At 50.0% G+C, this 100,968-nt stretch overlaps 3 protein-coding genes across 11 annotated transcripts; 1 reads left to right on the top strand and 2 right to left on the bottom strand.

Annotated features, from left to right (window-relative positions):
- Window positions 1–7,274: 7,274 nt before the first annotated feature.
- TTC22 (tetratricopeptide repeat domain 22) lies at window positions 7,275–27,504 on the bottom strand. 2 transcript variants are annotated; one of them, XM_049110407.1, is made up of 7 exons: window positions 26,674–27,504; window positions 13,973–14,028; window positions 13,646–13,761; window positions 13,176–13,294; window positions 11,272–11,565; window positions 9,671–9,823; window positions 7,275–9,168 (listed from the first exon to the last, which is right to left on the bottom strand). In XM_049110407.1, exons 1-7 carry the CDS (start codon window positions 27,238–27,240, stop codon window positions 8,632–8,634), a joined length of 1,842 nt encoding a protein of 613 aa, XP_048966364.1. In that variant the 5' UTR covers window positions 27,241–27,504; the 3' UTR covers window positions 7,275–8,631. The 2 variants fall into 2 exon arrangements, with proteins under 2 accessions (XP_048966364.1, XP_025283530.1); XM_025427745.3 differs by having other exon boundaries at window positions 11,404–11,565; window positions 26,674–27,416.
- A 4,267-nt stretch (window positions 27,505–31,771) lies between these two features.
- Window positions 31,772–57,338, top strand: LEXM (lymphocyte expansion molecule). 8 transcript variants are annotated; one of them, XM_025427747.1, is made up of 11 exons: window positions 31,772–31,896; window positions 32,596–32,683; window positions 33,156–33,320; window positions 33,446–33,568; window positions 38,857–38,994; window positions 39,162–39,305; window positions 40,795–40,956; window positions 42,104–42,229; window positions 44,303–44,436; window positions 56,649–56,853; window positions 56,945–57,338. In XM_025427747.1, the coding sequence occupies exons 1-11, from the start codon at window positions 31,847–31,849 to the stop codon at window positions 56,966–56,968; spliced, it is 1,359 nt and encodes a 452-aa protein (XP_025283532.1). In that variant the 5' UTR covers window positions 31,772–31,846; the 3' UTR covers window positions 56,969–57,338. The 8 variants fall into 8 exon arrangements, 7 of the variants coding, with proteins under 7 accessions (XP_025283532.1, XP_025283536.1, XP_025283531.1 ...); XM_025427746.2 differs by lacking the exon at window positions 31,772–31,896 and adding an exon at window positions 32,001–32,149; XR_003128058.3 differs by lacking the exons at window positions 31,772–31,896; window positions 56,649–56,853; window positions 56,945–57,338 and adding exons at window positions 32,003–32,149; window positions 53,854–53,952; window positions 54,142–55,319.
- A 6,812-nt stretch (window positions 57,339–64,150) lies between these two features.
- On the bottom strand, window positions 64,151–94,481 carry DHCR24 (24-dehydrocholesterol reductase). Its single transcript, XM_025427754.3, has 9 exons — window positions 94,147–94,481; window positions 90,738–90,893; window positions 81,938–82,043; window positions 81,186–81,304; window positions 79,916–80,179; window positions 74,727–74,870; window positions 68,329–68,526; window positions 67,868–68,046; window positions 64,151–66,930 (listed from the first exon to the last, which is right to left on the bottom strand). Exons 1-9 carry the CDS (start codon window positions 94,375–94,377, stop codon window positions 66,777–66,779), a joined length of 1,551 nt encoding a protein of 516 aa, XP_025283539.1. The 5' UTR covers window positions 94,378–94,481; the 3' UTR covers window positions 64,151–66,776.
- Between the last annotated feature and the right edge of the window lie 6,487 nt (window positions 94,482–100,968).

Here is a 100,968-nt window from a genome sequence, read left to right as displayed (position 1 = left end):
TGGAAAGGTTGGTTAGCTTGTCCATGGTCAACACAACTGGTAAAAGGGGGAGAAAGGATCAACTCCAGGTCTGTTTGGTGCAAAGTCTGGTCTCCACACTCATAGCCTCCAATGGCAACTTATCAGTATCAGATATGTCTTGATCCATAACCAAATTTGTAGGAGTGATCACTCGAACAGACCATTTCTCTTCAGCTGGGTACCCTCTGTCTGGAGGCCTGCTCTTCAGGGCCTGGCTCAAGGGCATCTTATTAGAGACTCTTCCTTGAAACCTCCACTGGCAGGGACTCTCCCTCTCTTGAGACCCCTCAAAATTATGTCTGTTCCCTTTCTGGGATTATAGCCGGGTGTGCACACGCAGTGGGGCAAAGAGACCAGAGTGGAAGTCCTCACTTTTCCACTCACTAACCATGTGCTTGTGGAGGATACTTAACCTCCCTGAGGCTCACATGCCCCAGCCTTTAAAGAACAGTGACATCTTTCCCTTGGCGTTTGATGAAGATGAAAAGGGCTCAGCGCAGTGCCCAGCGTGGAGTCGGGGTTCAGTAGTGTTTGCTATTATTACTCTTATTATTGATGATGAAGGGTCGTGGCTGGCACAGTGTCTGGCACACACTAGGTCAGTGTAGCACATACAAAAAAGTCATCTTTCCCGCCCACTGCTAGACCTCCAGCTCCAGGGTGGGGGGCACAGGTCATGTCCGTTTCTAGCCCTGCCACAGTAAATCATCTTACTGTGCTAAGAGGTTTTGCTCTTTTCTGCACAGAGTAAATCTCAATACCTATTTGCCGGATTAATGTCTTTCTAAATAATTCCCTCAATTCATGGGAATGCCTTGTTCAAAATGCAACACAACAAGATCCCAACAGTAGTTAATCTGTCAACCAGTAAGTCCTTTGGGTGAGTTCCTCAGAGCACTGGGCACAGCTCAAGCCCTGGGCACAGTGTAGGTGCCCCAGGACAGAGCAAAGGATCACAGACCTGTGAGTGTGGGTGTGATTCCAGCAGGCTATCTGGTCACTGTCATCCAGAAGGAAGAGAGAACTGAGTTCCTTCCAACAGGTCCTCCTTGCCCTTTCTCTCCGGTGCACTGTTTGGGTTAGATGTGAGTTTGTACCTCTCGAAGGCTCAGAGAGAAGAAGACCGCATCTAAACGCGCCTGGGTTTGCTTTCCAGCTCTGAAACTTCCTGGCCCTGTGACGTGGGGCAAAGGACTTGACCTTTCTGGTCTTTGGCTATAATACAATAGGGTCAGTAACCTCTCTGAAGTGTTGTGAAGAGCAAGCAAACAACATGGTAGAACAACTTTGTAAACTGAAAGTTTTGATGAACACTAGTAATAGAAATAAACTCAGAGGTGCCTGGGTGACTCAGTCGGTTGAATGTCTGCTTTTGGCTCAGGTCATGGTCCCGGGGTGCTGAGATTGAACCGCATGTCGGGCTCCCTGCTCAGCGGGGAGTCTTCTCCCTCTGCCTCCCTCCTTCCCCGCTGTGCTCGAGTTCACTCTCTCTCAAATAAATAAATAAAATATTTGAAAAAAAGAAGTATATTCAGAACATTCTTTTGTAAGATTAAATGTGTAATGAGATGATGACTTTTCAGTAATTAAATGAGATTATGTATGTGAAGCCCTGGGAGGGTGTCTGGTACATAGCACTCAGTGTAGAATTAACAATCATTAATACTTCAGTGTGGCCCTCTTCTCTGCCACTCCTCCAGCCTGGCAGCTCTTTCCTGCCACATCTACGTGGCTATGTGGCTACGTGGCTTACTCCTTCTCCTCCTCCAGATCTTTCCTCCAAGGTCACTCACAGCCAGGACTTCCTGACACCCTAATTTTCATGGCAATCCCCAACCCTTCCCCCATCACTCCTGATCCTCTTTCTCTCTGCTTTTTTTTTTCTTCACAGCATTTATCACCATTTAACATAGTAAATGTCTTACTTAGTTTTTTTGTTTGTTTGTTTATTTGCCTAGACCAATGGGCATCAAACTTTTTCTATAAAGGCCCAGACAGTAAATATTTCATGCTTTACAGGCCATGTGATCTCTGTCACAACCACTCAACTCTGTTGTTATAACATGAAAGCAGCCATAGAGACTAGTGGACAAATAAGCATGGCTGTGTTCCAATAAAACTTTATTTACAAAAACAGGCAGTGGCCTGGATCTGGCCTGTGGGCCATAGTTTGCAACCTCTGGCCTAGATAATTGCCTGACACATTGGAAATGCTTAGTAAATATTTGTTGAATGAATGAATTAGTGAATGAATGAATGAATGAATGGAGGAGCACAAAACACCTGGTACAGTGACTGGTACATATGTGGTACTCAGTAAATGCACATTCCTTTGTATTTTATACTTAATAAATACAACAAGATGGGTCATGATGTATTGCATTAGAGGTACAATGAAAGTGCCCTGGGAATACTGTGATGGTAGACTCTTCCTCTTGTGATGAGGAAGGACTTCAAAGGTATCTAAAGTTGGATCCCCCCCAGAGCAGACCTCGAGTCAAGGATGCTGGGGCAAGCAGTTTATTTGGGAGGTGATCCCAGAAAGCATGGGGGTGGGGGAGGGAGTGAGCATGGAAAGCGCTGGAAGTGAATACAGGGTGTGGTAATGGACTAGCAGTTTCCTTCTGTGGGCAATGGGTCATCAGTCCCAACAGGACCACAGAGAGTCTATGAAACATCCCTCAGATCTATCCTGTCCCCCCACCCCAACCCTGCTGATGAGGCTGGGGGACTTTCCCTTAGTTTCCACTCCCCATTGGTTGAAGGCTTCTCCCAGAAGCATCAAATATCCAGTGTGTCCAGCCAGGTGGAGGGTGGCAGGTGCATGCAGTAGGATGACTCTGGCAGGCACTTGGGGGGTGAGGGGAGGAGGGAACATGAGCAGGCACTGAGATGATACTTGAGCTGGCCTTATAAGATAAATACATGCCATCTTGTTTAGGATACTGTCTTCAGGTCTTTGGTCTCCATGGCTAAGCTTAATCCTTTTTTTTTTTTTAATTTAAATTTTTTTATTTTTTTATTTATGATAGTCACAGAGAGAGAGAGAGAGAGGCAGAGACACAGGCAGAGGGAGAAGCAGGCTCCATGCACTGGGAGCCCAACGTGGGATTCGATCCCGGGTCTCCAGGATCGCGCCCTGGGCCAAAGGCAGGCGCTAAACCGCTGCGCCACCCAGGGATCCCCTAAGCTTAATCCTAATGGGGACATTTGCTAATAGCTGTTCCAGCAGACAGAATGTCTTCTGTCCCTTTTATCCAGATGGAACACTGTGTCGGAAGGACTCCAATTGGCTTAACTTGGGTCATGTCAGCATTTGGGGGTGGAGGGCCCATATTATGATTGGCAGCTCTCTGCCACTGCTCAGAGTGGGGAAGGAGACATCAGTAGCCCAGGAAGAGAAGGTGTGATGTCCCCGGCGGAGCAGGATGCTGGGCAGATGGAACAATAGATCTCCACAGCAGTGGGGGTGTTTTTGTTTGTTTCTTTCACTTTGTGGATGACAAACAAACCTCACAGAGGAGCTGCAGTTTAATGAAACAATTTACACACCAAAATAGAACACGCTTCCATCACAGAGCTATTGACTGGGAAACATAAACATGAAAAATGCGTTCAGATTTTTTTAAGTGTTCAGTTTATAGAGCAACATATGTGATACAGGAGAGAATAACCTAGGCTCCAAAGAGTTAAAGAGCCATTCGTTAGGACTCTCTAGCCTGCCTACATTCCAGGCAGTGTGGAGGGACCTCGGGAAAGTCACCCAACCTCCTGGAGCCTCAGTTTCCTCATCTGTAAAAAGGGGACAGAGCTGATACACAGCTCACGGGCTTGTGGGGATTAACTGGGGCGAGGCGTGCGAGATGTGTGCCAGAACGACTGGCCCATGGCACGTTCTCAGTAAGTAGTTTCGATGGTGATGATGATGATAACTTTCTTAGGCTTCTCTGGGGGAGCTTTCCCTGCTCAAATTGTTCTTCTGTGGCCACCTAGAGACCTGGTGGAGCTTTTCCACATCTTCACGGGAGCTTTTGCTCACCTCTGTGGCCAAGAATATCCTCTGCCTCTCCTCCTCATCACAGCACTGGAGAGGTAGGAAGGGTGGCCCAGGGAAGGTGGAAGAGGGTGCAGGCCTGAGTGGCTGCCTGCGGGGAGGAGCCGAGGCAGGAAGGAGCTGGCTGTCAGGGTGTCCACTAACTCCACCAGCAAGCCCTGCCAGTGAGTTGGCCCCACAGAGCCCCGCCGGGGCTGGAAGCACGCCCGCAATGCCGGGGATCTGTTTCCATCTGCTCATTTTACTGCTGAGTTGTAAAGTGCTAAATATCATTATCCTCCCCTTCCTTAAACAAGAAAAAAAGTTAACAGCCTGAGAAAAGGAGATATTTCACTTCATTTGGCATCCAGCCACCATTATCCGCACAGGGTGCTCCCTCGGGGCCTGGTTAGGGATGAGCAGGAGCCCTGTTCTCGTCCGCATTCTGCTGCAGCCTCCGCTCCGTGCAGGCTCGGGGCCGGGCGCCAGCAGCTGGAGGCCGGGTCAGAGCCTGGCCTGCCCGCCGACCGAGTAGCCAGCCACCCACTGAACAACCTAAACACTGCGGCGATGGGCGCCACCAGGGAAAGAGAGAGTGGAGGCCACAGGAGAGTGACTTGTTCAAGTTCACCGTGCTTATTAGGGTCTGTTCTGTGTGGCTCCTGGAGACGAACTGACAGCCATAGTAGTAATTACAGAAGAGAAGATCTCAACTCAATAGCAGGACAGGCTCCGAAGACTTACATCTGCCAAAAAATGGAACAGTTCCCTCAATAGATAGGGAGCTGCCTGTCTTCCAGGGGCATGCACATGGTTCAGAAAATCCTTCCAGAACACTCACTGCTGACCGGAGTTCCGATCTAGATGGAGATGCTGGAGAGGTGAGGACTAATGTTCTTTCCAACACTGAGATTCTAGAAACCCAGAACTGAAAAAAAATCTTACCCGTTTTCAGGATCTTTAGGGTGCCTTGCTCACGCTGGCTAAGCGGGAATTTCTAGCTGCCCGGTGTTGGCTGCTAGACCCAGAGGAAGGAGTGGGCCAGCAGCACGAGGTGTGATTCATCTTCATTGCTCCAATTATGGGGTCATTAAGGCTTTTACTCTGCGATGCTCCCCTAAGGAACTCCCGCTGCTTCAAGTATATGACAGACAGTTGTCCTCCCAGCCACCTAGCGGACAGAGGTGTTCTGCAGGGTCAAGCTGTAATCAAATATCACCCGCCCACTAGCCTCCTCCAGGGGGGACTTCCATGCCCTGTCTTAGCAGTGACTTGCCCAATAGGTGCAGCCAAGGGCCGGGTCCCAAGCCCCAGGGACAGCCATCTTGGGGAAAGGCCACTAACTCAGGATGAGTATGACAGGTGCGGAGGTGTAGGGGTAGCCAGCACTGCCAGCTGAAACATCCAATAGCTTTCCATTGTTCTTCCAAAGTTCCCAGTATGGCCCATAGGCCCTGCATAACCCACACTGCCTGGTCTAGACTGTGAACTCCCTGAAGGCAAGGGCAAGGTCTATTTTTGTCTCCACCATAGCCCCAGGGCTTGGCCCTATGCTTGGCATTTGGCCAGCACTTGGTACATATTTGTTGAGTGAATGAATAGAAAGCCTGTAGTCTTCCTGGACTCGATGGAAGTAACCTTGGCAGAGGAGGCAGCTCTGAAAGGGCAGAGAGCACTGGCCGATGAGTCTGGAGGTGGGGTTCAAGTGTGCCTCTATCATCAATTTGTTGCTTGGCCTCAGTCAAGTCTGGCTCTCTTGCCTCAATTTCCCAATTGCAGAATTGGGGAATTGGCAGAAGGTGGCGAGGAGGTGGGAAGAAAGCTGATGCTTTCTTGTTGAGCTCTAGGCCTCAAAGGTCTTTGGGCTGCAGACGCTGGTGGGCCTGGTGATGGAGTCACCTGTTTGGGACTGAGGTAGCCATGTCACTGCTGCACATTTACTCAGGTCAAAAACAAACCTGAGCCTATCTTGTGTGCCAAGCTCAGGGCAGGGTTATGGGGCTGAATCAGATGTGGTTCCTGCTCTAAAGATTCCAGAGTTGAGTGGGGGCAAAACTCACGTGGAGAGACGTATGACCCAAGGAGAGAGGCATAAATATATTACAGTGGAGCACAATGCCCTGAGAGCAATCCATGCATATAAGAAAGTGACTAATGACAGCTGGAAGGACTTGACAGTACTCCCTGGAGAAGGCACCTTTGAGCCAAGCACTTGGGATAGAAATTACAGGGAAAAAAAGCCAGCAGAGAAATAGGATGACAAAGGCACAGAGATAAGGCAGGTTGGGCAGGGAGACCAGTACCCGGTGGGGAGGGGGCAGGGGGTAAAGTGATGGGATAAGTTGGTTATCACAGGCCAAACGCTAGACCACAGACAACACATCTTCCAGGAAGGGTTTTGTCCCAGGAGGCAGCACGCAATAGGGCAGGTCTGGTCCAAATCCTTCCTGTATTTATTTGTCATCTTGTTCAGTGGCTCAGTGTCGTCATCTGTAAAATGAGGATTATGGTGCCTAACTCTTCAGGGCTGGTGAGGAATGCACTAAATTGACACGTATGGACTGCCTTGCACACAGGAAGCAGTTCTGGAAATGGGGTTTCCCTTCTTTTTTTTGGCTTTTGGCCAGAATTCAGATAACACTGAAAGAAGCTCTAGTGTGTATATGTTAGTCATTTTACACAACTAGCTATGGATGCGATTATCAGAAAGAAAGTTTATTGAAAAGGAATAAGAGGTAATGGAGGTTGAAATACACAACCCCGGGGGACAGGAAAAGTAAGGAAAGCAGCAAACCGGGAAGCTAGGGGACACAGACAAACTTCATCAGCTCCAACTTTGCCAGCAAGCTGCCTTGAATTCAGTTTGTGTGTTTGGGGAAGCAGGAGAAGAAAGAGCGGTTTTCTGTCCTAGGTTGTGGGTGGAGAAGGGCGTAGGGGAGGAGTGGAGAGGGCTGTGTATGCTCTTTGCTCTGGAGTCACCTGCTGGACTCTGCTGCAGTGGGGGTAAGAGGAAGGAGGGAGGGGGAGGGCACCACCCACGGCACCACCCACGGCAGGAGCCATGATGAACCCTGAGGTGGTATTTGAGGGCTTTGAGGGTAGTCCCTCTGCCCAGACTTCACAGATTTCACTGTTGGTGTCAGAGCATCATCCTAATGGATATCAGAGTGCCCCATGTGACAGGTGACACATAAACCCTTAACATGTAAACCCTTGATGCTTTAGTATTAATCAGTTTATTAGTATTTTTCCAAACCCGCAAAATGTTGACAGTAAGTTTGAAGTACAAGGGTGGGAGGCCAGGAGGTGTGACTTTGGGCAGGTCACCTCCCTTCTAGGATTCTCATCTACACAGGGAGTTGGAGTGTGAGATCTCTAAGGACTGCACTTCCCAGTCTGTTCTCCATCTGCCACTGGAGATGTGAGAAGCAATGCAGGGGTGCTGGCCTTTCCGTGGTGAAGTCTAAGGATGGGGGATATGAGCAAAGCAATGAGCAGAACTCTCCAAAGAAGGGGGGAAAATGCAAAATAAATCAAACCATTACGGGGGGGGGGGGTGGTCTTGCCATTGTCGGTATGAACAACCATCATTCCCAGAATCTGGCAAGACCTTCATCTGGAATTCTTGGTTACATTGGCTCTTGTAGGTAGGGCCACAAGAATCAGGCTTGGCCATTCTAAAACGTACTGGCAATCAGAGCCTAAGTCTTTGACAAAAAAGTTCCACATCTAGGACTATGTCTAAGACTCTGTGACTAAGAGTTCAAGACTGTAAAATTCCAAGACTTTCTTCACTCTTCTGTGGAAGGTTCATGACTAGGTGCAGCTAGCACTTCCTGATGGGTGGGGACCCCAGGTTTTCCTAAGAACAGAGAAACCAAGCGATGATTCTGTTGGATGGGCTTTATGTCAGGGAGTCTGAGGGCCTTTCAGACCAAGCTCACCAAAGATGAGGCCTGCTGGAAGACTGCGGGGCAGGTAGGCAAAAGGCCTGAGCAGCCAGGTGTAGACCGTTGCTCTGCCCTTAGCGGCTCACCGTGTCGCTTTGCTCTCTGCTCTGGCATGGCTTTTCGGGGAGCGGGACTTGAGACCCACTCCAGTCAATTTATGTAAAGGCGGCTCTATCCTAAGAGTAGAGAGTGTGCTCCCGGCACTCTAAAGACAGGATTGCGCGGATTGCGCGGATTGCGCATTGGGACTAAGCAGCCAATGATGGGGGCAATTGTCTGTAGCTTGCAGCCGTCTTACTTTTTGTGCCTATTTGCACAATTAGGTGCTTCCGACGCCCGTTTCCCAGGGGTCTCTCGCGTCTGGCCCAACACCCCCTGCTCCCCTTCATCAGGTCTTGGTGGCTTAGTGGGAGCGCCAAACTGCCCTCGGTCTCAACTCAACCGCCCCATCCCCACTCATTCCCGATAGAGAATCTAATTGGCTCTGCTCCACACCCAGCCTTCCGCAGGGAAGGCGGGTTTTCAGCATCCAGGTCGGGCCCACCCCGCTGTCGGCGGGGGGCGGGGCGGGGCCTCGGCGGGGCGGGGCCTCGGCGGGGCGGGGCGGGCGGGCGGGGCGGGCGGCCCTTAGAGGGAGAAGGCGCGGCGGCCCCGCGGCACGCTGGCGCCCTCGCCGTCCTGCTCCATGGTCTCGAAGAGCAGCCGCACCAGCGCGGGCCGTCCCTGGGCCACCAAGGCCCGAGCCAGCCCCAGCACCTCGCCCGTGTGGCCGCGCCACACGCGCTGCAGCTCCTGGCGCAGGCGCGCCGCGGGGTACTTGCCCTGGGCGCGGCGCAGCCACTTGTCCACCTCGCGGCCCAGCTCGGCGTCGCTCAGCTGCGCCTGGCTCCACTGCGCCAGCAGCGCCTGCAGCAGGCAGCCGAAGCCCTCGGTGTGGCAGGAGCCCGCGTCGTCCAGCTCCACGGCGCGCTTGAAGCAGGCCGCCGCGTTGGCGTCCTCGCCCTTGATGCGCAGGCACTTGCCGCGCAGCAGCTGCAGCTCGGGCAGCGTGGCGCCCAGCTCCGACTCGCTGGCCTTGGCCAGGAAGACCAGCGCTTGGTTCAGCGCCGCCTCGTCCACCGCCAGCAGCTCCTGCACGGCGTCCACGCCCATGTAGTAGTAGACCTGGGTGGGGCGGGGCGGCGCGGGGGATGAGCCTTTCTCGCGCGGTCCACGCCCGCGGTCCACGCCCGCCCGCACTCGCTCTCGCAAGACTCCATTCCTGGGATCCCACCCTACCTCGAATTTTGGGCCCGCCCCGGGGAAAGGAGGAGACATAGTGGTTCCAGGGCCAGTCCCACCACCTTAGGCCATATAGTCTTGAGCGAGGCACTCTTTGGGCCTCAGTTTTCTCGTCTGTAAAATTACGATAGTGTCGCCTCTTGGTAATAATTCCTTGTGCCCAGAAGGCACCTCTGGGTAAAGAGTACTGGCCCGCACTTCCCGAATGCTTTAGAAAGAGCATGGCCCCGTTCTAAATGCTGCACGTGCATTTTCTCATATAATCCTCACCATGGCTATCGGAGGCAGGGGCATGGTTGTATTTCTCCCTGCCAGGGCTGCCTTGGCAGACAGCAAATAGGTTCTTAGTCAGCCGTTGTCTCCTCAAGCCAAGAGGCTGCCTTACCTGGCCGATGTCCAGGTAGGTCTTGAGGCTTGGACACACCTTGACCACTTCCTCCAGGTCGGCCTTGGCACAAGCCAGGTGGTTCCTGTCAGGCATGCCCCCGAGCCCCATCTTGGCTCGCTCCAGGTCATGCAGGTAGGCTCTGAGGTGGATCTGCCATAGAGAGTCAGCTCGGATGATGCTCCAAGCAAGGGCCCCTCCCCTCCTTTCTACCCTCAATGATGCCAGTCTTTTTTGTAGCCGCTACTCAGGGAAGTTCTATGGTGCAGTAGGAGGCCCCTGAGACTGTGACCCCAGAGTCCTAGGTCCTAGTTCTGTGCCAGCTGTGCAAATGACACCCATTCTGGACCTTAGTTTCACTGTCTGTTACAATGAGGGGGTTGGATGAAGTTAAGAGCCTCTCATTCACTCAACAAATATGTGTTGAGTGGCCGCCATATGCCAGGCCCAGTGCTAAGTACCGGGAATGCAGTGGTGATGAGCTGTTACGAAAGAATAAACAGGGTGCTGAACTAGAGGGGTCTGGGGGAGGGGGCTATTTTAGATAGGATGGCAGTACCTATTTTGTGAGTCCACGTGAACAACTTGGAAGGAATGGCTGGTGGCCCCAACTTACAAGCATCAAATTACAAATGATTCCAGACTCTTGCCTTTATCCCCATTGCTCCTTTCCCTCCATATGTGGAGCATTAAAAAAACTAGATGTTCAGAAGGGGGAGGCATGAGAAGGAAGAAGTAGGAACAAGGGGTCATTGTTGCTGAAGATATTAATGCTTTATAGCCAACCGAGAGCATCATAAGGTGGGGGAGGAGGGAGCTCTGGCTTTGGAGCCATTTGGGCTTGGCTGAATTCCAGCACCCCTCCCCCATTTGCATGTGAACTGGGGAGGGTGTTGTTCAACCTCTGTGAGCCTTATTTTTCACATCTGAAAAATTAGAACACTGATCTCTTTCTTGAAGAGTTCCCTTGACGATTGAGAGAACATATTCTAGCCAAGATCTAGCATATGGTAGGTGCTCAGTTCATTCATTCATTCATTCATTCATTCAAAAAATATTCATCAAGAGCCTGTTATGTGCCAAGTACTGTTCCAGGCACCCAGGATAGAGTAGAGAGCAAAACAACAAAATCCCCTGCCCCTAGGGAGCATATATTTTAGGGTGGGAGAAAGAAAGACAATATACATGATAAATAAATAGCATGTTGGGGAGTGATAAGTGCTAAGAAGAAAAAAGTAAGCCAAAAAAAGAGGACATAAAATGTTGGTGAGAGGTTGACATTTTCAATAAGATGGGGCTACAGCTTCCTTTTTATCAAGACCTCAGGAAGCAAGGATGGAGGCCAATCAGAAGAGCATTCTAGGCAGAGCTCATTATCCATTCCTTGCAGTTTGGGGAATGGAGTTTTAGAGGAGTGTGGCTTGTCCCCGGTCCCAGAGTGCTAGGTGGAGAGGCCGGATTTCCACCCAAATCAGTCAGCATGTATTGAGTGCTAACCAAGTAGAGGCTGGAGGTCATCGACCAGGTTATTGTAGAGGGGTGCCTGCAGTGGGTAGGAGTCACCTTCATTCTTTCACTCAACAACCTTATGGAACACAAACCTGGGGTCTTGATGACTTGTAAGCTCTTTTCCACCATGAAGGCTCTATGACGTTTGGGCTCTGGCAACGCGATCTTGACCCTTGGCCCTTGTTCTGATTCCTGGTGGCAGGATGAGGTGCTGGCCGACTTACCTTGGCTCTTGTGCAGTACGCCTGCCAGTTGAGCTCTGGATCTCGTAGGATATCTAGAGCCATGTTGCAGGTTCCAATGGCCATATCCTGCTTTCCTAGGAAGTGGAAGATTTTGGCCAGGCGATTCAGGATGAGGGGTTGATCCTTGGCTATCTCAATGGCCTAGGGAAGGGAGAAGGGTAAGAGCAAACTATCTGGTTATTTGCCTGACCTGCAGGTCCCCCATCTCTGGATAGAATCATGTCACTGCATTGCTCTTATTCCCTAAGTCCACCTGCCGGTAAGTTTGGTCATAGCATGGAACCTAACGCTTTAGGGTACAACTCACTGGCACTCAACTCCCAAGAACTAGGTTCCCATGCTCCCCACCACGTTCATGTGTCCTGTCCAATGAATCCCTCCATACCCCTAGCAAACCACTCTTCCTTGGACACATCTAGTGTATGCTCCCCCAATTTCCCAGGGCATTTGGAAGGAGGGCCAGAATCAGCCTTTACCTCTCCCATACTTACATGGCACAGTGTTTCTATCGGGGCCACAGCACTTCCCCTCTATATTGTCACTGACGACTGCCTGCCCTGTGCGTGCGTGTTGCTGCCTCTGGGATAGTGAACTCCTGCTGGGACTGCATCTCTGTGCCCGGGCACAGAGCAGGTTCTCAAGGAGGGGTGAAGTCAGTGTGTTTGTTAAATTGGACACCACTCTTAGAATTCTCACGGACCTGCATTTTATATTCTGTTCTGTTTTAAGATCCCTCTTCAAGGACTTGCTTGTTAATCTACCCACCAGCAGACATTAGGGATGTGCCCCCTTGCAGGGCGCTGTGCTGAATGCACAGGTGAATGAATATCACAGGGTCCCTGCCCTCCAGGAAAGACTTCAAAACCGAGCTAAGTGTGGAAACTACCACATCAACGAGGTGCCCAAGAACAAGGCTTGAACTGCACTTTACAGTTTATGGTGAACAGTTTCAATCACTACTTCCTTTGAGCCTCTCAAAGACCTAGAAGGTAGACAGATGACCTAAGTAACACATGATGAGGCTCAGAGATGGAAGTGACTTGTTTAGGGTCACAGGGCCTGAGGGCAGGGCAGGCACAAGACCTCAGCTAAGTTCATTTTCTTTCCACTGTGTCACTGGGGGTCAAGAAGGACAGTGAGAACCAGGGCCTGAAAGGGAGACGCCAGAGGGTATATCTGAGAAATGGCAAATAGCTTAGAAAAGACAAGATTGGGCAGCCCAGGGTGGCCCAGCAGTTTAGCGCCACCTTCAGCCCAGGGCGTGATCCTGGAGACCCAGGATTGAGTCCCACGTCGGAAAAAAGAAAAGACAAGATTGGAGGCCCTTGGGTGGCTCAGTGGTTGAACATCTGCCTTTGGTTCAGGTCGTGATCCTGGGGTTCTGGGATTGAGTCCTGCACTGGGCTCTTCCCGCAGGGAGTCTGCTTCTCCCTCTGCCTATGTCTCTGTCTTCCATAAATAAATAAAATCTTAAAAAAAAAAAAAGAAAGAAAGAAAGAAAGACAAGGCTGGAGAAGTGAGCTTAGAGACTGGGCATGGGGTGGGTCTGATTCTTAACCAAAGAGGAACAATGACAAACATCACTTGTTTTGAATGAAGGGAGGTGGGAGGGTAGGGCACTTCTTGGGTGGGCCACACGGTGGGGGATGGAGCTAGGATGCCCCCCAGAGAAGCAGCGGTTTCCAGGGGAGAAGGCTGGGGTATCCCACTCCATCCCTGGTTTGGAAAGTGGGTGTGGCCAGAGGACGTACCTTGCCGAAGCAGTCCAGGGGGTCGGTTCCTGAGTACCCGCAGTCATGGACACCCATCGGGGTGGTGGAGAAGGTGTCCTTCCTCTCCAGAAGTATCCCGAGGTAGCACCAGGCCAGAGCTGGCAGTGGTGGGGAGGATAGTGTGGGAGAAGGATGTCTAGTAAGCAGTGGCGTGGAGAAAGGGAGGGGGCCCACGAGGGAGATGGCCAGCCCCCCACAAGGTGTCAGCACCCAGGAAGACGAAGGGAGGGACTGTGGCATGAGATCACTGAACAAGGTGCAAAGTGCATTAGTTCTGTGAGATGAATCAATGATTATATGGGACAGAGGGTGAGGGAGAGAGAAACAGGATCTCTGAAAAAGGGAGATGATGCTAGAGGTGGGGACAAGGACAGTGGCAGGTGGGGCTAGTGACAGGTAAAGAGGGAGCCAGGCAGAGGCTGCTCCGCACCTGTCCCAGCCGCCCCTACCTTGGTAGTGGGGGTCCGGAGACTTGAGCACTTGCCGGAGGAGGGCCAACGTGCGGTTGAAGGCGGGCAGCCTCTTCTGCTCCTCGCTGCCCAGCTCTAGGAAGATGCCATCTAGCCTGTGGCCAAGAAGGGGATGTGGGTGGCTGGCACCTCCTCCCAGCTGTCCCTAGGGTGCTGTGAGTACTCCACAGGGCCAGTGGCAGGGAGGGGATCTTGGGGGAGCCCTTGCCATGGAAATGGCCTCAGCCACCTCTTCCCTGGCTCCCAGGCCATGCCTCACCCACCCCACCCTCCACCACCACCCAGTCCATGGCTCCCCAGACTGACCTGATGAAGAGTGTTGCCATGGTGAAGTACCAGCCCCTTTTCTCCTCCATTGGGATCTAGGAAAGCAGAGAATGGCCCGTGGTGCTGTTATAGAGGCACGTAGGGTATTGTTCATAGATTCCCACACTTGCCCCAAACCCTGATTATGGTCCTGGATCTGCCACTGGTAGCCGAGTGACCTTGGGTGAATCACCTCACTTCTCTGACTACACAGGGTTTGACGAGATAATCTGTGTGAACATCCTAAGGTGCCCATCACAGAGCAAGAGTGGGATGCATTTCTTCCCTCCATCTTGCTTTCCTTACTAAGCTTTCCATCCCTTGGCTCCCCGACCTGTGCTCTGGATCTGCCCCCATTGCAGGGCCCACTAGCCACTGGTTGCCTTCTCTCCCCCCCCCACCCCACTGTCCACTCACTTCTCCCCTTTGGTGCACCCCTCAGCCTCCTCCTTCCTGAGAAAGCCCTCTCAGGCTTGTTGATGGAGTTCAGCTGCAGCCCAAGACCCCCCTGAATGGTTTTCCCACTGTTATTCTTGCCAACCTTGCCAGGCATTTAGACTGACTTGGGCACCAGATAAAATATTTATGCTGTTATTTATGGGAGTAGCTGCTGCTGCCTCGGAAAGGAATTTTAATGAAAACCAATAAAACCCCTAGTGCATATCAGCAGCTCTGTTTCGAGCTCTGGCCCCTCCGTCCGCATTCATCTCCTGGTGTGGATCTCCAGGCTGGATTCTGCACTCCCCCCTCCACCTCCCACCGTGGCCTCCTCAGCACAGGACCCCCATCATCCCTCCACCCCAACTCCCAGCAGCCGGGTGAATGTATTAGGCCCGGCCAGCATTTCTGGGCATCTGTGGTGTGAGGCCCTGTTTTGAGTGCTGCAAGGACATGGCACTGAATTGGACCTGTAGCCTGGCCCAAATAGGTTCACAGTCTCTCTAGGAAAACAGATCCAGGCATAAATAATAGAGCTTGGCTGGGTGCCTGCCATGTGCCAGGATTCTGACACCCACCCTCTCAACGTCTCAACAACCTATCGGGTTAAGTATCATCTGCCTTTTACAGATGGACCTATTGAGGCTCAGAGAGGTAAAGTGACTTGCCTAAGGTCACAGAGCATATGTGTGTCAGAGCTGGAACTTGAACCCCCTTTGTTAGGCTCCAAAGCCCATGCTCCCCTTACCACACCAGGCTGCCAGTTAAATCAGTATGAGGCAGAGTTTGAACAAGGCCATGAGAGTGATATGGACAGAAACACTAGGATGGGGAAGCCAGTCCCAGCCAGAAGACTCTGAGAAGGTCTCGCAGAGGACAGGGTGTAAAGGGAATCTTGAACAGCAGTGGTATTTCAGAGGGTGGAGTGGGGGCCGAAGGCATTCCGGATGGAGGGCTCAGTGTGGAGACGTATGGCACGCCTGGTGAGCATGGAGCACGGTGGGTGTGAATGGGGCATTGGGGGAGCAAAGGTTGGCAAGTTATGCCCTGGCTGCTCTGGGGAGGCTGTGGATGAGCTTGGAGGGAGAAGGGAGAAAGAGGGTTTGGAGAGTCAGACCCCACTGAGAGGTGTGACTGCCCATCAAGGGCCTGGACCGAGGGCCCAAGCCAGATCACCCAGAGGAGGCCCCATACAGCACATTTCATAGCCGCTATTCACCAAGTACCTTCTGAGTTTGGCCCAGGCTGGGCAATGGGGACAAGAGAGGAAAGGCAGGGCCCACCTTTAGAAGCTCCCAGTCTAGCACGAAAGCCAGATTATATCACAGTTAGAGGGGAACACCGGGGTTACGGGAGGAAGTATCCTGCTTGACACAGGAGTGCCCACAGAGCCTCTAGAGGAGGACTAGTTGGAGCACGGTTCTCCTTGACAAGTGGGAACCACCCAGGTAGACACCATGAGAGAAGGCATCAGATGGAGCAAAAGCTCAGTGAGAGGTGAGGGAGAGGGGTGTGTTGTAAGGGGCAGGAGGATGAGCCAGTGGGGGCACACAAGGGGGTCCCTGAGCGCAGGTTCAGGAGCCAGAGTCAACGTGCAGGGCCGTGGGGAGCCAGAGAAAGGGGAGTGCCCACATCCAGTGTGTTTTTAGAATTCACACCCCTTGGAGAGCACTCCTGTCACTCAGGTGGGAATATGTGTAAGGGGCTTGAGGTGGGGACAAGGCTGTCCAGAAGGGAGGGCAGCCCTCACCAGGGGTTGAAGAGCATCCCCAAGGGCTCAGTGGGGAACATTTGCCAAAGCAAAAAGTTAGGATGGGCTGCTGAATAACCTGACCTTCTACCTACACGGCACCTGGGACTCGGATTCATAGGGTAAGTACTGTGGGCCACACTGGCCAAAGACCTGGATGTAATGTCAGTGCGTGATCGTGTGAAGGATGGGATGGAAGCATAAGTCCCTAGGCTTCCTGGCTGCCTAGAGGTACGATCTCATGACCTCTGGCCCCGTGCCCACTTTGAGGAGGGCCAAGCTGACTCATGGTAGGGAGAAACAGAACCTGCTGCTTCATTCAGGCACCTGACAAGGAGGTGTGACCACAGCAAGAGCAGAGGCTCAGGAGGCCATAGGAGGCCATGACCCTGGATGGATGAGTTCCCTCTAGGAGGCTGTGTCTCTATCTGCAAAGAGGGATAATAATATAGAGCTCACAGGCATTGTGAGGGCAGTGCCCAGCCCAGACTATGCACTCCATAAATGTTGACCCCCTTTCTGCTGGCTTGGGTTAGAGTTGAGCAGGGTTAGGGGTATCTAGGAGGCTGCTCTGTCCATGGGACCTACTTCAATTCCCTCTGGGGAAATGTCTCAGGCCCTCGAGTCAGACGGGTCCTGGCTCACAGTGCTCTCTACTGCACCCCCCACACACTGTGCTAGTAGGGCCTCAGATCCCCTGTGGGGTCCCAAGCACTTTCTCCCCTTCACAGACCACCCCCAGGGCAGGAGAGCAGGGTGGTGTCCTCAGGGCTCTACCTGGTTCCTCTTTTTTTTTTTTTTTAATTAATTTGCTTTTAATTTAAATTCAATTTGCCAACATACAGTATAACACTTTCCCTGGTTCCTCTTGTTTGGCATTCAAGCCACAAAAAAGTAAGCGAGGTGCTCAAACCAGTTAGTACCTGTCAGAGCAGGCACTTAAATAATCCCAGTGGCCCGAGCATTGTCCTCAGCACTGTTCCCTTGACCACTCTCGGTCTATCTCTGAGGATACTGAGACCACAGAGGTGCAGCAGTGGACCCAGTCACACACTAGTTAGTACCGGGCCTTAAAACTGGTCCCTATCCTTGAGCAATTTAAGAGCCTGGTGAGGGTTTGCTCTATGTAGGCAGTAGCACCACCTGGTGGCAGTGTGCCTGAATTGCAGGGGCAACTGCTCTCCCGGTTCCCTTCAACAGGAAGGCCAAAACAGATTTTCAGAAAAGTAGCTAGCTGAGTGACATCTCTACGACAAATTCCAAACGCAGGCCCTCCTCAGACCCTGCTGAAGAGTGACATTTGCAGGAAGGCTGATGGGGTTGCAGAATCAGAGTGGAGGTAATGGCCCAAACACAGCTAGTCTGAGGCTTCTCCTGGCCTGGGCTTTCATTCTCTATCCCTGTGATGAACCTGGTGGCTGCCGTTAACTCCGCTGTGGGATCCTGGCCCGAAAATGGGCTGTCTCTTTAAAAATCCTTCTGGTTGTAACTAAAGCAGCAGCTAAGGCTGTTACCAGGGGCAACCTGGCAAGCCACAGTGCGTTAAATTAAATTAAACAGGCCTCTGCCTCCCTCCTCCCCTCCCTCCCGGAGAAGGGAGGGGCCATTCCACCTCTCTCCTGGAGAATAAAATTGCCACGAAGTCTCTCAAGGCTGCAAGGAGCTCACTTCCAGAGTTGATGGCTCCCAGAGGCCAGGTTTCGGAGGCAGCCTGGGAGGCCCGGGGAGGGCGGCTGCCAGAGGCGGGGTACTCCACGAGGGCCTGCCCAGCATCGGCTGCGGGCACCCCCCCTTCCACCCCACTTTCTCTTGTTCGGGCCTCCTCACAACCCTGGGGTCTGGAAAGGGGGGGCCAGCCCAGGCTGCTGGCTGCAGGAGTCTCACATTAGGTCGCCACCCCTTGGAAGGTCCATGGGAGGGAGCTGGGTGAGGCCTGACCCTCAAGTAAAATCCTCAGACTCTGGGGCTGAGTAAGGCACAGCCCTCAGGACACTTCCCTGCTCCCTGGAGATCCGTGCTGTTCTTGCCCTCATTTTAGAGAGGGGGAACTGAGGCTCGAAGGGGCAGAGGCTTGCTTACTTAACCTGACATTTCCAGCCAGCTTCCTCTGGCTTTAAAGTTCGTGTCCTTCTCGCACCGTCTAGCTGCATGTGTTTGCACAGCGCCTACCATTTACAGAGTGCACGCACACAAATTCTCTCTGGTCCTCAGACTGTCTTGTGGGTCACCATCACTCTCTTAGCACGGATGGCAAATCAGAGATGGGACCATGTCCTCAAAGTCACATGGCTGGTGTGAAAGCCCAGATGCAAACCTGGAAATGGTGCTTTTGTCGCTATACCAATAATAGCAAATTTTATTGAGCACTTACTATGCGCCAGGCTCATAGTTTCCATGCGTTAAGCCATTCAACCCTGGGGGTTACCTATCAGGTGGTGACTATGATTCTCCCAATTTTACAAAAGAGATGACCATGGTCCAGAGGAGGACAGCTAGAAGGCAGCAGAGCTGGGGCCCAGAAGCCCAGCCCAGTGCCCCTGTACCTAGTGACTCTAGACTAGTGGTTCTCAATGTGTGGTCCCCAACCAGCAGCAGCAGCAGCATCACCTGGCAGTTTGCTAGACATGCTAGTTCCTGACTCACTGATCAGGATCTCTGCAGCAGGAGGCTGGGGAGAACCTGGGGTTTAGCAGGCCCTCTGATGCACTAGATCCTCACTGCACCACACTGTGGGGAGCTGAGTGACAATGGACTGGTTGGTGGATCTCTTTTTGAAATGAACCAAAGGATCAGAATCATGGCCCTCAGCAAAGCCTGAACAGCCAAGTTCCTAGAGCTGCATGGGTGAGGGACAAAGGCAGGTGCTCCGGCAGAACTGACAAAGAATAGGGTCAGGATAAGCCATTACAGGGCAGGTTTGTGATAACCAGGTGGGCATAAGGGTGGATCCTGACTCTTCCACTTACTTCAAAAAGTGGTGCTGGAGAAGGAGATATTGGGGGGCTTGGCTATTTTAAAGGAACTTTGCCAATGATGATTTTATACTCTCCATTTCTGATTCCCTTCTCGAGAGCAGGCTAGGTCTCCTTCAGGAGAGGTGGGATGAACATTTTGGAGCACCGACTCTCCACTGGGTGCCTCAGTGCATCTGTGGATCCTCTCCTCATAGCTGCCTGAGAAGCTGTAACGTGTCCTCCCCCTTTGCTGGGTGAGGAAGCAGAGCCTAATAAAAAAAAAAAAAAAAGCCACCGCCCAGCCCCACAGTCCCGGGGTGGAAGTGCCATTATTCAAGTTTACATCTGCTTCCCTCCAAGGCCCCTGTTCTTTCCACCTCATCACACTGACCCTGCAAAGGCTGATGCTGCAGAAATAAAAGTCACAAGGTGCTAAGCCTCAGGAATCTGTTCTTCCTGCACAACAGGAATGTCCTCTGTGATGACTCGGAGCAGCCTCCCTGCTCTGCACAGGGAGCCCTGCTCCACCCCACCTGTGGGTCATGCACCAGAAAGGCAAAGGGCAGAGGTTTTCCCTCCTCCGATCTAGCTCCTGACACAGGGGGTTGGGGACAAACAGAGGGATGGCACTGGCGTCCTATTCATGTTTCTCCTCGCCAAGGGATCCTGGAAAGGCCCTTGGCCCAGCCTGGGCATCAGCATCTGCATCCATGAACGGGATGATGCCACTTGGCCCATCTGTGTTGTGGGCATGTTGATGAGGGTGGTCAGTGTGACTGGTGGAGGGGACTTGAGGGAGGCGTGCTATGCCACGGAAATCAGTTACCTGTGCCTCCCTGTCCTGGCTTCCCTGGATGGTCTTCATGGAATTTAAGATTTGAGCAGATTGACTGCAGCTTCCCACTGTCACCCCCCTTCTGGTCCTAGGTCTGTCATGTCATGGAAGTGGGTCATCTTTGGCTTGCACTGGTTCCTGAGACTTACAGGACTGTGTTGAGCCACTTCTCTATCCCACTGTCCTTAGAGAGAAGGGACCATGTCTAGTCCTGAGTCCAAAGCCAGCCCTAGCAGCAGTAGAGACTGGGTGGCTCTGAAGAACTCTCTTGCCTTCTGTAGTAATAACGGTGTTGCCCGAATGTTCTCAGCTCCTCCCATGGTCTGTGCTGTGTGTGCAGGAAGGGCAGGAGGAGGCAGGGAGGAGGGGGAGGGCTCACTGGGAAGGGGAAACCTAGGGCTCCCTTGGGTCTGGGTCCTGGCAGCCCCATCAGGGGATGACGATGGGAAGCCCGTGACCATCAATATCGCTGGGGTTGGGCCTTCTGTCTGTGAGCACAGTAACACCTTCCACAACCCTGTCAGGCAGGCACCACTGTCCCCATTTCACAGACATGGTCACTCCGAAAGCCTAAGCAGCCAGCCCAGGGCACCCAGGACATGGCCAGCAGAGCAGGGGTCCTTGCAGGCTGCAGACTCCCACGCGGCCCCTCTGACCACAGTCACACCAGGGGACAGAGGGCTGTGCGTGTGTGCACACGAGGGCACCCTGGGGTTACTGACCAGTTGTGCCCTCTTGGCCCTCCTACCGGGTCCCCACCCCACTGGGTGTGGTGGCTGTTGGAATGTCCACACCTTGGTTTGTGAGGCCTATAAGCACTGCCTCTCTCCATGCCTGCCCTAGCTAGGGGTGCGATCTAGGTGTCAGTGGTGCACTGAGTCACTTTGGGCCAGCCACGGCCCTCCCTGAACCTGTCATGTCCTCAGCGTGATGGGGAATCACAGTTCTCAACTGGCAGTGTGTGAAGTCTGAACAAAAATCAAATGCACCAATGAATGTAGAATCCTGAACTCCGGGCTGGGCACCGGTGTGCTGGTGACTCTTATTATTACCCTGGGCCGTGAGCAGGGGTGAGGGACCTGTGTGAGTGCACACATGTGTGTGGTAAGCCACCAGTATTTGGGTAAAGGGGAAGAAAATCAAATAACTGAGCTGGCTTGGGACAGAGGTTTTTTTTTTATTTTTTAGAGAAATATAGATTCAAGTTACCTTATTTAAAAACAAAAAACAAAAAAACAAACAAACAAAAAAAAAAAAACAAAAAACAAAAAACAAAAAACAGGGGGCAGCCCGGGTGGCTCAGCAGTTTAGCGCCGCCTTCAGCCCAGGGTGTGATCCTGGAGACCCGGGATCAAGTCCCACGTCGGGCTCCCTGCATGGAGCCTGCTTCTCCCTCTGCCTGGGTCTCTGCCTCTCTTTCTTTCTCTCTCTCTCTCTCTCTCTCTCTCTGTGTCTCTCATGAATAAATAAATAAAATCTTTAAAAAAAATAGAGATTTTAAGACTTTAAGTCCAGTGATCCAATTAAATGAAATTTTTTATAAAAGGAAGGTTTATTGAGTGATACTACAAAGCTCCCAAAGAGGGAGGGGACCCAAGAGGGTTGCCCTCAATTAAATGAAATTTAACAACAGTTACAAACACCTCTTAGATGTCCCGCCCTATGCTGAACATTGAGTGGTGGAGGGCTACAGAGAGGCCTGGGCACAGGCCCTTTGACACCGATCCATGGAACGGGCAGAAATCACCTGGAGAGAAGCCAGAGGCTGGGGATGGCTCCAAGAACAAAGCTTATTGCTGTGCAGGGGCAGAGGGTGGGCAGGGAGAAGACTGGGGCCTGACAAAACGGGCACCTTGCCTGCAGCCTTTTGTAGTCTCTCACTAGGGTCTCAGGGCCACCCAGTGAGGTGGGTGTTTGAGTCCCATTTTGCAGATGAGGAAACAGAGGCTCAGGGAGGTAGTGCCTTACCTGTACTAACTGTGATGGAGACAGAATTTTCACCCAGTCTGTCTACCTCCAAAGCTCCCCCCCAATACCCCCTCCACTTTGAGGTTTGTCACTGAGAATCCACCTATGACTCTGTGCACATGCCCGGGAGAAGGGGGTGCTGGCAGGAGGGTAGAAATGCCAGATAAGAGCCTTCTACCTCCTTATATTTGTGTGACTTAAGGAAAAACAGGAGAGAGCGAAGAGCTGGGAATGGAAGTCACGCACACTCACCCTCTCACGCACACACACGTGGCTTACTTTTGGATTATGGGCTGAGTTATCAACTTCATAAGGTTTTCTCTTGTAATTTCAGTCAGCAGATGAACATTGGTTCTTCGGCCACTCTTTATCTTTTGAGCTCCAGAGGCTCCTCCCCACCTGAGACAGTCCCAGCCCCATTAGGATAGAAAAATCTCTGGCAGCTCAGCACAGGGTGGGGCTGACAGTGGGCTGCCCACCCCCAGCTGTGCCCCTTGGGGCCAGGCCTGCTCAGCAGGGGTCCCACAGCCGCTGCTCCCCATGTGCCACCTCCTCCTTCTCTGGCCCAGACTCTGACTTCATCTCTGCCACCTTGCTGCCCCTTCCCCAGCACAGCAACCCACCCCCTCTCCCCAGACACTTCCTCTGCCCTAGATTTCCAGGAGGTGGCCCATGCACAGTGTCCCTCACCACCCACCCGCCATCTGCACTTACTCCACCCCCACTTCTCTGACCTCCCCAGAAAGAGCAAAGACTTTGGAGTCAGACAGAGTGGGCTGGATCCAACTGCCACTTACTAGCTCTGTGACCTTGGGCAGGATATTGAGCCTGGCTCTGCCTCAGTTCCTGCATGTGTAAAATGGGGTCAGAGGGGACAAAGATCACGTCTGGAAGGCACTCTTGGAAGATATTCTTAAGTATCATCTTCTGAGGTTGTTGCGTGTTGTGTGAAGGAAGGTTTCAAGGCAGAGGTGACATCTGAGCTGGGTTTTGAAGGATGGAGTCTACTTTCTAGGCAGAGAGAACAGCAGCTGCCCAGGGAGGTATGAAGGATCACAACACACTGGGAGGAGTAGAAGTGGTTTACGGTTGCTGGGAAGGAAGACGCAACTAACTCAGAGGGCGGGCAGCAGATTTCAGAGGCCGTGTCAGCAGTTCTTGGGGCACCCTGGGCTCTTTTGTGTGAAGCTTTTGGCTGCCCTCTTTCTAAGCTACTCTGCTGTCACTAAAGCCTGCAGTCTCTGCAGGCCCCCCCTGCAGGCCCTTTGCACACACCACGCCCCTGCTGGGAGTGTCCTCACCTCATTCCTGCCAGTACACTCCTGCTTCTTCCAGAACCCTCTGCCACTCCCTTGTGCTGAAAGGAAGTGTTCCTTCTCTGAATCTCAGTCATCACCATTCTATCTCCCAGGACGTGGTGCTGATGGCCCCCCGAAGAACACTTCTATTGCCATCCAAACACTCTGGGGGCCTGTTTTTGGTTCAGAAAGTAAAGCACTCAGACATGACTGTCGCATGGCACAGGCCACTAAACGAATGCCCATGACCTAAGCAGTCGTAGGCACATCTGATTGGTTCCCCCTGGCTTCCTCTCCCAGAGGAGGGGTTCAGGTAAGGGTAAATAAAGGAACAATTTGCTCCTCCCTGTGTCCACAAGCTTCTTAAAGATGGGGCCTGGCACACAGTAGGTGTTCAATAAATGTTAAGATGCTGAACATCTGCCTCTCAGACGTGCCCAGAATGTGCCAGTTAATGGGCACTTTCACCCTATGATTTGATTGGATAATTACAGTAAACCTGAGGCAGAGATCACTATTGCTAACGTTCATGAAGCCAACACTAAGACCAGGAACAAAAGTGACTGTCCAAAGCCACACAGCAAAATGATAAGAGAGCTATGTGCTTGAACCCAAGCCTCCTGCTCTAACTATAATGAAATCATCATTATTTCCCTGATGCGGCCATTGCTTGAGCATCTACTCCCTCTGTGCCCGTGCTTTATAGGCACAATCACTTCCAATTCTCAGATGACAAAATGGGAGCTCCAAATCCCCAACTTTCTCCTGTGATGGGGTTGCTGACCACAGCCAAGGACACAGCACAGAACCTGAGGTCTGGCCATTGCCCACCCGAACTGAAGCAGTCAGTTCCAACTGGAAGCACTGGGCAGCACCCTGCTTGACACCCCGTCCCCTGGGAAGTCACTCACCGGAGGAGGAATGTGCGTGTGGCCCCCACCACAGCCAGGCTGACCAGCAGGGAGAGAGATGTTAGACTCTCTTTGATCCCTATGCCCAAACCTCTGCCTCTGCGCTCACCCCCTCCAGGAAGCCGTCCCCCAGTGACCCCCTTCCTGAGAGCAGGAAGGGACCTTATAGACCACCCAGTTCCCCCTCTCTGCACCCATTTCACAGAGAGGGAAACCACAGTCCAGAAGGGAGAGCCAAGGAGGCTTCCTGGCTCCTAGCTCAGGGCCCTTCAAGGACCACACTCAATACACACTACACTGGCCATGCCTCCCCCTGAGGGTAGCTGGCATTCAGGGCCTCAGGCTCAGGCTTTAGAACAGAAAACCAGGGTCCCTGTGAGCCCCACGTGATGGCCACAGCTACACCCCACATGGGGCAGAGGAGGCTCTCCCAGCCCAGGAGAGGCAGGGGTTGTGGCCGATCTTGTGGCTCTGTGCACACTCTTTTCCGGGTGCCTTCCAAATATCAGCTCTTCGTTATGGCATCCACCAAATGAGGTTGGCCTTGTCTCGCAGCTGAGGTAGCCAAGGACATATGTATTGTCATGATCCCCATTTTGCAGGGAGGGAAGTGGAAGCTCCGTGATGCTGGGGATGGGGCTGGAGGTAACAGAGCGTGGGGGAGTTGGGATTTGGATCTGGACTGTGAGACCCAGAGTCTCTCTCGTCTTAATCTCTACCCTGCAGTGCTCTCTTTAACTCAAATCTGTGCCCTCCACCCCACATTCCCTGCAGTCTGGACTCTACATTTTCTCTCTGAAGCTGGAGAAGGCTTTGGGAGGAAAAGGCTCCAAGGGTGGTGGGCAGGGGTTTTGTGAATGGAGCCCTGTGTGAAGGCTTGTTGTGATTTAAATATCACAAATCTCAGCCATTATAAAGCATCATTGTTATCAGCTAAACTCTGCCTTCACAGAAAAGTCATGGTACATGGATAATACCCTCTACATCATTCATCTGCTATGCAATGCAGGTAACCTTTGGGATGGCTCCCAGTGATCCCCATCACCTGGTATTCACGTCCTTACGGAGTCCCATCCCTCTGAGTGTGAGCTAGACCTAGTGACTTGTTTCTAGTGAACACAATGTAGCAAAAATGACAGGATGCGCATGTGGTGAGGACCTGAGGAGGGGGGGTTCTGGCCAATAGCCAGTGAGGAAACGAATCCTACCTACAGCCACATGAGCTTGGAAGCAGATCCTCCCCGAGCTGAGCAAACCTTCAGATGAGAACACAGCCCAGAGGCACCCAGCTAAGCCATGCCTGGATTCTTGATCCACAAAAACTAGGAGGTAATAAATGCTTCTTGCTTTAAACTGCTAAATTTTGGAGGTTGTCTGTTCTGAGCTATAGGTAACTAATATACCTGGTGTTTTTCTACTTAGTGCCAGGCCCTATTCTGCCCACACAAGCATTCAAGATACATTTATTGAGTGCCACTGTGTGCCAGGCACTGTGTCTGGTATAGGGTTTGCAGTGATAAACCAGACAGGTGTTATCCCCACTCTCAAAGACCTCAAGGCTGAATTAAGGAGACAGATTTATGAACAGACAGTGTGAGCAGTGCTGTGGGGAGCCCAGGGCAGGCACCTGACCCAGCCTGCAGAAGTCAGGGGAGGCTTCCTAGAGGAGGGGATGCCTGAGACAAACCCAAGACTGGGGAGAACCTTCCAGTCAAAGGTGGAGCAGAAGGGTATCATAGAAAGAGGCCAAGAGAGTGGCAAGCGGAGGTGTAAGGAGACTTGGCTCACTGGGGGGGGGGGGGGGGGGGCACAGGGAAGCAGGTTATGGCAAAAGCATGGCTGGAAGGGGGAACACGGCAGAGGAAGAGCACGGAGGGTCTCAGGTGCCCACCGGAGAGCTCTGGACTTATATGCTAGGCAGTGGGGAGTTACCAGGGGTGTCAGCAGCTCAGAGATGTGGCCAGTAAGACTGAGAAACATGATGCTGGCAGCAGAGTGGAGGATGAGGCAAAAGGGTCAATCAGGAGGGCGGGAACCCAGGTGGCATGCTGGCAACTACACTAAGGCAGGAAATGATGGAGGTTGGGCTGGCGGAAGGAGAGTGTGGAGGAGTGGCTGGATCTGCGAGATAAGGGCAGGCGGAATGGACAGGGATTTGGGGTCCAAGTCTATGGGGAAGGCGAGGTGAGGGGGAGAGAGGTCAGAAGGCTGCCCAAGTTGGGTTGTGGAATTGGTTGTGCCATTTACTTAGGGGGAAGTGCAGGGGCGCATGGACAGGTACTTGCTGGGAGGGGCAAGAGGAGAAGGATGAGTGGGCGAGGCTGGTGTTGCAGCCTTGCCAGAAAAGAAACCTAGGCAGACCGTCCGCTAGGAAGCGCAGCAGAGAAAAGCTACAGGCCTGCCGGATTCTGGAGAGGAGAGGCGCACGAGAAGGGGATCCCGGAAGCGGAGGGGCCAGGGTTTGGGGAGAGTCTCGGGTGCGGGGATGCCCCTGCAGACACTGGGGCCACGACCCTGGCCCTCCCGACCCGGGGAGGGGTCACCCACCTGCTGCCCGTAGCCCAGGGCTTTGTCGTAGAGCGCGATGCCCGCGGCCAGCACCCGTGCCCGCTCCTCCAGGCTGGTGCAGCCCACGTCGAGGCCGTGCGCGTAGCCCTGCTCCGCCAGGCAGCGCGCGGCGCGGAGCTGGGGGTCCCCCGCCGCCCCGGACTCGGCCGCCAGCCCCATGAGCGCCGCCAGCCGCCCGGCGCACGCCTCCTCCTCTTCGTCTCGGCCCAGCCGCCCCGACACGTGCGCCAGGTTGGCCCAGGCGTTGAGGTTGCCCGGGTCCTCGTGGGCCACCTCGAGGAAGCGCTCGCGGGCCTCGTCCAGCTCCTCCAGGTGGAAGGCGAGGGCGCCGAGCAGGTGGCGCACGGCGGGGCGCTGCGGGGCGGCCGCCAGCTCGAGCTCCTGTCGCAGGCCGTCCTGCTGCAGCTTCAGGTCCCGGGCGTGGAGCGAGGCCGGTGAGCGCGGCTCGAAGTTGAGCTGCATCTCCAGGTGGAAGTGGCCCGGCAGGTAGTCCAGCTCGTCGATGAGGGCTTCCAGGTCCTCAGCCGCGGCCTCCGGCTCCCCCATGGCAGCCCCGCTGCTCCCCGGGCCTCGCCCCTGCCCCGGAGCGAGCCCCGCGCGGAGGGCGAGGAGGCAGCGCGCGCCACGGCCCGGGGTCCAGCCGCCTCCGGGTCCCGGGGCGCCTCCCTCTGCTGGGAGGGTCTGAGCGGAGGCTCGGTGGGTGTGTCGGCTTTCGCTGCTCGGCGGCTCCTAGACGCCCGCATTGCACAACCAGGTGTGCCGGAAAAACAGGTGCCTGGCCAAATGCAGGGCGCGCACACCACGGTGCGTGGCGCGAGGCCTGTTTCTACTCTCTCTGCTCAGCAGATCAGGGAAGCAGGCTCAGGGGAGAGGACTTGCCCAGGTCACAGAATGGAGCTGTGCCCAGGCAGCCTGGAGCCCAGCTGGCTGAACCCCAGCCCCTTTCTCCGTGGGCGCTTTCTCCCCGCTCCCTGTGTGAGCTCGCTGACCAGCAGGGGCAGGACTGGCCCTTCCAGCTGCCCGCGGAAGCTGCCCTCACTCCTGCCGCTGTCCCCGTCCTCTCCGAAGTGCCTATGTTCTCCTTCCTCTGAAGAGAGCCTGCCACTTGTCTCTGCTCCTCCTTAGGCCCCGACTTATCAGGCTTCCCCACTTAGGACCCTCGACCTCCTCTCTGTCCTGCAGTGGAGAGACTATGGGGCTCCATGTGCTAGTTCTAATCCTGGCTCTCCATCCCTAATCATCTGTGACCTTCATAATTATGAATCACTCTGTATTTTTCTCATCTGTGACATGAGGGTCACATTCTCTCCCCCAAAGGTAGGGTAGATATCCACGGTGAACCTGGTGAACGTCACTCTGGATAACTATCAGCTCCCACTCTTCCCCTTGATTCCCACTGTATCCTGTACCCCACCTGTAGCCCAGGTTTCTTGCTCTTGCCAGTCCCCCCCCCCCCCGCCCCGGGACTGGCACTGGTTGCCCACCATCTAGAAGGCTGGGCTATGCTCCCTGCTGCAAGGCTGCTGGTCCTCCAGTGCTTGGGCTTTGGAGCAAGTCTGGGCTTCAGAGGCCCTCCACCCCTCATTCCACCTGGGCAGGGCTCCTGAGACCCTATTCCTTCATATTCTTGACAAATAGACCAGTGTTTTCAAAAGGGGAAATAGAGACAATTAGTAAACTTGGGGAAAAAATGACTTGAGCAATAATAAGGTAAATTAAAACATCATTCTGGTGTTACCTTTCACCAGTAATTTTAAAATATAATATTTAATAATTTTTAATAAAAGATCATTGCTATCAATTGCTGGTGATCACAAGATGACACTTGGGATCCAACCTTTTTCGGGGTATCAGGGATAGATTTCCAGAGTGATTGGCTCCCCCTCCCTTTTATTGTGGCAACATGTAGTTAACTTAAAACTGACCATTTGAACCATTTTAAAGTGTACAGTCAATAGCATTAAGAATATTCCCATTGTTGGGTTGTCTGGGTGCCTCAGTTGGTTAAGCATCTGCCTTCAGCATAGGCCAAGATCCTGGAGTTCTGGGATTGAACCCTGCGTTGTGGAGCAGGGAGCCTGCTTCTCCCTCTCTCTCTGCCCCTCCTCCCTGCTTGTGTTTTCTCTCTCTCAAATACACAGATTTTTTTTTTTAAAGAATATTCCCATTGTTGTGCAGCCATCACCACCATCCATCTCTAGAACTATTTAATCTCCCCAAACTGAAACTCTGTACCCATTAAACAGAGTCACTGGTAGCCACCATTCCACTTTCTATCTCTCTGAATTTGAAGACTTTAATTACTTCCTATAAATAGAATAATACAATTTTTGTCCTTTTGTGTCTGGCTTATTTCACTTAGCCTGGTGTCTGAAAGGTTCAGCCATGTTGTAGCCTGTCAGAACTTCCTTCCTTTTTTTTTTTTTTAAGATTTTATTTATTTATTTATGAGACACACACACACACACACACACACACACACACACACAGAGGCAGAGACACAGGCAGAGGGAGAAGCAGGTTCCCTGCAGGGAGCCCAATGTGGGTCTCCAGGATCACACCTTGGGCCGAAGTTGGCGCTAAACCGCTGAGCCACTGGGGCTGCCCAACTTCCTTCCTTTTTAAGGGGGAGTAATATTTCATCAAATGTATGTATACACCACATTGTGTTGATCCATTCACCCATCAGTGGATGCTTGGGTTGTTTGCATCTTGGCTATAGGGAACAATACTGCTATGGACAAGGGTATACAAATATCTTTTTGAGTCCCTATTTTCAGTTCTTTTGTCTATACACCCAGAAAGTGGAATGGCTTGGTCAGATCAATTCTATGTTTGATCTGACCAGAGCAGATTTTTTGACCAATTTTTTTGAGAAACTGTTATACTGTTTCCCATAAGAGCTACATCATTTTACATGCCCGCCAACAATGCACAAAGGTTCCAAAGTCTCTACATCTTTGCCAATGCTTGTTATTTTCTGTTTTGTTTTGTGTTTTTTTTTTAAAGATTTTATTTATTCATGAGAGATACACACACACAGAGGCAGAGACATAGGCAGAGGGAGAAGCAGACTCCCTGCAGGGGAGCCTGATGCGGACCTTGATCCCAGGACCCTGGGATCATGACCTGAGCCAAAGGCAGAAGCACAACCACTGAGCCACCCAGGTGCCCTGTTTTTGTGTTTTATAATGGCCATCCTAATGGATGGGTTTTGATCTAACTCTGAGAAGATGAGTAGGAATTGGATGGGAAGTGTAGGTCGCAGGTGCATTTCAGTGGCAGGAAGGGCATAGGGAAAGGCCAGAGGATTGCAGTGCAGGGTATGCCTCAGAGCAGGACAGCCCCGTGTGGCTGACATGTACAGAGTGTGGGCCAGACATGGAAGGGCTGAGGACTGAAGGCAGCGAGGGCAGCACCATCACGGAGGCCTGAATCCTGAGAATCTTGACTTGACTCTGCTGACATAGCAGATGGCTCCAGATTCTGGATGGTTAGACCCTCTTGCAGCCAGAGAGTTCCCAAACCTAATCATGAATCCCATATCCACTGTGTGACCCTACACCTTGCTAGATGTGACCAGGGGAAGTTACTCCCCCTCTCTGAGCCTCGGTTTCTTCTTCTGTGTAATGGGATGGGAGGGGGTTTCAAGAGAGAATGAGTTGGTTGCTAGGGCTGGTGAGTTGCTACGATGGGGAGGCTTTGGGCTGACGTGAGTGGGCAGGCTGCCTTGCTGCAGAGCTGACTCACGCCGGCCTGTACCTGCTCTGGCCTGTCTGGCAGCCAGATTCCCAGCCCAACAGACCTTGGCCTATATTCTACGGTCACTCCTCCAGGAGTCCTGGAGCCAAGGGGCTCAGGCCGAGAGAGAAGCAATGCAGCCACAAGCAGCTTCTGGGCCACACTGACAACGCTCATACTGTCCCGCGGCTAGTCACAGGGCTTCCCCCATGCACAGGACTTGCTGGTGGACACAAACACTTCACTAACGTCTCCAAATACTCCTCCATGAGGCAGCGGTCAATGTCCATATTATAGATGAGGAAATTGAACTCTGGCCAGGGTAACGTGCCCAAAGCCGCCAACCAGACAACAGCAGAACCAGAATTCAAACATGACTCTGAGGATTTATGCATGACCGGGAAGTTACTCTAGATTAATTCCTTTATTTGTTCCCTTGTCATTCAACAAATATTTACTGAGCATTTACTGTGCGCCAGGTATGGCACCAGGAGTGGGTGAGACACAGTCTCTGCCTCTGGACCTTTGCAAGGGCCCTTTCCAAGGGCTGGGAATGGCCTCTTATTAAGATTCCGCTATGTGCCAGGAGCATACTTAAATTAGCTCCTTTAATCCTGCTAGGAGTCTGGAGAGACAGAGATTATTACCTTCACTTTACAGGTAAGAAAGTGGAGAATCAGAAAAGGAAACGAATTGCCCAAGTCTGCACAAGTGGGAAGGGGCAGGGCCTGTGCTTAGATGACCAAGGGTGTGTGTTGTGTGTGCTCCCAGGCCTGATACCTCTGACCCTCAGCTCAGTGGTGCAGGGTGGGCACTGTGTCAGATGTGGCCGTGTGCCAGCCTGGCTTGGGGACGGAGAGTCCAGCCCACAGCTACGCTAGGCGTCTGGACTTCCTATTTAAGTGCTAAAATGGGATGTTAGAGGGCACTAGGAGGACCCTGAAAGAAGACACACTGTTCTGGGAACCCAGCTCCATGGACTGGGTGTAGGACCCCAGGCAAGTCCTATTTCTCTCTGGCTTCTGTCCCATCGTCATCAAATGGGGTGTGGCTCTCTGCTGTGCCTCAACCTGAGACCACTGGGAGGATCAAAGGTAATCATGGGAGATGGTATTAGATGTAGGATGACCAAGGGGCACTGGTCAGATGAAGGAGAGGAGGGAAGAGAGCTGACCATGCCCCTGGCCCCGGGCCCTGCAGACCCCACAGTAGGGCGGGTCTGCCCGGCGGCGAAGGGTCCCCCACAAGGTGGCTGGCCGAGAAAAGGTGCAGGGCGCAAGCAGAACGGCAGGGGGCGCCCCGGGGGCACAGCCGCGCGCAGCTCACAGGTCACAAGGCGGGGTTGCCGGGCAGCGCCAGGGGAGCCCCCGCCCGAGGCCCCGCGAGGACCTGGCCTGGGGGCGGCCGGGCCATGGGCGTCAAGAGGTTCAGCGGGGCGCCCTTCGGGGTGCAGAGCCACAGGTGGGGGACGAGGGAGCGGCGGGAGGGGCTGGCGGTGAGCGGTGGGCGGGGGCCCGCCCTTCTCTCCGGGCACACCTGCTGCACTTCTCCCCCCGCCGCTCTTTCCCCATCCTTAGGGGATCCGAGCCCTTTCCAGAGCACCTCCTATGGGCCAGACGCACCGAGGCCAGGCAGCCCGGCCCACAGGAGGTCACCAGCGCAGCATTTCGGCCCAGGGGGCCTCCATCCATCCACACATTTATATGATATACAGGTACCCCCTGCTCTGTGCCGGGTGCAGTCCTAGCACCTGCCGACACAGCAGTGAACAAACAGCACAACCCTGTCCTCTGGAGTTTGCATTCTTGTGGGGAGGGGGTGGTTGGAGTAGATGATAAACCAAAAAGAAAAATACATAAAATGTTGGATAGTAACAGGGCTATGGAGAGAAAGCCAGCTAGGAGGAGGAGCTCGCAGGGGCTTGCGAGGGGAAGGTGACTTTGGAGTGAGTAAAGGCCCCCAGTGGAGGGGATGAGACCAGCCAAGGGTGGTGTCCAGGGAGAGGGAGCCAGAAAGGTCAGAGACCCTGAGGTGGGAGCAGCCCAGTTCATGCTCCAGCGGCCAGGTCCCCTGGGAAGCCAACACCGCCACCCCCAGACCTGTCCACAGCAGGATGGGTGCTGGGCCTTGGGCTCTCACCAGGCCTCTGCCCCTCTCTAGGTTTGATGTCTCCGCCGTTTACCCCAACCGGAAGAAATTCAGCACTTTTACAGAGGCCCCATACTCCAGGCTTTACTCTGTGGACCTGGTAAGTTTGTGTCCTCGGCGCCTCCAAGTGCCTCACACGGGGCAAGGGGCTGAGCGGTGTCAGGGGCGAGCCTCACACCTCTCCAGGCCCGGAGACCTGGAGACCTCACACCTCTCGGTTGGGAGCTCAGAGCTTGGCTCAGGGCCCGGGGTCTTAGATGTAATGATAAATGCAGGTCTGTGGTGAGGACAGCATGGGTTGGGGCCACAGAGACCTGGGGTCCATTTCCTCTCCGGCACCCACTGGCTGTGGGCTATGAACGAGGTGCTACCCTTCCTTGAAGTGTAAGGGGATCAGGGACAGGGGATGCTGGGATCATACCTTGAGTGCTATGCCCCTTGGTGTCACATTTGGCACTAGGGGTAGGGGCTGCAGTGGGGTCCGGCCTTTCCGCCCCCAGGTTGGGAGGGCAGCTGGGTGAGGAAGATGCTCTGTGGGCAGACTGGGTAGGTGTGACCATGCTCTGACTCAGTCCCACATAGGACCTGGGACCTATGGCTACCAGGAGACCTGCTTTAGCAAGAAGAAGCTCAGAGAGGAGGTGGGCACAGGCTGGGCCCGGGCCCAGGAAGCCATCCGGCTGACCCAGCTGCCCCACTTTCAGTACCAGGCCATCATGAAGGAGAAGCAGCTGCAGGTGCGTCCCCCCCAGGCCAGGCAGAGTTCCTTCTTTAGGGAATGCCATCACCCTCCAGACTCCTTCCCGGGGGGGACATTCCCAGGTTTCAGGTTGTCACCTTCTGCTTTCTTCTCTTGAGGCAGAAGGAGAAGCTGGGGCCTGGCTCCTACAACCTCAAAGACTTCTTAGAACAGCTGCAGGAGAAGCCGTGCAGCACCCGGGGGCTGCTCAGCTCAGGGGAGATTCGCTTCCGAGGACTCATTGGGGTAGGTGTCCTCGTGTCCTGGGGTGGAGCCCTCCCACCCTCCACTCCATCTGCGGAGTGTGCAGCATGGCTGGTTGGTGCTGGAAGCGCCCCTCCTCATACCATCTCCTCCCAGGCCCAGCCAAGCTCTCTTCCGGATGCCCCAAACCCCTCTGCTTTCTGCTTTCTGGTACCACAGCTTCGAGCCCAGGAGCTGTCGTATATTCTTGTGCCTGTCTCCCCCAACAGCCCAGTTGCTCTCTGCTGGCAACCGGTTCATCTCTGAATCCCTGAGTAGAGTCTAGTATACATTAGGTGCTCAACGAACTCATCCATCTATATATTCATCTGTCTAGCCAGCAGGTAATGACTAAACACCCACTAAGTGCCACGCACTGTCCTCGGGCTTGAGGATCGAGCAGTGATGAATCATGGATCTGGTGCCCTAGTAGAAGAAACAACAGTACAGAGAAGCAAATCATATATTATCAGGACCATGAGGAAAAAATGAGGCAGGGAAGGGATCCAGGGTGATGGAGGTGCAATTTTCAGGGTGGTCAGGGAAGACCTCTGGGAGGTGACATTTGAGCAAAGCCTGCAGGGGGTGAGCAATGGAGACTCACAGAGGCTGCGGGAGAGCATTCTAGGCAGCAGGAAGAACAGGTGTAAACCCTGAGGTGAACCGGGGGGGTGGGAGGCCAGGGTGGCTGGAGGGAGAGCCAAGGGCAGAAGGAGAAGTATCAGAGGAGTGAGGGCCAGACGGCAGGACCCTGCAGCAAGGTAGGGGCTTTGGGATTGGTCCCAAGTTCTGTGGGAGGACAGTGGAGGGTTTTGACAGGGGCAGGACCTGATTCACATTTTCAGAGGAGCACCCTGCTCCTGGGGGTGAGGGTTGGAGGCATCTGGCTGGGAGGCGATGGTAGTGAGGGGTGGGGTGGCATCCATGTGGGTCAGAATGATCATTCCCTGTGGGGAGAACAGAGTGGGGCTCCAGCTCAGTAGGGCATAAGGGGGAAGGCAGAGCGTGCACCGTGGGTCACGGAGTGACCTCCGCCCTGGTGGTCCGCTGGGCGCTCTTGGTCTGCTTCCAGCTCCTCAAATGGACCAAACTCTTTCACCTGGGGCTTTGCTCCTGCCATTCCCTCTGCCAGAAATGCGCTTCCTCTCCCTGCCCCCGCGCTCCCCCCAGCTGCCCCTCGGTCAGCCCTCAGCTGTCAGCTCTAAGGTCCCTTCCTCCAGGAAGCCTGCCTGACCCCCACTAGGTGACAGACATCCCCCTTTCCTAGGAGTCTCAGTGGTGGTTGTGTGTTTAGAGTTTCTTCCCTGCGGGACATCAGCCCCTGAGGGTGGGCGACACCTGCCTGGTTGGCTCACTGCTGGAGTCCCAGGTCCTAGCAGCACCTGGCACATAGTGGGCACACAGGTAGTGTTTGTGGACTGAGTAAGCGCACACTTGCCTACTAAGTACTAGATGTTCCAGAACATCCTCAGTGTTTGCAGCCAGTCCAGGCGAGGCCCTGGGGGCTCAGAGAGGATGAGCATCTTGCCTCAGGCTGCACAGCTGGCAAGCAGGCGATGTCCATCCCCAAAGCCAGGCCCCTCCTTCTACACCTTATTGCTGTGAAGCCTGGAAATTACTCTGCATCTTCAGGCACCGAGGGTGTAACTGCAGACGGGAGCGGGGCTGCCCAGAGGCATTGCAAGCTGTGTCATTACCTTCAAATCTGAAATAATAATAAATGACGCCACGTGCCAGGTGCTGTCCTAAGCACTCGAGGGTACTTATTAATCTAATCCTCACAACACCCCTGTGAGGTAGGCACGGTCATTATTCTGGCTTGATAGAGTAAGAGAACTGGAGTACAGAGCTTAAGCAAGTGCCCAAGGGCACAGAGCTCTGAATTCAAATCCAAGCAGGATTTGAATCCAGGGGCATCCACACGTAATAGCCACGGCGCATTACACATAAGTGGGCTCACTTGGGTTTCGTTCCCTGATGGTCTTTGGAGGATGGAGTCTAATGTCAGAGCCCAACCCAGACGGTGGCAGAGGAGCAAGTTTGATGCTTCCTTCTTGGGTCCCCAGCTCCCAGCTCCGGGGCTGAGTAGGGCGAGGGTACCATGGCCTGGCCCTCCTTTTCCCACTTCATCCCCCTATCTTTCCTGCAGTAACCTCCACCAGGCCCTGCAGGATTTCTCCAAGCCACTCTCCTGGGCTGGGCGGGGGGGGGGGGGGGGGGGAGGGAGGAGGGGGGGGACAGCAAGTTCAAGGAGGTGGTGCTGCCCCAGTGGGTGCAGATGGCAATCCCTGGGGAGCTCGTGTCCAAGGCCTATTTTCCGTCTTCTTGCAGTGAGACCTGGGCAGGGATCCTGATGGCCTCTTCTGGCCTCTGGTCCTTCCAGTTGTCCCCCCACCACTGCAGGTCTACAGATGCCACCTGTGCAGAGTGGGGCCTGCCCCAGTGTCCTAGCCGAGCTGTAGGTGCCTGTTTTGGCGCCCTGTGAATCTTTCCCCAGAGAGGATGGGGCTGTCAAACCACAGCCCCTGCACAGGCAATGCCTCCTCCTCTGGTTTCAGAATCTCATCTACCACTGGCACTGGGGGATGCAGCCACCCCCTCCCTAGGTGCACTCTCTCCTCTCTTGGCTCTGGGGATACTAGGTCCACAGCTCTGGAGCCCCTCTGCCAGCCTCCCTCGTGGCTCTCCATCCCTAGCGCTCCCCCCGCCCCCACCCTCCACCCTCTTTACGGTGATCTCTCTTGCCTAGCCAGGCTCCATGCAGAGGGCTCCAGATCCCCACCCTAGGGGGCACCTCAAACTCTGCATGTCCCCCTCCCCCACATGTCAGCTTCTCCTTGGGGCCTGCTCTTTCCCTGGAATGGTACCATCAGCTGCCAGACTCAGAAACCCAACGGCCCTTTATTCCTCATGGTCACCAGGGTCTGTGCTTTTGCCTCTTGCCCTCCTCTTGTCCTCCTCCTGTCCTCCTCTTTCCCTCCCCATTGCCTCTGCCCCAGCCCAGGCCACTGCCTCATTCCCACCCAGGGGCAGCTCTCTGGACAGATTTCCTGGTCTCCTACCTCAGCCAGAGTCATCTTCCTAAAGGACCCTCAAAGTCAGATCTGAATACCCTCCTAAGGCCTTCAAGGTCCTTCCTGCCCTCCTTACAGCATAGTACCTCTCCCAGCTGGCCTGAAAGGTCTTGTTCCAGTCTCCTGGCCTTTGCCCCATGTAGGGGTGGTGTGGGGGGACCTGCCTCCTCCCCCACATCTGTCTTTGGAATCCTTCTCTTCCTTTAAGGTCCAACTAAAACAATCTCTGCCGATTCCTACACTCCTACACACCTTCCCCAGAATCAATCACCCCTGCCTCAGCCCCCAAAGCTCTGACAGCAGAACATTTCAGTTAAAATCATGGACTTTCCCATCAGCCCGGGGGTGTCACTCCGCCTGGAGTGAGATAAGCCCTGAGCTCTGGGCTAGGCACAGTTCATGGACTCCAGGAGGGGCAGCCGCTGTCTGTTGTAACGGGCCCTCTGAGGTCACTTCTGAGGTGTACCCAGGCTCATGGCCCTCCTGCCCCTGGGGGTTTTTTACATAGTGCCTGGGAGACAGCTCAGGAGGTGCACAGATTTCGTAGTTGGAACCCTAGCTGCTGTCCCTTTCTGGAGGTAGGCCCTTGGACTCGAGGTCTGACTCTCTGAGACTCAGTTTCCCCACCCGCTAATGGCAGATGGTTCTGATTTGATCTCATTGGGTCACCTTCTGGGACCTCCAGGTGCCGAGGCTCCAAGTGAAGCCCAACACACCACACAGCGACCCATCTTCCTACCCGGAGGCTCTTCTACTGAGCACACCTGGAAACCCAGGCCCTGGAAGGAGGCAACATGTGGCCCTGTCCTCTGAGGGCAAACATATCGGATGCCATAGTGGCCCCACTACCCCAGCAGGGTGCCTGTCCAGTCCACCCTGCCATGTCCACCCTTCCCTTGTAGGGCTGCTTCCCCAGGGCAGGTTCCCAGCAGAGAAGGGCAGGGCTGAGCCATCCGTGGAGCAGCAGCGACCTCGTGGGGCTGAAAGGTGCAGCGCAGCAGCAAACATTGCTGGGTCTCTATCCAGGGACTGCCTCCCCACACCCCCGCAGCCATGCACCTGCGCTGCAGGGTGGCTCCCCTCAGTCCACCAACGGAGACCATACTTCTAACCCTGACAGTGGAAACCCCCAAATGCTCATTCCAACCACAATTCTCCATCTCTCCTACCTCCTTCTCCTTACCCGCAAGACGGACATCCTATCCTGACTTAGGTGTTGGTGCCCACTGTGGGCTGAGCACTGCGCAGGAGGTTTTACAGACATTCTGTAATTTTCCTCCTCATTGCCCTGGAAGAAAAGTATTACTATCTCCATGTTACAAACATGGACCATGAGGCTGAGAAGGCCCAAGTTGTATCCCCAAGGCCATTCAGCCATGAAGCAGCAGAGTCAGGATTCAAACCCAGGACTCTGGATCCTTCCAGGTCACAGCACTATTCATAGCACAGTGAGAACCCCCACTTATGCAAATGAAGGGCTATACAATGGGTGTGATAGATGGCATTTTTAAAAAGATTTTATTTATTTATTCATGAGAGACACAGAGGGACACAGAGAGAGGCAGAGACACAGGCAGAGGGAGCAGGCTCCATGCAGGGAGCCCAATGTGGGACTCGATCCCGGGTCTCCAGGATCACACCTTGGGCTGAAGGTGGTGCCAAACCACTGTGCCACCAGGGCTGCCCCAATAGATGGCATTTCTAAGACCACCAAAGCCAGCAACTGTCTGGGGTGATAGGGAAGGAAGGCTTCATTCCCAGGAGAGATGACATTTGAGCTGGCTTTGCAGAATTAGAATTTTATTTTTCTTTTTTTAAAGATTTATTTATTTGAAAAAGAGAGAACACATGAATGCCCTGTGCCTGCGATTGAGGGAGGGGCAGAGGCAGAGGGGAGTCAGACTCTCCACTGAGTGAGGAGCCCGACCGGGGACGGGGGAGGCTCCATCTCCCAAGGGGGAGATCATGACCTGAGCCAAAACCAAGAGTTGGACACTCCATTAACAGAGCCAGCCAGGTGCCCCAGAATTAGAATTTTCTAAGGCAAAGAAGGCTGGTAGGGTATTTTGGGATGAGGGGCAGTTAACACACAGGGACCCTGAACAACCTGTTCCCCTCCCAGGAGGGGTTTTTCTTCTTCAGACACACTCGGCATAAAGAGTGGGGTTGATAACCTTTATGTCCCTCCCTCCTACCCCTGCCCCCCTCCCCCCGCAGAACTACTATCCAGGCCCTGGAAATTATGGGGTGAAGGGCAACCCATACACAAAGCTGGAAGAGAAAGCCTGGAACCGTTCTCATTCTGAGGGCCTCATGTGCAGGATGACCAACAAGCCGTCCCCCCTGTCTCATCAGGTACCCCCTCACCTGGCCAGGCCTTGCCCGCCTTTCTGCACAGTCCTGGGGCGGGGGTGGGGTGGAGGATCTGATGACTAGGGCATACAGGGAAACTGAGACCCCAGATGGCAATGGGTCTGCATCAGCGGTTCTCCTGCGGGCCTGTAATCTGTGTTCTCTTCTAGGGGAGTGGTCTGGCTCCAGGCACCTACTCTCTCAAAAGTGGCATTGAGGCATACCTGGCACAATCCATGGGCACCCGTGGGCTTTACGACACTTTCTCCGGTGACCGAAGCAAGCCCCAGCCTTACGGACACTACTCTGTGCAGGTGTGTGCCCAGGCGAGGCCTGGAGCTCGCATTCCCTAGCAGGGGGCCGGCCCGCGGCACCGCCGCCACCCTGTGTGCCAAACGCCGCAGGGCCCTGCCCCTGCACTGGCTCACTTCACCCTCACCGCCGTGGCAGCGTGAGGCTCTGGGTTAGTTGAGGAAACGGCATGGCCTCGCCGCTGGCAGGGAGCAGAGCTGGGATGTGAACACCAGCACGTGTGCTGGCTTCGCCTGCGTGAGCCGCGGAGGAGGAACCGAGGGTCACCGTGCCAGGACTGGACGCCCAGCTCGGCTGATAGCAGCGGTGCCCCGTTAAGGAGCCAGAGACCTGAAGGGCTGGGAGGATGGGGAAGCTGAGGGGGACTTTCCCACACCTGTCATGCACCTGTTGTGTGGTCCGTAGCGGGCTGCGCTTTGCTTTGTTCCTGTTCATGGCGATTAGAGTTAAGCATCTGTCCCACGACCCGCTCGTTTTGTCTCCACTGTGGTTCACTCTGGGGCCAGGAAATAGTCACCGGGATGACTGCCCCTGTGGCACTTAGACTCCAGTGGAAGAGGACACCCAACACGGATTGTCAGCAGGTGGTGAGGAAGGGGTGGTGGTGGCGAAATGTTGACATACTTCGGACTGATGGGCGACCAGCCGCTGAAAGATGAGCCCCCCAACCTGGCTCTCCTCGCCAGGGCCTCCCAGACGGCCCCACGACCAGCCACTGACATGGGGACCTTGGGACCCTACCCAGGCTCCACGGCCAACGTACATCTTGATTGGCTAGTGCCCAGGCAGCCTACTAGTATTTTTTTGTATCTAAAGAGTAATAGACTTTATGGGGGGCAGAGGGGGCATTTTTAGGCTCATGGCAAACTTGAGCACAAAGTACAGAGATCCTTGACACCCTCGGTGCCCCCTCCACGCACAGCCTCCCCCACTGGCAGCATCCTGCCCTGGAGTGGTGCACGTGGTACAGGCGATGAACCCATGGTGACATCACCGTCACCCCAAGTCCACAGTTCACGTTAGGATTCGCTCTTGGGATGGTGTCTTCTACAGGTTGGGACAAGAGTGTCCATCATTATAGTATCATACAGAGTGATTTCACAGCCCCCCAAACCCTTAGTGTTACCCCATTGCCCTGGTTTGTAGATATTCGGACTACGGCTCCTGCTGAGAATGGCACCCACGCCATAAATGTCCTTGAAACGAGCAGAAAAATGAAGCAACGTACAAGCAGATGCCAGTTACGTTGTCCGAGGTAGCACGGAAGTGGACGTTGCTGGAGACTCTTTGGGCTCCCCCTGCCCCTGGCCGGGGCTGCGTCTCTGCCCACCTGGCTTGGGGACGTTGGGAGCAGGATAGACGGTGGTGCCTCCGTGTGTGGCCACCTCGCTCCTCTCTGCTGCTCAGGGTCCAAAGGGAGGGCTCTGGTCTTCCTGGCCTAACACACACCTTTTTTTCTTTTCCTTTTTCTTTTTTTTCCCCGTTTCTCAGAAAAAAAAGCCCAGGGAACTGATGAATTTTACGAGCTTCGTGGAAGAACTTAACTCCTGTCACAATAAGAAGCGCGGGGTTTTTTCGAAAATTTCTCGCAACCCAGAAACCCCTACAGAAAGGATTTACTGGGCCACCCTCAGCCAGTGCCCCCGGAAACTGGTCAGTGTGTCCCCCTCCCCCCATGACCTTCCTCCCTTCTTCCCTTGGGAGGGGACTCTCCTGCGGCCAGCGTGGGATGGGGCTGGCCATTTCAGAGGAAAGGCCCCCCCTTGGGTGTCAGACCCACGTGGTGTCCAGTCCTGGTCCTGCCTGCCTTGTCGCTCTCAGTAAGTCCCTTCCACTCTCTGAGGCTCAGTTTTATTTTGGTTTTTAAAAGATTTTATGTATTTATTCATGAGAGACACAGAGAGAGAGGGGCAGAGACATAGGCAGAGGGAGAAGCAGGCTCCTGGTGGGGAGTGCGATGCAGGACTCGATCCCGGGACCCGGGGATCACGCCCTGAACCCAAGGCAGATGTTCAACCACTGAACCACACAGGTGTCCATTTACTGTGGAGGCTCCATTTACTCCCTTGTCCTCTGAGTATAACCAGGTAGGTCTTAAGGGTTGGTTAGAGGTTGAGGAGTGGAGCTGGCCACGTGGAGCCTGGAATCTATGGAGTGCCCCTCTCTCCCCTCAGAGAGCCCAAGGGGTAAGGAGTCTGCCCGACAGAGGACCATGCACCTGCTCCCTCCAAGGGAACAATGTGCTCCTCTCTGCGGGTGTGGCAGCCAGGAACCTGGAAAGCCCCCACCCCACCCCCGGGCAGGGCCTGCCCCCTCTCCCAAGGGAGAACCAAACGAGTAGGGGTCCGGAGGAATGAAAAAAGGGTGCCAACATTCCCTGAGTGCCTCCTCTGGGCCAGGCACCTTCCAGCACCCCCAAAGGAGGAGTTATCATTTGCATTTCACTAAAGGAAATGGAGGCCCAGAGATGCGAAGGGATTTGCCCAGGCTTCCCCAGCAAATGTGGCTTCTGTATTCCATGTAGGAAAAGCCTGTATGGCCCTGTCATGCGGTGTGGGCCCTTGGGGACCGGGAAAGAGGTGTCGAGCTGGTGGGTGGGTTGGAGTGGGTTCTGAGAGCACCATGGGGCCCCTCGCTCCGCCCAGGATGGGCTCCTGGGGAGTTGGAAGGTGGCTGGGTACCCTCCACTGTTTGTGGCTGAAGGCCCAGGGCTCCCAGGTGGATGAGGTCAGTGCTGGGAGCCCTGAGCTGCCCCAGCCCCAGGCCTCTCCAGCTTTCGGCCTTCATTTCTTCCCCCTAGGCCACGTCTGGGCCTGGTTCGTGGCTCCCTCCAGAGAAGGAATGCAGGCACATCAACCAGCCACCGTTCCTGCTGTCTTCCAAGCGGATGGGCATAAAGACCTACCAGATGATTCTGGGAAGCTGGGTGAGTGGGTCTGGAGTGGGAGGTACACGGTGATGGGCAGGGAACCCTCTCCTGCCTCTCCTGGCAGCCGAAAGCCCTCCTTGCCCCTGGGAACTGATGCTCTGTGTCAGCCCAGCCCAGACCCACTTCTTTCTCCCCAGGGGACAAACACAGATGCCCACTATCTTATTTCTCTTAGGCAAGGGTTTCCAAACTCGAGTGGCTTGGAGGGCTTGTTAAAACACCGATTGTGGGGCACCATGCTGCAGGGTCTACTCGTAGCCTGTAGTGGAGCCTGGGTGTTTGCATTTCTAACAAGTTCCCAGGTGCTGCCGCCGCTGCTGCTGCTCTAGGGACTGCACTTTGAGAACCACTACTCTAAGGGACGTCCCCTCAGAGTCATCCCATTCTCTTATTTTCCCAGGGGAATGCTCCCTCCCTTCTCTTTGTCTTGAAGCCTCTGGGGCAGCTAGTGGAGTTGGCCCTCCTCTCATCCCTGGTGGAGCAAGGACCCCTTCTGTCCTCTTCCCCTCCCCAGAGGCGGCCGTCCCCGTGTGTGAGATGTAACCTTTAGTTCGTGTTCTTGTAAAACAGCTAAGTTCTGGGCTTGTGTGCCTGCCTTCATCATGTACACACACGGCATTGGGCATCGACCTCCTGTTTCCTATTCCTGCCCTTCAGGCTGTAAGTGAGCCTTTTATTGGGTTCTAATAATCATGCAGAAAGGTGTGCGAATCCTAAGGGAACAGCTCCACGAACTGTCACAAAATAGACTTACCATGTAACCAGCCCCCAGAGTGTTGAAGAGCACGTTGCCAGCACGCCCGGAGCCCCCACAACACACACCCCCCTCCCAGCAGGTAGCCTCACCTTGGCTTCTAGAAGCTCAGGGTAGTTTTGCCTGACTTTGAACACCTGTTTATTCTTTAGATAAAGAATCCTGGTTTCCCCGGGGAATGTCCTGCTTATAACTTACCTGCCCTCCCAGTATGTTCCCACTGCCCCCACTCGTGCCTCTCCTCCACTCCACCTGCTTACCTCCTGGAGTGATGGCTTGGCCCCACACTCTATCACTTGCCCACATCCTGTCACCCTACCTGATTCTCAGGAGGACCAGCTGGTCAGCTCTCTGCAAACTTCCTTTTCTCACCCAAGCCTGCACCTCCTGCAGGGGAGAGGGTCTTTACTTGGGGAACCCCAAATAAGGTATTTAGATAAGCACCAGATGCTGCTACCACAGGGCTGATAACTCCCGAGTGGGAGGGCTAAGGTGAGGTCCGGATTCCAGGCTTGAGCTTGACCTGCTCCAGGGCAGGAGGCACACCACCGGGAACTTGCTCCCCTATGAGACAGGCCCTTCCCTTTTGAGCACCAAGTTCAGCAGCAAATAGAACTGTGTCTGGCTCCTGACATCTCTCCCAGGCCACCCTTGGCACTGCTGCTCCACAGGTGGTGGGGTTCCTGCCCACCATTCTCCTGCCCTCGCTGGTCGCTCTGGGCAGGTTGCCTCTCCTCTCTGAACCTCTCTGTTGGTGCCTCTTGTATCTACGACCCAGGTTTCTGGGTGGGATTCACTTCCTATGGCCACCCTAATGAAAGTCCCACAAACCAGGTGGCTTCAAACAGCAGCGCTCTCTCCTATCACAGTTCTGGAAGCTGGACTGTTCCCTCTGAAACCTGCTGGGAAGAATCCTTCCTGGCCTCTTTCTAGCTTGTGGTGGTGGCCGGCAGTTTTTTAAATTCCTTGGTGTGTAAATGCATCGCTCCAGTCTGCTGTGTCATTGCCATCATCGTCCCAGGAATGTCTTTCCCCCTGTGTGTCTCTTCTATGAGGACACCAGTCTGATTGGATCAACAGCCCACCCTACTCGAGTAGGATCTCCTCTTAACTAATGACATCAGCGACTGTTTCCAAGTGAGGTTACACGCTGAGGCACAGGGGGTTAGGGCTTCCACCTGTCTCCTCGGAAGACACAGTTCACCCCATCACAGATGCAGAAAGGAGCGGTGTGGGGAGAGCGGGGAGGCACGGGTTCCCATCTCCAGACCAGTCACTTGGCCTGCTGACGTCCTGCCATCCTGTTCGCCTCGCAGAACCCTGTGGGTGTGGGCCACTACCTCAACACCTGGCTGGCAGAAACCAAGGACCATCGGCAGCGATATCGGTCCCTGTTTCTGGGTGGATCCAAGCGCTACCTCTCAGACCTGGCCAGGGACAGGCTCATGCAGTAAGTGCTCCTGCAGCTGCGGCAGGGGGGCAAGGGCTTACTCTGGGGGTGCTGGGTTCCCTCCTCCCCCACCCCACCACCACCTTGTGCTCACTCACTTCCCATGGGAACATAGCTGCTGCCCCTAGTGCCAGCCCAGCAGCGAGGCAGCGGAGAGGTCAGCTCCTGAGTGTGCTATCTACTGGCTGTGTGCGGTGGGGCACGACCCTAACCTCTCTGAGCCTCCTTCCCTCCGCTGTCAGATGACCAGAGGACTATGGAGCCCTAAATGAGATGCTCTGCCCAAAGCTCCTGGTAAGAAGGGACTCAACACTAACTCTTCCACCCACAACCTGCACCACCTAGGTGCTATCTTGGGTGGCTTCATGGTGCAGAATTTCAGTTTCTTGGTGTTCATGATGGGGTTGGGAAAACTGGTTTCAGGAAGCTGTTGTGAGGCCTAAGGAAATAAGGTGCGTGAAATGTCATGGCTAACTATAAAGCAGCTTGCAAATGCTAGCTGCTGCTGCCATATTTTATTGACCTAAGAGGCCATCAGTTGCAAAGTAATCTCCATTTCGGAAATGTTAAAATGTGAATAAACATGCACTCTAGGTCATTTTGTTGTTGGCACATGTGGTGAGGGCATGAAGGCCGGATGGCTCATGGAAAACCAACTTATAAATGCTTATTTTTAGCGACATAGTCCCATTGTGTCTTCCTCCTTGATTTATGCCCTTTTTTGGGGGGGATTTTTTAAGAAAAGGTAAGGGGAGGTAACATTTTTGATAGACTGCAGGCCTCAAAAAACATTTTTTTTTCCTACTTTCATACCTGATCAACAGTTTGATTGGAAATAAGATTTTGGTTGGAAATATTTTTCCCTTGGAATTTTGAAGATTTTGCTCCATTGCCTTTGGGCTTCGAGCATGGTTGAGAATTCCTATGCCGTTCTGGTGTCCTGCCCTTTGTATGCATTCTACATCTTCTTTTCTAGAAGCTTTTGGAATATTTGTCCTTTGTGGGCTGAAGTCTCATGATGAAATTTAGTCTAAGGGGTGCCTGGGTGGCTCAGTCGAGTAAGCGAGTAAGCGTCTGCCTTCAGCTCAGGTCATGATCCTGGGGTCCTGGGATGGGGCCCCACATTGGGCTCCCTGCTCAGTGGGGAACCTACTTCTCTCCCTCTCCTGCCCTCTCTACTACTTGTGTGCTCTCTCTCAAATAAATTAATAAAAATCTTTTTAAAAATTTAGTCTTAACTAGCCCTAGTATGAATCTATTTTAACCCATATTTTTGGGTACTTAGTGGGTTCCTTCCATGTGGGCCAATTTTCTGGGAAAATCACTTGCATTTGTGTCTTTGGTGATTTCCTCTCCTCGGCTTTCTCTCCCTTCTCTTAGATGAAGATTAGATATCCTCTGCTTTCTTCATTTTTTTTTCTTATTTCCCATCTCTGCCTTTTTCCTCCTATTCTTTGGTAAATTTTCCTTGTCCTTATCTTTGAACTTTACTATTGCCTTCTGAAATTTTAGCTCTGTCTTTTATAGTTTGCAAAGTTTTGAGGATTGTGGATTGCTTTCTCTTCTTCTCTTCTCTTCTCTTCTCTTCTCTTCTCTTCTCTTCTCTTCTCTTCTCTTCTCTTCTCTTCTTTTTCTTTTCTCCTCTCTTCTCCTCTCTTCTCCTTTCCTCTCCTTCCCTCTCCTCTTCTCTCCTCTTCTTATAGCACCCAGTTAAGTGTCCTGTATGCAATCTGTTCTTTTATCTAAAGATAATAATGATAATTTCCCTTCATTTTCCTTTTGCTCCCTGCATGGCCTGTGCTTCTTTCAAGTTCCTTACTTCTTTCACGTGTGTTGTTTGTGTTTAAGAGGAAAGCACTAACCAATACCGTGAGTCTGGGTGAGGCTTGTCAGTTGGTGGTTTCACTGGGAGTGGTTAGATGGGAGTCTGGTCATTCTTTTGGAGGACCCTCAAAATCAGTGTGTCTAGGGACTTCCTGTGGGACCATCCAGCTTCTCTAGAAAAGGATCCTACATCCTGGGGTGGGTAAATGTGGTTGCTGGTATTTAGGGGGAGGAGGCAGGGCCATCTCAGGCAGTGTATGGATTTCCACCTACTTCCTCTATTCTGACTAGGGTGCCTGTCTACCTACCTTCAGCTGTACCCAGCCTCCCTGCCCTGGAGCCGCTCTGCATACTCAACCTCCAGTCTTCTGCTGAGGGGGCGAGTCGTGGTGTGTGTGTGTGTGTGTGTGTGTGTGTGTATCTAACTTCTCCTCTGTTTTCAGCCATTAGTCTTGTGCCTGCTTTTTTGAGTTAGTGATGCTTGTAACTTCTGGGTCTCTCTGGGGTTTGTGGTAGGAACTGGCAGGTTTCTCACTGGCTCCCCCTCTTGCAAGCAGCTTGCTCCATTTCTCCAAAAAAAGTTACACCTCTTGTCCCCTGATACAGGCTCCCCCTTTTCTTGTTTGTTTATCTTGAAAAATTCCTTTATAGTCCTTTTAGGGAATTGCAAAAAGGAGTAGAGAGAGTAGAGATTAATACATGTATTCATCTGCCTTGTTTAAATCTGCCTTGAAAATCAAATGGAACACTTTATGCAAAAGTATTTTTTTCCTCTTTCTAGCCAAGGTGTTGGGTTTATTTAATGGGTGTTCAACCAGGACCAGAGAAGGTAGCAACTTATCCAAGGTCACATAGCTGGTGAATTATAGAGCTGGGACTCTGGTCTTTCTTTCCAGGGCAGGGCCCTTCCCATATACCAAGGCCCTTGTGAGGATTTGAGGATGCCAGGAAGAGCACCATGCTGGGGTTCCCGCAGGGAACCTCCCAGCCACCCTCCCCAGCCACCCTCTCAGCAAAGCTCCATTCTATATACTGTTTGCTGAGGAAAGGACTGCAGAGAAGGGAAGGATGCCCCATCTCCTTTAGACCTTTAGGTTTCTGCCCTGAACATTTGCCTTTCCCTTAGGTTGGAACTTCCCCTTCACCACTGTAATCCCATCCAAGACCCAGGCTTGTGAGGTTATAGGATTTCCTTTGTAATCTAGTTTAGAATTCTGTGTGCTACTTAGCTGGGTGACCTAGGACAACTTACTTGGAGACTTTATCTGAAAAACGAGAGTGAACAAACAACCCACCTTGTAGAGTTTGTTTTGAAGACTAACGGAGATGATGCTTGCAAATGTGCTCTGCCTTTGGATGCTATTTGGCAAGGTATGTTGCAAATGCTGGCTTCATTGTCCTGTAGCAGCTGCTATACCCCTGGAAGAATTGTGTATTTTAGTTATACAAGTTTTTTATAGAGGCTTAGAGTGCACATCATCCAGGAAATGAAGCTATAGTGGTTTAACGCACCCTCTGCTGTCAAAGACCTAAGGAAAATTATTAAGAAGGAAATTTGACAGGGATGGAGGAGAAATAGGAGGGCATTTGAGTCCTGAGGGAGTGTGGTGGGGGCTTTTGAAGAGGAGGCCAAAATATTAAATATGATAGTAAAATGCTAAATAAAGACTTCTTACAGAGTCAAGAATACAACAATGACATTTGTGTCATTGGCATTATTCAACAGTGTTGTGGGGGTTCCAGCAAATGCAGTAAGATGAGAAAAACAAATAAGGAATAAAACTATTGGTAAGGAAGAGCAAATCATCACAATTTATAATGTATTTACCTAAAATAGTCCAAGAGAGTTCATTTTAAAACTGTAAAGGTGAAGGGTTTCCTCTGATACTGCAGCCATAACTAATAGAAAACATAATTGAGAAAAAGGAAAGGATCTCATTCTTTGTAGCAACACCAATGGGAAAATGCATTGGGATAAACTTAATGAGATGGTTATGGCATACATGAAGAAAAATATAAACCTTTATTAAGAGATGTCAGAAAAAGCTTGAATTCCTGGAGATAATACCATGTTCATGGATGGAAAGATTTGATATTGAAAAAACAGTAATTCTCCCCATTGGTGCACACATTTAATGCCATTTTAGCAAAATTTGAGGGGCTGATAGGCAGAACTCGATATAATTATTATAAACTCCATCTGAAAGAGTAAATACCTATGAATATTAAAAATAGAAGAATAATGACCCTATTAAAACTACATTTCCAGGACTCCTGAGTGGTTCAGCAGTTGAGCATCTGCCTTAGTCTCAGGGCGTGATCCCAGGGTCCTGGGATTGAGTCCCACATCGGGCTTCCTGCAAGGGGCCTGCTTCTCCCTCTGCCTCTCTCTCTCTCTCTCTGTGTCTCTCATGAATAAATAATAAATAAAATCTTTAAAAAATATTTTATATATATATGCATATGCATAGACCACATACTCTGAAGAACTAGGCCCCAAACTGTTGCTCATGGTTACCTCTGGAGGGTTACCAGGGTCTTTTGCATTCTACTTTGTTTCATTTCTGAGATGTTTAGATTTTTCAGAATAAACATATAACATTTTTATAATCAGAAAAAAATAAGATGGGCAGCCCTGGTGGCGCAGCAGTTTGACGCCGCCTGCAGTCCGGGGTGTGATCCTGGAGACCCAGGATGGGGTCCCACATCGGGCTCCCTGCATGGAGCCTGCTTCTCCCTCTCCCTGTGTCTCTGCCTCTCTCTCTCTGTGTCTATGAATAAATGAATAAAATCTTTAAAAAAAGAGAGAGAAAAGAAAAAAGAAAAAAGAAGGCAAATAGAGAACAAGTGCTCTTGAGACAGACTATGCAAATTGTATGTTCTCCATTTAGACCCATCTCGAGCCTAGAGTCACCCTTTTGTTTTTCAGACCTCAGTTTTCCCATCTGTAAAATGGGATTATTTTATACCCTACAGGGCCATGGTCAGGCTTAATTAAGGCCTATAAATGCTACTGAATGGAAGCCAACCAGCAGATCACTGTGGATGTCTAATTGTTAGGCTGATGCATGATTCTCCCTGGGGCAATCTGGTTTGGCATTGTCTGTGTAACCCTGACTCACTTGGGCTCATTCTTAGGTCAGGAGGACTGTGTCACAAGACACAGTAGGTAAGTTATAAGGTGGGAAAAAGGATTCCCTGATAAGCTTTTCCACTGATTGATTCATTTGAAAAGCCTGCTCTGTGCTTGGTTTCATCCTGGGTATGGCTGAGCTGCTGATTTTTTTCAGGTGACCAGAAATGGTCTCTCATTCACTCTGAGTTTTTCATTTTCTGATTTCATATTTTAATTTCTAATTGTTCTTTTTTTTGTTTTCTAAATACTTTAATAACACCATTCTTATATCACAGATACAATGTCTCTCATACTTTGAAGATATTATTTTTTTTTCTTTGAAGATATTATTGATTAAGACAAGTTTGCCTGACACTGTCTCCTTTTATCAAATCCTTTTGTCCCCCTGTGTATTTATTTTGGCCTCAATATTCCATATCAGATATTTTTCTTAAATGTCTGGTATTTCTTGGCTGGGCATTCATGTCTAACTAAAAATCCTACTGAAAGTTCTGGGGCACTTGTTGATTATGGACTTCACCATAGGATGACCAAGCCGGGCGTTTTCATCAGCAGGATCTTCAATGTCAGTGTTGTTAGATGTTTTGTCTTTTACTTTGGAGGGAGAAAACTCTTCAGGTGATCTAAGCCTGGCTGCCAGAGCTCTTAGTAGAAGAGAAGAACCTAGAGGTCTCAATATTTAGTGATTGAGCTTCCATTTGATTCTGCTTTAGATCTGGTACTCAATATCACCTGTGCCTGGTGTCATTCTGTACAGAGAACCTCTATGTCTCCAGATAATACATTCTTTTTTTAAAATTTTTTATTGATTTATGATAGTCACAGAGAGAGAGAGAGAGAGAGAGGCAGAGACATAGGCAGAGGGAGAAGCAGGCTCCATGCACTGGGAGCCCGATGTGGGATTCGATCCCGGGTCTCCAGGATCGTGCCCTGGGCCAAAGGCAGGCGCTATACCGCTGCACCACCCAGGGATCCCATAATAAATTCTTGAACCTTCACTCATGAAAGTCATTCATCTGGCCATAGAGAAAGGGGAGGGAGACTGATACCACATAGACTCTTAATCAGTAGCTTTGTTTTGGGTTCGTTTCACTCTCACTTCTAGAGGTACCTGGTGCTGCCAATTCTTCAGCCTCTGGAGTGAGGGAATTCCTAAATTTATATTCTACTGACTTAGGGTTTAGCTTTCTTGGGTCTGCTAAGTTAGTTACCATTCTTCCATCTGCTTTTTCACTTCCAAAATATTTTTTACTGCTGCTGCTTCTATTCTTTTTGTCCCTGTGAGTATATGCTTTAACATTTTTGTTCCTTAACTCTGGTTTTCATGAGGGACAAAAGTTAACATATGCTTTTAGTTCACTTAGAGTGTGGTGGATTTCTGAGCTTCGAGGGTAAAATAAAAATCTTGTAAAAAAAATCTTGTAAGTATCATAACTAAAAAGACAACCTATAACTTAAATAAAAGACAATTAGACATATTTTGGGCTTGTCTTTTGAAATATGGAGAGAAAACACCGTTTATAGAATTCTCTGTCTAGCCAAACTGTCATTCAGGTGCAAGGCAAATAGAGATGCACAAGGACTTAGGTTATATGTCAAATGTGTCTTTCCTGAAAATAGTACCAGGGGATATACTCCAATCAAATGAAAAATGAATTAGCGTGGAGAGCTCAAGAAAGAAGACAAAGTATGTAGAATACATCTGGCTATGAGATACCAAATAAATGTAGCCCACAACAAAAAGAAAAAGTGATAGAGGCACCTGGGTGGCTCAGTGGTTGCGCGAATGCCTTTGGCTCAGGTCATGATTCTGGGGTCCTGGAATCAAGTCCTGCATCAGACTCCTAGTAGGGACCCTGCTTCTCCCTCTGCCTATGTCTCTGCTTCTCTCTCTGTGTTTCTCATGAATAAATAAATAAAACCTTTTTTTAAAAAAAGAAAAAGTGGTAATACCAATACCAAGCAAAGTATTCAAGGAAAAAATATTAAATGGGACAAACCTGCATGTTTAATCATGATAAATAATAAAATCCATAAAGAAGTAAAATAACAGTGACAAACTCCCTCAATTATAATGGAAATTCTGAATGGGCTTGTTTGAGAATTTGACAGATAAGGCTATATAAATAATTTTTGGAGGATTTAAATGGGTATATTTTACTCCATATTATTTTCAGATACTCATGGAACACTTATAAAAGTCAATCCTCTAAGAAAATCTCATATAAAATGTCCAAATTTAAAACATCCTACGTAGAAAATTTGAGGTCACTTTTTCTAAACAGTACAACAAAACAAGACATTAACAATAAAAGGCTAGTCCCCAAAACTAAGTACTTGGAAATTAGGAAGTACACTTCTAAATAGCTCTTGGATCTAAGAGAAAGTCACGTTTGAAATTATACAGTTTTTAGAAATTAATTACATAGATTTTGATATAGAGTTTTTATTATAATATTGTCAAAGTACTGGGTTGGAACAAAATTTATAACTTTGCTTGTGATTTTTTTAAAACGGTTTATTATTTTTTTTTAGAGAAAGAGCACACGTGTGAGAGCAGGGGCACGCACAGGGAAAGAAGCAGACTCTCCTCTGAGCAGGAAGCCTGACACGGGGCTTCATCTCAAGACCCTAAAATCATGGCTTGAGCTGAAATCAAGAGTCAGATGCTTAACTGACTGAGCCACCCAGGCGCCCCAAACTGCTTGTGATGCTAAATGAGAAAGATTGAAAGCAAAAGAAGCAATTATTTGACTCTAAAAGTTTTATTTTTATTTATTTATTTTTAAAGATTTTATTTATTTATTCATGAGACAGAGAGAGAGAGAGAGAGAGAGAGAGAGAGAGGCAGAGACACAGGCAGAGGGAAAAGCAGCCTCTATGCAGGGAGCCCGATGTGGGACTCGATCCCGAGTCTCCAGGATCCCGCCCTGGGCTGAAGGCAGTGCTAAACCTCTGAGCCACCGGGGTTTCCCGACTCTAGAAGTTTAAAAAAAAAAAAAAAATCAAAACACATCAAAGTAAAGCAGGAGTCAAGAATGAGTGAAAAGAAAGGAGCCTGGAGGATGGAGATGTTCTCACTGGATCCTGACTGCTCCTTGGTGCTGACTTTGCTCCTGCTAATCCCTGCCCATGGCCCTGTGCGCTGGCCATGAGTCCATGCATCTGCAGGTGGAAACACTGTACAAAGTCTACAGACTGTGCAGGTGCCATCGAAGGCCAAGGGTGAATGTCATCAGTCCAATCATCCCTGCCTTATACACAGGTGAGGGAGGCTTGGCGAGGTGGAAGTGACCACCAAGTTAGAGGGAAGGCAGAAATGGTGCCTCTGACCCCTTATGCTGCAATTACTTATACACTCACTGGTCCCTACTAGATGCAACTTCTCAATTCTGGTGCTCTAGTGTCTCACTGGCATGTATAGAAAGCACTCAAGGAATATTGTTAAAGGGTAAATCAGTCCGTTACCTGATGAGATGGTCCAGAGTCTGGAGGACTCCATGAGAGGAACACATGGGAAACTTACAGTAGGATTTGACACTTAACTATGTGACTCATCTCCCTGTCCTCGCTCTACCTGCCCTCAGTTTTTTTGGGTCAGCTTTCTTTGACTTCCTGGGCCCTTGGATATGCTTTTTTGGTGGGAGATTTAGGAGTTTGGAGTAGAAGCGGGAACTCAGGAAACTCAGCACGGAGCCCCTCCCTCCACAATCCCACTACACATTTACTATGCAATGTGGAAATCTGGTGACTGCCGTGGAGACAACGTGGCACCAAGGAAATGTATTGCCTTGAGCTCCAAGGGAAGGTGGAGAGGAGGTCGTATTTTTACCTTTTCCTTCCTTCCTTCCTTCCTTCCTTCCTTCCTTCCTTCCTTCCTTCCTTCCTCCCTCCCTCCCTCCCTCCCTCCCTTCCTTCCCTCTTTCTTCCTTTATTTTTGGTAGGAGTGGGTGAGGATACAGGCCTGAGCATATTTCCAGACTGATGGGCAAGGAAGAAGCAGGTGATCCAATTGCAAAGTGGTGGGACCCACTCCTGAAATGGTTGACCTTGGATGAGGGTAGGAGGCAGGGAAGACATAGAGGTTGATGAGCCAGTTAAATGTAGCCAACAATTGCTAGGGGCCAGGGGATTTTGCTCAGAATGTCCCAGGCCAATGGGGCAGAGGGGAGGGATAGGTCTGGAATCGGGTCCACAACAGAGGGCTCAGCAAGATGCTGTGGGAGCGTGGTGTGCAGAGAGAGCAGCCACAGTCTACCTGGGAAGGTGGGGCAGAGATGGAGGGTGTCCTAGGTGCTGGCATGGGCACAGAGGTGTGAACAAGCCTGGACTGTCAGGGATGGCTTGAGTGGTGGGAGGGGAGGGCACGGCGGGAGGATGTGGCAAATTATGGAGCCAGATGGATAGGCACAGCAGGACGGCAGCATTCGTAATGTAGGAGTTTGGTCTTTTTGCAGATAGATACCTATGATTCAAGTCACCAAGAAGCTGCTCAGTGTGCCCTCGATGCGGGAGGAGGTCTTTGGAAAGAGCCGCTTGGAAGATGTAATATTATGGTGGGACTTGGCTTTGCCTCTTCATGTCTGAAATACCAGTTGCTCAGACAGGGACCTGAGGGGATGATGAGACTTTAGAGTAGACCCTAAAAATGGGCTCTGAGTCAGGGGAAAAGATGGGTGTCTTGGTTGGCTGGGCTGGCTGATCTGGGGTGGTCTTGGATGGGACAGCTATACTGTCTTCCACAGGGACTCATCCTTTGGTGGAGCAGCCCAGGCTTGTTTTCACGGAGGCGGTAGGGTTCTGAGAGAGAACACGTTCAAGGCCTTTTGTAACCTATGCTCAGAGCGGCACACCGTGACTTCTTCCACATTCCACTGGCCACAGCAAGCTACCAGTCCAGCCCAGGTTCAAGGGGAGGGGAAGCAGACTCTACCTCTTGAGGGGGGAAGCTGCAGAGTCACTTTGCAAAGTCTTTGGATGCATGGAGAAGTGGTGACTTGGGCTGTTTTCGGGTTTGTTTTTGTTTTTTAGATTTTTATTTATGTGTCCATGAGAGACACACAGAGAGAGGCAGAGACATAGGGGAGCCTGATGCGAGACTTGATCCCAGGACCCCAGGATCAGGACCTGAGCCAAAGGCAGACGCTCAACCACTGATCCACTCAGGTGCCCCTGGACCATTTTTGTCCTCTGTCTACCACAATAGCAGAGCAGGATTGCATCTCTAGTCCAGCTGGTCTGAGTTGTGTTCTTTCCAGGAGGCTTCACTTCTTCCAGGGAGGAGAAAACATTTAGGACAGAGAGAAGAGCATGAGCCAAGGACAGGGAGCAAAAATGCTCAGGACATGTCTGGAAAACACTAGATGGTTCATTATGAATGATGAATGGAGTGTGTGAGGGGAGACCAGCAGAGAATAGGGCAGATGGGATTGCCTTGGTGTGGCCCGAGGGACTTTGAATGCAAAGCTAAGCTGCTTGGACTTGACCCTGCCTGTGAAGAGCCACAGAAGGTTTTCTCTGAAAGTCAGATTTACAATAGTATAACTACAATACGGTAAAAGTCACCCTTTTCAGGAATATAGTTCTGTGAGTTTTGACAAATGCCATTGGTCATGTAATCACCAAGACAAGCAAGATGTAGAATATGGCCATCACCCAAAGGGTTTTCCTGTGCCATTTGTAGTCTATCTCCTCCCCCAGCCTCTGGCAACTACTGACAGGATTTCCATCCCTATAGTTTTGCCTTTTCCAGAATGTTGTATAAGTGGAATCGTGCCATATGTAGAATTTTGTAGCTTTTATTTTATTTTTGCATAATGCTCTTGAGATTCATCCATGTATTTGCATGTAGCAGTAGTTCCTTTTTAAGCTGAGTTCTATTCCATTGTATGGATGTACCACAGGTTTGCAGTTTTTTGTTTTTTTTTTTTTTTTGGTTTCCAGTTTTTTAAAATGCATTTACAAGGTGAGCAACATCTGGAATGTCTCCAGATTGGGCCGCTTTGAATAAAGTTGTTATAAACCATCACATACAGGTCTTTGTGTAGACACATGCTTTGTTTAACTTTGGCAAATATCTACTGTAGGATTTCTAGGTCACGTGGTATGTATAACTTTATAAGAAACCATTTTCTAAATGGCTGTACTATTCTGTATTCCCACCAGCAATGTATGTGGGCTCTACTTGCTTCATATGCTTGTCAGTATTTGCTATTGTCAGTTTGGGCTCCCCCTCCCACCCCGATGTTAGCCATCTTGAGAGGTGTATCTCCTCGTGGCTTGAATTTGCACTTTGCCAACAAGATGTTGGATATCTTTGCATGTGCTTCCTGGTATCTCTTTTTTGGCACACTTGAAAAAAAGGGTTGTCTGTTTTCTTCTATTAAATTTTGAGAGTTATTTATATAATCTAGGCATCCATCCTTCATCAGATATGTGTTTTGCAAATATTTTCTCCCATATACTCAGAAGGGTTTTAGTAGGAAATAACTCTTGCATTTTCATGATGTGCTCTGGGGCATTGGGATGAGGACAGAAACAGGGAGGCTGTCCTCATGGTCAGGGAAGAGCTTTGGCTCTGAGCCAGACCAGGGGCAGTGGGATGGGGGAGGACTGAAGACCCACTAGATGAGAATTAAGGCCTTTTTTTACCCTGGTGAGCCCTCCCTCCTACCTTTCTTCCTTTGACAGATATTTGTGGAGCACCTATTAAGCCCAAGTAATAGTCTGAGCATGGGGGAAACATCCATAAATAAATCAAGTCTTGCCCTTCCCTTGTAGAGTTAACATGTTGGCATGGAAGACAGTCAATAAACAAACACATAAATGTGTATGATGTAATGACTGGTAGATGCTGTTTGATACACAAAAAAAAAGGGTTCTTCTTGAAATGCTGTCTTCTAAATGGCTCTGGGGATGGAACTGGAGTCTTCAGGGATTTCCTTTGGAGAAAAGAATCAGAACAATGCAAGGGATACTAGACTGAGGTCAGGAACTCTGGGCTGGAAGTCTGGCCCGGACTCTGGCCACCAGGGTAACCTCAGGCAAGTTCTCTCCTCTCTCTGGCCCGCATATCCCTCTCAGAGTGGCCTAGATGATCTTTCAAGTGCTAGGATTTTGTATTTGAAGTTCTTACAAACCAGCTTGGGGCTCTGATGAACCTTTTTAGGAAGGAATTTCCTTTTTAGAAATAGGTTGTTTCATTGCTGAAGGTCATCATTTGTTTTAAAGATTTTATGTATTTATTCATGAGAGACACACAGAGAGAGGCAGAGACACAGGCAGAGGAAGAAGCGGGCTTGCTGTGGGGACCCCGATGCGGAACTCAATCCCAGGACCCTGGGATCAGGACCTTAGCCAAAGGCAGACACTCAACCCCTGAGCTACCCTGGCGCCCTGAAGTTCATCAATTTTGTCCTCTTACCCAATGTAGAACCCTTGGGAAGCAAGACCAAGAGGTACCTTTTCATCCCCTTTTGGATGCCCCCAGGGATGAGGGTTCACTTCCTTCTAAGGGATTGGTTTCATTTTCTCTTTCTCTTTTTAAAGGGAAAGGATCACACCTTTTACTAAGGGAAGGTGTCCTCCAACAGTGGATTACAATTCAGATTCTACTTCTTAAAGCTGCATATGAAGGACTGCCTGTGATGACCAGAGGGCCCAACAACCTGGAGACAAATCTGGGGATGGGAGGGTAGGAGTGGGAATTGGGAGGGTAGGGAGGATCTTAGAGAAAGTACACATGGGAATGCCTGGGAGAGGGGAGAGATATGGTGGGATCACTTTTGCTGGAGACATCTACCATGATGTCTGTTGGGACATCTGGGGCCAGATATCTTTTGATATGAAAGATCAACTATCCTGAGAATTCAAATTAGCCAGTGGCATGAACATGGGAGCCAGATAGCAGATGGACTAATGAAGCGGAATGTGGTTGACACTCTTGGAAGCTCTTCTATTCTAAAGCCAACTTGCATGACTCCCTGATTATTAAAATCCAAAAAGAGGCAGAAAAGTGTAGCATATGTCATAAGACAGCTGTAGGCCTCCTTCAGGAACTCTCTGTCTCCATCCCAGGATGCTTCTGGAAGCTCAACAGGGCCTAACATGATTTATGAGGAAGCTGCTGGCACCCGGCCATGTGCAGCCATGGGGAACAATCAGTTTCACCCTTTGGAGTTCAGCCTTGTGGGCACACTAGTCTAACCCAAAGATGGGTCAGTGGGGTTGGTCACAATGTCCTGAGCTACTTCCTTCACTGTTTTTTGTTGGTGAGAGATTGTGTAGGGTGGCAGGATTATATTGTCTCTATGTCCCTAGAAAAAAAGGAGGCTGGAACATCACAGCCTTAGCCACAAAACTCTAATAATGATGAAAAATACTCTTCAGAGTGTGAGTGCCTTATGAAAAGTGGTTACTTTCTCACTCATGGCAAAATGACTGTCTTAGAAGAAGTAAAACTGTCTTTATTCTTAGATATGTTGCCTAGGTGAAAAAAAATCCTGTGAATTCTCAAAAAAGCTGATGAACCAAAATAGGTGCAAATAGATCTGAACCAAAATAGGTGCAAATAATAAATCAACTCAGCAAATTTTCAGGAAATAATATAAATATATCAAAATGAAATATATCTATATGTGATAAAAATTAAAAATCGAAAATGCCATTTATAGTAGCCTCAAAACTATGAAATATTTAGGTATATGACAAAAGAGCTACGAGATGTTTACACTGAAAACTACAAAATACCTTCCAGAAAGATTAAAGAAGACTTAAATAAAGGAGAGATATACCATTTTCATGGATCAAAAGACTCATTGATGCTAAGATGTCAGTTCCCCACAAATTCATCTGTAGATTCAGTGCAATATCCATCAAAATCTCTAATTCTTTTAAGTCAATAAACTGATCGTAAAACATAAGGAAATACAAAAGACATAAAGTAGTCAAAACAAGTTTGAAAAAGAGGAACAAAGCTGGAGGAATAACATTACTATATTTCATAGCATGAAATTGGTTTCAAGATAGACAGATTAAAGGAACAGAATAGAAAATGTAGAAATAGACCCATACACCAGTGGACAACTGATTTTCAACAAAAATGCAAAGATAATTCAGTGGAAAAAGAATAATCCTCTCAATAGACGGTGCTGGAATTATTGAATATCAGTATGCAAAAAAATGAACTGTGACCAATGACTCAAATCATATACAAAAATTACCTCAAAATGAATCATAACCCCCAAAATGTAAAACCTAAATTAAGAAAGCTTAGGAGGAAAATATTTGGATTTTGGATCATGCAGAAACTTCTTAGATATGAATGTGACTATTTGTTATTCTATAGATCATACTTTGGTGTGGTATGAACAAATCATTAAATTGTTAAATTAGACTTAATTAAAATTAAAAAATTCTGTTTTTCAAAGACACTATTAAGAGAATGGAAAGATAAGCCATAGGCTGGGAGAAAATAATTGCAGATCTTTGATCTGATAAAGGATTTATATCCAGAATACATATATATATATATGTGTATGATATATATATATATAAAATCATTAAGGAAATGCTAATTAAAACCACAATAAAGTATCACTATCCACCTATTAAAAAAGCTAAAATTAAAAAGACTGACCATGCCTAGTGTTGGTGAGGATGTGGAGCAAATGTAAAGTGATTCAATTACTTTGAAAAAGAGTTTGGCAAAAAACTAACTGTACACCTACCATATAATCCAGTCTCTCCTCTCCTGGGTATTTACCCAAGAGAAATGAGAATGTATGTCCATACAAAGACTGTAATGTTCCCAGCCACTTTATTTGTGGTGCCCCAAACTAGGAAGAACCCAAATATCCATCAACAGGTGAATGAATGAACAACTGTGGTGCATCCATACAAATATCAAGCCTGACCAAATTGTACATTTGAACTATGTGCAGTTTATTTGATGTAAATGCTTATAGTTTGGAAGAAAATAATGAACAACTAAATGCAATGTAGAATCCTAGATGGGATTCTGGAAAGGAAAGGAACATTAGTGTAAAAATTGGTGAGATATCAATAAGGTCTGTGGTTTAGTTAATAATAGGATGCCAATGTTAATATCTTGGTTTTGATAATTCTACTGTGGTTATGTAGAGGATGCTAATGTTAGAGGGAGTTGGGTGAAGGGTGCATGGGAACTCTGTATCATCAATGCAACTTTTCCATAAGTCTAAAATTAATTAGAAAAAAAAATAGTTATTATTGGGTGGCGCAGCGGTTTGGCGCCTGCCTTTGGCCCAGGGCACCATCCTGGAGACCCGGGATCGAATCCCACATCGGGCTCCCCGCATGGAGCCTGCCTCTCCCTCTGCCTGTGTCTCTGCCTCTCTCTCTCTCTCTGTGTCTCTCATAAATGAATAAATAAAATATTAAAAAAAAACTTTATTATTATAAATAATAATAAAAAATAAAATAAGTTAAAATAAAAAGTTAAAAAGTTAAAAATATATGCAATAAAAATTTTAAAAAGATCTCTTTGCCTTGGAATCTGGGGGGCTCCGTTGGTTAAGTGTCTGGCTCTTGATTTTGGCTCAGGTCATGATCTCAGAGTCATGGAACTGAACTCCGCCTCAGGCTCTGTGCTGGGCATAAAGCCTGCATAAGATTCTCTCTCTCCCTCTCCCCCTTTCTAGCCCCTGCAGGTGCACAACACACACACGTGCTCTCTCGCTCTCTCTCAAAAGAAAAAAAAAAGAAATGAAAAAATGATTGCTTAACCTTATAGAATAAGTATATATTTTTTCAAATATATTTGTTAGCTCTCCTATTCCTGACAATCTCTGTCAGCATAGAGTAGGTTAGCAGTTTTGGAATGCTTGCCTTTTTGTAAGAGAAACCTCTGTAATAACTTTAAATGAGGCAGTTCCTTTAAGTACGTCGTCTTTAAAAACCAACGAACTTCTATGTGCTATGAAAGTCAGGTATGCTAAGAAGGGGCCAAAACCAGTGAAAGGTCGTCTGGCTGCCATGAAGGTTTTTTTCCATGGAAGGTTGGAAGTGCCACAGGAGTCAACATCCCTCGGGAGCTGCCCTCAAGTCTGACTGATGGTGTTGGACTGTACACACTCAGTGAACTCACTCCTTGTGGGATGTAGCTCTGAGGTGGATGCTTTACTCACACAATTCAACTCCCGTTGCTCAAGGTAGTAACCTGTTGACCACCTGTCCCCTCTTCTTCATCCACCTACTGTTGTTTTCTTCACCTCCCGAATGAACTACTTGCACTCAAATTCTTGTCCCAGGGTCAGCTTCTGATCCAGACCCACACAAGCATTAATATTTTTTTCTAGCATCCCATTGTGTCACCTTGCCATACCACTGGTTTGGGCATCTCACTTTGGAGACTCTTACTTTATTTCATAGCAGTAACTGTCCGTTCAGCTCCATACACACCTACGAGACAGCCCCGTCCAGCCCAGGGCAGCCATGATTCTGAAAGGGTCCTGAGGATGCTGGGCTGTAATCCAGCTCCTTGTGACCTTTGCTCTTTGGCCTGGGTGGGGCTAGAAGAGATGGAGAGCTGAGGTTTGTTGATTGGGCTCTCCTGAGGCATCCCGGTGATCTCTGGGGAAGGAAGGTAGGAGGGCTGGCCATGAGGGCTGAGCTCTTAGCTTTGCCCTGCTTGAGCCAAAGTATAAACTCTGTTATATGTTGGACTAAAAGCTTTGGTAAAAACAAAACAAAACAAGAGTTCCACGGCAGAGGAAAGGATTGCCCACCACAAATTCTAGCTCAATCTTTTACAGTAGTCCGCAAAAGACAGCGGTGAACGCTGGCGTATAAATCTTATAAAAGTCCCATCAGGTTCTAGCACCTCCTTGGGTTTAGGAGGCTAGCAGTTTCTTCGGTTGAACTGGAGCTTCTGCTAAGTTGCGGGAAGCTCTGCACTGCAACTCTAACACCACCTTTAACCTGGACCATAGGCAACATAACGATGAGTGGGCATCGCACAGGGGCAGTCCTGTTGCAGCTAGGTAGCCGGTCACCTAATACCTCAGCAGGAGCAGGCACAGCTGGCTTTTTGCAAGAGGACACAGGCTCAGAGAAGGGACACGTTTACCTAGGTTGCACAGCATTTTTGTTTTAGCTAACATAGTTCTCAGGATGCGACTTTTCTTGGCTGTGCTGGGTTCTCAGTAACCAAGGGTGATGGTTTGGACCATCACGAACCCTTCCAGTGCCTTGTACTTTGAGGTACACAGTGACCCCAGGCACAACAGCCAGGCCAGGTGAGAGGGGAAGCCCCTCCTGTTCAGAGCTCACATCCTGAATCTTAGTAATATGGGCTCCTCACTGCCGACCCTAGGCCTGAGCAAGCCTGGCTCCAGCTGTTGGCCCTGCCGTGGTCCTCTGGCCCTAAAGGGAGTTTCACCTTCTCTAATTGACCCTTGGAGCTCCATCCCTGAGCCCACCAGGAGCTCATCCAGAGTTGCCTCATTAGGACAAAAGATACTCCTATCACCCAGGAAATTCCAAGGAATTTAGGAGCTCAGAGTCAGGAATGAGGGTCAAAGGCCAAGTATTAGAATAAAAGATGTTCCTAGTGCTCTTATCACTTAGGAAAGAACAAAGGTTTCTTAGGAGCCCTGTGCCAAGAACGAGGGACAGAGACCAATATATATATTTTTTCTATTACCTTGCAGTGCCCCATTAAAAAAATTATTCTGTAGGACTGCTCCCTAGGGAGCCCTGTGGGGAGGAGAGGTGATGGACAGCAGGATTCAGCTATTTCTGGGTCCACTGGGTCAACAACAGTCTTCACACCATCTGTCTTCAGCTGTTCAAGCTGCTATAACAACTTAACGTGAATTAAACACTATTTATGTCTCACGGTTCTGGAGGCTGACAAGTCCGAGATTAAGATGCCAACAGATCCCATGTCTGGTAAGAGCCTCCTCCTGGTTTGCATATGGACATCTCGTATCCTCACATGGCAGCGATCAGAGAGAGGGCTAGATCTCTCATCTCTTCTTAAAAGGACACTAATCCCGTCACGGGGATTCCACGCTCAGGACCCACCCACCCACTTCCAAAAGGGCCCACCTCCCAATACCATTACATTAGAGCTTCAACATACAGATTTGGGGTGGGCACAATCCCTAGCACCATTGAAATACTGCTTCCTAGACCTCAACAAAGCCTCATTATCTTTCTCGACATAACCTGCCAGGGCCGTCACCTGCAATAATTAGAGTAGTCCTGCAAGATAAAACCTGTAAGCCATTTAATAACAGACAGAACAAATCAGCATATTTTAAAAATAGATCTACATTTAACTTGTGTAGTGTGGTTTTTCTTACTTAAGCCAAGTTTGGAAAACCAATCATCGTCACTCTGGCATGCATGTTGGTATGTGGACACCGCACGCGTGGGCTGAGGGGCTGCTCAGGCAAGAGGGGCTCCTGGTAGAAGGAATTGCCCTGGGTCAAAGCAGAACACTCACCGTGCAGTGAACCCTGACCTCCCGCTGCATGTGAGGCTCAGCCCCGGGGTCTCATTTCGCTGCTTCTAGAGCTAGAGCAATTGTCTCAGCTGGCAGTGGCTAAGGCTCATGACATACTTCAGAGCTGTAAGATTAGATATGGATTTGCATCCATGTTTAATTTGGTAATAGCGTCCACGTGGCCTTCGGGCAAATCACTTGACCTTCCTCGAGTTTCGGTTCCTCACCTGTAAGATGGGGATGAAAACTGACCTTCTGGTATAGGATGAAGATCCCTATACGGGTATGGCGTGTGGTGTGCTGTTAAAATGCACGGTGATATGTAAGGCTTAAGATACAAAGGAAGGCTTAAGATACATTTTAAGGAATGTGAAAGATTTCTCCTCCTTTAAGGAGAGTTCACAAAAATCCAGATTTGTGAGACTGAACAACTAGAAATGTCTTAAAAGGGTTCTTCCCAAATCACCTTAGGATGGAACCCTCATATCACACATATTTTAGGAAAATGTCCATTGTGTATATCCATGTGTACTAAATGCTGCTCTTCTTTCTCTGCTCACTTAGGCCTGATGATTATTTCTTGCTCCTGTAACAGGCCAGGCCAGAGTTCAGGGGGTGGGCAGTTTTGCGTAGTTACTCAGGGATTTGGGCTCCCTCCAACTTTCGACTGCCAAAGCCTATGGTTCAGTTGTCACTGGCATCCAGCTAAGAAGGGGAAAGTGCCAGAACCTCGTGTGGCAGGTATTTCCCACTTCTGTTCACATCTCCTGGAGATGGATGCACAAGGATGCACCTGAGTGTAAGGGAGGCTGGAGGATGCAGTGCCAGCAACTCAAAGGAGGGGTTTTTGTGACCAAGTGGACAAGCCAGGACTGAAGCTCCTGACGACCATGTCTGATGCCCTTAAAAAGCCATCCCCTCCTCGATCCCAGCCACCATCATCTCTCACCTGGGCCCTTTTCGTTGGTCTCCTGGCTCCTACCCTCTCTACCGGCAGTCAGCAGGATCTTATTAAAACCTACGCCAAAACAAAAAACAAAACAAAAAAACCCCTATGCCAGGTCACATTGTGACCAGTAGCAAAAGCTCAAAAACCGTGAAGAACTGCCCACAATCCCAGCGCCCAAAGAAACCCGGCACTGCCCCGTGTTGTCTCTCAGCCCTGGTCTAGGGGAGCGCAGGTCCGGAGAGGGAAACCCACCCGGCATGGGAGCCCAAGCTGGATTCCACATTGGCTCCCCAAAGCAAGAAATGACAAAGGCTCGTTTCCAGGTCACGCTTTTATTTTTACAGCAGCGGCCACACAGCCACGGGGATGTGAAGTGTTGTGGACAGTGGGCACAGCTCCCGCAGCTGCAGGAGCCTGCTAGGGGACACTCAGGCCTCTCTCCTTGGTCCCCAAGGCCATGGGAAACATAAAAATCACACACCATGCACTGCCACACACATCTCCCCCCGTCCCCTTCAGAAATAGCTAATTAAATTATGCAGCCAAAGAAACTGGCTACAATTCTGATTTTACAGAAAATCTTCATGCAGCCTAGAAACTTGGGGGCTCTGGAGGGGAAAAGCCTGTTATTTTCCACACACACACTAACCCCAGTGCCAAGTTTAACTCCACCTGAAACCACCACAGGGATGGACAGGGATGGGGCTGGCTACAGGAACAAGCCAGTAGTTGGGCCCACCCTGCTCGGCAGTCTGCCCCCTTCCAGGACACGATGCAACTGGAGCAACCTGAGGCTGGTGTGATCCCGAGACCTTCCCTTCCAAGCCCCAGTTTCCGGGTGAGGTCTGGGAAGGGCACAATTTTGGTTTTTCTAGGACTAAGGGCAATAGAGGCTGCTAGCATCTGTGGCTGCCCTCCCACTAGTTTAAGGGTGGAGGCCCCTCTGGCGGAATGACGGGGCCCTATTTGCTGGGTGCTCCTGCTCGGGCCAACCACTCCTCTACAATAAGTAGGATCATCAGTTTAGCGTCGAGTGGGAAGTGCAGGAGCCCACCAGGAGGACTGATGCCAGAATTCACGTGCTCTGCAGACAAGCTGGAGAATGAGGTCTCTTTATTTTTTTTCTCATGCCCCCTCCAGAGGCCAAATGGGGGAGGGGAGGAGGGGGGAGGGGTGTTTCTTTGCCTTCTGAGCACCCAGCACTCACAGGACCACGCTAGGACACTTTGCAGTGTGTCGAGCCCACGGGGGGGACAGCTGGGCATCCACCAGTGACAGCCTGGTTCCATCAGGTTTCTGGCAATCTGCAGTGACAGGATGGACATGTCCCTGCAAGCCACTGGCGCACTCCTCTCAAAGTGACATGAGAGCCAGCCTCGGGCCTTACTCAGGAGACAAGCCAAGTGTTTCGTCTGACCTTCCCCAGGTGCTGCAGGCCCACAGCACAAGGGCCTGGGGAAGGTCTTGGTTGCAATGAACGGGTAGATGAGATGCTGCAGCTCAGAGGGCCAAATGACTCGCCCAGGGCCACACCACACGGCTTGCTGACAAGGCAGCAGGGCTGAAAGCCAGCTCCTGCCTCCTAGCGCAGTGCGCTCTCTCTCGCTTTCTTTCTCTCTCTCAGAATGTCACTCCTGGCACAGTTCACTTAATCCCAACTCCCTACACGACACACTTCCTCCTCAGATGCTGGGTCCTGAGCTGAGGCCGGGCCATTCTTCAGATGGAGTTGCATAAACAAACAAGCTTTAACAAGCTGGGAAGGACCTAGGAGACTCCCTTCCTTCTGGAAGGGAGATGGAGCTAATTTTCTCTGAGCTGAGGATTTGTAAGGCACTGAAATTAACTACAGCTGTGGGTGGGGTTGGACAAAGGGAGGGGGAGTGGCTGGAGAAATCAAGTTGTGGTCTTTCCTTTCGGCCCCTCAGTGAGAATCCACACCAAGCCTCCACCTTCCTGCTTGGTGGGCTCCACCACCCCAACCTCCCACTGCATGCCACAGAGGAGCACAGATGCACCGCCACTGTGATGAGGGGACCAGAAGAGGCACAAAGGGTCGCAGGGTTGGGGGGGCTAAGGATGGGGTACGTGCTCCGGACCCAAGCTCAGAGCAGGAGCCACTTCACCTGGGCTGGGACAGGAACCAGCCTTCAAATGTCTTCTCTGAGGGTGCGGCCCTCTCTGAGATGTGGGTGATGGCTGGGGTGGGCTTGCAAGCCTGAGCAGGAAGAAGGGGCAGGGCGTCAATACCAAGGACAGCAGAGGGAACTTTGGACTGGGACCTGGCTTTGGCACAGCACGTCTCGGGCCTGCCTGCCCCATCTGCTGCCCTCCCGAGACCCTAGGGATAGACAGGAGGTTTCCTTCCTTCTCTCTGTGAGGGGGTGCTTCTGGCAGACTGAATCAATGGCAATGCGACTCTGGGGCATCCCCTTCACCCTTCCAGCCAGACCTGGGCCAGGGTGACCTCACACGGAGCCCCCCTGGACTCGGCACCAAATCCAAAGCTCTCCAGCCAGACACGGTGCTGAATGGGAAGCCACAGTGACCACAGCTACACTTCAGCGCCTGCAGGGAGACTGCTGCTGGACCTGGATGACAATGGTCTGCGTGCAGGCACTGTCACCCCCTTTCGACAGATGAAGAGCTGGGTTCAGAGGGGCTGAGGGACTTGTCCAGAGTCACACAGCTAATGAGTGGCTGAACTGGGAACTGGACTCAGGTATGTCTGACTCCAGAGCCCACGTTCTTGGTACTCCACTTGGCGGCTCCCGGGAGCCTGAGCGAGCCATCGGGGGCAGTCTGGGTGGGATTTCTGGAGGGGTTTCTTTCTGGAAGCATGGATCTGGGAGAGCAGCCAAGCTTGAGTGAAGAGAAGATGCCTCCTGGACCTGGGAACAGGGCCCACCCACATGTCTGTCTCTTTCAGGACAGGGCTGTGCTCAGTGCCTGGCGGCCTTGCAGATCTTGTCGTACACTTCGGGAAAGGCGTCCTGGCAGCCGAGCCGCTCCCGCAGCCTGTGATACAGGGAGCCATCGAACATCTCCCAGAACTCCTCCCGGCTCATGTAGCAGTCGGCGTACAGCATCTGGAACCTGCAAAGCACGAGGTGGGGAGGCTGCAGGGAGGGGAGAGGGACCCAGAGAGCCTGGCTGTCCCTGATGCACTGCACAGGTTGTAGCACCAGGAGCACTCGTGGAGGGTTTCTTGTTTACCCGAGCTGATTGGGTGAGGGGTGGGGTGGGCCGGGGCTGCTTGCCCCCATTTTGCTGACGGGGCCACTGGGCTGCCTTCATTTTTTTTTTTTTTAATTGACCACCCATATTTAAAGTGTACAACTTGGTAAGTTTGACATTTGTATACAAACTTGAAACCATCACCTACCTCGGTCCAGTCCGTGACCACACCCATCACCCCCAAAACTTTGACCATGGCCCTGTGTTGTCCATTGCCCTCCACCACCCCAAGCAGTGAAGTTTTCTGGATTCTGGACTTCTATAAAGGCAAGCACACAGTACTCCTTTTTCCTGTGTGTGTGTTTTTTTTTTTTTTTCCAATCAGCAGAACTATTTTGAGATGTGTTCATGTGTTCATGTTATATCTATCAAGTGTTGGTTCCAGGCTGATTTCTGAGCGATGCTGTCCTGGGCCTCTATATGGCCTTTAGTCATGAATCCCTCCCTCCTTAGCTGTGCTCTTCCAACCCAGAGTGGTACCTCGGAACCTCTCTGGAACCACACCATCTATTTGCACTGGGGAGAGGAGCAGGGTCACCCTAGGGCTCTGGCCTGAGTGTCTGGGGGATCCTGGTGTTGGTCATGGAAGGGGTGTTAGGAAGAGGGGTGAAAAATCGCACCTCCATACCTTTATAGGGAGCTTTCCACATTAGAGGCTGCTGGGGCTGCACACTCCCTAGGCAAGCAACTGGTCGGGTTCCAGGGCTCGGCCACCCTGGCCCTTGCTGAACACCCCCTGCAGCTGTACCCTGGGGCTGGTGGCCTGAGGAAGCAAGCCACACTCTGGGCCACTCACCCGTGCACGCTACGGACAAACTTCTCCAACTGCCGCATGCAGGACCTGGCTTCAAAGTGCTTCACGCGTGGCTCCCCATATGCTCCGATGTCCACATAGAGCTCTGCTTCATCTCCCTTGGGGTGCACCAGGCCCGGCTGGCTGGGCAGGATGAATGGGCACAGCCAGATGGGGTAGACCTGGGTGGACCAAGAAGAGGGGCGTTGGTGCTTTCTCCAACAGGTGACAGGCTCATGGCTGGCCCACTTCACTGCTACCCAGGGACCTCTCTCTGGCTGCCCACAGCCTCCCTCCCAATCCCTAGGCTACGGCTGAGAGTGCCTCACACAAATGTGAACAGTTCACGGAAGCGCTCAGCAGCATCCCCTACGCCTTCTCTCCTATCAGGGCCTTCGCAGGGAGCAGGCCCATTTTACAGTTGGGAAAATGGAGGCCCGGGGGGGGTCCCGTCCACAGCTCACATGGATATCGTTGTGGAAGGTGTGCACTGCCTGCGACAGGCACTTCATGGGCACCAGCATGTCCTGTACCACGTGGTGCTGCTCGTACAGCTTGCGCAGGGTCTCGCCCTGGGTCAGCTTCAGGAGGGAGATCTTTGGAGGTACCATCCAACCAAACAGGTAGCGGAAGACGGGATTGTTGCCAAAGGGGATGATGTCCTGAAAGACAAAGGTTGGTGATGGAGACAGGGGGCCCCATGAGGGCTGGGTGACTCCCTGGACCAGAGGCCAGGTTCCCACTCGTGTTCCATGTAAGTATGACAGGACATACTCCTCCTATCTGGAGGGGAATGGTGGTACCCAGGATTGGCCCAGTTGGTCTAGGTTTGAGTCTCAGCTCTGGCGTTTATCTGCTGTGATCACCTTGAGCCACTTACTGAACCCCTTTGAACTTAGTTTCTGTATCTGTACAACAGGACTTGAGGAAATAATGAAATACCAACTAGAAGACACTTAGCCCAGGGCCTGGAGCAAAGTATAATTGCTGTTGTGGAGGTTAGAGTCACTGGCACATGAAGGCATTTCATAAACGGTTGAGAAATAATTGCTATTGAATCAAGAGCTAGATACTCAGCTTAAGCAATTTCCCTAAGGTCACATAGCCAGAGGCCACTCTCACTGGTGTCAGCAAGGTCTGGTTCAAGGCCATCAAAGAGCCCACTGGTTCACAGGTGTCCTGAGAGGCCTCCTCTGACTCCAAGTTAAAATGTTCCCACTCCTCGCCCCTCCACACACAAGAGCAAATTCTCCTTCACCTTTCAAGGCCAATCTTCACGGCTGACCTCCAACCTTAGTTGGAACAAGCAACTTCTTGCGCCTGTGGCCCTACTGGGCCTGCCGGCCCCAACTCGGCCTTCCTGGAGGCCCTCCTGAGCAGAGGCTCTTCTTCCAAGCTCAAACTGCCCCAGGGGAGGAGCCCCCTCCCTCAGCACTGCTTCCCACAATACCCTGCACTGCCCACCGGCTCCTCCACAGCTCCCACCAGCCGGCAATCCTGCCCGACCCCACAGAGCAGAGTTGGGCCTCCCCTGCCCCATCACTATCTACCCCCTTGCTGAGCCTGTCTTCCAAGTTTAAAGGAATATCCTTGGCTTCAAGAATGGGATGGCAAACAAAACAAAACAAAACAAACAAAAGAATGGGATGGCATCCTTGAAACCAAGGACATTGCTTTTTTTTTTTTTAAAGAGTGACCTCTTTTTTTTTTTTTTAAGATTTATTTCAGCAAGAGCATGCACGCATGTGCACAAGCTGGGCAGTGGGGGAGGGGGCGGGGGTGGGTACAGTAGAGGAAGAAGGATAAGCAGCCTCTGCGCTGAGCTGGGAGCCCCAAGCAGGGCTCGATCCCATGACCCCGAGACCAAGACCCGAGCCAAAATCAAGGGTCAGATGCTCAACTGATTGAGTCACCCAGGTGCCCCCAAGGACATTTCTTTATTCATTAAACAATTGTGAGGTACCTATGAGGTCAGGTAGGAGGGTCCATGCTGGGCTATGGGGATACTAAGAGAGCTGAGACACAGTCCCAGTGTGGGAAGAGCTGGGCCCACCTCAGAGCCGGGGTCAGGGCTGGCTTCCCAAAGTAACCAGGGTGCTAAGCTTTGGAGGCCAAGTGACCTTCCTTCCGCTCCCCTGGAACCAGCTCTCTGATTGGCACTTCCTGTGAGGAAGGGACCCATCTGCCCTCTGCCCTGCTCTGCTGTTAGATCCTGGCACCAATATTCACGCTGGCACATCACGGGGGCCCGGTGTATAGCTTGGCTTTTACTGTTTCCTTGCTTGTTTTGGGAAAAGGCATACCCACCCACAGCAGAAATCCCAGTCATCCTAAGGTCAGTCCTCCTTTCACATCCTTCACCCCATTTCCCCCCTAGTCCTGACCTGACTTTTGTCCCCTCCCCAAAGGCAGCCATTATTAGGAATGATTTGTGTCCCCTTCTAGAGACATTTGGTGCACAGTCATGCGATGGGCTTACAGAGCAACAGCTCATGAGTGGTGGCATCAACAGCCTCATGCTTCTCCCTGTCTCAGCACTCACATAGACACCCCATGCTTGGTTGTGGGTGCTAGCACTGTCCTGCAGGGACCCACAAACTATGGCTCCTGGGACAAATCTGGGCCACAAATGAAGCTTTACTGGGACACAGCCATGCCCGTGCGTTTACATATTATCTATGACTGCTTTCAGGCTGTAAAGGGCAGAGGAACCTCTAGAGAGGTCTCATGGTCTGCAAAACCCTAACTGTTATCTGCCCCTTTCTAGAGAATATGCGCCAGTCACTGCCCTCCTGTGTGGATGGACCCTACTTTATTTAATTGGTTCTGTACTGATGAGCATTTAGATTATTTCCAGACTATTCCAGTGAATGTTCTTTCTACTTGTGTCTTTGCCCATCTACATGTTCATTTATTTGTAAGATAAATTCTAGAAGTGGAAAATTCTGGTTCGGACAGTGTGTGCATTTTACATTCTCCCAAACAACACCAGGGTGTGCTGTTTTCCCCGCACCCAGGTCAGTGTCATCAAACCCCTGCTTGGCTGCATCCTGTGGGTGAAAAATGTGACTCCCACAATTTTGTTTTCACCCGGCTTTAATTGAGACCCATCACCTCTTTAATGTTTAAAAGCCCCTAAAAACAGTTAATAGTTAGCCAAAAGTATCAGCTAGAACCATCCCTTTTCCAAAAGCTCAACCTCAGGAAAGTTCACGTTTTAAACAGTGAGCCCTGCCCTCCTCCTTTCGCACCCCATCTGCCCCGTTATTCATCCCTCTGCCTCTGAGCGACCCCAGGTCCTGTGTCCTTGGCTTCACTCCCGGTCCCCTGCTCTCCACCTGCCCTCGCCTTTTACTGTGTCCAGCCTGCTACTGGCCTGCTCTGCTCTGGTGGGCCCCATGACAGATCCGGGGAGCCTGGCCTGAGTCAGGACCCCAAGACCCAAAGGCAGGGCCCATGGCAGCAGCATTCTAAGAAACAAATCACCAAGAACCCTATCTAACATCCCCTCCTGGTGCTACTTCTCTGTGCATTTACGCTGGCTGGAAATGAGGACATAAAAGGGAAGGGAGAGAGGGGGCTGCCCAGAGTCCCTTTCTCTTCAGTCCTTCCTTACTCATCAGGAAGCCGTGCTGGAGTGTTGGTAGACCGTGAATGTTACCAGACAGGGAGATAAATACAGGTGAGTTAGTTTGGTGCAGATTCTCCACTGGTCCATTAAGAATGAAATGCATACGTGTGAAGAGTTAAATGCTCTTATATTTTAGAGATGAACAGTAAATTCATTCCAATAATTTAAATTATTAATTTTTCTTTACTTAGAACATTCAATTGCAAGTTTAAGAGAGACCATGTAGCATCTTTGACGGTACTTTCCCTGCTTTTTGCACTGGGCAGTCGTGCGGCTGGCTTTGATGCCAAGTATTGCTGACTAACCAAGCTGGGTGAAGGAAGGCCTAGCCCAGATGTGACAGGATGGGACTGGGAGGGTTGGCACCAGGCCGGGTCACCTGTGGTTGATTCAAGGGTGGATTCGGCAAGGAGGAACCTGGGCGGGAGGCTGCCTGAGGGAGGAGGAGTTCACCCCAGGGGAGGGGGAAAAGGCATGCACTTGACATTGTTTATTACCCCTTCTTTCTAGAAGTCTGGGCTTCTGCAGTTCCACTGCAGTGGATGCTGAGGGGCTCCAGCCAGAGGCTCTGTGTGCAAATTTCAGTTGTAAAACACCCATCCTACCAGCTTCTTCCTTTAACTTCAGGCAGGACAGTCAGTGGATAATGGCATGAAGATACAAGACAAACCTCATTATGAATCCTAGCTCTGTGGTTTTTTTTAAAAAAATCACATATTCTTACTCCTGAAACTGATACTACACTATATGCTATCTTGGGGGGGGGACCCCATAAATTCTTTGCTACTTGTTTCTTTAAAAGGTAGAGCATGATATGTCTCCTCGTGAGTGTGGGCTGGATTTGCTCTAACAAACAGCATAGGGCAGGGCTGGTGGAGTGTGAGGAGACAGGCCCTGCGAAGCTTCGAGGCTCCTCCTCGGTCTCTCTCTCGGATGGCTCTCGCTGCCCTGTCATGAGGACACTCGAGCAGCCCCCGTGGCAAGGAGGCCTCTTGTTAACAACCATGTGAGGGAACCTTCTAGAAAACAGATCCTCCGTCCCCGCGGAAGCCTCCAGATGACACCTGACTGCACCCCTGAGCCAAAGCCACCCGGATTAGTCACTCCCCAATCCCTGACCCTCCGAAAACTGTGAGATAACATAAAATAATAATAATAAACTGTTGATTGTTTCAATCCTCTAAGTTTGGGAGAGCTTATTATGTGGCAAGAAATAAGTAATATACTCAATCTCTTCCTGAGTTGTGTTACTTTGGATGACCTAAGCCTCAGTTTCCCTATCTGTAAAATGGAAAAGACACAAACACCCACCCTCCTGGGGCTGTCAGGAAGGTTGAGATAGTGCATGTATGGCCTTCGGCCTAGCAGCTAACACATAAGGAGCCATCACATAAGGAGCCATCAGGTACTACCATCACCTCTCCGATGTTCCTTCCTCTGTGTCCTTTGCTAGTCCTCTTTCTTCTTTTTATTGAAGTTCAATTTGTCAACATATAGCATAACACCCAGTGCTCATTCCATCAAGTGCCCCCCTCAGTGCCCATCACCCAGTCACCGCCACCCCCCACCCACCTCCCTTTCCACCACCCCTTGTTCGTTTCCCAGAGTTAGGAGTCTCTCATGTTTTGTCTCCCTTTCTGATATTTCCCCACTCATTTTTTCTCCTTTCCCCTTTATTCCCTTTCACTATTTTTTATATTCCCCAAATAAATGAGACCATATAATGTTTGTCCTTCTCCGACTGGCTAGTCCTCTTTCTTTTCTTGTCTTCAATGTCCTTGCTTTTGACAAAAACACACATTTCCCACAAACCCCAGGTGCAAAGAGGGACTTGTGGTGTCTTCTGTATCTGGCAAAACAGAATGCTGCCTGAGGGAGCTCTAACGGGGGTGGGGGAACCCTGAACTCTCAGGTATCAATGGGTCCTCCACTCTCCACAGCCCCATCACATTGGCCTGAGAGACGTAGCCCATGGTTAGAACTCACCACCTTCTCCTGGGAGGCCACCAGGTAGGGTTCCTTCATGTCCATCTCCCCTGTTGAACCCAGTCATCACGGCTTCTAGGTGCCCCATTACCTGCTACGGTGATGTGACATCTCTGACTCCACTTGGCCCTGTCCCCCCACCTCCCAAGCTCCTCTGTGTTCTCGTGGTCTGACATGGGCAAAGCTCCTCCACTCTCCTTCTCTTCTCTCGACACTGCCTCCCTCTCCTGGCTCACAGTTGGGGCCTCACTGGCTCCTGCAGGCCTCCTCAGTGGCATCATCTCCTCTCCCACGACCGTCTGGGGTTGACCAAGGTGAGGGGGGCTCCTCCTGCCACCTCATTACTGCCTTCCAGATTGCTTTGCCTCTCCTCGGCAAATGTGATGCAAGGGCACAGTATGACGAATGTCCTAAATACCACTGAATTATACACATTAAAATGGTTATTTTGGGATGCCTGGGTGGCTCAGTGGTTGAGCGGCTGCCTTTGGCTCAGGTCGTGATCCCAGGGTCCTGGGATCGAGTCCCGCATTGGGCTCCCTATAGGGAGCCTGCTTCTACTTCTGCTTACATCTCTGCCTCTCTCTGTGTGTCTCTCATGAATGAATAAAATCTTAAAATAAAATAAAAAGATAAAAATAAAATAAAATGGTTATTTCTATGTTCTATGACTCAGAAAAACAAGAACCCACGTCGCCTGAGGACCACGCTCCAGCTCTTCCTCTGCCTGGACCACTGTCCCCCGAACTCTGCCCGGCTTGTCCTCCTGAGTTCAGGTCCCCCACCCCTTGAGAAGCCTTCCCTGATGGCCCGCTTTAAGATGTCACGGCTCCTCACTCCTCAAATTTTCGCTCACCTTTCAAGGCCAATCTTGACGGCCACCTCTGACCTTAGGCAGAACAAGCCAAGCCACCACCTCCCATTCCCGTGGCCCTTCACTGTGCCAGAGTCTGTTGGCTTGGCTAGGCTACCATTCCTCAAGGGCAGAGCAGGTGTGTGTGCTCCCAAGTACCTGGCCCATGCCCCACTCCCTTGGCAGGGAGCAGATGCTCTGTGGCAGCTGCTGCTTTAAAGTGAAAGCACTCTGTTCCCCCAGAAGGAAAGGGCTGTGGGCGAGTCCAAGCAGGGGTTCCAGTTCCTTAAGACAAAGCCACCTTTGCCCTCCGAGAGAGAGACACAGTGTGATAGGTACACTGCGAGCCACCCTGGTTCCCTGCCCGGCCGGCTGGGAAATCTGAGCCTCACCTGGAGCTCCCAGAAGATGCTGCGCGTGTGGCGGTGGTAGTAGTGTCTCAAGGGAATGTACTCCAGGCCTTCTTGGTTTGTCTTCAGGTAGTTCTCCACGTGCTTGAAGAACCAGGGCTTGTAGTAATTGCCGATGCTATTCAGCTGAAATGACAGAGGCTATTGTGTCAGCCCACAGATGAGGACCTAATACCACCAGGGCGTAACGGTGATACCCGGCTTCTGTTCGGCACCCCTGGCCTTTCCAAAGCTTTCATGTCTGCAACCACCCTTGAGACTCTTGAAAGCCCAGTGAGGCTGAGCGCAGCGGGCACCATCCAGCAGGGCGAAGTTAAGTGGTGTGCCCGGGCCCGACCGCTAGCTCCCGACAGTCTAGAAAGCTCCCTCCTCCCTGACACAACTAAGGGGCAAATGTTTAAGGACACAGTGCCACGTGGGGGGACTCCTTCCCTCCCTCCCTCCCTTCCACTCGGCTGACCCCTTTCACTGGGTCCCACGGCCAACAGCACTAACAGACCATTGCACTTTCTCTGCCGCCGAGACCAAGCCCCACAACCCCCTGGGAGCTGTGCTTCCCTTAGGCAGCCCCCATCAGTGCAGGAAGCTCAAAGAGTGAACCTAATACTTCTCTGGCACCAGGCCTTCAGCCTCCAATGCCTAAATCTTATACTGAGATAGTCTTTAGTCCTAGACGGTTAAGGACTTCACCTGCTGTGTGCCCTGGGATGACTGAGCCTCTCTGGGACACAGTGTCCTCACGCATCTGGGCGAGATGCTTTTGGAGAGAGGCAGGGCAGCAGCCTGGAAGGAGCACAGGCTCCGGGGCTGGGGGTATGGCCCTACCAGCTCTGTGGCTAGGGCAGGTCACTCTCTCAGCCTATTTCCTCACATATAAAATGGCAAAAGAAAAAAAAAAACTATAGACTTGGTAGAAATCTAGTTTATCACTGCAGACACTCAGGCCCCACATCAGACCACCTTCTGCAGGGGGTGGGAAAGGCCCCTGACTTCTATGGGGCAGGTGACATCACACCCAGCTGGGGTGCAGCACAGGGTTGGGAGGAGCAGCGCGCAGTGGCCGAGTCGGAGAGGCAGACTGTTGCTGGGGGAACTGTCAGGCAGGTAAAGGCAGGAGCGGAGGCAAGATGAGCAAGCCCCAGGGTTGCTCATGGAGGAGAATCATCACCACATGCTCCCAGCAGCCATCCCTGGCACTTCATGTGCTTGTTCTGGATCCCTTCCATGACCTTGCGAGGCAGAGCTGTCCTCGCCTCACTGATGAGGAGATTGAGGAGCATCAAGGTTGAACAGAGTGCGTGAGACCACAAGGCCGGCAAGAGGCAGGGCAAGGACTCAAGTGTATCCCACGGTGCACAACGAGGCCAGGGCTGGGCAGCGGGACACCCGAATGGTGTGCTCTGGAACGTGAGCATTATATAATGTGTGGAAACTTCAAATGCTGCAGGAATATGCAATCTGGCAAGAGAGACCCCTTGTAGCATCACCCTCCAGAGGTAACTACTAACACCGATCTGTCCTTGTCAGGTTTTCTCTTCTGCGCATACACAGATTTATGAAGATGGGATCATCCTGTGCCCTATTTGCCGATTTGCTTGTTCTACTTTTAACACATGAGGCTGATCGTGGGCGGTCACTCTGAGCCTTGCTTTCAGTACTGGCAAAATGGAGCTATTCCCGGCCCTGGGGTCGCTGGGGAGATCAGACAAGCAAGGGAAGTACCCAGCATGGCGCCTGCCCACAGCGCAGAGTGGTCAGTTCCCAGCCCTGTCACGGCCCTCTGCCCCCTCACGAGCCCCTCCACCGGGAGCCCTTGGCCCCCATCCCTGGCAGCAATACTCGCAGCCCACCCGAGTGTCCCCACTTGTGCATCAGGGTACCATGGAGCCTGTTTGTCCCAGTCAGTTTTAGGGTGGCTAGCATGGCAGGGCAACGGACACCATAGTCTGGCGTCCGCGTGCTAGTACAGAGGACAGTGAAACCTAACAGGAACGAAGCAACCTGATCCAACCCCAGGGGGAGGCCTGGCCACACACCTGGCAGCGGCACCAGCCGTGTAATGGAATCGGGACTAGGGGCATACCTGGGTTTGGGTGTGCCCTGTGCTCATCGACTCATGAGGAACCTTCGTGCCAGACAAGCACAGGATATGCTAAAGAACCCAGATCGTGTGTCTCCCCCAGGGCACATGTCCACTGGGGCAGTCTGGCTGCCACACGACTACCAGTTCTAGCCCTTGCACTTTGAGAGCAGGCCACTCATAGTTCTGGGCCTCCCCTGGAAATTGGGGTGGGCTGCCTCCCCACAGGGTCACAGCAAGCCTCTTCTGGGCCTGCAGAGGGCCCATCTCAGGGGCAGACAGGACAAATTCATGAGCAGTCCTCCCAACAGGAGCGTTTGGAAGAAATGCTCCTCAAATGAAATGTCCATGTCTAATGGCATCTGCCACGACCTTCCCCAGCCCTGTTCCTGACGGTGTCAGGGTCTTGCTCATCAGGAGGCTTTGTTAAAGTCTGCAGTCTGGAGGGCCCAGCCCCCTCTCCCCTCACTGACACAAGGTAGACCCCCGGGTTAGACCTTGGTCTTCTAGGGCAATGAGGAAATTAATTACAGTGTTCCAACATTTTAAAAGTTGTCCAAACTATGTTGCCCGATTATAACGTTAGGTGGCTTTTTTTTTTTTTTTTTTTTTTTAGTATTTTACTTATTTATTCATGAGAGACAGAGAGAGAGAGGCAGGCAGAGACACAGGCAGAGGGAGAAGCAGGCTCCATGCAGGGAGCCCGACATGGGACTCGATCCTCCAGGATCACGCCCTGGGCTGAAGGCGGCACTAAACCACTGAGCCACCTGGGCTGCCCCTTAGGTGGCATCTAATGCAGCGTGCAGGTACCAGAAGAGCCAGTCCAGTAGGCGTGGTGATTGCCACGGCCCCTCCGTCAGCCTCTAAGAAGGTAGAAAACATCTGCACTAGATGTCCCTGTCTGGTGACCAGGTGCTAGGGGACCTGCACTGATGGGGCCTTAGACCAGGCCGGGCAGAGCCAGGGGCCTGGGGAGCCAGACGGCACGCTGGCTCTGTGTCCGGGTCCAGCGTTCCCACTCCTGCTCCAGGATCCCATCCTCCAGCGCCCACCAAGGTGGCCCCTGGGAGGCAGCCACAATCAGTGTCAGGAGACACGCTGGATTACAGGAGCTGCTACACAGGGGGACTAGGAGGCAGGGACCTGAACTCCCACCTGCCCCGTGCTAGCCCTGAGTGCTCACAGAAGTCTCTCCCCGCTCCCAGCCTTGTTTCCTTAGTTAGGGAGGGAACTGTACCAGGCGATTTTTAAGTCCTTTACAATTCTAAAATGGTTTAAGTATACAGGTAGAGATCAAGAGCCTTAAGAGTACTTTAAGATGTCTCTTTCAATTGGACAAAAGATGTCCATGGCTACATTAACTAAAATAAGGAAAGACTGGGGTGCCAGGGTAGCTCAGTCGGTTGAGCATCTGACTCTTTGTTTTAGCTCAGGTCATGGTCTCAGGATCATGAGATCAAGCCCCATAACAGGCTCTGCATCAGGTGTAAGCCTGCTTAAGAGAAATTCTCTCTTTCCCTCTCCCTCTGACCTTCCTTTGCTGCTTGTGTGCTTGTGCCCTCTCTCTCAAAAAGGGAAAGACTGGAAGCAACTTGTATTTCTAACAATGGAGCCATGGTTTAGTAAATGATAGGGCATTTGCTCAATGCAGTGCTCTGCAGTCATTAAACAGCAATTCTGAAGGCCACATAACCACGTCAGGCAACACGTAACACACTCAACCAGAAAATACAAATTTGAACAGTGATCACAGCTAAAAACAAACGGAAAAAGTGTACAGAGATGTTCAAACCGCAAAGGTGACCTGAGAACTGCAAAAGAAAACGAGATACTATTTTTAACTCTATCAGATTGGCAAAAATGAAGGAGTAATCATATCCAGTGTTGGCATGAATGTGGGAGACAGGCATTCTCACACACAGTCGCCCGCCGGAAGCAGGCAGACACACCACTTTTCTGAAGGGCTGTCAGCATTTACTGTGCTCCAATCCCTAAGACAGGAATTCCAATTTTTGGACTCAATCCTACAGAACTGCTTATACAAGAGGCCAAGGATGGATGTTAGAGAATCTTCGACACAATCTTACTGGTAAGAGCAAAACAACTGAAGCAAGATAAATGTTCGTCAGTAAGCAATTCCTTACACGCCATCATGGGAGAGCACGGCATGAAATGAGGGTATGTCTACACGTGTGCACACACACCCTGAGGAATGCACAAGTGTTACAAGCAGTTACTCTGGGAGTGAGCCTGGGTGAAAGAGACCCACTTTAACTTTTCCTTATATATTTCAACATTGTGACGCTACTTTTATAATTTAAACACTTTAACCTATGCACTGAAAAGAGAGGAAATAAATATACTGAACTGTTAGCAAGACCTGACTTCAGGGGACGCCTGGGTGGCTCAGTGGTTGAGCGTCTGCCTTTGGCTCAGGGCGTGATCCCGGGATCCTGGGATCGAGTTCTGCATTGGGCTCCCTGCAGGAAGCCTGCTTCTCCCTCTGCCTGTGTCTGTGCCTCTCTCTCCATGTCTCTCATGAATAAATACAATCTTTAAAAAAAAAAAAAAAGCTGGCTTTGGGTCATGTTTATAGGTGGAGTCTTCTTTTCCTTTTACTCATTTATACTTTCCAAGTCTCTCATAAACACAAATCCTTCTACATGAGAGAAAAAGCTGCTATTAAAAATTACATACATTAAGTCAGTGTCAATCTAGATTCCGAGGCATCAAATCCATTATGCAGATCTTGGTTTTGTCATCTCTGGAAGTTTACATGACCTCTCAGGGCCTTAGTTCCCGCATCTATAAAATGGGGTTGCTGCAAGGATCAAAGCTTACATTGTCAAGAGGCATGCACGTATCTGGCAGGTGGTCAGGGCAGAGTGAACGAGGCTCCCCTCCCTCTCCAAGACAGCTCTGACTGTAGATCCTAGGGTCCCAACTCCGGGGAGGCTGACTGAGGCCATGGCCTCAAAGAACGTGGCTGCCAGGCAGGGTCAGGGTGTGGGAACAGGTGCAGCCCCAGCCCACCCAGGCCTTCCTCGTCCACAGGTCTTGGCCCTTGGCAGCTGACCCCCTGGCCTACCTTGCTGGGCTCTGCATCGTCCGTCATGACCCCCGTCATTATGACAGCCTCATCCAGGGAGTAGAGCAGTCCTTCCACAAAGTGGTTCTCCGGCCGCTGGGACTCACGGGTGAACTTGTCGCAGATAGCCTCCAGGCCCCGCACTGGCTCAAACCGCAGCTTGACGTACTTCTTGGCGGGGATGATACGGATCTCGGCAGCCACCAGGAAGCCCAGGGTCCCACAGGACCATGGCACAGCGTAGAAGAGGTCTGAGTTTTCCGACTAGGAGGCCAAGTCAACACATGCTGAGAGCCTGGACCACCACACCCCACGGTGTGGCACACAGTGAACAGGGGTGCAAAGAACCCAGGGCCTCAGCTTACCTCCTCCTCTATTCCTGTCTTGTTGTGTAAACCCTAACAAGGAACTTCAGCAACAGGACTTTCTGGGCCTGCTTTCCCTCTGCAGCTTCAGCATGACGTGTGAACTTATACTGCCCTCTGTCTCAGGGAGGCTCACAGAAGGCACCTGACTCTTGATTTTGGCTCAGGTCGTGCTTTGCACAGTGGCAGTATCATGGCCAATGAGGTTTATTCGGTTCAGGTCATGAGATCAAACCCCACATTGGGCTCTGCTCCGTATAGGGTCTGCTTGGGATTCTCTCTCTCCTTCTCCTCTGCCCCTCCTGCTCGTGCTCTCTGTCTCTCTCAAATAAATAAACAAAATCTTATAAACAAAGTTTCAATCCTGTCCCACTCATCAGGGTAAATGCCTTAAATGTCTGCATCCCACTTTGGGCAGTAAAATTATCTTTTATTTTTCCAAAACAGCCCCTCTAGGCACTTTTAGTTACACCTTACAACATCTGACATAGAGCTCTGTGGCTCAGACCTGACTTGCCCTTGAGAGAGGCAGAATGGTGTAATAAATGGCTACAGGCAGGAATCTGGGAGCCTGACAATTTGGGTTTGAATCCGAGCTGCGTGGGATTTCCTAGCTGTGTAATCTTGGGGGAGGTTTATTAATCTCTCTGTGCTTTAGTTTCCTATCTATAAAATGTGGATAATAATCATACCTCATGAAGTTATTGAAGGATTAAATTACTTAATATATACGAAGCATTTACAACATATCTGAGCCCCTATACGGGGTTCTATCAATCTTTGTTAATATTATGGACACAGACCCAGACTGAATAGTTGTGTTTGAAATGAAGCACTACCAGGGTCCTGCCTCCCCAGCCCCAGGATACTTGATGCCCAGGGATGTCCCCCATCTCTGAACTCACCGGTGTGCACCGCACAAAGCTGCCATCAGCCAGGACCAGCTCATAGGCAGTGCAGATGTGTTGGAACAGGCCGTACTTGTGGGATGATGACTCGATGCCTGTGCCCATGATCAAGCCCCCTGCAGAGACATGCATGTCAGCCAGGCAGAACTGTGGGGTGCAGGGCCAGGGGAGATAGGGTAAAGGGCACTTCACAGGAGCTGGGGTTGCTCATAGCCCAAAGGAGGTATGACACAGCTGGCTGCTTGGGGTAGATTTCCCACCTCTGTGGATCTGGAGAGCAAGAGAGGCTTGGACAGGAGTCTGAGGGCTTCTTCGAGGTAAGGGGGATGGGTAGGAGAGCCTGTCAGGGGTGAGGTAAGGGTTGGCTGGGTGGTAGGAAGCTATATTCTTTGAGAACAGTTCCAGGAACTGGAGATGCTTCCCCTGGAAAAGGAAAGGCTTTGGGGACCACGAATCCTGCGGAGGGAGAGGCAGACTAGACTTATTCTGTGTGCCCCTTGAGGCAAAACTAGAATAATGGACACGTATCATAGGGATGTAGGTTCACACCAAAGAGAAGGTGGGGCCTGATAACCTGAGCTGCCCAGGGATGGAAAGGCAGGCAGCCAACACCCTGCCTTTGAAACTGGATGAGCAGAGACAGTGACTTCCGTCACAGATGGAACAGTGGCATCCGTGGGTGGAACTCCACCTACAGGAGTGGATCACAGGGCCACAGCTCGGACCCTTGGCCTGTCTTGAGTCCTCACCCACTGTGAGATCATCGAGCTCGGGCAACACAGGCAGGGTCCAGCCAATGGAGGTCAGCAGGGCAGTCACCTGACCCATGGTCACCAAGGGCTCCACACGGACGATCTATTGACACAAGAAGAGAGACCCTGATCACAAGGAAGTTGCCAGGGTTCCTGGTGGCTTCTTCACACAGTTGTCACCCCAAATTTTCCCACTCGACCACATAGGATTCCTGCGTGCCCCTTGCAGCCTCTTGCTAGAACAGGATACTGTCTTTCATGATGGTAAATGGAATTTCTGGTGCTGGGTCTGTTAGTGTTTGACTTTGTCCTTTCAAATATCTTTACACTTAATACTCAGTTTATTTCTCTTCTAGATGTTAGAAGATACTTATTTGGAAGAAACTGCATTTTTGAAGAAGACAAAAAACATCCATCCCACTTCATGTCATCCTAGCTGTCAGTGTTAGTACTGGAAGTCCTTACTTTTAGACTTTTTCCATCCATGCCTCACTTGCTATTTTGTTTGTTGTAATAAAACACACATATATACAAATTCAAGCACACTTATGCATATTTCTCTGCTTTGCTTTTTAAATTTAACACTACGACCATCATCCTTTGCCATGAGATATTCTTGGAAAACACAACTTTTGATAGATACATCCATATGTCAAAATGTGGACTTCTGCTTCCAGCCAAGACGGAGCAACAGGGACCACGTTTACCCTGTTGCCCAAAAGCAAGAAACAGACAAAATAAATGGAAACAAGAGTTTTCAGCATAGAAGATTATCAAGCAATGAAGTTAATGACTGCTGAGGGACAGGAAACAAACAAGGGGAGCTCTGTGAATGCCCAGGCTGATTCCCTGGAGTCAGGCAGTGCAGGGAAGGGAAAGGCAGGGGAGCCCAGTGGACTCTGTGCTGAGTGCCACAGAAGATCAGAGTGAATAGAGCTTGCAGGACAGAGCACTGGAGAGGAGATAACTGCACAGAGAGAAGACTCTGAAGAACTGCAAAGGATGTCCACTGAGCATTCAGCGGGGTACTGGTTAGTGCATACACATAAGGAAATCACCTGAGGCCAAGGCCAGAGAAAATGGAACCAGAATGGGTAATAAGTCACAGGACCAAGGTTCATCCAGGGAAAGATCTGTTCTCACAAGCCAGACTGGAAACCTCTTGGTTCACAAGGCAATGGGTATAGTGTGATCTTGCCTCAGCAGGAGGAATAACTACTCTTAGATTACATGCTGCTCTGGCCTCACCTGAAAAATCAAGACCCAACAGCATCAAACTATTTCTTGGTAACATGGCTATGGCCCAGAACAAATCTCAAGAAGATTTTAGGAATACAAAAAATATTCAGCACCCAAAAAGGTAAAATTCACAATGTCTAGAATACAATCAAAGTTTACCAGGTATGCAAGGAGGCAGGAAGATTTGACTCATAACATGGAGAAAAGTCAATCTATCTGTTTTGATTAAATAGGCCCAGATTTGACAAAGATATTACAATCAGCAAACAAGAACATTAAAATAATTATTATAAACTAGTAGTTATACTACTATCTTCCCTACATTCAAAAAAGTTAAGTAGAGACATTAAAAAGATAGTAAAAAGATCCTAAGGAAACTTCCATACACAAAAACAATATCTGAGATGAAAGACACACTGGCTAGAATTGACCATGCAGGAGGAAGAGCAATGCATTCTAGGATGCAGCAATCAAAACTCTCCCACATGAAACACACACAGAGAAAAAATGCTTACAATTTTTACAGTGTCTCAGTGAGCTGGGCTGTGGAACAATTTCAAAAGGTCTCATATACCTGCCATAGTCCTCAAAGAAGAGAGAGCAGGGAGCAGAAAAAAATACTTAAAGAAATAATGACCTGTTTTCCAAATTTGACAAAAATTATAATGAATCCCAAGCACAAGGATTAGGAGGAAAAAAAAAAACAATACTGAGGCACATCATACTAAAATTGCTCAAAGTTATTGATAAAAATCTTAGAAGCAGCCAGAGAAAAAGAAGACATGTTACATATAAAAGAACAAAGATAAGAATGAGAGGTTTCTTGTTGGAAACAACACAGGAAAGAACACAGTGAAGCATCTTTATAAAGTACTGAGGGGGGAAAATACTATCAACCTGGAATTTCATACCCAGTGAAAACAGCTTTCAAAAATGAAGGCAACCTTAAATGTGTTAGGATGGATCATCAAAAAGCAAACAAAACCTCAGAAAATAACAAGTGGAAGTAAAGATGTGGAGAAATTAAAATGCTTGTGTACTGTTGGTGGGAGGGTAAAATGGTATACTTGCTGTGGAAAACAGTATGGAAGATTCTCAAAGAAGATTAAACAGAATTACCATATGATCAAGCAATTCCAGTTTGGGGTACATACCAGAAAGAACTGAAAGCAGGGATCGAAAAGGTATTTGTACATCCATGTTCCTAGTGGCATTATTCACAATAACTAAAACATGAGAACAACCCAATGTCCACCAACAGGTGAATGGATGAGCAAAATGTACATATATACAGCGAAATATGGTTCTGCCTTAAAAAGAAAGGAAATTCTGCAATATGCTATATCACAGATGAACTTTGAGGATATTATGTCAAGCAAAATAAGATAGGCACAAAAAAACAAATACTATATGTTTTTTTAAAGGTTTATTTTATTTATTTATTTATTTATTTATTTATTTATTTATTTATTTATTTTTAAGATTTTATTTATTTATTCATAGAGACACAGCTAGAGAGAGAGAGGCAGAGACACAGGCAGAGGGAGAAGCAGGCACCATGCAGGGAGCCCGACATGGGACTCGATCCCAGGTCTCCAGGACCACACCTCGGGCTGCAGGCGGCGCTAAACCGCTGCGCGCCACTGGGGCTGCCCCTATATGATTTTATGAGATACTTAGAATAGTCAGAATCATTAAGACAGAATTTGTAACGGTGGTCACTCAGGGCAGTGGGGAGAGGCGGAAGTTAATTGTTTAATAGGTATGGAGTTTCAGTTTCATGAAACGAAAAGAGCTATGGGAATAGATGGTGGGGATGGCTGCAAAACAATGTGAATGTATTTAATACCACTGAAGAAATGTACAATTAAAAGTGGGTAAGATGAGTGGCTTATCATCCACTGGCTGATATGGGAAGATGACTGGCTGGCTCAGCTGGTGCAGCATGTGACTCTTGATCTCAGGGTGGCGGGTTCAAATCCCATGTTGGGCATGGAGTCTACTTAAAAAAATGGTTAAGGGCACCTGGGTAGCTCAGTGGTTGAGCGTCTACCTTTGGCTCAGGTCATGATCCTGGGGTCCTGGGTATCAAGTCCCTCATCAGGCTCCCCACAGGGAGCCAGCTTCTCCCTCTGCCTATGTCTCTGCCTCTCTTTTTGTCTTTCATGAATAAATAAGTAAAATCTTTAAGAAAGGTTAAGATGATAAACTTTATGTTACATGTAGATTCTCAAAATAAAAGTTGGAAAAGAAATGAAGGCAATAAAAGAAATGTTTTCATACAATAGCTGAAAGATTCATCACCAGCAAAATCATCATACAAGAAATGTCAAAGGAGTTCCTTCAGGCAGAAGGAAAATGAAGCCAGATGGAAATACAAATCCACACACCAGAATGAAGAAATGGTAACTGCATGGGTAAGTACATAAGATTTTTTCTTATTATTTATATTTCTTCAAAAGATCCTGGACTATTAAATAAAAAGGCATTGTGGGTTTGCAACATACAAAAGTATGACAATAGCACAAAGGTGGGGAGGAGAGGGCTGCAAGTATATTATTGTAAGATTCTAATAATATACATGACATAGGATGCTATCACTTGAAGGTGGACTGTGATAAGTGAAATGCAAACTATAAATCCTAAAACTGCTAAAAGCACAAAACAAAGAGTTACAGCTAAAAAGCCAACCAAAGAGCTAAATTAGAATTTCAAAAATTATTTAGTTACCTAAAAGAAAAAAAAAAAAAAGAAAAAGAAAGAAGGAGAAAGGAAACAAAGAACAAAGGGACAAAGGGACAAATAGAAAACAAAGAACAGGGGCACCTGAATGGCTCAGTTGGTTAGGTATCTGACTTTTTTAAGATTGATTATTTATTTATTTATTTATTTATTTATTTATTTATTTAAGAGAGAGAGAGAGAGAGAGGAGAGAGAGAGAGAACAACAGGGTGGGTGGGTTGGGGGGCAAAGGCAGAAGCCCTGACATGAGGCTTGATCCCAGGACCCCAAGATCATGACCTTAGCCAAAGGCAGAAGCTTAATTGACTGAGCCACCCAGGTGCCCCCAGCATCTGACCCTTGATTTCTGCTCAAGTCCTGGTCTCAGGGTCTGGAGCACTGGGCTCCCCACTGGGCACGGAGCTTACTTTAAAAAAAAAAAAAGGTGACAGATATAACCCAAATTTTATTGATAATAATATTAAATGCTAATGTGTGTGAGTTTTTTTGTTTGTTTTTTTAGAGATAGAGAGAGAGAGAGAGAGAGTGAATGGGAAGAAGGAGAGGGAAAGAATTTTAAGTTGACTGTGCTGAGCACAGAGCCTGACACTGGGCTGGGGTCTCACGACCCTGAGATCATAACATGAGCTGAAATCAAGAGTCAGGTGCTCAACCAACTGAGCCACCCAGACGCCCTTGTACATGGTTTTAACATCTTAATTAAATGGCAGAGATTGTTAGATCATATTAAAAAGCAATACCTAACTATAAGGTGCCTATAAGGGCCACACTTAAATATGAAGGTACAGCATGCCACCATTGGTCAAGAGATGTGGAGTGACTTTATTAATAATATCAGACAAAGTAGTTTCAGAGTGAAGAAGATAACTAGGAATAAAATCAATCATTTCATAATGGCAAAGGGATTTATCAAGAGGACATAAATCATTCAATCAAGAGGACATAAAAATCCTAAACATTTATATACTTCTTAACAGAGCTTCAAAATGCATGAAGCCAAACATGATGGAGCTACAAGAGAAATAAATCCACAATCACAGGCAGAGATTTCAGTATCTCTTCAATCATTGATAGAACAGAGAGAAAATTCGTAAGAATATAGAAAACTTGAACAACACTATCAATCAACTTGACAACCAATTGACATTTAGTAGAAGCCACCCCAAAACAGCAGAATAGCATTTTAAAAGATGCAGACGTAACATTTACCAAGACAGCCCATATTCTGGTCCATAAAGTAAGTCTCGATAAGTTGAAAAGCATTCTAATCATATAAAGTGTATTTTTGTTAACAATAACTGAATTAAATTAGAAATTGGTAACAGAAAGATCTGTGGAAAATTCCCAAGTATTTGGAAACTGAATAACATGCTTCTAAATAACCCATGAGTGAAAGAAATATCAAAAGGGAAACCAGAAAGTATTTTGAACTGAATGAAGATGGAAAGATTCAAAATCTGTGGGATGGTTTTAAAACAGTGCTTAGGGGGAAATTTATAGCACTAAATATCTATATTAGAAAAAAGGAAAGGCCTAAGTCAATGGCCTCAGCTTTTACCTTAGAAACCAAGACTAACATGAGTAAAATTACATGCAAAGTCAGTAAAAGAAAGGAAGTAACAAAGATCAAAGCAGAAGTCAATGAAATAGGAAACAAATAAAGAAAAATAGAGAAAAATCAATGAAACCAAAAGCAGCTTCTTTTGGAATATCAGTATAGTTGATCAACCTCTAGCCAAACTGGTCAGGAAGAAGAGAGTTGTCACAAATGACCCATCTCAGGAATGAGACATGTGACATTACTACAGATTCTACAGATGTTCAAAAGATAGCAGGAGTATTACGAATAACGTAATGTCAGTTTATTCTACAACCTGAAATAGACAAATACCTTTGGTGACACAAACTGTCAAAGCTCACCAAGAAGAAACAAAATGAAGAGCCGTAGGGCTATTAAATTTTTTTAAAAAAAATTTACAGATAAAAACTTGCTCACAGAGAAAACTCTAGGCCCAGATGGTTTCACTAGTTAAGTCTATGAATTACTGCATGAAGAAATAATACCAATTTTATACAAACTCCCTCATTAAAATGAAAAGGAGGGCATTCTTCCCAACTCATTCTTTGGGACTTATGAATCTATAGTAATCAAGACAGTATAGAATTGGCATACAGATGGGCAAACAGATCAACAGAAGGGTCCAGAAATAGATTTATGTATATGGACAATTGATTTTCAACAAAGGAGCAAAGGCAATTCAGTGGAGAAAGGATTATTTCTTCAACAAAAGGGGCCAGAACAATAGAAAATCCACATGCAAGAACGTATTTTTTTTTTTACTCATATCACATGCAAAAATTAACTCAAATTGGATCATGGTCCTAAATGTAAAGCAGAAAACCATAATACTTCTAGAAGAAAACAGAATTAGGGCAAGATGTCTTAAATAAGACATCACAAACACGATCTATAAAAGAAGAAACTAATATACTGAACTCCACCAAAATTAAAAACCTCTAGTTTTCTAAAGAGAAGTCAAAAACTGGGAGAAAATAGTTGCAAATTGTGTCTGATGAAGGACCTGTTTCTAGAACACATAATAAGAAAACAAACAACCTGATAAAAATTTTAGCTTAAAGATTTGAACAGGTACTTCATTAAAAAAAGATCTACAAATGGCAAATATGCACATGAAAAGATGCCCAACATCATTAGTCATTAGGAAAATGGAAGTTAAAACCACAATGAGCTACCACTACACACCTACTAGAATGGCTAAAATTAAGAGGACCAACTGTACCAAGTCTGATGATGTGGAGCCACTTAGAACACTCGTGGGAATGTAAAATGCTACAGCCACTTTGAAAAAAAAAATATTTTAAGATTTTATTTATTTATTCATGAGAGACACAGAGAGAGAGGCAGAGACACAGGCAGGCAGGAGAAGCAGACTCCCTGTGGGCAGCCCAATGTGGGACTCACCCCAGGACCCTGGGATCACGACCTGAGCTAACGGTAGATGCTCAACCACTGAGCCAAAGGTGCCCCTTTGAAAACAATTTAAGTTTCTTTAAAAGTTAACTATACGCCTATCATATGATTCAGCTATTTCACTTCCAGGTATTTATCCAAAAGAAAGGAAAAGCATGTGTCCATACAGAGTATACATAAATGCTCGTAGTGACTTTGGTCCCAAACTGGAAACAACCCAAATGTCCATCGATAAGTGATTGGATATACAAACTGTGATCTGTGCATACAGATGGAGCATCACTCATAAGTAATACAGAATGCACTTTTTTTTTTTTTTTAAGATTTTATTTATTTACTCATGAGAGACACAGAGAGAGAAAGGCAGAGCCATAGGCAGAGAGAGAAGCAGGCTCCATGCAGGGAACCCGAAGTGGGACTTGATCCCAGGTCTCCAGGATCACACCCCGGGCCAAAGGTAGGTGCTCAACCGGTGAGCCACCTAGGCGTCCCCAGAATGTATTTCTGATACATACTTCGATCAACCTGGATGAACCTCAAAATAATTATGCTGAGTGAAAGTTGCCAAAGTAAAAAAAAGTACACAATGCCTGATTCCATTTATATAAAACTCTAAATACAGACCAGTGATGGAAAGCAGGTCATTATTTGCCTAGGAATGTGGCAGCGGGGGTGGGGTGGTGGTGGTGGCTAAACAGGGGTTAGCAAGGGGCACAAGGAAACCTTTGAGAGCAATGGGCATGTTCATTGTCTTGATTATGGTAATGGCTTCACGGCTGCGTCCATATGCCAAAATGTATTATTGTTGGACACCTGTGCAGTACTGCATACCAACTGTATGTCAATAACATTGCTTAGGAAAAAAGAAAAGACATCAGGGACATTAAGCACTGTGGCCAAGGCCTCACCACAAAATGCCATTATGTGGATATACCATACGTAATAAGTCTCTACTATTAGAGACTAATAAGTCTAGGGTATTAGGTTGTCTTCCATTAAAAATAAAGCTGTGACATGAAGGAAGGGTGAGAGGGAGGGAGGGAGGGTGGGAGGGAAGAAGGAAGGAAGGAAGGAAGGAAGGAAGGAAGGAAGGAAGGAAGGAAGGAAGGAAGGAAGGAAGGAAGGAAGGGACATAATCCCTCTGTGCTGTCTTTGACTTAAACCCATTTCCTTCTGGGGCACCTGGGTGGCCCAGTGGTTGAGTGTCTGCCTTTGGCTCAGGGCATGATCCCGGGGTCCTAGGATGGAGTCCCGCATCGGGCTCCCCGCAGGGAGCCTGCTTCTCCCTCTGCCTGTGTCTCTGCCTCTCTCTCTGGGTCTCTCATGAATAAATTAAATAAAAATCTTCAAAAAATAAAAAACAAATAAACCTATTTCCTTTTTCCTTGCTCCAGGTTTCAAAAAAAGTTACTAGATAGGCCAAAGATGATGCACGTGTCTAAGGCTATTAACAAGTGGGTCCTAGGAAGCTTGGAAGAAGGCCCACCCTCCCTGCCACTTCCATAGCTCGTCTTTTGCCAGCATACTTCCTTAACAGGAAGGGATAAATAGGTTCCGTTTTGTCTCTCATCTTTGCCCATGACTTCCCCATCCTTTTCTCCTGTGGAACTGCTGACAGTCAACGAGTCTCCCTGAGTTCAGTCTGCCCACCAGGGGGACACAGCTATGATTGATCTCTTCCAGAGCCATGAGGTTTTTTGAAGGATCGCAGAGCCTTCTGTGATGAGCGGGGCCCTCTCGGCTAAAATTGTCTCCCTGTGGGTCACTCGCACCAGGAAGGGTGCCTCTCCTGTCCCTGGGGCCGGGGAACTGTGCCACTCTCACCTGTTTCTTGGTGTCCACCTCCAGAATGTCCATCAAGTTGATCATGATGTTTTTGTGTGTCTTCTTGTACTTCCCAACCCGCAGCGAGACAGTGAGCCAGCCGGGGCGCCCCGTGCACATGAAGGTCTTGCTGCCCTGCTCCTTCCATTCCCGTACCTGCAAGCGTAGGACAGAGACTAAGTTGGGCCCCCCAGGGGATAGAGCAGCTTGCAGCCCTGCTTTCAGGAGAGGGAGCTGGGAGTGATGCCTTCAGGTTTCAACAAACACTTCCTGAGCCCCTGCACCCCGCCGGGCACTGGAAGGCCCGCAGCCCTTTCCCTCTGAAACCTTCCCTGGCTAGTGCCACATGGCAAAGTGGGATGGAGAAAGAGCTAAAATCCAGGATCAAAGTGCTATGTAAACAATGCTCACTGGGAAGCCCAGGCAAGGTCTTACAGCGATAATAAAAGAACTCTACAATGATAGCAATCTCCTGGGTGCCCGCACTGTGCAGGGCACCCGGGCACCTACTATGCACTCTCTCATTGATTTCTCACAACAACCCCAGAAGGGTGGGATGACCAGCCCCTTCTTATAGGGGAGAAAGCTGGGAAACAAAAAAACTTGGTCACTCAACAAGTGAAGGGCAGAGCCCAGATTCACACCCAGGACTGTCCAACTTCCGGCCTGCAAAGATAGATGGGCTTGTGTTAATAGTCAGGAAGAGAATAACAGTTAACAGTTAATGGAGGCTTATGTGCCAAGCCCTGTTCTAAGCAAGTGTATGTGTTAACTCATATGTCACTGGAGGGGGAGAGAAGGGGTGGGGAAGGACCACAAACCCAATGGAAGGAAGAGCTTTTGCAAAGCCTCTACTGCAAATGACCAGAGCACACAACGCAGAGAACAAATGGCCCAGGAGACTCCACACCCACCAGGAACACAGGAGGAAGTGCTCCCTTTCTGCTGAGATGGACATCTATTGCTATGACCTTTGACCATTCGTTTCTTCTTCATACACTTTTAAAGGTTCCATCTTCCTTGGGTCCAGGTGATGCTGGGTCTCCCCCTGCTCCAGAAAATGGGCATGTGACTTAGGTCTGATTTTGTCCTTTTGGCCACAGTGACCAGTTCAGGGATGGGCCCAGGGTCCAAGTCAAGACAATAAGACCCATTCTAGGAGAGGAACTCACGTTTTACTGGGATTGTGGAGCCGGTTGTATGAAACTGCTGGGGTTTCCTCAGGGAGATGGGCCTCCCTGAGTACAAAGTCAACCCAGACGAAAGCCAAGCCAATAGATGGCAGATGGATGGAAAGCTGAAGATGAGAAACAGGGAATCCTCGATCTAGTCATACCTGAGCCAGTTTTATTCTTGGACTTTTCGGGATCTGGGCCAACAAAATCCCTTGCTGCTCAGGCCAGTGTGAGTTGAGCTCCTACCACATGCAACCAAGAGTCGTGGAGGGGGCTGGGTTGAAGCTGGCTGGGTAAACAAACAGCTCAACATGGGGGAGCAAAAAAATAAAAATAAAAATAAAATAAAAATAAAATAAAAACATGGGGGAGCACTTTCCTGCCATCTGAGGCCAGGGTGCCCTGTGAATAGAGGTATATGAGCAGAAGAGGGATTCCATGATCATCTGGCCTTGCCCCTGCCTGATTCTGCAAACCCAGGGCTTCGTACAAACTCCGGGGTGTAGGAAATGGATTCTGGGTGCTGTATTCCAGCTGTTGGGTGGGCCGCACGAAGTGAGTGTATGGAAGCCTTAAAGCCTGAACCACCGGTTGGACTGGATCCTGATGGGAACCAAGCAGGAATCTGGCAGGAAGGTACTGTTGTGCAAAGACCTTCTTGTGAGTATGTGCAAGTCAGGGAGACGTGGGGAGGGCCAAGAAAAAGGGCCGCTAGTCAGGGGGTTATTGCCACAAGCCAGGTGTGAGGCAACAGAACCAGATCTACTGGGTGGAATGGAAAGGGATGGGAAAGGAGAAAGGTCAGAGATCAGGCTCTAAAACCAGGCTGATCTGGTTTCCAGCCCCATTTACCAGCTATAGCCACCTTGAACACATGACTACTGATTCAGCCTCAATTTTTCCCTGTCTGTAAAACAGGTCTAAGTCTTCCTAGGATTGCTGTGAGATTAGAAATGATGGACATCAAGGCTCGGGGCGTGGCATGTGTCAGGTGCTGAGTAGCAGGCTGGTTTGGCCAAGCCCCTTGTCTTCTTGTCCAGTGAGAACCTCTGGCTTAGTTTTAGCTAAACAAGCAGGCACTGGGCTGCTCTGGACAGGGCCCCATGGGTCAGAGGTGACTTGGACAATAACAGTCCCTGCCTTTCAGGAGCCCACACTTGGATGGAGGGTGGGGGTGTGTGTATGGGGGAGAAACAACAAACAAGTAAACAGGGAAATCTGAACCTATGGAAAGAGCTAGGGAAGAGGGTGCAGTCGGGGAGGGAGGGTAGGCAGAGCTCTGGAGCTGTGACTGTGGCCGGCTGAACCCAGGGTAGCCCAGGCAAAGCAATTCCAGACATTGCATTCTGCTACCCAGCCCAAGGTCTTATGCCTCATAGGAGTGGCCCTCAGCATCCATCTTCCCACTCTTGCTTGCGGCACCCAGCACTGCACCCACAGAACATGGAGGCTTCTACACCTGCGCTGAGGGTGGCGACAGGAAACAGAAGCTCTTTGCAACCTGACACTCCTAAGAGGAACGTAAGGAGGGGTAGAGGGAGGCCAAGAAAATGCCCAGGCTGGAAGGCCACGCCAACCCTGGGCACAGAGAAGGAGGTTCCAGGGTGAGCCGCAGCGGGGGCGGCCGCGGGGACTCCGTAGGGGCGCAGACCCGGGGTGGGGGGATGGGGTTTGGAGGCGGGGAGGATGTACAGAGTTACTGGGGATGCCTCCTCCAGAAGTGAGTACCCGCCCAGCGCCCCAAGGCTCTTCACCCTCACCCCGGCTGGGTGCTACCCTCTCACCTCGGTCCTTCCTTCCTTCTCAAAGAGGCAAGAGCTCCTTGCTGCTGCAGAGTAAACTCTCAACTCTAGACCCCGCCCCAACCTAGTTCGGAGGGGAACTTTCCAACCTTCCCCCACTCCCGGCCTGGGCTCACAGCCAACCCTCCGCTGGACACACCTTCGTCCCGTCAATTCCCCGACTCCCCGGTCTCTCCCGCCAGCCCCAGCCCCGAGAAGCTCCCGTCTCCGGGATGCGTCGGGCCCGGCGGCACCACCTGTTCCCGGCTCACCTTGCCCGGTCTGGTGATCCCGTCTACCCTCTGGGGCCCCCGCAGGTGCTCCGCGCAGGGCAGACCCCTCGCTCCCGGGAAGCGCCCCCCGCCCCCCGGTGAGGTCTGGGCCCCCGGGCCCCCGGGCCCCGCAGCACCCAGCGCCGCGCGCATCCCGCCGCGCATCCCGCCGCGCCCTCACCTGCTTCTGGATGTCCCGCACGCGCTGCCCGTGCAGGCGAGGCGCGCTGCTGAGCTTGAACACCACCCAGGCGCGCACGTAGTAGTAGATGTCGAAGATGAGCGAGAGCGGCAGGAGGAAGAGGCACACGAACACCCAGCGCTGGTGGATGAGCACGAACTCCAGCCCCTTCACGCGGACCCAGAGCAGGAAGAGCAGCGCGCACACGGCCAGCGACACGGCGGGCTCCATGGTGGGGCCGGCGGCGCGCCGCGCGGGGGAGGGGGTCCCGGCTCGCGCCGCCCGTCGCCGCCGCCGCTCCGCGCCCGCCGCCCGCGCCCGCCGCCCGCCGCCCGCTCCCCGGGAGTCGGGGGGTCGCCTCGCCGCCTCGCGATTGGCTCGGGCCGCCAAGGTTCGGTGGGCCGAGACCCGGCTGGCGACCAATGGCGAGCCGCGCCGGGGATCGGACCAGGAAGCCGCCGCGCTGATTGGCTGCGGGAGGCGGGCCGCCCCACCCCCTTCGGCCGTCGCGCGGGGAGGGGCGGCTGGGGAACTCGCGCGCCCGCGGGGTCGGGGGCGCCCTGCGGCGCGGGGGGCTGCGGGGACGCCGGCTCGAGGGCCGCGTTCAGCCGCCGCGCGCTGGGTCGGCGCCCCCCGGCCCTGGGTCGGGCGCCCCGCAGCTCGGCCGCGGACTCCCGGCCCCGCGGGGAGCGCGCGCTTAGCCCTGACCGCGGCCGGCGGGTCGCGCGGGGCGCTCAAGGCCACGAGGTGCACCTTGCCATTTCCCCAGGCGCTTTCTGCAGGCTCGGTGGAGTTTGCAGCAGGTCGGGGGGCGCGGGGGGTAGGGTGAGCTCCATTTTATCAGGGAGGAAGCATCCCAGAAGAGTGCAAAACGGCTCCCTTACCCCTTTCCCACTCGGCTGATGCAGATAGGACGGGAGGGGAAAGAAGGAAGGACCCCCCCCCCCCCCCCCCGCAGCCACGGTGAATGCGCCCTAGCGGCCACTGTGCCAGGCAGTGGGGCAGGCCCGAGCAGGGGGGGCTCCAGTACGGAGGAGCGGGGACTGTGCCCGGCAAAAGATTAAATCCAGTGTCCTTTGCGTTTCACCTCGATTCTGTAGAGAGCTGGTTACCTCTTCTGAAATTTTAGAAAGTGCAGGCGATTTTTATTTTAGGAGCTAAACTTAGACCACTGAGGTCCTAAACTGGCCTCGCTTATCACCTATCCACTTCCCTCTGTTCTCATCTTTGGCAGAAGGAACATGCACTCGTAGGAGGTTCCCTGGGCCCCCACGATCCCTCAGATTTTCAGTACCTTAGCTCCCCATGGAACCTCTGCAATGGCCTTACCATTCCCTTAATAGAGCTAGACGTACATCCTTGAATCAGCTCCGGGCCACCTCTAAAACTACATTTATGACACTTTCTTCCCCTTTCAAGTGCTCATAAAATAAAGTGCAGCTGTCCTGATTCTTACACGTTATTTTGTTCACTGTCTCTTTATGGGTCTCTCACACTGGCAGACTGAGCTTTAGGGCACGCGATGTCTCCTCGTTCACTTTTGTGTTTGCAGTTTCTAGCGCAGTGCCTGATGCTAGTAGACACTCCAGGGTTTGTTGACCAATGAATGAATGAAGAATGTAGGCAGAGGCTCGAATGTTCAATAATGATCAAAGTCCACATAGTGAGAGGCTGTTTGCACTGGGCTTTAAAAATGAATAGCCTAGCCCAGCAATGTCTTATACAACAGCTACCAGCTACTGGTATGTGGCTAATCTAAATTGAAATGAACGTTAAGTGTAAAACACTGGATTCCAAAGACAGTACAAAGAAGAGAATGTGAACTATTTCACTAATAATTTAATATTGATTATGTGTGGCAAGGATAGTGTTTTGATGTGCTGGGTTAAATAAAATATTAAAGTTGATTTCACTTGCTCTGTTTACCTTTTAAAGGTAGCTACTAAAACTTTTAAAATTATTGATCTGTCTTAAGTTATATCTCTAGCAGCTCCAATCAAGAGGGGGCACCAAAAATGTAAAGAATAGAGCCACTGTGGAAAACTCACCCTGGTTCTGTTTGAATTCAAATGTTAGAACTGTTAGGGAGGGCTTTGCTTTAAAAGCTTAACCATTCTGGGGGTCCTGGGAGGCCCAGTTGGTTAAGCATCTGCCTTCGGCTCAGGTCTTGAACTCAGGGTCCTGGACTGGAGCCCTGCATGTGAGATCAGGCTCTGTGCTCAGCGGGGAGTCTGCTTGAGATTCTCTCCCTCTGCACCCCACCCCCATACTTGCTCACTTGCCTGTGTGCATGCTCTCTCTCTTAAATAAATGAATAAATCTTAAAAAAAAAAAAAAAAAGCTTAACCATCCTGAGTATTGTTGGGGTATGAGGTAATCTGGAAAGTTAAGTTCTACATAAAAATCAACTTTGGACTAAAGTGTTTAGTGCCTTGTAGTTGAGAAACCACAAAATTACTGGTAATCAGAATAGTTTTACCCTTGGGAAAAGGAGGAATACACCTCAATAACCAAATAGGGCTGAGGTTTAGGGGACAACTCTCAAAAAAGAAAATGAATGAAAAAGTACTCAGAACAATAGTTAACCCAGCCTGCAGGTCCTCATTCTCTCTTCCTGCCTACCTGCCTGCATCTTTGATTCTTCTTTTCTGTCTCCATGAACCTCAGCCTTTTGGGGCTGTTATTGTCTAGGCAAGAAAAGTAGTAACCCCAGGTTGGGCCAATTAGTTAATTTTTATCATTTTAATTAACATATAGTAAAGGTGCTTATCGTTTGTGTACAGTTTATGAATTTCAGCATATATAAGGGTTTTTGTAATCAACACAGTGAAGATCTAGAATTGTTTCATCACCCCCCTCCTTTGGAATTTCATCCTTCCCCCACCTTTAGCCCCTGGAGACAAGTGCTCTGTTCGCAGTAGTATAGTTTTGTCTTTTCCAGAGATCAAGGTCATCCAAATGGAATCATGCAGTTTGTTATCTTGGGCCCATTAATAGGTTTCAATGGATTTCCTATAGTGGTAAAATACACATAACAATGGTCATCCTATTATTTTTAAGATATTATTTATTTATTCATGAGACAGAGAGAGAGAGAGAGAGAGGCAGAGACACAGGCAGAGGGAGAAGCAGGCTCTATGCAGGGAGCCTGACATGGGACTCGATCCCGGGTCTCCAGGATCACGCCCTGGGCTGAAGACAGCGCTAAACCACTGAGCCACCCGGGCTGCCCCATCCTAAATATTTTTAAGTGTACAGTTCGATGGTATTAAATACATTCACATGGGGCACATGGAGGATTTAGTCAGTTAAGCGTCTGCCTTTGACTCAGGTCATGATTCTGGAGTCCTGGGATCGAGCCCCATGTGAGGCTTCCCACTCAGTGGGGAGTCGGCTTCTCTCTCTCTCTCTGCCCCTCCCTGCCCTGCTCATGTTCTTTCTCTTGCTTGCTCTCTCAAAGAAATAAAATCTTAAAAAATAAACAAGTAAATAAATAAATACGTTCACGTTGTTGTGCAGCCAACACCACCATCCATTCTCATAGCTCTCTTCATCTGAAACTCTGCGCCCACTAAACAGTAACTCTCCATACCCCCGCCCCGGCACCTGGCAACTACCATTCTACTTTCTGTCTCTATGATTCTGATGACTCTCAGTATCTCATACAGTATCTGTCTTTTTGTGATTGGCTATTTCATTTAGCCTCCTGTCCTCGAGATTCATCCATGTTGTAGCATATTGCAGAGTTTGCTTCCTTTTTAAGGCTGAAATATTCCATTGTATGTACTACACTTTACTTATCCATTCATCTGTCAATGGACACTTGGGTTGCTTCCATGTTTTATCCATGTGAACAATACTGCTGTGAATATGGATGTACAAGTATCTTTTCAAGACCTTGCTTTCAATTCTTTTGGGTATATACCCAGAAGTGGAATTGCGGGATCATATGGTAATTCCAGGTTTAATTTTTGAGGAACCACCATACTGTTTTCCACAGTGGCTGCACGATTTTACATCCCCACCAGCAATACCTAATGCTTTCCCCTGCTCCATTTCTTTGTCAACACTTGTTTTCTGGTTTTTGTTTTGTTTTTGCTTTTTGGAGTAGTCATGCTGGGGATACAGTAGTAAACTAGACGCAGTCCACACTCTGACAGACCCTTGTGGGATATCTAGACCATCCATGAGCAATTATAAACCGATGTTAAGTGTTATGATAAAGAATTATGGGGTGCTATGGAGGCACATGAAGTGTCATCTATATAGACACTCCGGGAGGGCTTCTGGAAGAAATTGGTGACTAAGCAGACATACCATGGGATGAATGGGATTAATAGGAGTTAGCCAGGTGAATTATTTGGGTCCAAAGGAACGAGAGCTGTTCAAGAAAGGAATGCCATCCAAAGATAACTAAAGTTCACATATTTATGACCATACTTCTAGACCTATCTTTAGGCCCACATACACATACTTATGTGATTTTACAAAACAAGATCATTTCAACATAAGCTTTCTAATTTGCTTTTTAAAAATTTAACCATGTGCTATAGACATTTTAAATGGCTTCTTTACATTCTATTGCATATGTTTGTGTGTACACTGATAGATGTGTGTGTATGTGTGCATGCATGTATATAACTTAATTTGTTCAATCAGTATGCTGTTAAAAGACAATTAAGTTGTTTCCAAAGTTTAATTATGATGGGTGCATTTCCAGTAAATTTTCATTGTCACATGTGTTTGAACTCATGAAATCTTAACTTTCTTATTATATTTTAAAACCGATTGCCAAATTGCTCTTCAAAAATGCTATCTACAGAGTATAAGAATAACAATTTCCAGGGATCCCTGGGTGGCTCAGCGGTTTGGGGCCTGCCTTTGGCCCATGGCGCGATCCTGGAGTCCCGGGATCCAGTCCCGCATTGGGCTCCCGGCATGGAGCCTGCTTCTCCCTCTGCCTGTGTCTCTGCCTCTCTCTCTCTCTCTCTCTGTGTCTATCATAAATAGATGAATAAATCTTAAAAAAAAAAAAGAATAAAAATTTCCCCAGGCCCTTACTGACATGAAATGTCATGGTTAAAGTTTATTTATTTATAATCTCTGCACCCAACATGGGGCTTGAACTCACCACCCAAAGATCAAGAGTCTTATGCTCTACTGACTGAACCAGCCAGGACCCCCTGTCATGGTTATTGTGACTATAGTAATTGCAGACCACATAGCTGGTTGTACCATTTAGCCTGTCCCATGGCTCTCATAGCACACATGCAGTTTGCTTAAGACCAACCTACTACAAAGGACATTCAGCACCATCTCCTTTTCCAGCTTGCCATAATGACCAGTTCTCAGTGCTTTCTAGGTAGGAAGGCTGAAGCCAATGTCTCAGACTGACTGGTCTTGGTGATCGAGAGGTAGTCCACAGAAATTAAGGCTTTGCCATTTCTGTCCTTGGCCACTGGCAGCCTAGAACACTTCCACACATTACTGCCTTTTCCAAGGGCAGCTCTCCTAATCTCTATTTGCCCAGTGCCCAGCACAAGGCCAGTGTCCCCAAGTCATCTGATTCTCAGTTTGATTCTTGAATGTGAATAATTTCAATTCCTTCAAACAACACCAGAAAATCCCTTAAACAAAAACTGTCAGGGAATAAGCGCCACATACAAACAGTAACACCTATGTATCTTCACTTGCGCAGTGGGCAGACTTCAGCAGCTCACTGTTAGCAATACCAGTGACCCCAGTAAAGGTTAGCAGTGCCCATCTCATTCTGATAATCTTATTTGAATCCTGACTCCCATATATTAACCCTGAGCAAAGTTACTTCACTGCTCTAGATTAAGTTGTGGCATGTAGTGAGTTTCCAGTGAAAATTATCTGTCATTACCATTTCTCAACCGAAAGGGGCAACTCTCTTTGATCTTTTACACAGCCTCTGCCCTTACCCCTCATAAGAGATAAATGATCTCAAAGTCACAGGCTGTTGACTTAAATTGATGTGTAAAATGAAACCACTGATTTAATAAGCTTGGTGGCTTGACATTCTTTGGATAATGGGCAGAGGAACAGGCTGATACATGAAGGGACAGCTGTGTAGCAGGAGTGAGTTGCAGCTGGTATTGGAATTGCTACACATGAACAGAAAAGCAGCCTGGGCGGTTTAATGAGGGACAAACAGTCCTCTCGAAGTAACCTCCGTGAGGGCATAGTTGTGGGTCTGACAGCTCTTTATGGTAATAGATGTGCCTAATGATCACTGGAAACATCAATAAGAGGTCAAATATGGTCCAAGCAAGCTGTTCAGCCAGGCAAAGAGATGTATGAGGCCTTTTAAAGAGACACCTAAACTTTACTTGGGAAGGGATCTCTTTGAGAAACCACTTCATCTAAACTTTTACTCGCCCAAGGCCCGGGTGTCCTCAATTTTAGAAGTATCTGGACCAAAAAAATGTTTTAAAAAATTGGGGACAATCCCAGCGTTGCCAGCTTGTTATTTTGCTGTGTGAAGAAAGCGGCCAACTGAAGAACCCTCCCCGCCCTTATCCTCCTTACATGAAAGAAAGAGAATTTCAATACCAGAAAAAGTCGGAAGGTCATATGGTCTCAGGATAAAAACAGTCCTTCAAAGTGAACACATTTAGCATTCTGAAACACTTGATATGTTCCATAATTTTTCTGACTTCTGGAGGCATTGTCATGAACCAACCCAAAAGGTCTGGGATTTAGAAAGAATCACTTTCTGGAGGGTGTGATGGTTCTCAAAGTGTAGACCAGAAGCAGCAGCCACAGTATCGCTTGGGGACTGGTTACGGATGCGAAGTC

The sequence above is a fragment of the Canis lupus genome, chromosome 5 (genome assembly GCF_003254725.2).
Source record: "Canis lupus dingo isolate Sandy chromosome 5, ASM325472v2, whole genome shotgun sequence".
In the NCBI taxonomy this organism is placed as follows: domain Eukaryota; kingdom Metazoa; phylum Chordata; class Mammalia; order Carnivora; family Canidae; genus Canis; species Canis lupus.
Note: the sequence above shows the minus strand (reverse complement) of the source record. Positions and strands in the feature narration are given on the sequence as shown.

What these genes read in the sequence shown, in the direction of transcription:
- TTC22 (XM_049110407.1), bottom strand. Translation starts at nt 27,240, where the DNA reads ATGGGGGAGCCGGAGGCCGCGGCTGAGGACCTGGAAGCCCTCATCGAC. An exon ending in ACAAGTCATCAAGACCCCAG is followed by an intron (nt 9,824 to 11,271) that starts GTTTGTGTTCCA and finishes TCTCTATGGCAG; the next exon opens with ATCCACCTCAGAGCCTACCT. An exon ending in CCTACCTGGACATCGGCCAG is followed by an intron (nt 9,169 to 9,670) that starts GTAAGGCAGCCT and finishes CGCCCCACCCAG; the next exon opens with GTCTACTACTACATGGGCGT.
- LEXM (XM_025427746.2), top strand. Translation starts at nt 32,043, where the DNA reads ATGGGCCAGACGCACCGAGGCCAGGCAGCCCGGCCCACAGGAGGTCAC. An exon ending in CGTCCCCCCTGTCTCATCAG is followed by an intron (nt 38,995 to 39,161) that starts GTACCCCCTCAC and finishes GTTCTCTTCTAG; the next exon opens with GGGAGTGGTCTGGCTCCAGG. An exon ending in TTGGGAAGCAAGACCAAGAG is followed by an intron (nt 56,854 to 56,944) that starts GTACCTTTTCAT and finishes CTCTTTTTAAAG; the next exon opens with GGAAAGGATCACACCTTTTA.
- DHCR24 (XM_025427754.3), bottom strand. Translation starts at nt 94,377, where the DNA reads ATGGAGCCCGCCGTGTCGCTGGCCGTGTGCGCGCTGCTCTTCCTGCTC. An exon ending in ACGATGCAGAGCCCAGCAAG is followed by an intron (nt 74,871 to 79,915) that starts GTAGGCCAGGGG and finishes CTGTCATTTCAG; the next exon opens with CTGAATAGCATCGGCAATTA. An exon ending in GCATCTTCTGGGAGCTCCAG is followed by an intron (nt 68,527 to 74,726) that starts GTGAGGCTCAGA and finishes TTTGTCTTTCAG; the next exon opens with GACATCATCCCCTTTGGCAA.